The 139,453-nt window shown below is 47.0% G+C and overlaps 8 protein-coding genes, 1 non-coding gene and 3 pseudogenes across 13 annotated transcripts in view; 6 read left to right on the top strand and 6 right to left on the bottom strand.

Moving 5' to 3' along the window:
* Window positions 1–2,654: 2,654 nt before the first annotated feature.
* LOC125410396 (U6 spliceosomal RNA) lies at window positions 2,655–2,761 on the bottom strand. Its single transcript, XR_007235041.3, has one exon. It is a non-coding gene; the product is annotated as a U6 spliceosomal RNA (small nuclear RNA).
* Window positions 2,762–5,419: 2,658 nt separating this feature from the next.
* Window positions 5,420–6,059, top strand: LOC148121713 (S-formylglutathione hydrolase pseudogene; annotated as a pseudogene).
* Window positions 6,060–10,622: 4,563 nt separating this feature from the next.
* Sftpb (surfactant protein B) lies at window positions 10,623–24,882 on the top strand. 5 transcript variants are annotated; one of them, XM_087907147.1, is made up of 11 exons: window positions 10,623–10,783; window positions 11,077–11,204; window positions 12,310–12,381; window positions 12,822–12,947; window positions 13,524–13,688; window positions 13,836–13,922; window positions 16,139–16,322; window positions 16,850–17,010; window positions 18,711–18,791; window positions 19,237–19,314; window positions 23,831–24,882. In XM_087907147.1, the coding sequence occupies exons 1-10, from the start codon at window positions 10,687–10,689 to the stop codon at window positions 19,297–19,299; spliced, it is 1,164 nt and encodes a 387-aa protein (XP_087763273.1). In that variant the 5' UTR covers window positions 10,623–10,686; the 3' UTR covers window positions 19,300–19,314; window positions 23,831–24,882. The 5 variants fall into 5 exon arrangements, with proteins under 5 accessions (XP_087763273.1, XP_087763272.1, XP_087763275.1 ...); XM_087907146.1 differs by lacking the exon at window positions 23,831–24,882 and adding an exon at window positions 23,353–23,750; XM_087907149.1 differs by lacking the exon at window positions 23,831–24,882 and adding an exon at window positions 20,825–21,396 and having other exon boundaries at window positions 16,208–16,322.
* A 7,958-nt stretch (window positions 24,883–32,840) lies between these two features.
* On the bottom strand, window positions 32,841–56,730 carry Usp39 (ubiquitin specific peptidase 39). The gene is made up of 13 exons (XM_048452976.3): window positions 56,410–56,730; window positions 55,224–55,293; window positions 52,353–52,447; window positions 50,085–50,221; window positions 49,383–49,535; window positions 47,722–47,947; window positions 44,106–44,183; window positions 40,814–40,881; window positions 39,939–40,127; window positions 37,061–37,203; window positions 35,672–35,807; window positions 33,792–33,878; window positions 32,841–33,297 (listed from the first exon to the last, which is right to left on the bottom strand). Exons 1-13 carry the CDS (start codon window positions 56,672–56,674, stop codon window positions 33,250–33,252), a joined length of 1,695 nt encoding a protein of 564 aa, XP_048308933.2. The 5' UTR covers window positions 56,675–56,730; the 3' UTR covers window positions 32,841–33,249.
* LOC125410426 (U6 spliceosomal RNA) lies at window positions 51,056–51,152 on the top strand (annotated as a pseudogene).
* A 1,447-nt stretch (window positions 56,731–58,177) lies between the features above and the next one.
* On the top strand, window positions 58,178–63,963 carry C6H2orf68 (chromosome 6 C2orf68 homolog). The gene is made up of 4 exons (XM_048454035.3): window positions 58,178–58,389; window positions 58,467–58,582; window positions 59,417–59,568; window positions 59,897–63,963. The coding sequence occupies exons 1-4, from the start codon at window positions 58,283–58,285 to the stop codon at window positions 60,017–60,019; spliced, it is 498 nt and encodes a 165-aa protein (XP_048309992.1). The 5' UTR covers window positions 58,178–58,282; the 3' UTR covers window positions 60,020–63,963.
* A 2,413-nt stretch (window positions 63,964–66,376) lies between these two features.
* Tmem150a (transmembrane protein 150A) lies at window positions 66,377–70,758 on the top strand. Its single transcript, XM_048449948.2, has 8 exons — window positions 66,377–66,511; window positions 67,080–67,261; window positions 67,657–67,704; window positions 67,971–68,057; window positions 68,899–68,966; window positions 69,322–69,449; window positions 69,607–69,784; window positions 70,010–70,758. The coding sequence occupies exons 2-8, from the start codon at window positions 67,197–67,199 to the stop codon at window positions 70,249–70,251; spliced, it is 816 nt and encodes a 271-aa protein (XP_048305905.1). The 5' UTR covers window positions 66,377–66,511; window positions 67,080–67,196; the 3' UTR covers window positions 70,252–70,758.
* Window positions 70,714–73,432, bottom strand: Rnf181 (ring finger protein 181). Its single transcript, XM_087907143.1, has 5 exons — window positions 73,262–73,432; window positions 72,454–72,581; window positions 72,177–72,286; window positions 71,955–72,029; window positions 70,714–71,709 (listed from the first exon to the last, which is right to left on the bottom strand). The coding sequence occupies exons 1-5, from the start codon at window positions 73,384–73,386 to the stop codon at window positions 71,650–71,652; spliced, it is 498 nt and encodes a 165-aa protein (XP_087763269.1). The 5' UTR covers window positions 73,387–73,432; the 3' UTR covers window positions 70,714–71,649.
* A 5,017-nt stretch (window positions 73,433–78,449) lies between these two features.
* On the bottom strand, window positions 78,450–88,185 carry Vamp5 (vesicle associated membrane protein 5). The gene is made up of 3 exons (XM_087907144.1): window positions 87,998–88,185; window positions 79,487–79,624; window positions 78,450–78,893 (listed from the first exon to the last, which is right to left on the bottom strand). The coding sequence occupies exons 1-3, from the start codon at window positions 87,998–88,000 to the stop codon at window positions 78,723–78,725; spliced, it is 312 nt and encodes a 103-aa protein (XP_087763270.1). The 5' UTR covers window positions 88,001–88,185; the 3' UTR covers window positions 78,450–78,722.
* A 5,941-nt stretch (window positions 88,186–94,126) lies between these two features.
* Window positions 94,127–99,167, bottom strand: Vamp8 (vesicle associated membrane protein 8). The gene is made up of 3 exons (XM_048446184.3): window positions 98,987–99,167; window positions 96,722–96,880; window positions 94,127–94,533 (listed from the first exon to the last, which is right to left on the bottom strand). Exons 1-3 carry the CDS (start codon window positions 98,987–98,989, stop codon window positions 94,390–94,392), a joined length of 306 nt encoding a protein of 101 aa, XP_048302141.1. The 5' UTR covers window positions 98,990–99,167; the 3' UTR covers window positions 94,127–94,389.
* A 19,837-nt stretch (window positions 99,168–119,004) lies between these two features.
* Ggcx (gamma-glutamyl carboxylase) overlaps window positions 119,005–139,453 on the top strand; it is a 20,866-nt gene continuing 417 nt past the window's right edge. The window contains exons 1-15 of the mRNA XM_048443856.2: window positions 119,005–119,163; window positions 119,394–119,564; window positions 122,962–123,120; window positions 123,396–123,561; window positions 127,403–127,481; window positions 131,806–131,912; window positions 134,939–135,102; window positions 135,601–135,866; window positions 136,006–136,137; window positions 136,944–137,095; window positions 137,521–137,690; window positions 137,853–137,983; window positions 138,431–138,578; window positions 138,749–138,944; window positions 139,287–139,453. The exon at window positions 139,287–139,453 is cut by the window's right edge and continues 417 nt beyond it. Of these exons, the coding sequence (XP_048299813.1) occupies window positions 119,121–119,163; window positions 119,394–119,564; window positions 122,962–123,120; window positions 123,396–123,561; window positions 127,403–127,481; window positions 131,806–131,912; window positions 134,939–135,102; window positions 135,601–135,866; window positions 136,006–136,137; window positions 136,944–137,095; window positions 137,521–137,690; window positions 137,853–137,983; window positions 138,431–138,578; window positions 138,749–138,944; window positions 139,287–139,453 (2,251 nt within the window). The 5' untranslated portion in view covers window positions 119,005–119,120. The remainder of the gene's footprint in view (window positions 119,164–119,393; window positions 119,565–122,961; window positions 123,121–123,395; window positions 123,562–127,402; window positions 127,482–131,805; window positions 131,913–134,938; window positions 135,103–135,600; window positions 135,867–136,005; window positions 136,138–136,943; window positions 137,096–137,520; window positions 137,691–137,852; window positions 137,984–138,430; window positions 138,579–138,748; window positions 138,945–139,286) is intronic.
* On the bottom strand, window positions 129,409–129,598 carry LOC148121711 (Nuclear RNase P; annotated as a pseudogene).

Below are 139,453 nucleotides of genomic sequence, written 5' to 3'. Positions count from 1 at the left end.
AGTTCCAGATGAGCCAGAACATACAGTATTTAAAAAAAAAAAATGTTAGCCAGGCGGTGGTGGCACACACCTTTAATCCCAGCACTCGGGAGGCAGAGACAGGTGGGTCTCCATGAGTTCGAGGCCAACCTGGTTACAAAGCAAGTTTCAGGACAGGCTCCAAAGCGCCTGTCTCACACAACTAAAAACAAAACATGTTTTGGGGGGCCTGCAAGGGCAGCGGGTGGCAGGGACAGGAAATGAATGGGATCGAGATGCATACTGTGAAAGACACAAAGAATAAAGAAAAACGTTAATATATATGTGTATGTTTAATAAATGAATACAGGAACTAGCTCTCTCTCTCTCTCTCTCTCTCTCTTTCTCTCTCTCCCCCCATCTCCCTGGAGCCTGAGTTACACCCTGAGGTGAGAGCTAAGAATTGAACGCTGGTCTCCTGAAAGACCAGTACTCACTCTCAACCACTGAGCCATGCCTCCAGGCCTTGTTTTGAGGGGGGGGTGCGCAAGTTCTCACTCTGCAGACTGCTTGACCTGGAACTCACTGTGGAGAGCAGGCTAGCCTCAAGCTCACAGAGGCCCGCCTGCCTTGGCCTCTGCCGGAACTGAAGGCGCACACCACCATAACCAGCTCTTTCGTATCTTAAAGAACTCCCTTTTGTAGACGGAATTGTTCGGGGATGAGCAGGGAACACTCATACAGTCAGACTCAAGACCGCGCGCATCGCGCCTCGCGCCTCAAGGTCAGCACCAACCCTGCTGTGAAGCACCGTCGCTATAAGCAGCTGTGTTTATCGTTTGTCTTGAAGTCTCTGGATCCCAGATTCCACAGTAAGGGGCTCTGACTCTTCCATGTCTCCACAACTTTTCTTGTCTTAACAGTGTTTTATGCTGGCCGGTGGTGGTGCACACCTTTAATCCCAGCACTTGGGAGGCAGAAGCAGGCAGATCTCAGTGAGTTTGAGACCAGCCTGGTCTACAAACAAGTTTCAGGACAGGCAGAACTGTTACACAGAGAAACCCTGTCTGGGGGGCGGGGGGGGGGGGCAGAGGGGGAGTTTTTATTACATTTTAATGCACTTATTTTATGGAGGGCAGAGGACAGCTTCAGTCGATTCTGACAGTTGGTTCTCTCCTTTCCCTGCATGGCCCCAGGGATGGGACTCAGGTCATCAAGCTTGGCAGCAAACACCTGTACCCACTCTCCACCCCATTTCCTGTCTTTTTATTCCACTCAGCGCTCCTGAGAAGGCTACAGTTAGGACACCTCTTGCTCCAGGTTATGGGATGGGGAGCTTGTTGGGGGGGCAATACACAAACTCCCAATGTCTACCAAATAAACTGACTCCACTTGCAACTGTTTGTGAAAAGGCTCAAGCTTGACGGTGCTCTCAAGCACGGGGAAGTGGTGCTGAAGGATGTCTGGGAGGAGACCCAGAAATACGTGAAAATAAAAGGAAAATTAGGGTAAAAATAACATTGGGAGAATTTTCCAGAATAGTCTTTGGAGGTTGCATGGGGAGTCTCCCTCAACATTTATCTGTTGTTGGGGAAGGTAAACATTAATCACCCTACATGAGCATCTAGAATAAGACTACATGTTCCCAGAAACCTTAGGTAGAAGATAGATAGATAGATACATACATACATACATACATACATATGTGCACACATTCGCGCATATGAAACATTCACACAAACACATAGGTAACAAAAGCAAATGGATCTTGAGGTCATAAACTAGTTTTATGGACATTTTTACAAATATATATCTATATTTTTACATATATATATATACTTTTCTTTTTCTTCTATCATTTATATCAGCACCTGTTCTCAACTCCAGCAAAAGTTTCTGGAATTTGTTTATTTTTCCTTATGTGTATGCATGTATACCATGTCATGGGACTGCCCAAGGAGGTCAGAGGAGGATGTCAGGTGCCCTGGAACTAGAGTTATAAATGACTGCGAGCCACCTGGGTGTGGATTCTAAGAGCCCAAACAAGGTCCTCTCTGCAAGAGCAGCAAGTCTCCTTCGTCTCTCTGCCGGCTCTCCAGCCCCAGGAATTCTTACTCCCGTGAAAAACTCTACACTGCTTGCTCAATGTACCCTCCACCTTCCCTTCCTTCCTCAGGACACTGATTTTAACTATCAACACCCGTGCTCTCTGAATTATAATTTCTGGGTTTTGTGATTTGTTTTGTGCAGGTGATCCAACCAACAGCTTAAAGCACACGAGACAAGAGCTCTACCTACTGTACTTTATATGCAGCCTACGTGTGCGTATCTATGTGTACATGTGAGCATTGTGTGTGCACTTATGTGTATGTATGTGTCTTTGTGTGTGCATGTGTGTGTGTCATTTTTGAAGAGCTAGCAGACGAGGCTCTGAGGAGTAACTGTCCCCTGAAGCAGGGAGGGGTTCTGAAAATGGTTTTTGTTTATCTTTTTAGACAGCACCTCCACTGTGTGGCCTGTGCTGGACTAAAACTCACAGCTGTAGCCAAGGATGACCTTAAACTCTTGGTCTTCCTGCCTCTACCTCCTAAATGCTTGAATTATGGGCATAGGCCTTCATGCCTCTCTCTCTCTCTCTCTCTCTCTCTCTCTCTATATATATATATATATATATATATATATATATATATATATATTTAAAACAGGAATATTTTATGAATTTGTGTGTCATTCCTACATAGAGGCCATGCTAACCTTCTCTGTATCGTTCCAATTTTAGCATGTGTGCTGCCAAAGCAAACACTCAAAATACATTTTCTAAGGTCCCCATATAAAATCCTTTACCTCACCATTTCTGAGTTTGAACTAATCCACAAATTTATTGAAAATAAGGCTAAATCAGGAGCTGGCTAGTACCAAGACAAACAAGGAACTGAGACAGTTTACAATAGAGGCAAACATGGGTGGCCATGGCTAGGGGCACAGATTCAGGTTATTCAAATATTGTGCTTCAATGTGAAAAACAGGGGCCAGAGTCCATGGTCTCTCTGAAACCACTGCATACACCAAAAGCCTATGGCCTTCCTCCATAAAACTGTGACTGTGTGTGACCCAGGTGACCTCCGGCAAGGAAAGTTGGAGATTTTACAGAGCTAGCCTAGGACTATAGGTGAGGTCAGTTCTTTCTGCATCGAAGTCAAGAGGCCTTGGCAATCAATATGTCAATCAACAGCACAATTTAGAGTTTGGCAAGGTTGTCTAGCAAGTTTTTGGAGTTTGTATGAAAAGAGACTAGGATTTATTGTCTAACAACAGAAGAGGGTTGGCTTACACGTGTACAGTCAAGAGGTCTTAGCCTGCCTGGCTCAGGGTCCAGATTTGACATTCGTACATGGCTTCAGCTATGCTGAAAGAGAACAGGATTAACTGAAGCACCCCGTGTTGCCTCCCACACAATTTGTTAGAGTTAATGGTTTGCGAACAGCCTTTTTCGGTCCCCCTAATTAGATAGTAAATCATGGGGTTCAGCAGGTCCTCCTCTATTATTTCCTGGGCAGGTGACCTGATATGATCAGCAGGGCCCCATCTCAGGCACCACAATGGCGCCTGGCCAGGCTGTCAGTGGGTTAGAGCAGGAATCTCATCAGCGTATGAGGATACTGATATCAGATAGAGACTTCCTCATACACACAATGGGTCATTAGGGTGGCAGATAAGCCTAACCACAGCGAGCCCTGTGGAGAAACTCTGGCTTAAAGAAAAGAGGAGGGACAAGCCCTAGTTTCCTCATTTGGATTGTATCTGGGATGTGTATCTGAAGAATGCCAAGGTTCTCATAAGCTACAAAGGGCAAGAAAATCTCTCTCTCTCTCTCTCTGTCACACACACACACACACACACACACACACACACACACACACACAGCTCATGCTGGCCTTGAACTCACTGTGTACCCAAGAATGTCTTTGAATTAGAATAATTTTGAATTCCTCACCTTCTTGCCCTTGCCTCCCAGGTGCTAGGATTCCAGGTGTGTGCGCCATGCCCTATTTTTACAGTGCTAGCGATCAACCCTGTTAAACAAGCACTCTTCCAATTGAGCTACATCCCCAGCCCAGGAAGAATATTTTCTGAGGCACAAGGGGTTTTGGGCTGTGCCTGAACTTCTTATATAAGAAATTCCCAAGTGTTGTTCCCACACAACCATCAGATGGTAAGATCTTACTGCCAAGCACACTTTGGTTGCAGGACATAAAGAAATTGAGCTGAATCTGAAATTTCCTCTCTGCTGGATAGCTTTCATAATGCCAAAAAGTACTTAACAGGCTTCTGAAGGAGAAATATCATCAGTGGATTTACCCAGCGGTAGATCCTGCACGCTACAAAGCTAACCTGCCAGGCAAGATGTGTCAACTGGAGAAATAGTGGCATGACTGTTAGGGGCTGAACAACTGACTCCCGAGGACGGCTCTGTAGGTGGGAACTCGTGCCTAGTTCTGTAAGCCTGGCCCCAAACCCAGAGTTAGGGAAGTCATAGGCCCTTGGGGGACCTACTAATGTGGTTTCACTAAATGAACATGCTGTCAAACTGCCTTCTAAATATTTGTTTAAACCTTTAGATTAGCGCTACTCCCAATGTTGGTCTGAGAAGCTTCTTTTTCCAGTGGGAACCAGTCAATACAGAGACCCCTAACTGGTCCAAATGCTGAGAATAGCGACTGTTGGGCACGGGACGTCTGTCTCAAGCCTCACAAGGCCCAGGAAGTATAAAGGAGTAGGGAGCAGAAGCATGGCAGAGGCAGAGGACGAGGAGGCGTGCCAGGAGGGGTTGTCTTCGGGACATGCTGTGGCTGCAGCACACACGGGTTGCACCCGCATTACCTGCACAAGACCGAGCCAGTCGATAATCCCAGCGTGGATGGTGGCAAGGCCCAGGAGGCCCCACCTCTAGCTGAGGAGCTGTCTGCATTTGATGGCTGCTGGGGAGAGGGAGCTATTTTTCGTGAGAGATGTGGTCCCCGGTAAGGTGCCCGTGAGTGTGCAGACAGTACTAATGAAATTAATGGGAGGAGGAGAAGCAGAAGAGAAAGAGGAGAAAGAGGCCAAAGACTGGAGGAGCTGGTGTTGAGGGTGTCCAAAGGAAATGGAGTTGGAATAGCTGTAATAAGGATGCATCACACATTATCAAAGCGTTTTTTAAAAAGAAATGTGTGCAGGCACAGTGGCTCACGCCTCTAATCCCAGCACTCAGGAGGTAGAAGTGGGTTTGAGGCTAGCTGGTCTACACAGGTGGGTCTCTGTGGGTTTGAGGCCAGCCTGGTCTACACAGTCAAATTCAGACCACCCAGGACTATACAATGAAACTCTGTCTTAAAGAAAGAAAGGAAGAAAAAAAAAAAACCAAACCGAAACAGCAACAACAAAAACCAAGTAGCAACTGGACAGGAGAAGGACCTTGAAACAGATGTCCTGCAACAGGTGCTTCAGAAGGCTCCAGAAAATTCTCAAACATGACAGTGTTGAGCTGTAGTGTAAGATGAGATCTGCTGTCTGCCCACCACCACAGGCAGAGGGCGGAAAGTGTCTTGCACTCCACTGTTCTCAGGCAGCTGCCTCGGAACACAGCCTTGCCGTCGGTGCTCTGGGTACCAACCCCCATGGCTCCAATGTTAGAGGAGAAGATGACAGCTGGGACCTCCACACTGGTGCGGGGTTTTACAGCAATGCCACCGAAGACCCCTGGAAAACAAACTGCAGGATGTTCTCTTATGTAACAGAGGAGCGGCCACAACTCGCAGGTGCCAACTTCCCAGTGGACTGGCAGAGGAGGTCTATTTTGGTCACTCTATGCAAGGCCACAAAAAATCCTGGAAAATACATATCTGTGTCAGCATTTGCTCCAGTTGGCCACCCAGGGTTGTGTCACTGCGGCAAAAGCATGCGATGTGACCTGTCTCGTGTCCTATTTGGGTTCCCAGTTTGAGATAGTAGTTGATCAAGGGAAAGAAGACAAGGTTCTTTCAGATGAGCAGTTAAACCCTGGTAGCTTCACAGCTGCCCGCACAAGAAGGAAATCCCTACTGTTTTTAGGCTATAAGTGAGAAAGGCTTCATCACAGCCTTCATCACTAACCATATCAGGCATACAAGGGAGCATTGTAAGGATTATAAACATTGAAATAAACAGCATTGCTAAGTGTAGAAAAAGACAAGTGGGCCACAGAGGTTACCACACTCGCAATGCTGGAGGGCAGAGACAGGCAGATCCCTGGAGCTTTCAGATTAGTCATCCTAGCCTAGCCAATGAGACACTATAGGGGGGTAGGGGAGTGATTTAAAAAATCAGACAGCCTCCAGACTCTGTACACATGAATATGGGGGCATGTACCCCCAACAAGAACACTCAACAAACTAGGAATGTAAGGATAGAGGGTAAAGTCTCACGTAATACAGATCATCTGAAAAATAAACAGAAAAGGCTCCTTGTTTAATGGACTCCCAGCCCGTTTCTGAGAGGTGGATTGAGGGAGTAGCAGAGCAACAGGAAGAAGGGAGGGGAGTGGGAGGAGAGGAGGGAGGGGAGGCTGTGATCAGGATGTAAAATAAATAAATTAAAAAAAAACAAAAACATGGTGTACACACAGAGAAATATTCTTCAGCCTTCCAAAGGAGGGAAACCCTAATGCGTGCTCCTCAATAAACGAACACAAGACCATTAGGCTAAGCGAAGCAAAGTCGTATGAAAAAGCCGACCTCCCACTTACATTTCGTCTCTAGTCAGTACTCAGAGTTGTCAAGTTCAAAGACACGGGACTGGGAGTGTAGCTCGGCTGGTCAAGTGCTCATCTCGCATGCACAAAGCCTTGTGTTCAATCTCCAGTACCACATGAACCAGGCACAGTGACACAGGCCTGTCCTACCAGCAAGAGGATCAGTGTTCAAAGTCATCTTCAGCTACATATCAAGTTTGAGGATAGCCTAGGCTACATGAGCACTTACTATAAAATGTGTGTGTGTGTGTGTGTGTGTGTGTGTGTGTGTGTTGTAGAAACAGAACCAGCAGAGCAATTCCCAGCACCAGAAAAACAAAAACAAACCTCCCTAAAAATTCACAGAAGCAGAAAGATCGATGGTTATCAGATGCTGGGAGAAGGAACAAAAAGGAGTTTAATGGGTACAGAGTGTCAGCTCTGCAAGATGACAATGTCCTGGGGATCTATTTCACAATGTGAATATTTTATACTCAGAATCAGACCTGGCCACATAAAAGCAATCACAATGACACATTTTATGTCCATGGGGTTTGTGGTGCAGGGATTATGCTGCACAAGCACAGGCTCCACCGCAGAGACGTCTCTCCACTTTATTTCCCACCAGGGGGGAAATGGTGTTCTCTGAGAAGGAAGGTTTAGCTCAACTTGTGACCCAGCTGTGCAAATGTTGTTCCCCAAGACACATCAAACATCCCATGCAGAAAAGTGCTTTATCTGTGCTTCTCATTTCATATAAGCAACGTAATACACTTAAGAGACATGTGAGGGGCTGCAGAAACGGCTCAGTGGTTAAGAGGGCTTGCTGCGAAATCATGAGGACCAGAGTTCAGATCTCAGCGTAAATATAACCAAGCTAGGGGTCTTGTGAACCCCTGAAACTCCTACTCTGAGGCAGGCAGAGACAGAAGGATCACTGGAGCTTTCTGGCTGCCAGCCTGGCCAAGAAAATATGGACTCCACATTCAAGGAGAGATCCTACCTCAAAGGAAGAAACAGTAATCGGGGAAGAAGCTTAACTCTCTCTTCTGGCCACTGAAACAAGCATACAGGTGCATACACTGTGTGTACACTTAAACACACACACGCACACACAATAAAGATAAAAAACCTTTTTCAAAAGATACAATTTAGGGTTTGGAGAGATGGGTCAGTGTTTCCAGTTTGTTGGCACAGGTGGCGAAGGCTCTGAGGAGAGTTCAGCTGAGGATCTAACAGTCCAGCTTTCCACAGCCCAGAACTCTAGGCAGCCAGTCATCGCTGTTGAACGTTTGACACGTTTACCTTATTCTGGGACCTTCGATCCACGTGCTCACAAAGGCCAAGTCCACACCAGGTCCAGACTCATCTGACACCAGTCACCATCACCACGCTGCTTACGTCTCATCCCAGTGACATCACAGATCTACACCTGAGAGGCCCTGGTGTCCAAGGCAGTGTCATGCCTATCCTGACCCTGAGCAACATGGACCATCAGAAGGTGTAGGCCCCAGTTTCTGCCCTTGCCTTCAAAGCCCTCAAGGACCACCTAGAGGCAGAAATAGACAAGAAACACAAAACGTAGCAGAAATGTCAGCTCTGGTGACGTTGTCTGTATTACTTGACAGATGTGGCATTAGTCTTTAGCCAAAGAATTCTCTGGAGCCATTATCAAGGTCCTGAGGACTGTCCAGTCGGGGGCGATAAGGGAGCAGTGTCTGACAGTCACGCCACACAAGACATCATAGGCGTCATCAGTGGCACAGTGGAATGCCTGGAGAAACACGAGCGAGGCAGGCATGGTGGACACACACCTGTAATCCCAGCACCACAAAAACCAGGTGTGGCAGTGCACACACCCATCAGTCACAGCGCCCAGAAAGTGGAGGCAGGAGCATCAGGCGTCCAAGCCTAGGCTCCAGGAGTCCTTGTCTAGTAACAAAAAGAGCAAAGCAGATCTCATCACTTTCTTAAGAAGGCCCGTTCCTCGCTTTCCCTGGGGTGAAGTGCCAACAGAGTGACAGGCTCCATGGCAGACACTACACCCGTCCTGGTCCCTAAAGCCTCACTCATTGTCTTCCATTCTTGCCAGCTGCTGCCAGGCAGACATTGGTGACCTAGGAGGCCTGTGATCCTCCAACCAAGCAGAGGGAGGAGTCTGGGAGCCTGGATGACTTCATGGACTGGAGCTTTGCTGCATAGTGACACAAGCAAAATGAAACATGTATGTGCAAAGAATCTTGAAGGCTCTGGTACAGTAGCGGGAGAGGAGCAGGGTCACCTGGAGGGGACTGCGCAAGTCCCACTGCCTCGCTCAGCCTTGGCCTGGCACGCTTCCGCTTTTCTCTCTCTCTCTCTCTCTCTCTCTCTCTCTCTCTCTCTCTCTCTCTCTCTCTCGCACACACACACACACACACACACACACACACACACACCCTTCCTTTCCCGCTTCAGGTCTCATGTAGTCCAGGTTGGCCTCAAGCTTACTATGTAGCCAGAGATGCCCTTGAACTTTTGATCCTCCTGCCTCCACTTCCCAAGTGCTAAGGTTACAGGTTCATGCCACCAGCCTCAGTTTTCTCGGTTCCAGGGATCAAACCCAAGGTCTTAAGCGTGCTAGGCGAGCATTCTACCAGCTGAGCTACCTCTCTAGTCTCTTGGTTGAATTTTGTAGTGTTTGATTGGTTTAGTGTTCAGGGTGGAACCTGAGACCGTGTGTGTGCTAAGCACCCTTTACCCCCCAGCTTTACCTTTAGCCCTTGGTTAATTTGTATAACACATTTACATTAGCTAAAGCTATTACAAGAACATGCTGGTTACTCTATCCTAAAGTTTTGTTTCTCGTTGTCTTAAATGGTAATCCTTAAAAGAATTTTTTTTGAGATTGAAATATCTTTATTTTATGTGTATGGCTGTTTTGCCTGTGTGCCTGTTTGTGTGCATCTGTGCACCATATGTGTGCAGTGCCTATAGAGAGTGCCATGATCTTTGGTCATACATTTTTACACAGCCTCGGTTAATCCTCATTGTGGCAGCTGTTCGGCACGGTGGCAAGGCCTTGAAGCCAACAGAAACTATATAAATCTGTGAGCCACTTCCAGTATGTCTCTTCACCATTGTGTGTCCAGCTACTTGATCTCATCACAGGACTAGCTCCCACCCTTCCCAGCCTGGGAGCACTGGAGCGCTTCCTAAGGAGCCTCATTAGAGACAGGCCTGGCAGGAATCGGATAAGGGGATTCTGATGGGTGGGGGTCAGCAGTATCCTACTGTCCACTCCTCTCGCTGGGGCCCAGTCTGGTGGGGACATAGCCTCAGAGGAACCCCATCTCATACCCAGGAAGGATGGTTAAAGGGCATAAAAATCTGCTTCTGGACAAAGCTATCTGAGAGCCACAGAGCACACAGAAATCCCCCCAGTCTCTGCTCCCTGCCTCAGCCTCACAGGGCACTTTGTTATCTTGTTTTGTCTAAATTTCTTCCCGTTAGCACCAACTAAGTCTAGAGAGTTAGTTAGAGAGTCTAGAGAATCAGAGAATTTTTAAAGTAAGGAGGGAGTGGGGGTTAGGCAGTCCCAGGAGGACCCTGGGTGTGCCCTTCCGGCACTTACCCTGTATCAAGAGGCTGGCAGGAAGCTCTCAAGAGCATTGCATAAGGATTGCAGATTGAGAAGCCTGAGGTGGGGCTGGAGAGTTCATTCTCACCCCACTCACAGCCCTGCCTCAACATCCCTTGCACAGAGAGTTGGGATTAAGCAAGACCTCCTTGGAGATGAGCAGAGAGACAGGCTGCAGAAACTGGGGAGGAGGGCAAAGGAAAGGAATAGGAACACCAGCCAGCACAGGGGAGGTGACAGACATGACCCTGCTGAGAAGGCTTGGGGTCAAACACCTGGAGGGTTCTCGAGACCCAGGCAAACACTGAGGTCAGCTTGCTCCCATGGAGTCCAGCCCCCAGGTCCTCTTCCCCACTATAAGAGCATGCCTCAAGTAGAGTGCCAAGCAGTAGCAACTATGGCCAAGTCACGTCTACTGCAGTGGCTGCTGCTGCTGCCCACACTCTGCAGCCCAGGTGCAGGTGAGTCTCCCAGCCTCCCTCACAGAGGCATCTCCATCACTTACTGAGTCAGTTCTGTGCCTAGGACAATCCCAGGCTGCACATATTCCTGAATTTAAAGACAAGTCAGCTGACCCAGAGAGGGCCTAGGGGCTTGTCCAAGGTCAGTTGGTGGATACTGAGGCAGGAGGACTCAGATGATCGACATAAATAATGGTCACCTATTTGAGTGAAACTGGGTTGGAGGTGGGGTGAAGGCAGAGTGCCAAGTGTATCCTGGATCCTGATGAAGGCTGTTCTGACCCCAACTATAGCTGTCGGGCCGGCCTCATCCCTGGACTGTGCACAGGGTCCTAAATTCTGGTGCCAAAACCTGGAGCAAGCAGTGCAGTGCAGAGCCCTGGGGCACTGCCTACAGGAAGTCTGGGGACATGTAGGAGCCGTGAGTAGAGCTAGGGTGCTCTGGGGATCTGGAAAGGAGGAACCAGGGTGGGTTCTAAATGGGCATAAGGGAAATGGAGTTCCCACAGAGGCTGGGGTGGTGTGAAGGATGGTATGGCATAGTGTGGCATAAAATGATGGGTAGAACTGAACAGAATGAAATAGATGTGATGACCTGAAACAGGGTGAATGGATGGGAGAGGCAGATAAAAAGTGGGAAAGAGAAGAGTGAGCTGGATGGATGGGGGGGTTAGATGGAATGAGCTGGGGGGGGAATAAAATGGATGGGAGGAATAGGATGGGATGGGATGTGGTGGATGGGATGTGGTGGATGGGATGGGATGGATGGGATGGGATGGGATGTGGTGGATGGGATGGGATGGGATGGATGGGATGGGATGGATGGGATGGGATGGGATGTGGTGGATGGGATGGGATGTGGTGGATGGGATGGGATGGGATAGATGGGATGGGGTGGGGTGGGATGGGGTGGGATGGAACGGGATGGGATGGGGGTGGGATGGGATGGATGAGATGGGGTGGGATGGAACGGGATGGGGTGGATGGGATGGGATGGGATGGGATGGGATGGGATGTGGTGGATGGGGTGGGGTGGATGGGATGGGATGGGATGGGATGGGATGGGATGGGATGGGATGTGGATGGGATGGGATGTGGATGGGATGGAATGGGATGGGATGTGGATGGGATGGGATGTGGTGGATGGGATGGGATGTGGTGGATGGGATGGGATGTGGTGGATGGGATGGGATGGGATGGGATGGGATGTGGTGGATGGGATGGGATGTGGTGGATGGGATGGGATGGGATGGGGTGGATGGGATGGAATGGGGTGGATGGGATGGGGTGGGATGGATGGGATGGGATGGAACAGGATGGGGTGGGATGGGACGCAACAGAGAAGATGGGATAAAATGAGATGGGCCAAATGGAATGGGATAGAATCTACACACAGGATGAGATTGGATGAGGGGTAGATACTTATGCCTTAGAGGGACCTGTCAGCCTGTGTCTGGGAAAGTCGTGCACCCTGGGGCTAGGAGCACACCTCAAATCTTTTGCTCCACTTGAGACCCTTTTTCCAGAATGACCTGTGCCAAGAGTGTGAGGATATTGTCCACCTCCTCATAAAGATGACCAAGGAAGACGTTTTCCAGGTAATGGGAACCAGACCCTGGATGAAGTTTAGGGAACAAGGGATGAGGGGCAGAGAGAGGAGAAGGAGCAAGCTCCCCAGAAGGGTGTTTCTGGTCTGAGGTGAGGCCTCCACGTAGATTCATCCACCCAAGGGTAGGTTCATAAAACTGAGCTTAAGGGGTGGAAAGATGGCTCCGTGGCTAAGAGCACCCACCCACATCAGACAGCTTACAACCGCTGTCACTCCAGAATGATCTGAAGCCTCCGGCCTTGGAGAGCCAAGCACTCATATATACTTGCCCACACATGCCCAGTGTGCTCCGGTGGAAGTCTTGCATGCACTCATACACACTTGCCCACACATACCCAGTGTGCTCCAATGGAGGTCTTGCATCAGGGGACTCTGGTCGGGGCAGACCTCACAAAGGCCAGGTTAACCCTCCCTTCTCTGCCTTCCCAGAACACAATCCGGAAGTTCCTGGAACAAGAATGCGATATCCTTCCCTTGAAGCTGCTCGTGCCCCGGTGTCGAAAAGTGCTTGATGTCTACCTGCCCCTGGTTATCGACTACTTCCAGAGCCAGATAGTGAGGACCCTGACCTGCCTGCCACACCTGCCACACAGCTCATGTGCCTAAGTGGTCACTTTCCTGTATAAGCGACCCCAACACACACACACACACACACACACACACACACACACAGAAATAGAGAGAGAACATTCAACCAGATGCATACACAGCACCCACACAGTCATATACATGAACACCCAGATACACACACACACACATACACACACACACACACACTTCCCACTACAGTTATAGGAAACTCAATTTCTTCATCCAGACACCCAGATCAGGTGTACCTGCTCAATAACATACTGCAAACATTCAGACATGCCCTCCATCCCCTCTCTCACACACCCACATTCTTATTTATTCTCACACAATATGCTCACCCGCATTCACACTTTCCCAGACACGGCCCTACATTATCCCATCTGTCTTTGCCCCTTCCCTGGAATCCTAAGATGGAGCCTTCCACCCAGCCTGCTCCCCAAAAATCCAGGCTCAAAGACTGTGGTCTTTGTCCCTGAACAGAGCCTGGGCAGTGAGGGGCGCTCTCCTGATCCTAACAGCCCTTACCTTTCCATGCCCTAGAACCCAAAGGCTATCTGCAATCATGTTGGCCTGTGCCCACTCGGACAGACTAAGCCAGAACAGGCGTCAGAGATGCAAGAGGCTATTCCAGATCCTCTGTTGAACAAGCTGGTCCTCCCTGCACTGCCAGGGGCCCTCTTGGCAAGGCCTGGGCCTCACACACAGGTAAGTCAACCCTCCCCACCTCACTCGCCAACAGCCACTTGTGGGAAATCCCGAAGGCTAAAGTGACCACTGAGATACATGAGCACCCAGAGGGGCAGGACTTGGAAAGCAGCAATCTTAACCCCACCTCACCCCTTCCTTCCTCAGGATCTCTCTGGGCAGCTCCCCATCCCTCTGCCCTTCTGCTGGCTTTGCAGGACTCTGATCAAGCGGGTCCAAACTGTGATTCCCAAGGTAAGGCCTCTGTGCCCAGAACCCCACTGAGCTCAGGAGGGTCCCCAATAGCTGCACCTTCCCTCACCTCAACACCTCACCAAGAAAGCTGTGAGGAGGTAGGTGAGGAGACACCCATGACTTGTCCCTACCCAAGGAACCTGAGGCTCAGGTATGGGAGAGTCTATCAGGGCCAGCCTTCTCTTCCAGAATTTCGCCCTCTGAAGGCTGAGAAGCCCTGATGGTCCCTATAGGAAAATTTCTCCAAAACTGAATGTCCACCAGTAATCTCCATCCCTCTGTGTTCCAAACCCATGGTGGCTTCTCCCAGTGGCTTCATCAGCCCTGGGCTGTCCTGCCCACAAATGGTCATGCCCTATAAACACTGCCCAAATGGAGTCCTACAGGTGATGTCACTCAAGACCTGCAGCAGGGCACAATTCCCGCCTTTCTGAATCCTGTGTTGTGGAAAGAAGGTGCAGATTGTAGACCCCGCGAGCTGAGGGGTCACACAGATGAAATCATGGGAATTAGCTGGGGGAGGTTCTGAAGAAGTAACAATTAAGCCAAGATTCAGGCGGAAGCAAGGTCCTGATGAGCCAAAGACATCCATCAAGAAGGAAGGAGCCCAAGGGGCTAGGAAGATGGCTCAGTGAGAAACGTCCTGGCTGAACCTGAGTTCAGATCCTCAGCATCCATAAAATGTCAGGATAGTAATGCACACTTGGAACTCTACACATCAGGGAGGCAGAAATGGGCAGCTCCCTGGAGCTTGCTGGCCAGTCAGCCTAGCCCAGTGGATGAGCTCCAGGGTTAGTGAGGAACCTTGTCTCAAAAAACAAGATAGAGGGGCTGGAGATATGGCTCAACAGTTAAGAGCATTTGCTGCTTTTCCAGAGGACTGAGCTGGGTTCCCAACACCCATGTCAGGTAACTCCTGCTCTGAGGAATCCAACGCCCTCTTCTGGCACCATGGGTACCTGCACATATGTACCATACATATACTCAGATACACACATAGACATAAATAAAAATAAATCTTTAAAAAACAATAAGGTGGGGATTGACTAAGGAAGACACTACATTGACCTCTGACCTCCACATGCCTGCACACACAAGTGTGCATATACAAGAACATACACATGCATAAACAAACAGATAGTCAAACCAGTCTGAGCATCACCGGCAGAAGACTGAATTAAAAGTCGAGAAAACCATGAAGAGACAAGGTGTAGACCAGTGGAAACAACGGCAGAAGAACTGAGAGGGAACAGTCAGCAAAGTGGGGGTGTGGTATGTTGTCAGGGAAGCCAAGAGACGAAGGGTGTTCAACTGATCAGAAAACTGCCAAACGGCCAGGCAGGATGAGAGCTGGGCAGGGCATGCAGGGCTGAAGTGTTCCAGAAAGGGGAACAGGCCCAGCGAGACTTCCTAAGGTCAGAAGCCATTTTAGCACCGTCTCCAGATAGCAGGGACCAGAGAGAGGATAAGGCCAGGGAGGCAGCCCAGGGTGGAGCCCAGGGTGGAGCCCAGGGTGGAGCCCAGGGTGGAGCCCAGGGTGGAGCCCGTGTCACCAGCGAACAGCTTGATCACTGACTACAATGACTGTTGACTTATATCACCATAACAGGAGGAGAGCCATGTGTGGGTTGATGATCCCAGGTGGGCACCTTAAGTGGCGTGCCCCATTTCGGAAGTACTGCACACTCCAGAGGTGTCCATACGCTGAGCCCTCTTCCTTTCGCAACCTCCTGGCACTGGGGCCAGCTTGTCACACATCTGTGACCTCTGCTGCCCTTCAGTTTAGAGATTGTCTGAAGTTGGCGAGAGGTGGGAGAAGTGTGGCCTTCCCAGGGGATCTTAAAGACCCTGTCATCTTTCTGGGCCAATGGAAGGAACTGTCTGTCTTCCTGATGGATGACCATGGGAAAGTAGGGTAGCCCTGGCTCAGGAAATGGGCTTGGAGTTCTAGCTTTAGGCCAGACTGTTAGAAGCCGTGGCCTTGCTGCCCCTTTCAAGTGGCTCTAAAGCGGTTGGAGTCAGATCTGGGTCTGGTGTCAACTGCTGACTCCCTCAAATACTCCAGGGGTGCCCCTGAGTCGCTGCTGTCTCGGATGCTCAATGGCCTGTGGACAGCATGCCTCTCCTTCCTAGAAGGGAGAAATGGGTGTGCCTGGGTTGCCCACTCATATGCCAGAGGAAGGTCCCATGCTGTCCTTTCTCCACCTCCACCCCAGGGTGTGCTGGCCGTGGCTGTGGCCCAGGTGTGCCACGTGGTACCCCTGGTGGTGGGTGGCATCTGCCAGTGCCTGGCTGAGCGCTATACAGTCCTCCTACTCGATGCACTGCTGGGCCGTGTGGTGCCCCAGCTAGTCTGCGGCCTTGTCCTCCGATGCGCCACTGAAAACGTCATTGACCCAGGTAAGCCTGCTCTCAGCTCCCCCACCACCCTCCTCCTTTGGTCTTCTTCCTGACTTGCAGCTACAGTGCACATGTAGAGAAGGAGGGTACATGGACAAGGTGGGGACAGGAACCAACACTGTTTTTTAACTATTTATGTATTTATTTGTATGGGTATGTGTGTTTTGCCAGCATCTACGTCTATATGCCCTGGGTGTGCCTGGTTCCCACAAGGCCATAAAGGAAGCTGAATCCTCTATAATTGGAATAACTGACAGTTGTGAGCCACCACGTGGGTTCTGGGAATTGAACCCAGGCCCTCTGGAAGAGCAGCCAGTGCTCTTAACCAATGAACCATCTCTCCAGCCCCAGAACCAACTCTTATGTATGACAGCTTTGGGAGAAGGATTGAAACAGTCTTACTACAGAGCACAGACTGGCCTCAAGCTTGGTGTGATCCTCCTGCCTCAGCCTCTCAAGTGCTGGCGTGGCAAGGTATGTGCCACCATGCCCAACCTGAAGTACAGTTTTGGCTATTTTCCCTTTAGCTCTCCCTGCTTTGGACTCTCTGGTGGAAGAGTGGCCACTACAAGACACCGAGTGCCAGCTCTGCAAGGCCGTGATCACCAGGGCTTGGAACACAAGTGAAGAGGCGATGCCACAGACAATGCGCCAGGCCTGTCTTCGCTTCTGGCTGGACAGGCAAAAGGTACAGGGTGGGCACACGAGTAGGACTTATGCGTGGTTGTGGCTGAACCAGAAGAGGCTTTGTAGCCGGGGACACTCAGGACTTGGACTGTATCCCAGCCAGGTAGACGGGATGTGGGTCAGACAGTGATGGGATTGTTCAACTGTAACTGGCTAAGAGATATCACTGGGCCCACGTGGAGCATCACCAGGCCTTCTTCATGGGCTAAGTTCAAAGTGCTATTAGTCCCAGTGGAAAAGGATCATGCTGTCCTTTCTTGGTTTCACCCCAGTGTGCTTGCCACCCTGTGTCTCTGGTGGGCCATATGCTACCCCCATGGTGGGTAGTATCTGACAGTGCCTAATAGGCACCAGAAAATGAGCAAAGCCAGGGCCAGCTGGAGCAGGAAAAGAACTCAGTCTTCTCCCAGGATCCTCCCTGTCCTGGCCTACTCACTCTGTAACTCAGCTGGGAGCAGTCCACCTGTATGTGAGGACTAGAAGCTCAGTGTGGTAGTGCTGGCCTGTAATCCTAGCATTTGGAAAGCTGATAAGGAGAATCAGGAGTTCAAAGTCAACCTCAGCTATATAAATAATGAGCTCAGGGTCAGCCTGGGCTACATGAGACTTTGTCTGGGAAAAGGAGATAGAAAGGGAAGAGAAAACTAGAATAGAAAGAGGAAAGGGGGAGGGGTCTGAGTGAGACAGCTCACTGTACTGCCTCCAAGCCTGACAACCTAAGTTTGACCCCTGAGATCCTTATGGTGAAAGAGGAGAATCAACTCCTGTAAGCTGTCCTTCCGAGTACACATGTGCCCACACACGAATAAATAAATAAAATACAATTTTAAGACATTTCAAAGCCAGGCGGTGATGGTGCATGCCTTTAGTCTAGCACTCAAGAAGCTGAAGCAGGCAGATCTGAGTTAGAAGCCAGCCTGGTCTACAGAGTGGGTTCCAGGAAAGCCAGGGCTGCCCAGAGAAACCTGCCTCAAAACACAAACCAAACAAAACGTCATTTTAAAAGAAGAACTGAGATTGATGGCTCTGTAACCTACAATAAGTTCCCTCACCAAAGTAGAAAAGTACTTCCTTTAAAAAGAGGGTCTCATGTAACCTAAGCCGACACTGAAGGATCTTCTGATCCTCCTGCCTCCACCTCGTTTGTACTGAGACTACAGGCGTGCACCACTATGCTCAGCTTCATGTGCCCCAGGCAGTTTAAACTGACGGCCTCATGCATGCTGGGCAAACATGAACTGATGTGAAGTTTGGCAAGCCCACTGGTCTCTTCCCAGGAGCCATTTCCTGGGCCCTGCCTTCCCCACAGAAACCTGTTGCCGCCAGTCAGGCTTAGGTGGGGTCTTTTTTTTTTCCCCATGTGTATGTGTTTTGCGTTTATACATGTATGGGCACCATGTGTGTGCAGTACCCAGAGAGACAGCAAGAGGTCAGCAGGTTCCCCGGAACTGGAGTTAAGGATGGTTATGAGCCCCTCTATCAGGTCCTCCAAAAAGGGGACAAGTGCCTCATCCACTGAACCATCTCTTCAGTCCTTAGGTAGAGTCTGAAAGGTCAGCCAGGCACTGACAGACGCATGCCCAGACAGAAGGAACAGAGTGGCCAGGGGAGGTAAAAAAAAAAAAAAAAGGCCAGGACTCCAGGACAGAGAAGTCCTGGCATAGACTGGGACCTACACATTGTGTATCTGTCTTCCCTCAGTGTGAGCAGTTTGTGGAACAACACAAACCCCAGCTGCTGGTCCTGGTGCCCAGGAGCCGGAATGCCCATACCACCTGCCAGGTATGCCCAACCCTTTGGCTGGTCCCAGGACTTCTCTCTGTTCCTGGAGCCCCACCCCCCATGGTTCAGGATCCTAGGAACCCCATCTCTTAAAGCCCGGCAGCCCAGGTGCAGCAGCCCACAGAACAGGTTTTGGTCTCAGAGCTGCATAAAGCCTATCACCATAAGGTGGAAGGGCAGCAAACAGATGGCGGGGTAGACAGCCGAGGACTGTGGTTGTGTTCAGTGGCCAGTGTGTGTCTGGTGGTGGGATTATAGTATAGGATTGGGGGGGGGTCCCACCTCCTTAAGTCCCAGAGGCCATGGCTTGGAGAGTGGCACCACAGGTCTTGAAGGTCGTATCCAGAGTATCTGCCAGGCAGCAGGTCTAAAGTGAGAGTTGTCTTTGTACCCTCTAAGAGTTAGAAGAGGAAAGTAGTTGAGGCCCCACTGCTATCTCTGGCAGGCTCTGGGAGTGTGTGAGGCCCCGGCCAGTCCTCTGCAATGCTTCCAAAGCCTGCACCTTTGAGAACTCAGCCTCCAGGTAAGTCCCAGACCCACTCCTGCCCTCCTGTGCACTGTGTCACCCTACCTCTCCCAGGCCCAGGTTCCAGCTTCTGAGGGTCTCCAGTGGTCCCATCAGGAAAGGGCTTTTTTTTACTTGGTTGTTTTGGGGTTTTGACCTATTGCCACTCCTTGCCCTCCTCACCCCATCCAGCCCTCCACAGTTTCTATCCAAGGCCTCCTCATATCTGGACTGCCTGACCTTAAGGATATCACATAATCAAGCTAAACCCAAGCTTTCTTAGACCTCAGGGGAAAAATCATGCTTCACTGTCTAAGCTGTCCACCATTCCCTCAGATGCCAAGAGTACCACGGTCACCTGACTCCATCCTCTCTGAGGCCAATAACTTTCCAGGTCACTGTTTTCTAAGCCAGGAGGAGCTCTAACACCAGAGTCTGGAAATGACCTGGGGAATGAAGGGCAACAGTGGTTTCTCAAGGGACCCTGACAGTGATCTGGGTCCGGGTCACAGTGAACTCCAGGTCAGCCCCTCACTGTGGTTTACCATCTGTGCACACGATTGTGAAACTCTGCCAGCATGCACACCCAGCTCACCTCTTCTACCGTGAGGAAGGACCCTGGCACTGACAGTCCCTGTGGGCAGGGGCACTCCCACTCAGGAAGTCTCTCAGGGAACAATCTAATGTGCCCTTCCCTATTAAGTCCATCTGGACATCTGGAGCGAGGGAGGCTCCCAAGCTGAGTCATCTTTCCCCCAGTTCCCAGGGTTCCAGGCCTTGCCTGCTGAAGCAAGAGTGAGGTGACCTGAATGCTGGTCCCAATCCTGCCATCAATAGGCTGTGGGCCCCCAGACACAATGCACAGCCCCTCTTGAGATATCATTAGTGTCTTAGGAGTCTATTGCTGTGTGAAGAGACACGATGTCCAGAGTTGTTGTTGTTTTTGTTTGTTTGTTTTTGTGGTCTTTCGAGACAGGGTTTTTCTGTAGCTTTGAAGCCTGTCCCGGAACTAGCTCTTGTAGACCAGGCTAGCCTCGAACTCACCGAGGCCTGCCTCTGCCTCCCGAGTGCTGGGATTAGAGGCATGCGCCAACACCACAGCAACTCTGATAGAGAAAAACATTTAATGGGGTGGCTTAGTTTCAGAGGTTTAGTCCATTATCATCATGGTACGACATGGGTGACGTAAAGGCAGACACGGTGCTAGAGCTGAGAGTCCTACATCTTGATCAGCAGCCAAGAGGAAGTGTGAGACACTGGGTGTGGCTTGAGCATATATGAGACCTCAAAGCCCACCTCCACAGTGACACACTTCCTCCAACAAAGCCACACCTCCGAATAATACTGCTCCCTTTGGGGGGGCCATTTTCTTTCAAACTGCCACCACTACTCAAGCTACAGTGACCCAGTGAAGGGGCTCGGGCTCTTCTGAGCAGCTGCCACCACAGCAGGCCCCACGCCCAGCAGCTCCTCCCCCTGCCCAGGAGCCTCCCCTCCTACCCTAAGCCCCCTGCTTCCTTCCTCACAGCACCCTGTGCCCTCAGCCCTGTGTCAGCCTGCGTGCCCCGCGCTAGCCACAGCCCTTCGGGGATGAGGCACAGCAGTCTTCTGGAAGCCTTCCGAGGGGCTTCAGGTCTTCATACCCAGCAGGGCCACACCCAGCTCCAACAGCTCCTACAAATCCCAGGGACGGAGAAGAAACGGCCATGGCCCCCAGAAGACAGCAAGGAGAAGCTGGGTCTGGCCTCATCAACCTCTTGCTAGGACTTCTATGAAATGCAAGCTTCAGAAGAATAAAAAATAGGAACCTGAAGTATTGTAAGGGTCGTGGGTGAGGCTCAGTACAGGGTACTTTCCTAGCATGCAGAAACCTGGGCTGAATTCCCAGCACTAAAACAAAACAAAACAAACAACAAAAAAAAAGTTTGAAGCCGGTGTCTCTCAGGCACAATCTCAGCACTTGGGAGACTACAGTCTGTGATACAGAGCTTTCTTTTTTTAAGTGAACCAAGGCATAAACAGTCCAAAAGACAGACATAGGCATATGAAATTCTCAGCTTGTGCTTTTTCAAAAAAGAGAATAAAAAACATAACCAGGAAGGGCTGGTGAGATGCTTTGGCAAGTATAAGTTGACTGCCCCAGGTTGATGATCCAAGTCTGAACCCCACGATCCACATGGGAGAAGGAGAGAACCAACTTCTAGTTGTCCTTTGGCCTCTACGTGGGCCCCCCAACATATAAATACAAACATGCATGCACATTAAATTTAAAAATTTGGCCAGTGACATGGTTCAGCAGGTAGAGATATTTGCTGCCCAAGCCTAATGATCCTTGGAACCCAAGATGGAAGGAGAGTTGACTCCCAAAAGTTATCCCTTGACCTCCAGACTTATACCATGGTACATATGTGTCCCATCCCACCCCTGCATTATAAACATACACATAATAATGACAATTTTCTCTTAAGTCAGGAAATCCCTGACCTGGGTGAGGGTGAGCACTGCATGCGCTGGCCATTATGGTCCATATTTGAGGGGCTCTCTGCTAGGGCTTCTTCTAGAAAGGGCTTCTGGAGCTGAAGGTATAGCTTAGTGGTGGAGCACTGACTTAGCACGCTCTAGACCCCAGGTTTTATCCCAGCACTGAAAACAAAAGGATATGGAAAGAGGGCTAGATTCTCCTGTCTTTTTGTAAGTTTACAGTCCTGAGGGTGATTCCATGTCTGCCACGACTATCTAAGATCAGTGAGGACTGTGCATACAAGGACCAGTTCCCATGCTGACGCTATGCCTGAGTCACAGCTAATAAAATCCTGTTCCCTTGTGCAAAGTAAGAAAACAGTGTCTTTAAAGGGGCGGCAGGAGTCACAGCCTCAGCCTGATGTCAGCAGGGCCTGGGCGCACCTCTCTCTCGGCCCTCCAGAGTAGGCTCCCCATCTGCTGCTCCCATCCCTGCTCCAGGCTGGCTCCCTCTTGCTGCCTCCTCTCTCCCCAGAAGCTACTTCTGAAGGTGAGCTGAAGGTGCCAAAACATCAAAATAAGCAATAAGAGGCCGGGGAGTTCAGCAGCGTAGAGAACTTTTTTTTCCCTTTCAGGGAGCGTGGGTTTGATTCCCAGCACCCACATGGCAGCTCACCACCATCTGCAACTCTAGTTTCAGAGGATCCAATGCCCTCTTCTGACCTCCAAGGGCACCAGACAAGTGCCTGATACACAAGCACACATGCAGGCCAAACATTCATACACATAAAACAGATAAATCTAAAAAATTGCAATCTTCAGTATTAAAAATCTAAATGCCAGATGTGCCCATCCATGTGTTTGTGTATATACATACGCATACATATATATGTAATATATATGTGTGGCCAGGCGGTGGTGGTGCATGCCTTTAATCCCAGCACTCGGGAGGCAGAGGCAGGTGGATCTCTGAGTTCAAGACCAGCCTGGTCTACAAGAGCTAGTTCCAGGACAGGTTCCAAAGCTAAACCCTGTCTTGAAAAACCAAAAATGTGTGTGTGTGTGTGTGTGTGTGTGTGTGTGTGTGTATCATCCTCATCAACTTAGACCATGAAACCCAATATATGGACAACTTCAACAGAACCGCCATATATGGGCTGCCCATGCATGCTTCAGCACTGCCAGGGCATAAATTTCATTCATTTTCATATGTGTGTGTGCGTGTGTATGTATTAGGTATGTATAAACTTTTGTCATGTTTCTAACTATAAAAAACCTACATTTGTTAAAGAAAATCTAGAAACTACAAACAAAAAACAGACCCATGACATTCGATCTTACCAACCCCTTTGGGTGCCCTTGGGGGCACTGTGACCACATGCATATTCCAGCAGTCCACTTAGTTCTTCCTCCGCTCCAGATCCCCGGGCTCCACCCCATCACCCAAGCACCAGGGCAAGCTTTCTGCTCACCCCCGCTCTGAGACAGCAGATGAGATGCAAATCCTTGGCCTCTAAACTTAAACTTTACAATAGGTATTTCATAAATGTACAGCAGATTGTTGTCTTAAAAGTCAGTTTTCATTACTACACTCAGGCAACGGAAGGAAATGGGGATATTTTACCTTAAAAAGCAGCGAATGTAACTGGGTTGGGAAAATGAGCCAAAGCATGAGGATGAAAACCTGAAGGGAGATCTGAGCTATTTTTGCCTGGCTGCTTTCACTCCTGGCTGGCGAATGCATCAACTCTGTTTCTGCTGCGATTGCCACCTCTATCCTTCACTGAACAGAACTTTTTTGGCTTTGTGGACTTCAGACCAGCAACTCTCCAGGATCGTCCGGCTTCCAAGGCCAGACTGGGACTACCAGGCACCCAGTTTCACGGACTGGGCAGCTACTAGATGCTCAGCTCAGTCTCTGCAGTCTTCAGTCATTGTTGGACTGCCTAATCCATACTTACTGTGTGAATCAATCTAATGAATCTGTATATATATGTATTGTGTATATAATTTTATATATATATATATATATATATATATATATATATATATATTCCCTAATATAATTTCCTAGGGAAAGAAGTCCCAGGAGGAATCAGCTCCCAAAAGGAAGGGACTCACTCTCTACAACCAGGGAATCCTGCCTCCATCACAGCCTCAAGGAAGGAAAGGAGGAACTCAGAGGCTTAGGCAGGATTACAAGTTCAAGGCCTTGCCTAGGCTATTTAGCAAGTATAAGGCAAGCTTGCGGCAACTTAATGAGACCTTATTTCAAAAATAAAAAAGCAGCAAGGCTGTAGCTTAGTAGTTAAAGCATTCCATGTAGGATGCCCTAGGCTCAATCTCCAACACTGCGAAAATAATAAACATAAAAGAGCACTGTGAGGGCCTCAGGATGGATAATGGCTGTGTTAGTCGCCTTTCAGTTAACTTGACACAGCTAGGGTCACCTTGAAAGGACTCTCAATTGAAGAATTGCCTCCATCAGATTGGCCTATAAGCAAGATTATTATAAGCATAATCTTCTTGATTATGAAGGACCTGGCTCACTGTGGGTGATACGTTATAGGAGGTGTGGGTCTGCTTTTGGTCCTGGCTGCCTGCTAGCTCATACCCAAAATAATCACACAGAAATTGTATTAATTAAATCACTGCCTGGCTCATTAGCTCTAGCCTCTTATTGGCTAACTCTCACATTTTGATTAACCCATTTCTATTAAATTTCTATTAAATCTGTGTATCACCACGTGAATGTGGCTTACTGGCAAGATTCTAACCAACGTCCGTCTCAGGAAGGAGATTCATGGCATCTGCCACACTGTCCTTCTTCCCAGCATTCAATTCGGTCTACTTGACCTATCTAAGTTCTGCCCTATCAAAAGGCCAAGGCAGTTTCTTTATTAAACCGATGAAAGCAACACATAGACAGAAGGACCTCCTACACCAGTGGTGCTACTCTTTAGCAGGGAACCTTGGGTTGTACAAGAGAACAGGCTGAGCAAGCCACAGGGAGCAAGCCAGTAGGCAGCATTCCTCCATGGCCTCTTGCTTTAGTCTTTTCCTTGACTTCCCTTAATGAACTATGATCAGATGTGTAAGCCAAATAAATAAAGCCTTCCTTTCCAAGCTGCTTTTGGTCACTGTCTTTGTTACAGCAATAGAAAGAAAACTAGGTCGGTAGGTAAAAGCATGTGCTGCCATGGAAACCACACAGTGTAAGGAGGATTCACACCCATAAATTGTCCTCGACCTCCACACGCATCTGCTATGCCTTCAATCCTTTGGAATTACACAAAAAGAGGGAATGGGAACAGCAGAGAGAACCCTGTTGTGATGTGTTGCAAGAGCAGTCACAGCCCATGCCCATCATGGGTCAGAATTTACTTGGCAATGCCAGCACCGAAAAGTAGCCACCAGTCCAGACAAGTGGTACCTCTGAAAAGTCTCTGGGACCAGAGAAAGACGAGAAGGAGAGGAGGAGCAGGAGCGGGAGAAGAACTCTGCTCAAGACAAGACAAAGTATAAGCTACTTCCAGGAAAAGGGAAGATTAAATAGTCAGTCACTATGAACGGCTAAATAAAAAGAAACTGAGTCAAATATAGCCTTTAGTCCAAGCATTCCAGAGACAGGCAGATCTGAGAGTTCAAGGCCAGCCTAGTCTACACAGTGAGTTCCAAGACAGCCATGGCTACAAAGAAAGACCATGAGTAACTTCCAGATGAAAATAATAAGGTTTGGAGGTTCACTGAGCCAAAACTCATTCACTGAGAAATACAATTTCATCTATGGTCCCATGATAAATGACTAATTTTTTTTAATTGATATTTGAGCTCTACATTTTTCTCTGCTCCCCTCCCTGCCCCTCCCCCCTTCAACCCTCCCACAAGGTCCCCATGCTCCCAATTTACTCAGATCTTGTCTTTTTATACTTTCTACTTCCCATGTAGATTAGATCTATGTAAGTCTCTGTGTCCACATTGTTGTCTAAGTTCTCTGGGATTTGTAGTTTATAGGCTGTCTTTCTTTATGTTTAAAAACCACTTGAGTGAGTACAAGTGATAATTGTCTTTCTGAGTCTGGGTTACCTCACTCAAAATAATGTACTCTAGTTCCATCCATTTTCTTGCTAAATTCAAGCTGTTATTTTTTTCTTCTGTGTAGCATTCCATTGTATAAATGTACCACACTTTTCTTATCCATTCTTCAATTTAGGTTGTTCCAGGTTCTGGCTATGACAAACAAAGCTGCTATGAACATAGTTGAGCACATGTCCTTGTGGCACGATTGAGCATCCTTTGGATATATACCCAAAAGTGGTATTATTGGATCTTGAGGAAGGTTGTTTTCTAATTTTCTGAGAAATCGAAACACTGACATCCAAAGGAGTTGTACCAGCTGGCATTTCCACCAGCAATGCAGAAGTGTTCCCTTTTCCCCACAACCTCTCCAGCATAAGTTGTCTTCAGTGTTTTTGATCTTGGCCATTCTTACAGGTGTAAGATGGAATCTCAGAGTTGTTTTTGATTTGCATTTCTCTGATGACTAAGGATGTTGAACATTTCCTTAAGTGTCTTTCAGCCATTTTAGATTCCTCTGTTTAGAGTTCTCTGTTTACGTCTGAACTCCATTTTTTTATTGGATTATGTGTTCTTTTGGTGTCCAATTTGAGTTCTTTGTATATTTTGGAGATCAGATCTCTGTCTGATGTGGGGTTAGTGAAGATCTTTTTCCATTCTGTAGGCTGTCGTTTTGTCTTGTTGACCGTGTCCTTTGCTTTACAGAAGCTTTTCAGTTTCAGGAGGTCCCATTTATTGTTTCTCTCAGTTTCTGTGCTGCTGGGGTTATATTTAGGAAGTGGTTCCCTGTGCCAATGCGTTCAAGTGTACTTCCCACTTTCTCTTCTGTAAGGTTCAGTGTGGCTGGCTTTATGTTGAGGTCTTTGATCCATCTGGACTTGAGTTTTGTGCATGGTGATAGATATGGGTCTATTTTCATTTTTCTACATGTTGATATCCAGTTATGCCAGCACCACTTGTTAAATATGCTTTGTTTTTTCCATTTGATATTTTTTGCTTCTTTATCAAATATCAGGTGTTTGAAGATGTGTGGATTGATATCCACGTCTTCTATTCGTTTCCATTGGTCCTCCTGTCTGTTCTTATGCCAGTACCAAATGACTAAATTTTAAACAGACAACACAAGCCATTTTAAAAATTGTTTTAATTATTTTCTATTGGTATTTTTTCTATGGGTATGTCAGTGAACATGTATGTCTGGTCCCCACAAAGACCAGAAGACGTCATCAGAGCCTTTGGTTGTGAAGTTATTGCTGGTTGTGAGCTACCATACAGGTGATAGGATTTGAACCCAGGTGCTCTGAAGAACAGCCAGTGCTCTTAACTGCTGAGCCATCTCTCCAGCCCCAACACAAGGCATTTCATTTCATACTATTCAAACCTTTTATGTGCATATATGCAAAATTATACAGCAGATTTACTGGGGAGGAGGATGAATATGACTCGGACCCAGGTTGTTTTGCAGTGTGCATTGCTTCCTTCCACCTTGCCAGGACTGGGTGTGTGCCTCAGTGGCAGGCAGAGCATTTGCCTAACATAAGACGGGGTTCATTTCCCCAGCACCAAAAGCCCCAAACAACCCAGCAACTTGGCATTTTTGTTTGGTTTGGTTTTTGAAGTAGGTTTTACTGTTGTACCATGTTCCTTAACTCATGATCCTCTGCCTCCCAAGAGCTAAGATTGCAGGCATGTGCCACCACAATGAGTTGTGTGTGTGTGTGTGTGTGTGTGTGTGTACACACCAATTTGTTTATTATGTGCATGTTTGTGTTCATTTGTATGGGTAGTGTGCATGTGCATGAGTGTATGAGTGTGTGTGCATATGGAAGCCAGAGGAGCACTTAGAGGGAAACACAGGGTCTGGTGCTGCCAGGCAAGTGTTCCTCCACTGGGCTCATCCCCAGCCCCAACTTTCCCATGTCAACACAGGCAGCCATTTACCATCACTGCTAATCACATGTTTAAACTGTTCTCAGCTGCATTTACTTAGTGTGGGAGGGGGACATACATGCGCCACAGTGCAAAAGTAGTGGTCAGAGAGCATACAGGAGTCGGTCCTCTCCTTCCATGCAGAACTTGGTCTAGTCTAAATGGCATGTGCCTTTTTCTCCTGCTGAGCCATCGCTCTAGCCAACATTTTTTCTCAATAACTTTCCTCTTTTAAATATTTACTAACAGTAAGAAAAGAAGAGTAAAGATTCTTGTCAGACTATACACATCTGTGATCTTGGCGCTTTGGAATCAGTCCAGCCTGGCCTGCAGAGCAAGGCCTGTTATGGAGGGGGCTGTTTTCCCAGTTAAATCTTCTTACACCTGATCCTAAGTCCTGATCGCTTCCTTAGAATCAATTTCAAGATGCATAGTTGTGGGACAAAAGTCTGCACATTTGTATTTCAACACAGCCTCCTGCTGAGCTGATGCTCTGCACACGCTTTACCTACTTCCAGCCCAACTGCAAGTATCTCTTCCATTTTCCGTAAGTCTGAGGGTTAGCAATTCTTTACATTTTTACTAAAAGATAAATGAAAACATAAAATTCCTGAGCTAGCACAGTGGTTCAAGTCTATAATCCCTGCACTCCAGCCTGGGTTACATAATGAGTTTTAGGACAGACTGAGCTACAGTAAGACCCTGTCTGGAATAGGGAGACAGGGAGGCAAGCTGGCCTCCTCATGTACCTCATTCTATAAAGATTGTCAAACTCTGAGTTCAGCGCCTAGCACTGCATAAGCCAGATGTGATGGCCTGTGATTCTCAGCACTTTAGAGGTAGAGGCAGGAGAAGAAGTCCAAGGTCATCCTCAGCTCTAGGTTTAGTTTGAGGTTAGGTTGGGACACACAAGACCCTCATGTAATAAGCATTTCTAAATTAATTTTTTTTTTTTTTTGGTTTTTCGAGACAGTTTTTCTGGAGCTTTGGAGCCTGTCCTGGAACTAGCTCTTGTAGCCCAGGCTGGTCTCGAACTCACAGAGATCCACCTGCCTCTGCCTCCCAAGTGCTGGGATTAAAGGCGTGCACCACCACCACCCGGCTTTTTTTTTAATTTTATGCACAAGTATTCTGCCAGCATGTATGTTCACTGCACATATGCCTGTCTGATGCCTTCAAAGTCCAGAAAGAGGACATTGGATGACTTGGAAATGGAGTTATAGAAGGCTGTAAGATGCCTTTATAAGACCTGGGAATGAATCCTGGCCCAGCGAAGAGCACCAAATACTCTTTAACAAGTCAGCTCTTCAGCTTTGATTACTGAATAAGCATCTATATGCTGACAGTTTGTTTGTATTTTATCCTTTCTGGAGTGTCTGGGCTTTCTGCCTGATTGTGATTCTTTTCCTCTTTTTAAAAAAGTTACTTTATGGACTGAAGATATAGCTCTGAAGTGAAGAGCATGCACTGCTCTTCCAGAGAACAATTCCAGAGTTCAATTCCCAGCACCTACACCAGCTGGCTTACAAGTGCTTATAACTCCTGTGCCAGGGGTTTCTGACACCTCTGGCCTGTGAGGCCACCCGCACTCACATGGACAAACCCACACACAGATACACACAAAATAAAATAAATCCTTTTTATGTGTGTGTGAAGTATGAGAAGTGTGCATGTTTGTGTGTGCATGCGAAGCTCAGGGCACTGTGAGTAGACTCTTTCCACACACCTTTCTGTGGGACCTGGGGACTAACGGGACTCAGGTGGGCACTGCAAGCGCCTTTTCACACTGAGCCATCTCAGTGACTCTGCTTACTGTATAACAGTAAAGATCTACTGGAGTACTCACTGCTGACTGTCCTACCTGATCTTCCTATCATGTGTCTTCGGCACAGGATGTTTTCCATGTTCCTCAACCTAGCTGTAGGATCCTGCTAAGAAAGCATGGGTCTTCCTTCCCCAGCATGGTTCACACTCTGGGATTTGAGGTCTATGAAAAAAGGAGTTGCATGATGGGATCATGACTGAAACACAAAGGGCATGCACCTGTCCAGACAGCCATGGTTAGTAGCAAGACACAACAGACCTTAGACCAATGATTCTCAATCTTCCTACTGCTGCAACCCTTTAATACAGCTTGTCATATTGTGGTGACTCCAATCATAAAATTATTTTCAATGCTACTTCATAACTGTAACTTTGCTACTGTTATGAATTATAATGTAAATATCTGTTTTTCCATGGTCTTAGGCGATCCCTGTGAAAGGGGCAACCCCCAAAGGGGTCAAGACCCGCTCCCTTAGACTATTAAACAGAAAACTCTGAGAACTGAGCCCCAAGTACTTAGTTGATACTATGTCATTTTCTTGGGAAAGTAAGCAGACAAAAATTAACATTCAGGACAGCACCAAAAACACAGTACCAGGGAATTTGATCCAGAAACACTAAGTGCTTCATAAGTGCCAAGTCTCTCCCCAGGGCTGGGACAAAAGAAAAAACCTATCTCTTGGAACTTAAGTTTGAGGGTCTGGCACAGACACATGCCTGTAATCCCAGCACTCAGGAGTCTGGGGCAGACAACTGCTGAGAATTTGAAGCGAACCTGAACTATACAGCATGTTCTGAGCCAGCCAGAGCAACCACAGTTCTCCGTCTTGGCTGGTATTGATGATGTGTTCTGCTAGGTTCCTGAGAGCATGCCAGTGTAAATGCCTGAATGCTAACAAAGTAGATTACTGTGAGTTTAAGGTCAGCCTAGTCTACACATCAAATTCCACCCCAGCCAAGGCTACATAGTGAGACCCTGTCTCCCAAAATAAATAAATAAAAATAAGCACCCACGTCATTGCTTATCAACACATGATATTTTGTATCCTAAGGTCAATGAGTCCAGAACTCAAAACAAACACAAATGACCTTGGAAGTGAGGAAAATCCTTCAATCTTTACCTTAGAAGACAAAGAGCTGCCAGAGTGGACAGTCAGTGAGAGGGAGGAATGATCTGCTGAGACCTGCTTTAAAGATCAGTTCTGAGCTCCGCATGTAAAGGCTCATGCTGCCAAGTCTGAGGACTTGGTTTCAAATGCAGGGACCCACACGCTAAGAGAGGAGAACAAATTCCCGCAAGCTGTGCTCTGAACTTCATACACATGCTGTGGCATGTGCACACTGACACGGATACAAACGCATAAATAAATGCAATCTGAAAATAGCTGGGGGTGATGGTGTATGCCTTTAATCCCAGCACTCAGGAGGCAGAAGCAGGCAGATCTCTGAGTTCAAGGCCAGTCTGGTCTACAGAGTGAGTTCCAGGACAGAAACCCTGTCTCAAAAAATCAAAAACAAAAAATCCCTGAAAATAACACTCTGTGTAGGGTGGGACAACTTGCAGGTGTCAAGTTGCAGGAGACAACTTGCAGGTGTCTCTCCATGTGGATCCCAAGAATTGAAGTCAGGTCCTCAGGCTTGGCAACACGCACCTTTACCCACCAAAACATTTCGCTAGCCCAACTAGGAGAGGGAAAGAGGAAAAGAAAAAAAGAAGGGAGGGAGATGAAGAGAGGGGGAGCAGAGACAAACACATGCAAAAGAAACAGGACTTGGTAATAGGACAGGAGAGGGCTAGAGAGATGCTCGGTGGGAAAGGGCGCCTGCCCCACAAGCATCAAGACTGAGTTTCTGTGGACACAAGCTCACCTACAAACCACTGTTTCAAGGTGAAGGCAAGAGGATCAAGGGGGCTTGCTGGTAAAAGACTAGCTCGAGGCTCACTTCTATCTCAAAAGAATGAGACAGAGAATAATGGTGGGATATCTGACCTCCTCTGGCATACAGACAGACACACATACCCCAAAAGAAAAGGAAAGGATGATTCCCGAAAAACTGATCAGGGTTCTGTTTGCGACGGGATCTCAGGTACCTAAGAATGACCTTGACTGTGGTTCTCCTGCCTACTTCTCCCACATACTGGGATTACAAACACATGCCTTCATGCCTGGTTTATGTGGTTGTTGAGATCAAACCAAGGGTGAATGCTAGTCAACTACCAACTGAGCTACATTCCCAACTAAGTTTGAGTTGATCTGAAGACATCTAAAATCAAACCAAATTGGCAACTGGCTTTAAGATCATGAATTCAGGGATGTGTGGTGTTAGGACTTTCTAGGTGTCCCCTCCCTCAGAGTGGCAAACAGAGCCACGGGCGCAGCTGAAGTGGCCTGGGGAAGAGGTGAACAGTGAGAGGAGGGGCCTGAGACATTCCAGCTTCTATCAGCTGTAAAGCAATACACCAAACAAAACATGGGCCACAGCTGCAGAAGCATCCCAGTTCAGAACCCGCTGAAGGGGAATGGCAGCCTGTAATCCCAGCGCTTCAAAGGTGGAGACAGGAGGATTGGTAAATTAGAGGCCAACTGGGTTACAGAGCAAGACTCTGCCAGAAGGGAGGGAGGGAGGGAGGGAGGGAGGGAGGGAGGGAGGGAGGGAGGGAGGGAGGGATGGGAGAGGGAGGGAGGAAGGGAGGGAGGGAGGGATGGGAGAGGGAGGGAAGGATAGAGGGAAGAAAGAAGGGAGAGAGGGAGGGAAGAAGGAAAAAAATTCAAAGAGAAGCTGCCATAATCAACTGACTGCCTCGGGCTGCAGTGCCTTTCCCACATCTTAGACTAGCTTCAGTGCTCCTGCCAGAGCTCAAACCCTCCAGGTTATTGAGTCAATGACTGAGCTTGGTAGAAGATGCTTCTACCCAATTCCTTGGCCAGTCAATCTCTGCTCTGGCTCCCCACTGGCCAGGCTGAGACCTGCTCAGAACTGCACTGCTGTAAGCAGCGCTTTCTAGTCCTTCATCTCTGCCTTCCAGAGCGGCACTGCAATCCGAAACTGCCCACCTTAGCCTTCTAGTTAGGCACAACAGTTTATCATTTTTAGTGAGATATTTTGTTACTTAGAGACAAATGTACTCCAAATGACACACCACCCACAAGCTGACAGGAAGAGACGAGAATGGCAGAAAGGGCAGAAAGTGTGTAAGTTACAAAGGAAAATAAACATCTTAGCAAGCCTAAATGAGGTACATAAAACAAAAGTCTGGTTTAAAAACAGGAGGATATTTAATCCATTCCAAAAGTCCCATAGGATAGAAGGAACTATAGGAAAACCATCTACCTATGACAGACAGAAAGATGCTGTTAGCTTCATGTTCACTCGTAGACTCTCAAGACTTGATGTTTCCAAGGAATTATCTGTTCTTAGATACTTGCAGCAATTCAAGTAAGGCATCCATCTGTAGGAGTTCTGCCTGCTGGCGCTGAAAGGGAAGGAGTATCATCTGCAATGTGCTCATCAGAGAACAGCTGGACAGCACAGGACACCACGGGCAGACAGACTCTTTGATGAGCTGGGGCAGGAATCTTCAGTCAGCCCATGTTAAGTTACAGCTTCAGTATTTTCACTTAACATCTTCAGCCCTGGGGAGCAAAACCGCAGACCAGGCATTCAAGCCCCCTGCTGGTTGGTTTCATCATTATCCCGCCTCTTCCAAATCTGTCAGAAATGAAAATATGATGAGCTCTGCAGTCCGCCATCAAGGAACTATTCCCTGCCAGGCAGCAGGCAGCACGCCGCCCCGCTGTCACATGCGCTACCTTCCCCACTAATGACGCACACTCTCCCACAGCAGTCCCTTCCATCCCATTCACATTTCCACACACCCTCAACTTTTGTTCATTCTTTTTTTTATTCTTTTTCAGATTCATTTATTATTTAATGTGTATGAATGTCTTGTCTACACTTATATATGTGCATGCCTGGTATGCTCAAATGTCAAAAGACAGCTTTGGATCTCCAGGGACTAAGTTACAGATCTCTGCTAAACTCCTAAGGCCACAAACACACTAGGCTCACTTGCTGACTTACAGGCTTCTGTACTTTTCCTTTCTGAAAATCTGTTTAACTTCTGGGGTCACATAATCTGGTCCCCTCGCACTCCTGAAGTCTGTAATCAAGACTCTACATCAATTCCACTGGCCCACACCCACCTGAATGTACGCCTCGGACAATGTGATCATCTGGGGCAGGATGTCAGTCACCTGGAGGTCTTGTAATTCATACCACTTGCCGGTTCCCTGCACAAAGCATGAAAAGTCGGGTTAATCTGTTCTCCAAAACCAGAGGTGTGAAAATGATCACAGCCAAAGATCAGAGACATCAGAATGGCCACTAAACATCAACAAGAGTCAAGACCTTGGCTAGACCTGAGTCAATGAACAGTTCTGGCAACCTCAATTCCTGTCAAGGAGTCTTTGAAATACAATGGAGTACCAAACATTTTGCCCTCCCCCTGTGTGTGTGTAGGGGGGGGAGTGTGTGTTTGTGTGCGTGTGTGTGTGTGTGTAGGGTGTCCTCAGTCTAACATCAGATTTTCTCTTTAGCCAAGGAAGACTTTCAACTTCTGACTCTCCTGCTTCTACCTCAAGAGTGCTGGCACTATAGGTGGGCACCACCACACCCAGTTCATGTGGTGACTGGAATCAAACTTAAGGTTTTGTGCATGTTAGACACCCTGTCACGTGAGCTAAATCCCCAGACCCACTTCTATACTTTTAAAGGGGAACTGATTTAGGCCCACTTACAAGGAAAAAGAGAATGGTCTCCAATCTCAAATATCTTTTTTCTGTCCAAAAATGGTAAATTAGACAAACCTGCTAGAAAGTACATAAAGCTGGCTGCTAAGAACCTATAAGTGTACATTCTCCTCCTCCATACCTCAACCCAGAGACAGGAGCAACAAAGACAAAGGTAAGGCACCTTGGTGGACACTGCCCATCACCTAGAGTTTGCCTGCAAACCAGTGTCGCCAACATAGCCAAACTACCTCACACAACTGCTGTTGACAGGACACAGGTGTTGACAGACTGCAGATACCTCAAGTTCAGAGTGTAGGACTACAGAGAAAATGTGGGCTATATAAGCAAGTTCACTTCTGGTTCTAGGACTAGGTAAGCATGGTTTTGAGGCCAAATATCTCAGCACAAATCCCACTGTTACTGACTTCAGAAAAATTCTCAGACTTTAAGTCTAGGTTTCCTCATGTGTGAGGGATGCGCTTTAAGGACAGTAAACCATTAGTCCCAGAGACACTAAGTTATAATAACCTACATTAAAATTCTGCATTTATACATATATTCTGTGTGTGCTTTTGTTTTCAGCTTTAGATACACTCTTAAAATGTGTTAGCTCAGCTAGGCATAGCGGTAATGCCTCTGATCCTAGTACCTGGAAGGCTAGTGGCAGAAGAACTGCCACAAGTTCTCAGCCGGCCTGGACTACAGTATGAGACTCTGTCTTAAAAACAATCATGACACACAAAGCAAGGAGTCTCTAAACCAATGCTTCTCAAACATTAACTTCATGCATATCAAAGGGTTTTGTTAAATAATGAAGAGTTGATGCAATGTGTCCCAGGGGGTTGAAATTCTGCTGTCCTAAGGAGCCCCCCCATGGCACCACAGCTCCTGGGACTGGTGGGGCTCTGACCCTGAACAGAGGTTCTCAATCCTGACTGGCTAGCAGAACCTCGCAGGGAACTTTAGAACACTTGACTGAACCCACACACTGTAAAGCAGAGTCTCGTAATTAACCTTGATGCCGATCACTGCTTGGGGTAAGAAAGCATGCTACAGAGATGGGCTCAGCACCGCAGGATTTGTGGCTGCATCTACAGGCTCTACTCCAGTTGAAAATTAATGTCTACAGTAACCGGGCTGGGGTACCTCCCAGTGGTGTCTAACATTAAGACAAAACTAAAACCATCCAGTACATATAGAGTTCTGAAGCCAGGCCCAGAAAGGGCAAACTCAAACACACCACAGGAACAATGCCTATCAGTTCTGTTCCAAATCAGTCAGAGGCCACTCACATGATGAAGCACGTGGATCCTATAGGAGCCCTCGGAGGGCTTGCCATCATGCACGATGTTAGCGATAAGATCATAAGTGGTGTTCTTGTGGACTGCTTGAACTTCTTCAGACAAATATTCTCTTAGATCCACATTTCTGGAGATAAAGAGAAACAACAGAACATCAGACCACAGCTGTGAAGTTAGGGGAAATGCCCCTTACAAATGATGCACAGAGCTGTTGACTGCTACTTTAGGATCCTAGTTCTGGAAAGGTCTGCAGTGCCACAACAGTTCCAGTGCATTGAATTCACATTTTCCAGCAGTGAAAACCCCTCTTAGGAGCATGTCTGGAGGCAAAAGTCTCTGCCCATCTGGGTTTGAGTGGGAATCATGGCTGTGAATTAAGTCTTTTACAGAAGGATTGTAGCTCCACTGCCTCCCCTAATAAAGGTACCAATAAATAAATAAAGTGTCACCACGTGACAGAGTGTAAATAAGGAATATGGGTTAACTTGAAATGTAAGAGCTAGCTGGTATTAAGCCTGAGCTACTGGCTGGGCACTTGTTTTGTTTTTTAATTTTTATTTAACCTTATTTTAGGTGCATTGGTATGAAAGTGTCAGATCTCCTGGAACTGGAGTTACAGACAGCTGTGAGCTGCCATCCAAGTACTGAGAATTGAACCCAGGTCCTCTGGAAGAGCAGCCAGTGCTCTTAACCTCTGAGCCATCTCTCCAGCTCCAGCCCAGCATTTGTAATTAATGCAAGCCTCAGAGCAGCTGCGGGATATAAAAACTCTGACTACAATATCCATCTTTGGGGACCCTGAAATATATACATCCTTCCAGCAAAATCATTAATTTCTCTGATGTAGGAAGCTGGTTCTTGTAATCTCCAATCAAGTCAGTCCAAAAGGAACACTATGGGAAAGATAACGCAGACTCACAGTTAGATGTGGACAGCTGTAGACTTGGGAGGCTGATGGTGTGGGAGGTCCTTCTGTCTATGTGTTGCTTTTATTGGTTAATGAATAAAGAACTGCTTTGAGTCTATAGCAGAGCAGGGCAAAATAGAGGTAGGCAGGGAAAACTAAACTGAATTCTGGGAGAAGGAAGGCAGAGTCAGTGAGAAGCCATGTAGTCCCGCCAGAGACAGACGCCGGAACTTTATCCAGTAAGTCACAGCCACGTGGTGTTACAGATGAATAGAAATGGGTTAAATTAGTAAGTAAGAGCTAGCTGATAAGAAGTTCGACCTAATATGCCAAACAGTGATTTAATTAATACAGTTTCTGTGTGATTATTTCTGAACTGAGCAGCTGGAACAAGCAAGTGGCTCCTACAACAGGCTACGGCAGGAGTTTCAAGTGGTCAGGATCATCTGCCAACGAAGTAGGGCAATACACACGTGATAGGGAAGTTGACAATTGTCGGATTCTTCTCCACAAAGAAGTTGTTCTTAGTAAATCTCTTGATGCAAAAGATTAGATATGGAGGCAGCTTGGTGAGCTGGAAGCGCTTCAGGAAGTTCTCCTTGTAAGTCTTGTATTCCTAGAAGAACAGTTTGTTGACATTAATGCCAGCACTCAGTACAAAAGGGGCCTGAGCTTTGCTCTGGCTTTTAAACATAGCTCTGTATCATACCTAAAATTTAGAAAATATTTAGTCCCAAAAATCACAAAAGGGGCTAAGATCAGCAATGTAGCAAACACAGAGTAAAATACAATGGACTGCTTCAGCCAGTATAGGGTCACACTGCTCAAACTAATACCACAGCTGTGCAGGCTCAGGCAAACAGCACTCAGAAGACAGAAACAGGGGGATCTCTGTGAGTTCAACGCCAGCCGGGTCTACAAAGCAAGTTCCAGGATAGGTTCCAAAGCTACAGAGAAACCCAGTCTTAAAAAATCAAAACAGATCTTACTCAAAATGGGGAATATTTTCTTGCCTTAGTAACAGTGAAGCACCCTCAGTATTCCAAAGGAGGTGGCTAATAATTTCTTCCATCCTTTCAGTCTTAAAGGTTCTAAGACCTGGGCTGGGGTAGCTCTGCAGTAAAACCAGTACTCAGCACACAGGAGGCACTGGTCTATCTCAATCCCTGGCAACCGAAGCTCACATCTGAGAAGAAAATCTCAGGGCTTGTGTAAGTAGTGTATTTCCTGTGAGCTTATTCTACATGGCCTAAGAAGAAAGGGAAGGGCCAGGACACCTGCCTAGCCCAAGGGGCTTAAAGTGAGTGAACATTAGCGGCTTCCCTTTTTCTTTTATGTGGATGGATGTTCTGCCTGTCTATGAACCCGTGTATGCCCAGAGAAGCCAGAAGAGCATGTCAATTCCCTGGAACTGGAGTTACAGATGGTTGTAAGGTACCACTTGCATGCTGGAAATTGAACCCAGGTTCTCTGCAAGGGCAACACTCTGAACTGCTGATCCAGCTTTCCAGCCCTGAGAACCTAAGAATAGTTTTTTCTTCTTTCTTTCTTTCTTTCTTCCTTTCTTTCTTTCTTTCTTTCTCTCTCTCTCTCTCTCTCTCTCTTTCTTTTCTTTCTTTCTCCTCTCTCCCCCTCCCTCCCTCCTTCCCTCCCTCTCTTTCTCTCTGATTTTCAAGACAGGGTTTCTCTGTGTAACTATGGCTGTCCTGAAACTTATTCTGTAGACCAGGCTGGCCCTGAATTAAGAGATCCACTTGTCTCTGCCTCCCTAGTGCTTGAGTTAAACATAAATTCTTATCCTTGTCTGGGAATATACCCTAGTAAAGCACTTGCTTAGTATACATGAGGTTAAGGCTCAAACCCCAGTAAAACCTAAGCTTACATTTAGTTAAGAGATAGAACTGAAAGACTAAGACCAGAAATAATCAGCCAAGGCTTCCTTCTGAACTTACTGAGTTCTAAACAGAAAAACAGACCCCTTGAGTTCCACAAGTTGCTCAAGGAAATAGAAAATACTTTCAATTTAGATAGATAGATAGATAGACAGATGATAGATAGAAAGATAGAAAGATAGAAAGATAGATAGATAGATAGATAGAGAAAGAGAGAGAGAGATGTTGGGTGAAAGTGGGTGTATACATGCTCCAATTCATGTCTAGAGGCCAGAGGGCAATTTCCAGGAGTCTTTTTTCCTTCCAATGTAGGCTCCAGGGACTGAACTTAGGTTTCCAGACCTCCATGACAAGTGTTTTGACCTGCTGAGCCACCTCACTAACCCCAAGAAAATACTGATTTAAAATTAGAATATGCCACTTCAATACCATCCGGGCAAGAACCTTATAAAACAGTATGTAAGAGATCCACTTCTGATACTGCATAATGAGGGGCCTTACAGACCTGCTCCCCAGTAAATTGAGAGAAAGTTATTAAAGGTCATCTAGAAAAGGGAGAAGCTTTTTACAAAAGAAAGGGTTTGGGTACGTCTCCAAAATGTTAATAAGACAGAAAGGGAAACGAGTGTAGGGTCTACACTGCCCCTGCCAGCTCAGTAAGAAGAAACACCACTGCAAAAACAGTTCAAGGTTCTTTTCTCCCCACCCCAGGAGTCCAGTTTCACTGGGTGGTGGCGGCGCACACCTTTAATCCCAGCACTTGGGAGGCAGAGGCAAGTGGACCTCTATGAGTTCGAGGCAAACCCAGGACAGCAAAGAAACCCGACCTCAGAAAAAAAAAAGTGTCCAGAGTTATTATTTCTGATATTGCTCCACCAATTTGATACTGAGACTGAACTAACGGTTAAGTACCTGTATTATTAACAAAAAATGAGAGCAAAACAGACAAATTAAAAATAATTGTTGGAGCTGGAAGTGGTGGCCAGCACTTGGGTGGAGGAAGGAGAATCAAGAATTCAGGGCTGGTTCTGGCTTCACAGCAAGTTCTAGGCTAAGCTGGCTAGATGAGACCTTATCTCAAGAAACACAACAAAATAAAAATTCTCTTTTTCAAGATGAGATTTCTGTATTCTTGAGTTTCCAAACATCTGAATCTCCCACTTTTCTTTACAATACTCAGGGCAGGCAGGAACCACATAAGAAGGGCTCCAAAGTTAAGAGTTAAACACCAGAGAGGCTGGGAGATTTGAAAAAGACAGTACATTCAGAGTAAGACTATGATATTTATGCATTGATTCTGAAATAGAAAAGACACAGAGGCTGGGGAGTAACTTGTCTATAGAGCACTTGCCTTCCACTTCCAAAGTCCTGTTGTCAACACTGAAAAAAAAGGGGTGCTGGTGATGATAAGGTTAAAATACAAACCAAGAAAACAGGGCAAGGGTGGCAATGTGGCTACCTTCTCAGTGATGCCGTTGAACTTGGCCAGGATGTTGAAGAGCGGCACCTGGGGGATAATGAGCTGCTCCTTCTCATCCTTGTAGAGTGGGGCGGTGGGCAGGTCCAGCGTCAGGTACATGAACGTGGACTCCACCATCGTCTCCTGGTACTCATCATTGTGGAGCAGCTGCTCTTTCTCTTCCGCTGGCTGGAAATGCATGAGAAGACGAAAGAGGAAAGGAGTGTGAACAGCAGGAAGCAAACCCACAGAGGCATGAAGCTCACTCACATCTTCCCTAGTCCAGAGCCCAGGCAGCTGTTTGCAGAACCACCTGACAGTATTCATTCAAAAACTGATGGCATGTGTGTGCACGCATGCAGTCATCCAACTAGAAAGGCGATCGCTGGACAGGAGACCTTCAAGGGGAAGAGTGGGAAATGGAGTACACGGGACATGAAGCAAGAGGGGGAACTGTTTGTGGGAAAGAGAGCACTGGGAACAGAGCAAGGCAACAGAGAGAGGGTTAATGAGAACTAAGTGTAATGGCACATGGATCTGAAGACACCACTCAAACCCATTCCCTTGTAGATCAACTCTTAAAGAAAACACTAATTGCTTTCCTCTTTGAAAGGGTTTTACTTATGCACCCTACTATTTAAAAAGTTCTCAAGAAGCTCAGCTGAACCACTCAGCGGTCAAACCACTTCAACCAAGACTCCCAACTACAAACTCTGAAGTTCACAGTACATGGCCGCTATGGGCACAGAACTGCCCTAGAGCAGGTGCTTTGTAAACTTCTTTGTGGGGCACATTCTGTCTACTCCCTAAGCTCCTGGTTCCCCAAACCCCTCAGGTAACATATATCAGGCTAGAATTCTGTTCTGGACACTCACCAGATCAGGATGAGGAAGCTTTTTAGTGAAGATTCTCATTGATCCCTGGAAAACATCAGTCACAATAGCTGTCAAACAAAAAGCAAAATACAAAGTTTGTGAGGCCAGAAAGCATGTCAAGAACATATCCCAACTTCTAAATTTCTGGTATAAACCAGAACAGTGTAAGACTCAAACTCTTCTTAAGCACAGAAGCTTCACCTTGTAACATATATCTTGTACTTATAGAATTATTTTTTTTAAGTAATTACATTATATCTCCTCCACACGACATTCTTTAACCACTGGGCTGGGTCATGAAAGGGGGAAAATGTGAGTTTGAAAAGAATGACTTACACAGCTTAAAAACAATCATTTTAAAAAGAAAGAGCTGGAGAGATGACTGAGCAGCTTAGGACACTTGTTGCTCTTGCAGAGAGAACCCAGGTTTGATCCCCAGGATCCACATGGTAGTTCACAACCATTCCAGAAGCTCCAATGCGATCTTTGACCTCTAAGAGAACCAGGCACACACATGGTGCACATAGCAAAAGGCAGGCAAAACACCGAGACACATAAAATAAATAAATCTTTTTTTTTTTTTAAATATCAGTCAGAACTGGACATAGAACTGGGTGTGGTAGCTCACACCTATAATTCTAGCACTTCGGAGGTGGAGGCAGGAGGATCAAGAGTTCAAATCCAACTTTAGCCACATGAGATCCTACCTCAAAACAATGAAAACAAAAATAGGTACAGAGGGAAATGGCTTGGTCAGTAGAGAGCCTTTCATCAGGTGTGAAGACCTAAGTTTGATCCCTAGCACTCACATACTAAAAAGACAGGTAAGGCAGTTCTCACCTCTAATCTCAGCACTGGCCTTCACAGGTGTACACACACACACACACACACACACACACGGCCTCAAAAGCAGCCAAGTCGAGGTATTTCTCATAACCACCCACTGCCTTCAAAAGGCTGTAACCTATACTGGACAAGAGGGAGAAATGACTAAGATGGTGAACAAGAACAAAACCAAGACAAAGACACAAAGCACACAGGGTCACAGAACGCCAGTGGAACACAAGTTAGAGATCTGAGAGAATGAGCTCGGCTGAATTTACCTCGCAGACAGGGCAGAGTTATCTAGAGTAAAAACCCAACTCCATCACCCAGCAGAGCCATCATAACCCAGAAGACAAGAGCTGGGTGTGGTGGGACACACCTATTCTCAGGCAGTGAAGAAGGGAGATTGGGAGTTTGAGGCCTACCCCAGGCTACAAGGCAAGACCTGATCTCAAAACAAACAACACATATACAACCACACAATCAATCACATAAAAAGAAGACAAGCAGCAGGGCATGGTGTTGACACGTCTTTAATCCCAGCACTTGGCAGAGGCACAGATCTCTGTGATTTCAAGGCCAGCCTGGTCTACAAAGCAAGTTCCAGGACAGCCAGGAATGTTACAAAGAAAAAACCTGTCTTTTTTTTTTTTAATTTATTTATTTATTTATTATGTGTACAGTGTTCTGTCTGCATGTATGCCTGCAGGCCAGAAGAGGGCACCAGATCTCATTACAGATGGTTGTGAGCCACCATGTGGTTGCTGGGAACTGAACTCAGGACCTTTGGAAGAGCAGATAGTGCTCTTAACCACTGAGCCATCTTCCAGCCCAAAAAACCCTGTCTTGAAAAACAGAAACAAAAAAGAAAGCTACAGTGCATTATGTCTCCAGAATGACTCACTTGACTCTGCAGTCTATAAGCTACAAAGTATAACTGGAATTCAAAATAAACAAGAGAAGCTGAGGGTCAGAGGGATGTTCAGTTAGTTTTGTGCCTACAAGCAGAGCCACTTTTCAGTCTGCTCTACCATTCAGCTCAGTCCTTCACCAGCTCTAGCACTGGAGGAATCTAAGAGTCTAGATCACAATGCTCCCACTCTCCATTCCAAACTGGGTCAGAATTTCTAGAGCATAATTACACCCATTTCTGATTTGTAAAAAAAAAGCTTTGGCTAAAGCATGGTGGTGTTTGTCTTTAATTCAGACACTTGGGAGGCAGAGACAGGTGATCTGTGTGAGTCTGAGGCCAGTCTGACAGTCTACGCAGTCGGTTCCAGGACAGCCAGACAGAACCACGTATAAATTCTGTCTCAAAAACAAAAGCAAAACCAAGCTTTGACTTATTCTGGAGAGATGGCCCAGCAGTTAAGAACACATACTGCTCTTGCAGAGGACCCAGAGTTCAGTTCCTAGGACCCAATTCAGATGGCTCACAACCACCTGTCACGCCAATCCCTGGGCTTCTGACAGCCTCTGATCATCGAATGTTCTTGTACACGTGTGATGCACATACACTCATAAAGGCACATTAAATAAATAAACATTTTAATCTGAGTAAAATGACACATGCTTGTAATCCCAACATTTGGAGGTGAAGGATCTTTAATTGATACCCAAGACTATATCAATTAATGAAGCAGAGTGCTATTTCAATAAATATATACAGTACAATAATGGCCAGTTGAGGCTAACTGACATGTTCATCTCTAAACATTTATCATTCCCTGTGCTCAAAACATTCAAAATCCTCTCTAGGAGCTCTACTGAGGTACACAGTTGGTGGACGTCAACCACTTTTACCAACGGTGCCAGAGAACACTGAAAGTCCCTCCTCCTGCTAACTTCTCTGAGAGCCCTGAGCCCTAGGCCTAGGTAAGCAGGATTCCACTCTTGACCGCAGGAAGTTCACTTCCGGAGTGACAAGACACAGCCATGTCTTCTGTCTGTCTTACTTCACTTAACCCAGTATCTTCCAGGCATTTCTGCTTAAAAACTACTGGGGCCAGACAAGGCAGTATATATTTGTAATCTCAGTATAAGGGAGGCTAAGTTAGGAGGATCACAAATTCCAACTCAGCCTGGGCTAGGCAGCAAGAACATATTTCAAAGATTTAAAAAAAAAAAAAAGATAAGACAACAACAAAACAACCAGGAAAAAATATAAACTGAGATCATAACCATATTCTAACAAAAAACAGGGCAAGATCAATTCAGGTCTAGCAAAGTCTAATGACACATATCTGTAATCCCAACTTCTGGGGGTGAAGCAGAAGAAGCATGCGTTCTAAGTCATTTCGGTACAGAGGAAACTGAGACAGCAAGAACCTGAGCTCCAGGCCAGCTGGGGCTCCAGCAAGACTTTGTCTCAAAATGGAAGAAGCAGTGTAAGTATAAATTTTTTTTTCTAGAAAAAAAGCAAAAACAAAGAAAATGGGGCTCTCTTTGGACAAGCAGCACAACTTACTCTTCTTCTTCTTCTTGGTGCCGCCCAGAGCCGAGTGCAGAGCATTCAGAAACCAAGACAGGAAGTCAACTCCATCCCCTGGGAACAAAGGGAGAGAACATGATGAAGTTCGGAGGGAGGAAAGGAACCCAACCATGTAGTGGCTGGTTCTCCTCATCCTCTCCAGCCACGCACCACACCATACCCTGTGCATCCTCCTCTTGCTGACAACAAACACCCGCACTCCTCGAGGTCAAGCTTACTCTTTTTTTTAATTTTTTTTAAAGATTTATTTATTCTGTATACAGTGTCCTGTCTGTAGGTATGCCTGCAGGTTAGGAGAGGGTACCAGATCTTACTACACATAGTTGTGAGCCACCATGTGGTTGCTGGGAATTGAACTCAGGACCTCTGGATGAACAACCAGGGCTCTTAACCACTGAGCCATCTCTCTAGTCCCCCAAGCTTACTTTTTAGTCTTCTCTTTCTCTAAAGGTATTTTGATCTACAGCTGGACCCTGTCACTTCTGCCCCAGAATCTACCTCACCACCCAGTGATAATAATGAATGACGGCCCTCTAACATCCACGCTTTCAGAATGGCTCTGACTTCCTTCCTCACTTCCCTATCTTAAAGACTTATCTTTCAGGAAGGTGACTTATAGTGTTATTTCTAAGAAAGCATCCACACACAATGCAAAACAAAGGATTCTGGGAACAAGCAACAATCCTGGCCCATGATAAAAGTGCCTAAGAAGAAACTAAGTGCCTATCTCTCAAGTATGTCTGGAATAATGGCTACTGTCTTACCAGATATCTGTCTCCATTCACTTCCCCTCTGTTCATCTAGTTAATCTGTAAGGCTATGTACTCTTCTTTAATTTCATCTCCCTGATTCCAAAGGCCTGACAGCTCTACAAAATTACTTTCCTAGATTCACACACACAAGGCTTTATTTAATTACAAATGACCAAAGCAAGAACTTCTCAATGCACCCACATACATCTAGTAATTGATAAGGCCCAGGCACTGAGGTCACTGGACTTAACTGACAATGCAAACTATGACTATGGAAGAGGAAACAAGGTTACTCTTAGGGCTAAGGTTTTTCTGCAACTCTAACCATCATGCTTTAACTCTGCAAAGGTGTCAAAAACTGAAGGAAAGGCTAGCAGATAAAACCACCCATGGTACACAAAATAAATTTCTCTATAAAAATATCGTATCTTGTTGTAGCCCTGACATAAAAACAAAAGAAAGCTCACTGCTTAGGCAGAGGGTCTGAGTTCAGTTTCCAGCCCCTGCAATGGATGGCTCACAACTTCCTGTAACTCCAGTCTCCAGCTTTAGAGGATCCAACAGCCTCTTCTAGAATCCAGGAACACCTGCACATTTATACATATACACATACATACTCTCACACACACTCCATGGGCACCTGCACACATATGCACACACACACACTTAAAAATAAATCTTAAAAATCAAAACAAAATTGAGACCTCACAGAGTTGGTGCAGAAACCAAGTAATTTTATGACTCTAGATGCTGGGAATGTGAAGCTTCATCTAGCACAGGAGGTGGCTGCCCCTGTTCAGAAGAGTAAATGTTACTGGCCTGTTGCAAACTATGAAACTCCATGCTCAAATGTCTTTGCAACTTCTGCTCATTTGGAAATAAATCATGGGGTTCTGGTCAACATACACTATCTATTCCCAAGTGTATCTTACTCTCTCTTGCCCTAAACTCCTAAATCCCGACTCTCAGCTCCTCATCTACTTCCCTTATCATCTCCTAGTTAGTGCTCCTCTCCTAAGTCCCTGAGACTCTGAAAGGCACTACTACACGACCATGGTGGTCCATGCCTTTATTTCTAGCATGTAGGATGCAGAAGCAAGTGGATCTCTGTGCCTATCTGGTCTACATGGCGAGTTCCTAGACAGCTAGGGCTGCATAGTAGGAACCTGCCTATTAAAAAAAAAAAAAAAAAAAAAGAGGTATTGTGGAGCTGGAGAGATGGCTCAGCGGTTAAGAGCACTGGCTATTCTTCCAGAGGTTCTGAGTTCAATTCCCAGCAATCACATGGAGGCTCACAACCATCTGTAACGATATCTGGCGCCCTCTTCTGGTCTGCAGGTAGAACATTGTAAACATAATAAATCTTTAAAAAAAAAAAAAGAAAAAAGGTATTGTGGGTAGAGGTGGCAGGAGAGATGGCTCAGTAGTTTATAGTACTTGTTATTCTTTCAGAGGACCTGGGTTTGATTTCCAGCACCCACATGGCAGTTAACAACTGTCCGTAACTCCACTTCAAGGGGATCTGACACGCTCTTGTGGCCTCCTCCAGTATCAGGAATGCATGTGGTATGCAGACATACACATAAAGGCAAAACACTTACACATATAAAACAATAAAAAAAAAATTAAAAACCAAGCCACTGACCTTTCTCTCTGTGTAATTCATTCCTCAATCAGAAAAATGGGATTTCTATTTTGGTTTGGGATTTTTGAGAAAAGACATCATGTAGCTAAAGATGGTTTTGAACTCCTATCTCCACCTCCCAGGTGCTGGGATTATACGCATGGACTACCATGCCCAGGTCAGAATAGAGTGTGTGTGTGTGTGTGTGTGTGTGTGTGTGTGTGTGTGTGCGCGCGCGCCAACTGATTTTCAACCTTAAAATAAAACCCAGTCTCCTTACAAAGACACAGAAACTGGAAAATCCCCTTTCCTAATTACTACCCTGGTTCTCCACTGACCCTGGAATCCAAGATGTGACTACTTACTCTCTGTGCCAGATACATTTGGGCATCCCAAACTATACTGGAAACCCATGCCTGCCTAGCCTCCTCTACCTAGCACTCAGGACTCTACCCATATGTTTACCTGGGTCTCTGCCCCATGAGTTGGAGAGGTTTTTTCTCATCACAGCACTTAACATCCTCTAATTACTTCCTATACAATTACCTTTCCTGTTAGCCTGGCATTTCCTGGAAGAAAACGATCATATACCTCAACCTGTAGCTCTAAAACTCAGGAAGAAAAGTAGAGGACAACCCAGCATGGGGAAAGCAAAGACAGAAAGAATTCAAATACTCTCTGTGAGTTTGGGGTGAGCATCAGGCCCGTCAGGGCTACAGAGTGAGACCTTATCTCAAAACCAAGAGCACAGGATGAACAAATGGATGCGATGTGGTACTGCATAAGACCCGGCTACTAAGAGTAACTGGAGACTTCACTCAGCAGCAGTTAGAACTGGGCTGAGAGATGAGAAAGAGTGGAAAACTTCCCTGAGTACCCAACAGGGGACATAACAAATGAGCAGCACAAGCAGCAGCTACTTAACACCAGGGGCTTGCCTAGGATTTCCCAGAAGCAATACCATTATTCTGACAAATAAAACAGATTTTTGTATTCTCTCTTTGAGAATATAGCTGCAGTCTCTTCAGTCCCCTACACAAATCTCTTTGGACCCACTTATCAGAAAAGAATGAAGACCCTAACCCCCTATCCACAAACAGTCCCTTCATGTCCTATCAGGATTCACTGACAACTGGAAATAAATGTGTTCACTGGCTCTGAGATGACCCTGAAATGAGGTCCTCAAGTAGAGAGATGTGGGTGACTTGTCTCTCACCTTGTTTGGTGATCTGGAAAGTCTTCTTGCTGCAAAGGACAACAGCCTGAAGCATCTCATGAGGAGAAACGTGTGCCTTGAAGTTTCGGGGGTTCCAGAGCTTTCTCATCAGCTCTCCAAAACGCTGGACCAACAAAAACATAATATCCCCTGGAGGGCGCTTGATGTTCTTATAATTGTCTTCCTCCAGGAAGTAGTTCCGAAGAGGAGGAACATTAGACAGAGCCTGGAAATCAAGCATTCCAGTTAGCACAAAGCCCTTTGCAGGACCCCTTAGGACCAGGCTGTTCCAGCTAACATTCAGATAAAGCCTGTGACAGGTCTAGGATAGCCTTCAAACGTCCAAAAGAAACTGACCCTAGGGCCTGGTAAAGTGGCTCAGAGGTTAAGAGCTCTGGCTGCTCTTCCTGGCTGTTCTTTCAGAGGTTGAGTTCAATTCCCAGCAACCACGTATTGGCTCATAACCATCTATAGTGAGATCTAATGCCCTCTTCTGATCTACAGGCATACATGCAGGCAGAACACTATACATAATAAACAAATAAATCTTAAAGAAAAAAAAAAGATAGGAAGGAAGGAAGAAAGGAAGGAAGGAAGGAAGAAACTGACCCTCAGAAAATGCTGCCAGAGCTCAGAGAAATATCCTTCACTGAGTCACACAAAATAAAGGCTGACAAACACTTAGTGAATATACACAATGAGAAGGACTTCAAAAGTCAAGCAGAGACTCAGGACTGTAATCCCAGTACCTGGGAGGCTGAGGCAGAAGAACTGTAAGTTTGAAGCCAGCCTGAACTATGTATGAAGATAGCCTGGACTATGTATGAAGACAGCCTGGATTATGTAGTGAGTAGCCTGGGCTACAGAGCAAGACCCTAGTTAAAAAAAAAAAAGACAAAATAAAATTTAAAAAAACACAGAGCAACCGAACAAATAAACAAAAAAAAAGCAAGCAAAATCAAAAAAGTATTTTTTAAAAGATTATTCAGGGCTAGAGAGATGGCTCAGCAGTTTAGAGTGTATCCTGATCTTGCAGAGGACCCCCAGGAACTGCTTGCAACTCCAGTTCCAAGGGGTCCAACACAAGTACCTGCATTCATACATGCACATACATACTCACACAGTACATGCATATACACAGAAAGGAAGAGTCAGGTGGAGGTGGTGCATGCCTTTAATCCCAAACTCCAGAGGCAGAAACAGGCGAGCAGATCTCTGTGAGTTCAAGGCCAGCCTGGTCTACAGAGCGAGTTCTAGGACAGGCTCCAAAGCTACACAGATATAGAGAAACCCTGTCTCAAAATAAATAAGTAAATAAATAAAAATTTTTAAAAAAGAGGAAGAAAGGAGGGAGCAAGAGAGAAAAAGAAATAAAAACCACCACAGTGGTTCCTTCTGGCACTGCCTAGCAACAGAGTCTACCACCTCTTATAATCTGGAAACTGCAGTAGCCATAAGCCTAAAAGCCGAAAAATCCCTCAGCATGTGGTATCCGCCCCTTGACCAGAAAGGAGTGTGCTGCTGGCTGCAGAGCAAATGCTCAAGTCGAGTCCTCAGACAGACCTGGGGTCTGGGACCTTCCAACTGTACTCTCTAGAAAGCATTAACTTCTTGGTGACTTCCAGATACTCTCTCCTTCCAGTGTTCTTTCTTGAGCATACCTGCAACACTGCATTTGCATAGTCGTTGGCTTTTATGTTGTTCAGTCCCACGATCCCTGGCAGGTAAGTGGTACCATCATATGCTCGGGACAATTTGGCTTGCTTGTCCAAGTTTGCAATTTGCTGCTTTGTGAAAGTAGGCTTCAACACATACTGCCAAGCAAAAAGAACACGCAGGTTATTGTAGACAGGGTTCACAAGGTATATCCAGAAAATAAAAATTCCCTGGTCATGAATGCCCCACCATACACCCTAAGGATCAGTCATTAGGGATGAAGGCCGAGGTAGGGGAATAAGTCCTTCACAGAGCTCATCTGCAAGAGGCTTTGTGTCTAATCCTGAATCACTGAATTCCACGTCTGTCTTTACCCCTACAGTCTGGTCTACTCCATGATCAATGGCTGCCAGAACCCCAGGATCCTCAGGACTATGAAAACAGCAGGAGCCCAAGTCTCCAGTGGGGTATCCTGTGTATCTAGCTCAAGAGTGGAACACCTTCTTCACTGCCAGGCTTCCAAGCCTCCCAGGGCAGTGAAGACAGGACAGAATCTTCCTGGTCACAGAATTATCATCATGAATTTAGTTTGAAACTTGAATTTATTCTACTTTTTCGCTTTCTCTCCAGATACCACCCTGACCTCTAACAGGGCCCTTCCCAGAGACTCTTGGGATAGCTCACAAAACAACATGCCTGACACATACTGTGATATCCTCCAGTGAGGAATCGATGATCTCATAGTTGTCAGGAAGGCAGTAAAACTTGAGAGTGTGGAGGTTGAGGAAGACGTGGTGGCTGAACTGGACGCTGTGGATGTAGGCATGAGACTTCAAGCCCCGGCCTGTGGGAAAGGGGGAAGGGCTGTCAGAGTAAGGACTAAAAGAAACAGATCAAGTTTGCTCCTGTCTATTACTTTGTGCAAAACATGTTAAAAGCAAAAACAAAGTAAGTCCTATGCCATCCACGAAATTAATCCCCACATAAACTTCTCTCACAAAGAGAACCAGAAAGAACACTAAGACATAAGTTAGGGAAATTAGTTTCAACATAAAAGTATACAAATAGCCCGGGCGGTGGTGGCACATGTCTTTAATCTCAACACTCGGGAGGCAGAGACTGGAGGATCTCAGTAAGTTCAAGGCCAGCCTGGTCTACAGAGTGAGTTCCAGGACAGGCTCCAAAGCTACAGAGAAACCTTGTCTCAAAAAAGCCAAAAAAAAAAAACCCCAAAACAAACAAACAAACAAACAAAAGGATACATATAAACTAACTTCATACGTATCAGAAACTAGGAGTATCGAAAAATATGTTATTTAATACATAAAAACATAAATACACACACAGAGATACACCTATCCAGAGGCTGCCTTCAGCTGCCACCAACACCTACGTCCTCTGTCCTTGTACATCTCTTTGTTTTTTACTGTTTAGCAGAACTAATGTCAGCCCAGAGCTTTGTGCACACGAGGCTACTCTAGCACGAGGCTACTGCTGTGTTTCCTTAGTTTACGCTGAGGGGTAATGGCGAACACCTTTAATCCCAGCACTGAGGAGGCAGAGGCAGGTGGATCTCTGTGAGTTTGAGACCAGCCTGGTCTTCAGGGTTAGTTCCAGGAAAGTTGGAGCTACACACACAAAAAAAACGTGTCTCGAAAAACCACTAAAACCAAAAAGGATGCTCGCTTCAGCAGCACAGATACTAAAACTGGGACGACACAGAGAAGATTGGCATGGCCCTGCACAGGGAAATTCGTGCACCATTCCATATTTTTAAAAAAGAGGTTGGGCATGGTGACACACACCTGCGATCCCAGCAATAGGGAGATGAAGACAGGGTGGTCAAGACGCAGTCTGAAAATATACACAACAAACACACACACACACACGACCTTGGGGAGCTGGCAAGATGGTTCAGTAGGAAGGGCATCTGCCACCAAGCCTAATGACCTGAATTTAATCCTGGGAACCCACATGGCAGAAAGACAACCAAGCTGTCCACTGACTTCCACACATGCCCACAAATATCCGCACTGATATATAAAACTAACCTTAAAATGTAATACATTTTTAGGAATTGACTTTGGAGACAGGCAGGATGATAACACCTACAATCCCAGCACTCAGATGACCAGAGACAGGGGACCTGAGGTAAGCTCAAACCAGTCAGGCCAATACAGTGAGTTCTAGGTCAATCAGGGCTACATACTGAAGTACTGTCTCAAATATCAAAGGGAAAGAAAAACTGACCTTCATGTATTTCACTACCCTCTGTCCTCATTTTTATTCATTGCTATTATAGTCTAGCAGAAATCATTACTGTAGGATTTTCTGATTGTTTTATCTGTCAACCTTGATCTCAATAAGCTCCCTACAAAAGCAAAAAATGTGGCTTCTCTTTTTTTACTTCCCCAGTATACTATGTACATGCATACTACTTGTTGGTCTAAATGAGTTAAAATAATACATTTTCAGAAAAGAACTAAATGAGTATTCTCAGGAGATGATGATAGGGCACCTGCAAAACCCAGCATGAGAAAGCCTGGGGCAGGAGGCTCAAGTTCAACGTAAGCCTGGCCTACATACTCAGACCCTATCTCAAAACAGCAAAGATATAAAAGCAGAAAACATTAGACTCAGAAACCCAGGACCTGGGTATGCAGCTCAGTGGTAGAACACTTGCCTAGTACATCTGAGAACCTAGGTTCACTGTCCAGTGCCAAAAGGAAGGAAAAGAGGGTGGGGGAAAAGAAAAAAACTTAGAAGCTCAGTGCCAGGAGACCTAGTGTTTTTTTACAGGACTAACTCTCCCTTTCAAATGTGCTCATCTCTGATCAAGGAGAAAACCTCCAGTTTCCTGGGAAGAAAGACAGAAATTATTAAACATGGCTCCCAAGAATAACTTACCTTCCACAGAAAAAAAAAAAAGACAGCTTCACAGTTTAACACATTTATCATTCATGTCATTTACTTACCTTGAAAGTACTTGCCGCACACCAGACAGGCGTACGCATTGATATGCGAGAGGGAGATAGAGCAGAGCTTCTCAAAGTCGAAGTCCAGCACACTCCTGAGAGACAGAACACAGGAACAACGAACAGGGATGAGGCAGCGGTGGCTCGACATGCCACAATGTCACACGCATCCTTAAGAGAACGCTTTAACATAAAACCACACATTCAGCACTCTCCCAAGCAGGCTCAAAGTGTATGCATCAAACACAAATGCCCACGACACACTTTTTCATTAGATTCATCCAATTGTGAATAAATATTTGAAAAAAACAAAAGTTACAGCTGCACTAAATATACACAGACTTTTTCCCCTTTGGCATTATTCCCCAAATGACTACATTGCATAGCACTTGACACTGTATTTGGGATTAGTAACCTCAGACAATTTAAATTAACAGGAGGATGTGCACTGAACATAAGTAACTATATAAATACTGAATATATGTAATATATCTAACAGCCAGATTTTGGCTTGCATCAGGGAGTCTTGGTCCCACTCCCCCCATGGATATGAGACAACCTTTTCATAGAGGCCCAGTTCCTCTAATTCTGGCACCTGGGAGACTGAGTCAGCAAGACTGCAAGTCCCAGATCGTCATGGACTATAGAGTAAGATATCAAAAGCAAAGACCCTCCCATTATATTCAAATCTTTGCAGGAAAAACAAGAAAGAGGACGAAGGAAGAGTCCACCAGCACTGAGACAGTGAGAGGACATAAAGTGTAAACACGTCTGTTGAGAGACAAGAAATTCTGCCAGGCATGGTGGCACATACCTTTAATTCTAGCATTTGTGAGGCAGATGCAGGTGAATGTCTGTGAGTCTGAGGCCAGCCCAGTCTGCACATTACACTCCAAGCCAGTTGGGGCTACAAAGTAAGACCTTAGCTCAAAAATAAATAAAAATTTTATCTTTGTTAAAAAACAAAAACAAAAACGGCCAGGCAGCGGTGGCGCACGCCTTTAATCCCAGCACCTGGGAGATAGAGGCAGGTGGATCTCTGTGAGTTTGAGGCTGGCCTGGTCTAGAAAGCCAGTTCCAGGACAGCCAGGGCTGTAACCCAGAGAAACACTATCTCACAAAACAAACAAACAAACAAACAAAAAATACAGAAAACAAAAAGAGAAGAAATAAATAAATAAATAATGAAAATTGGTTGGGGGATTTTGCTGAGTGTCAGAGCACTAGGCCAGCAAACACAAGACCTAGCGCACACACACACACACACACACACACACACACACACTCCAAAAGAAAAAATCCACGAGAGAGAGAGACAGACAGACAGACAGACAGATAGATGAGGGAGCAAGTGCCTGAAGAAGTTTAAGACAACACCTACAACTAGACCTGGTTATTAAAACACAAAGCAATATGTGTGACTGCCCAACATAAAGGGACAAAGAAGTCTTTTATGTCCACTGAATCCACATTCAGTGAGAGAGATTTAATAGTACCTATTAATAGTTATATTGTTGAGGGACCAGTTAGCCACAAATGGTCATTGATAACTAAGTTTTAAATTTAGTTCCTGGACTAAAATATAGTTCAATGGTAAAGCATGTCCAGCATGAGAGGCCTGGATTTGATTTCAAGTATGACAAAGAAACTAAGAAATCAGTGCTTCAACTGCTAAACCATATTTCAAACCCTCAAGAGTCATGTGAAGCCTGCACGTCCTACGAGGGACAGCCCTTTCGAAAAGCAATTACTGATGGGCTTGGTGGGGCACACCTGCAACCCCAGAACTGAGCAGCTGAGGTGGGGGGATGAGAATTCAGTGTCAGCCTGGGCCATATATCAGAACCTTGTCTCAAAACAAAGCAAAAAGCATTTTAAATGCAATTCTGTACTGTGGAGAGTTCTACTGGATAGCACTATCTTAGAAGATAGGCTGTAGACAACTGGAAATCAAAGAAAATACAAGATAAGGGGACTATCTCTGCTATACACAAAAACCCCATTTTGGGCCTGGAGAGAAGGCTCAACGGCTGCAGACAACTGGAGTTCAGTGCCCAGCACTGACACCCTCTTCAGACCTCCACAGGTACCTGCACACACATGATACACACTAACTTGTGAAAGAACACACACACAGCTAAATCTTGAAGAAACAGAAGTCTTGGCAACTCTTCTTTGAGAAGCCCACACCCATGTTCTTAAGTGTGTCTTGCTTTCTTGTGAGTACCTCTTTCCCTTAACCCTGTGCTTAAGTTGGTATTAAAATTTCTTCAAAGTACCTCAGTAACAAAGAAAATAATTATATTTTGTTTAATGAATCTTGAAAATCTAGAATAGCACCCGATAAGTGGTGTGGATTCAATAATTATTTCAGTATGCTACTGTAACTTCGGGTACACATGTATCCCTTAGTTACAAAATAGAAATCCAGAATAAGCTAAAAGCTTTTACTGTGTATGGATGTTCACTCGACAGGCAATGGTGACACATGTCTTTAATCCCAGCACTCCAGAGGCAGAAGCAGAGGCAAGTGGATGTCTGAGTTCCAGGGTAGTGTGGTCTACAGACTGAGTTCTCGGACAGCCAGAGCTACACAACAAACAAACAAACTTTGCCACTCTGAAGAGACAACATGGAAGCACAATTTTTGAGGCAAAAAGGCTTAAAATGAGGAAAATTTGAATGAACTGTTCACTGCTCAGTTTGGAGAATTTTCTACAAAATTTTTACTATATTCTGCATATCAAAACCCACTGATTTTTGACTGTATGAAACTGGGATTAAACCCTGGGCCTCTGACAGGCCAGCCCAAGTGCTCCACTGCTGAGATATATCCCCAAGCCCTTTCCTCATCCTCTTTCTATCACTGACCTGTTAATGGTATCCAGATATGGGCAGTGACGACTCCTCCGGTCCTCAGAATCCACTCGGCCATTCTTTGCTGAGAAAAAAGAGATCACAGACTTTAAAATGGAAAACGTGTCCTGGGATGTAACTCAGTGGAAGAGCACTTAACTAATAAGGGCAGGATTCGCTCTTCCACAGCAACATAAATGAAGGACAGGAAACTACTCAAATCACAGGCACATTGTGTTTTGTTTCTGTTTCCCATGGAAATGGGAAAATTTGATCAACTAAGACTAGGAAAAGCTTTTACTTTTCTTGTAGTGACAACATTCTAAAAAGGTACAAACTAGGAGTAGATCTATTACATATATAACCAAAAAAATAATAATAATCCATGTATTACATAAAGAAATCCAGGCAAGCAAGATGGCTTAGTAAAGGTACTTGCCACCAAGCCTAGCTACCTGAATTCAATCCCTGGGACCTACAAGATAGGAGGAGAGAACTGACTGCCATAAGTTGTCCTCTGACCTCTACATGTACACCATGGTACATGTGTACACACATATAAATAAATGTACTAAATCTTTTTTCCCACCATGGATGATAGTGTACACCATTAAACCTAGCCCTTGAATAATACAACCTATAGAATACAGTCTCTCTCCCAAGGCTGCTGACTGTATCAGCATCATTGACAAGACAATATAGAAGTCCTACAACAACCTCCTGCAAAACCCAGGAGAAGCACAACTGTCTCCAAACTATTGAAATAATACAAAGTCAGTACTTTAATCGGATGCACAAAGATCTCGATTGAACGGGCTTATTCCAGATAAGGATACAGGACCCTGCATCTTTGGAATTTTGCAAAAGCTGGAGAGGAGAACATCTGTAAACTTCTCTACAGAGCACCTGACCCGCGTGCGCTATTCGATAAAGGGGAGCTGTGATGTATCGTGACAACGTGAAGATTAGAATTGTCTTCATCTGAAAACAGTCCTGTCTGGACTCAACCTCGGGCAGGGAAGCACAGAAACTAAGGAAAAGTAAAAGGCAGGCGAAAAATGGGCATCTCAGAGCTCAGTAGAGGAGTCTAAGGTCATCCCTGGCTACAACAGCAAGTTCCTGAGACCCTGTCTCAAAAAAAGAAAAAGAAAAGAAGAAAGCAAGCGAGCGTGGAGGGCGCGCCCTGCCCGGCCCCGCGCACCTCGCACCTCCCGCTCGGGCTCCGAGTCCTCGTCGGCCTCGCGCTCCCGTTTCACCCTCACCGCCGGGGGCGCGGACGCCGGAACCTCCCGCGCAGTCGGCTCCACTTCCCGCTTTACGCGGACCGGGCTGGCCCGGGAGCTCGCCGCCTCGGGCTCCCGCTCGCGGTCTCGCTCCTTCTTGATGCGACCCGAGCTACCCCGCGACTCTGACTCGCGCTTCCCGCGGGTGGAACCATGAGACTGCCGTTTAGTCCGGCTAGACATCGCCACCGGCCGCTAGGAGCTTCCGCGCCGGAGCCACGCACGCTAGGGACACGCGGCCAATCAGGAGCCGAGCTGGCCTCAGATGCGCAGCTCGCTACGAGTCGCTGAAAGGGACAACACACGTGGCTGGACCCTGACAGGCGCTACCCGCCCTGTTGAGACAATTATAAACCTGCTGCTTCACAGCTGCTCGTCACAGTTTAAAGATAGGAACCTTTCACGAGCTACGGTGATTGTAGAAGAAAGGAAGCTGGCATTCGACCCTAGATATCTTCAGGACAATTTGTGTCTCGAAACAACAATCCAGAGATGTCCCCTGGCCTGTTTCACAACTGTATAGACAGTTGTTCCTTACTTTGTATTGCAGTATTCCATCACACAGTGTACAAGAGTTTGTCACTGTTCTAATAATGAGTTCCTGGTTCTCACATTTTAAAACAAGGACTTAAAAAAATCCACTCAGGCTGAGGCAGAAAGATTCCCAAAGTTTAAGGCCAGCCTGGGCTACATAGTTAGTTCAAGACTATTCTGAGCTGTATAGCAGAAGGAAAGAAGGAAGAGACAGCTGTACATATTAGACCCTCAAAAGCTTTGCTTCCTCCCATGAAGACAGTTAAGCAAGTGATCTGGTCTGGGACAGTGCAACCCAAATGTTGCTGGAATAGGGGTTGGGTATGGGGGGTGGGCGTAGCTACCTGAGAGACAGGAGGACCACTGGGGCTTAATGGCTGCCTGCTTAACTACAGGTTCAGTGAGAGACCATATCTCAAAAAAGTAGAGAATGCAAACCAGAAAACCTGGTATTCTCCTCTCCTCTGGCCTACACCACACTCAAACACACAAAAAGAAGGAAACTTAGGCACAGTTGGATCAGAGTCAACCAAGTGGCATATATAACATTTTCTTTTTTCTTCGCCATAAAAATGAAATAATCATTTGCAGAGAAATAGTGAATCTAGAAATCGTGCAAAGCGCATTCAGTAAGATGTGGAAAGATTAATCGCAAATACTGCATGTTTTCCCACAGTCAGAGCCTAGATTTAACGGTGTGTGTGTGTGTGTGTGTGTGTGTGTGTGTGTGTGTGTGTGTGTGTGTGATTAATAACTATAAGAGGCAAGTTACAGATTTAAAGGGAGAGAAAGAGCTAAGGTGATGGGAATGACAAGATATCACTTTCTCATGAGCAGAATCTACCCTTACACGAACAAAGCAGATACACATACACATATACACATACATTTGATCTCATAAGGAAGCTCACTGTATTGTACACTAAAAAACAAATTCTAAAAGGATAGAAAAGAAAAACATCTCTAGGAATAGTTTTCAACGTTCGTGGACGACTCGCATTTTTTATAATTTCCTGGTACATCAGCTATAAAATCCTTTCGGATTGGTGATAATAACAAAGAAAGCGAATTTCCCGCCCTAACAGTTCTCCACTAGACCAGGTACCTAAACTCCGAAAACACTGGCGCCTACGCAACCGGAAGAAGTGCAACGGAGCCGGAAGTCGCAGACCGCAGCCGGAAGTCGGGCTCCGCAGCTGGCGACTTGAGTTCCGCGGCCGTTTTGACGGTTGCTGCGGCTCTGCGCCCAGGATCCGGATGGAGGCGACACGGGATCCAGGTCCGGGACTGTGCTGCAAGCCCGGGGGGCGTCTGGACATGAGCCACGGCTTCGTACATCACATCCGCCGGAACCAGATCGCTCGGTACCGCCCTGCCCCAGGCCCAACCCGGCCCGGTTCGGCCGGGTGACAGAGCCTGACTCCCGCTCGGCTCCCCGCAGGGACGACTACGACAAGAAGGTGAAGCAGGCCAAAGAGAAGGCAAGGAGGCGCCACACACCCGCGCCCACGCGGCCCCGCAAGCCAGACCTGCAGGTGTACCTGCCGCGTCACCGAGGTAAGCAGCAGCCAGCCCGAGGCCCCGCCCCCTGGGCAAGCCCCACCCCTGGACAAGCCCCTTTTCTCTGTGTCAGGGCCCACGTCCCCCTTGTCACAGCCCTCACAGAAGCCACTGCCTCAGCGCCCTCAGATCTCCGCTCCAGGGCTCGTGACCCCAGTTAAGCAACACTGAAGGTTCATGGGACCCGACCAGAAATCACTGTCCACCGGTGTGGTCTGCCATGCTGTGTTTTAATATTCCTACCACCTGGAAGAGAGAAAGCCTGGCTGAGAGTTAAAAACACATAAACGGCCAGTACATAAAATGAAATGAACCAAGTAAATGGCCTTTTCCCGGTTTTCCTGTGACCATAAACTCACATTAACTAACATATGACACCAAGTTTGTGTGCTGTTATTTACAGAGGGTTTAGATCCTGAGTACATTAACTCATTGAGTACATAGGACACCATAAGCTGAGAACTATTATTTCTGTCCAAAGAGGTGAAATGTTAAGCTGTCTAGCATGTCAGAGATAGTAAATAGCAGAGCTTGGATTTGAACCCAGGCAAAATTCTGCCCATCCTTTCAGCAGCTTCCAGTGATATGTGCTGGAGACATGTGCATCCTATACCTACTTTGTAACAGAACTATTCTAGAGTAGAGAGAGATAGGAATATTAAAATCCTGAGTGACAGCTCCCCAAACGCACACACTGTGTTCACAAACATGCATACCCAGAGTCTCTCAGAAGCCTGGAGCCTTTCTTGGTGCCCTTTTTCTAATCATTTCTGCAGGTAGGGGATTTAGCAGCATCCCCCTTTTCCCTCTCATTCTGATTTGCCCTTACAGATGGCTCTGCCCACCTAGTCAACCCAGACTGTGAAGAGTCCGGTGAAAGCAGCAGTACTGGAAGCTCTGAGCTGGAGCCTCCTGGGCGCCAGCTCTTCTGTTTAGAATATGAGGCAGACAGTGGAGAGGTCACATCAGTTATTGTGTATCAGGTACGCCTTCTGGAAACAGCTGCAGCTTGAAGGAAGCTACTGCTAGTCCCTGAGCCGATGTTTATGTCATGGCCAGTGGGAAAACATGTCTTCCCCATGGTACTGCTGGGCAGTGACAGCAGGTACAACTTTCTCAGCACACAGCGATTCTTAGTTGGGGGGACAGCAAGAGCTTGTGACTTTCAGTTGTGAATCACTGTTACAGGGAACTCCTGAGAAATGAGAAGCCTTAAGCCAAAGAATCCTATGAGAATGCTGTCTAGGAACAGGGCAGGTCACTTTCCTGAAAGAGACCGGCTCTGAGCTTCCTGACTCTTCCTCTACATAGGATGATGACCCCAGAAGGGTGACTGAGGAAGTATCAGCACATTCACCTCTGGATCCAGCCATGCAAGAGGCCCTCAGATTGCGCATCCAGGAAGAGCTTGCAAAGCGCCAGAGCCAACACTGACCAGGTTGAAGGCATTCAGGCAGGACTCACTGCACTTGGCAGAATTCCACCCAGGGAGCTCACCTCTAGTTTGAGGGTACCAGGACCAGTCTATGTGATCTTCAGGGATCCTTGTCCTCCCTCTCCAAGCTGCTCTAACTACAAGGGGGTTGCAGGACCACATCTGGCCTACCTCCCAATAGCCATTGTTGCTTGTATGTCTGGCCTAACATTCTGGAATTTTATGGACAGTTTTGGCTAACTTGGTGTTTTGGCCTCCCAGAGAGTTCAGGGAGAACCAGGGCTTATGAAACCTTTGCCCATGTGCTGCTATCTTGATGAGGTCATTTGCCAGGCCCTTTCATGAGCCATATTTGATATTTTGTGGTTCTTTGATGTTCTGCTTTCGTCCACCCAGCTTCCCCTAGACCAGTTGTCAGTTGTCCTTTCTCCTATCTTTTGCCATGGGTATAATCCATTTCCCCCACCCTCCCAACATGACTGTTTCTCTACCACTCAGGAATTTGGAAGTGGGGATTCTGGAAGCCTGCTTTCCTACCAAGTTCTCCAAGTAATTCTGATGCCAATAAAACTGGAGAACTTTGTTTTTGAGGCCTATTTGGAAACATATCTCCTTCCCCTTCCATGACTTTCCCAAGCTGCACATATGCCCCACTGCTTTTGCACTGTGTAGAAGTCTGTGTAGGAGACCTAGGAAGTGCTGAGCTAAGCTTCAGTTATCTGTTGAAAAACCTGTCTTTTGGGGGTGGTGGTGCACACCTTTAATCCCAGCACTCAGGAGGTAGAAGCAGGCAGCTCTCTGTACGTTCAAGACTAGCCTGGAACAGAGTGAGTTGCAGGACAGACAGACAGGGCTCTGAAGAGGGACCCTGTCTCAAATGGCTAGGTCTGCCAAGTTCACTCCCCAGCTGTAAACAGACTATAGCTTCTGCTCAGACTAGAGGGGAATTATCAAAAAAAAAAAAAAATTGAAACTAACTCTCCAATTATGGCTTAACAGTCTTGAATTACTGAAGTTGGGAAAGTTGACAATAGCTATAATTGCCTTTGTGGGGGTGGCCTCTAGTTGCAAAAAGAGAGTCCTAAAGAACATAATAGATGAAGTGAAATGAACACTTCTCCACCTAATGCTTTCCTACCTCCCCAGAAAATGTCTGAGAATGGTTATGCACACTTGTAACCCCGGTATGCAGGAGGCCAAAGTAGGAGGATGGCTGCAAGTTAAAGGCCAACCTAAGTTGTGTCAAGAAAAAAATAAACGTAACTTAGGTCCTCTGGGTAAAGATCTCCGGACATAGCAGTTTTCCAACAGGGGACATGTTTTCCAACACAAGATTAGGCTAAGGTCTAAAGTCCACAACACATCCTGTGCACAGGAATTCAGAGGCACCTAAGATTTCCAGGAAATGAGCCTAACTTGAGCAACTTGAAATGTGAGTTGTAAAAGAGCTATGAGCACCGAGACTGCCTACAAGCAAGCCCCTGCCCCAGGGTTTCTATATGAGGCTCTCAAGACCCTCATTCTAGCTATCAGCTCAGTGGTTTTCTCTTTAAGGATACTTAGGGGCTGCTGGATTTTATCCCACTCTGATGAAAACAGAGGTAATGGGGTTGGGCATCTTGATGCCATTAACAGTAAGTCACAACTTGCCATGCAGAGGAATTTTGGGGCAGTGAGTTAGGTGGTAAGGTAGAAGGGCCTGGTTGTGTGTGTGACTGGGGACCTAGATGCTCTAGACCCAGAGAGCTGATCCCAGGGTTAAGTGCCTTAAGCTTGTTGGTCCTCAGCCCAGTTCTGCTGTCAAAGGAAAGCGCCTCTATCTTATACTTGCACACATGTGCTCTCAGTGCCTTTGGACCTGCATGGTTAAATTCCATCCAGAACCTCCAGGGTGAAGGAGGTTCTGCCAAACGCCATGCTCTTCAGCCAGCAGGTCATTTTAGTCTCCAGTTAATCAATCCATTTTCTGACTTGAAACACAAGATTCACTGGAACTGGCTGCTTTGGGGGGGTTTGCGTTCTTCGAGCTTTCTTTCCTATTTCCTGGTTCAGTTATTGAACTTAGAAAAAAAGACCTGAAGAGGAATCTGAGGACCCAGCACCTAAAAATTTGCCTCTATTCCCATTTCTTGGAAAAGGAAGAAGCAGAACACAGCATTCAGTGTAGTCCTTTTATGTGTTTCTATGAGCCTCAGAAAGACCTCAGAAGGGAGACTGATAGAAACTCCTTTAAGCCTTTTTTCCGGAAGCATTTTGCTTATCAGGTGTATGAAAGATTTTCTAGCCAAGAAAGCACTCTTGATTCTTAGCTTATTTGTCCTAAAGCTGCAAACCTGTGCTCAACTGAAAGCGCATCTTTCCGAGCCAGCCTGTCGGAGCTGCTGCTGTTTCTCCAGCCACCCCTGAAATGTGCCCGGGGCTGCGTCTTCAGCCTTACAGCTTGGCTGCATCGCTCTGCTCTGCTCTGCTCTTCTGGGGTCCATGGTAGTACTGTTCAGTTCATTTGGCAGACCTGCTTCTAGATGTCTCTTAGCTGTATCCAAACTCACAGGTCATAGTGAGCTCTCAGAACTGTGCCATGTTATGGCACAGTAGAAGCAGTGTGCTATAGGTGGGACTTAACAGCAAACTGCTTCAGGGTCAACACTCATTTGAGTAGATAAGGTCTTGGCTATCTTTTTTGGGTGGAGGCGGGGGGGGGGGGGGGGGAGATGGGATCAAGGGAGGCTGGGTCAGGTAGGAGAGCATATGCCTGTAATTCCAGCATTTGAGGCTGAGGTGAAAGGATTGCCATATAACCAGGCATGGTGGCACATACCATTAATCCCAGCACTTAGGAGGCAGAGACAGAAAGGTCTCTGCGTTTGAGGCCAGCCTGGTCTACATAGCAAGTTCCACAACAGGCCAGACTATGTAGAGAGACCCTGTCTCAACTCCCCCATGTTAAACCTTCCCCTCACAAAAAAGAGCCTTGAGTTTGAGGCTAGCTTGAACTGCAAACCTTGTATCAAACAAAAAGTCTTATTCCTACTCTCTGTGGAATGTTTATTCCCCTCAGTTCTTAACTAGTATTAAGGCTATATTTCACAGTTTTGTAATTCCTGAGTCAGAGTTTGTCATTCGTGAGAGAGCTGGTTTTGCAAGGGGCCTTTGGCTATGCAAGTAGAAATGATAAAGCTGGAGTTGTGGCCCACTAGAAAGCATGAAAGTCTCTGAAGAGTGTAGTACAGGAAGGGAAAAGATACAAAGTGTAAATGATGTGAGTAGTGTATGGTCCGCTACAGTCCAGCCAGTGGTGGGTCTAATCAATGTGGAAGAACATTCCATCTCTTTGGTCATCTGGGATGCACTACCAACTAGATCAACCCAGATAGCTTGAACCCCTTTGGGGTAAGTATGCCAATGTGCTGTGTGTTTGACAAGGTCTGTGAATGGCAGGGTGGTGCTTCCCAGACAACTCAAATTTAAATGGGACCTTTGTGTGAAGGACAGATGACTTTCCTACCTCTGAGCTTTTTGGGAAAATCTTGTGGAATATTGACAGTTATATGAAACCTTAACTCCGTTATATTCCTGTCCTATCCCTGGGAGCCCTAGGCATCCCGCCCAGATTTCCATAGGAGCTGGAGTGAAGCTAGAAGTGAAAACTTTCTAGTAAAGGGCTCCTCTTTCTAGAGCCAACCGAACAAGAGGCTGGGAGTGGTGGTGAACAGTTTAAGAAACTCAGACAGGAGGAGCACTGTCCATTCGAGAGCAGCCTAAACTATACAGCAGAAAACAAAACAAAGCAAAACCACATCGGAGTGTACCAGCTATGTGGTGCTAAATAGAAAAAGCCATACATTCTCATTTCCGGTGTTTCTGTATAAATAAAATGAATTATGAAAATTGTTTCAAAATCGTGGAAAGTACTTTTTTAACCAAATAAACTATTTTTACAGCACCGCTTTTGCCAAGAGTTGTGAAATCACTTGTGTACTTGGGGCGGGAGGTTAAATGCCTGCCCTAAAGTCATTCCACTACCGAATCAGTACTGAAAATCTCACCTCTTGCTGGGCTCACTATTTTAAGAGCTGCTCTGGTCAGAGTATAACAGCTAGACTCACATAGCATCAAAGTTGAAACTTTTTAAAGACATCTGGTTCTACTGTTGTCCTCTTAGGCACCTTCCTCCTTCAGATGTCCATAAACAACCTGGTCCTCATCAAGACCTGTATCTTAAGGGTTTTAGGGATTATTCAGGTTGACATAATAAACCTCAAAATGCCTCCAAGTGGCAAAGCTCCAGAGTGCAGATGACCTCAACACCCTGTCAGAATAGTCAGCAGTGCTTGTGGAATCCTCCAGTACCCTCCACACACACTTTCCAGGAGATGGGATAGAGAGACAAACCCAGCTCAGTAGGATGCAGTGAGTGTTAGGAATCACAGAGCTAAATGCCAAGGCCATGAAGTCCTGTAGCAGCAGTACTAGGACAGAGGCAGGATGATAGTCAAAAGTTAAAGGCTAAATTGAGCTTGGTGGAGCATACCTTTAATCCCAGCACTGGGGCGAAGAGTCGGAGGTAGGCAAATCTCTTGAGTTCAAAGATTATACAATTTGGGGGCTAGAGAAATGCCTCCGCGGTTAAAAGCACTTGATGCTCTTCCAGAGGACAAAGACTCAATTCCCAGCACACAACTGTAACTCCAATCCCAGAGGATCCATTACAAGGATGTGGTGCACAGACTTGCAGGCAAAACACCATACATAGAAAGTAATAAAAATAAGTCACATATAATTTTAAAAATAAAAGGTCACCAGTCAGATACAAGGAGTTCCAGCACAGAACAACACAGTCCTTATCTTGAGGTGCAGAAAAAAAAGCTAACCAGGTGTGGTGCTACATGCCTGTAATCCTAGGACTCTGGAGGCCAAAGCCAGAAGGATCATTAGTCTGAGACTAGTCTGGATTACATAATAGGACACTATGCGGGGGGAAGGGGAGAGCAGCTTTCAGTGATAGGTCATAGTCCTGTTTGAACATAAAGAAGGTACCTGGCTAGGTCGGAATGCAATGGGACAGGAAGATACTACTTCTGTGTTACTGAGAGCTGCACCTTTGTCCCTACAGTCAGAAGCTGGGCTGTATTTTATACCCACCTCCACCCCTGTCAATTCAGCCAAGCTCGTCTTGTCCAGTAATCATTGCACAGTCATGTTTCTAGATCTTGTTTTCCCTAATAAGTCCTGGTGGTAAGGGGGAAACGGCCATTCAGTGGCTTCTTATAGCATTTCTGTCCTCCATTTGGATCCCTGAAAGGTTTCTCCTCTTGAAGCCCCAATCCACAGCTTCTTCTGCTCTATTTGCTTCAGCACAAGGGACTTGGTGAAGCTAGCCTTGGTTTCACCAGTCTGACTGTCTCCCACTTCTACCACTTGTGCCCCCTTGGGATAATGACCCGCCTAATAGTGGTCTCATGGGGACCTCACTGCTGGGCTGCCTCATAGGCAGAGCCAGGCACGCCTATCACCACAGGACATAGCCTACCCTTTCCTTCATGGAGAGAATGTTCCGGGTACACTCTCAGCCCATCAATTGAAGGGAGACTAATGGATAATTTATTCCCTATTACCTCTTCCCAGATTCCATTTAGTCCCTCACCTTTCCTTCTAGCAAAGAGCACCTGGGTTGTTCTTTACTGGCCCTACACAGGCACCTGCATGTATTAAAAATAGATATGCTTTAGTACCCTAAACCTTATTTAAGTGTTAAGTCGTTAGTCGGGAAACATCTTGAACACAGTGACTTCTGGCCAGTACTCTATGCTCTTGTATGCCCCCAAAATAAAAATAAACGCAGCCCTCTTCCAAAGTTTACTAATGGGGCGGGTCGGAGGGAAGCGGGTGGGGTGGGCCAAACCAAATTCAGCATGCTTTGGGTTTCCTAAGCCAGGTTCAGGTTTGGTGCTTGCCTTCTCATCCATCTGCCTCATGCCCGTCAAGACAGTGGCAGGCTTGGGGCACCACATTGAGGTAGGGGAGAGCCTCCCCAAAGCCTTGACAGTCAGTCGAGGCAGTGGAGGAAGGCTTCTTCCAGCCACGTGCACGATGACAGCCACAGGCTACAGTCACGGGCGGAGCTGCAGGGCCGGCCAGCCCGCACTCCCACCGCAGGAATGACAAACACAACTGCCCTCTAGATCTCGGTGTCAGAGGTGTCCGGGCCATCGCCCCCGGCGCCCAGGTCCCCTGGACTTAGGGTACCGCCCACGTTTCCCCGTGACATTGCCGCGGGGGCTCGGGAATTGTAGTCTCGGGCGGGGCGCCGGCACCGGGGCCGGGGCTACGCGGACTCCACGTCCCGGCGGGCGGCGCGGCGGGCCTGGGGCCGCCAGGGGCGGGGCCGCTCGGCCCTTTAAACCTTTCAGGGCTGCTCCGAGGGCCGCAGCTGGAGACGCAGCCACGAGGGGGCCGAGCAGGGAGCGGCGGCGGCGGGGCGCTCCGGGGAGGTGCGTACTGGACTTCTTTTCTTTCTCGGCCACCAAGGGTTCGCCTTGGGGAGCCGGGCTCTGGAGGGAGGGGAGTTGACGCTGGCTGCGGATTCCTACCCAAGCTGGGGTCCCTGTGCCTACCCGAGCGAGACCCGGTCGGGTTTCCCTCGAGAACCCGCCCCTTTGCCGGGGCGCGGTGGTCAGGTGGTTTGTCCGCACGCCAACGCCTCGCAGCCGCTTTCTCGGCCGGGCGAACCCTTCCAGGCTTTCCTTGGCATGATCCCCTTGATTGTCCTAGCTTCAGCCTTCACCGAGCCGGTGTCCCTCAGGCCGGGGAGCGTGGCTCTCTTTCCAGATGTTACAGCCCTGCCCGAGGGTCTCAGCGCGCCGGTGGCATTTGAGTAGATCGCGGAGGCCCCAGATGGATAGCCAGAGGGTGCCACGTTCCGGCTGGGGCTCAGCCCAAAATCTGGACGCTCGAAAGCCCAGGGAGACCTCTGGGTGAAGTGCTGCCTACCCTCCCCCTCCCTCTCCCCCGCCCTGGCCAGTCACCAGACCCTGGACCTTGATCTCTCTCCCCCACCAGGCCAGGGCAGCTGATGATTGTGGCTGAAATATCTCAAGGTAGCTGGGCCTGCCCCCTCTTCCCCACCTACCTGTTGTCCTTACCCCCAAACCACCACCACCCTGGCTCCACTCCCTCATGACCGCCTGGATCCTCCTTCCTGTCAGCCTGTCAGCATTCTCCATCACGGGCATATGGACAGTGTAAGTAAGAGGGGTGTGGGTCGAGGAGGGCTCTAACAGGAACTTGATGGCACATAAAAAGTCAGTTGACCAGGCTCCAGAATGGTGGGTACCCAGGGTCACTCTGTCTCCAAAGCTTGGCCTAATTCCTGGGCACACAGCCTCATGAGACAAGCTGGCACCACTGCAGTCCAGCAAGACAGCTCCGACATATACTTCTAGGCAAGACAACCTCCAGAGGGTCTTTGGTTAGAGGCAATTCTGCAGGGTCTGCTATAGCATCAGTACCTACCTCCTCACCCCACCAAATGACAGCAAGGACAGTGAGGCTGAATTAGACCAGAAGTCAAAGAGCCAGTAGGGGGTGCCTGGGCCTGAAGAACCATGGGGACAGGGTGACAGTTCTGCTTCCACAGGTATGCCATGGCCGTGATGAACCGCCACGTGTGCCCAGTGGAAAACTGGTATGGAACACTCTGCAGATGGCCTCACTCTCAAGTTCCCTTCATCTCTGTCCCTCTTTGAGCCCACAAGCCACATGGAGGCCTAGACCTCACTGCTGTTCTCTGACATCCTGTCTAGCCACCCACTTCCCATCATCCCTTCATCCTCTTTACTTATGTTCCAGAAAGGCCCTGGGAGGTCTGAACGATTTCTCTTCAAAGCCTAAGGCTATAGGCCAAGGTTTTGAGATACCCCTTCCCAGTCTACCCTGTGTCCTACCTGCCAGGTCCTACAACGAGTCCTGCTCTCCTGACCCCACTGAACAAGGGGGCCCTAAGACCTGCTGCACCCTTGACGACGTTCCTCTCATCAGGTAGGTCCTGGAAACTGGGCAGACTCTAGGTCCCTCCGCACTTCCAGAAACACCCTCAAGCAAAGGATGGTCTCTGGATCTCAAGAAGAAACACACTTAGCCAAGTAATATTACCAAGGCTAGTGGCAAAGGGCTATAGTCCTAGCACTTGGGAAGTAGGAAGATGAATTCAAGACCTGCCTGTGCTACCTGAGACCCTGTTTCAGGGAAGAACAGAGACAAGGGAGCCTGAATGTGAATATGTAGCCCAGTTGGCAGAATGCCTGCCTGGCATCCACAAAAGCTAGCACCACATAAAACTAGATGTGGTAGCACATGCCCACAATCCCAGCACTTTGGAGAGTAAGGCAAGAGGATCAGAAATTCAGGGTCATCCCTGCTAGTTTTTGGCCAGCCTGAGCAATGTAAGACCGTGTTTCAAAGAAATAAATGCACTACTTGCTATTTCCAGGACTGGGCATTCTGCTGAGTTTTATATGCCAGTAGTGCCTTTCCATCCATCTTCAAAGCCTAAGGCTTTTCACCACTTCTGATGTGGAAACAGAAGCTTGGAGATACTCACTCATTCAGGTCATACAGCTAGCCAATGAAAGTACCTGGATTTAAGGTCAGCACTTCTGAGTGCCCAAAACAAGTTCAAGGAGATTTAGAGCAGCTGCAGGCCTCAGCAAGGAGTCTCAGATCTGCCAGGCACTCTGGGACACCTCTTTATCTCTCTTACACTTGAGCTCTATTTAAATCAGAGGCTGGCCTGCTGAAGGACCAAGTACAGATAAAGCCCCCTCGGGGTGTAGGAGGGCCATGGGTACTCCTGCCTCACTGTCCTCACCCCTCCCCTCAGCAAGTCTGGAACATATCCCCCAGAGAGCTGCCTCTTCAGCCTCATTGGCAACGTGGGTGCTTTTATGGGTGAGTGATACTATCACACCCCTACCCTCATCTCTAGAAAAACCCAGAAATGTTTACTCTGATCAGCCTGCTCCATCACCAAGAGCTGGTGAGGGGGCAACTTCTCTCCTGTTCATTGAAGGCCAGATGCTAACTAATCTTAGCTGCCCTGGATAAAAGCCTGGCACTGGGGGGAGGGGGAAAGGACACAAAAACAGTCCTACCTACTTGTCCACAACCTTGTAGCTCTCAGCAAGAGGCTGGAGGGCAGGCTGGGAAGGTTGGAGGAGGGCAGGCTGGGAAGGTTGGAGGAGGGCAGGCTGGGAAGGTTGGAGGAGGGCAGGGAACTGGCCACAGCATTACTGTCTTCCCCTAGTGGCCCTGATCTGCCTCCTTCGCTATGGGCAGCTCCTGGAGCAGAACCGGCACTCCTGGATTAACACCACAGCACTCATCACAGGCTGCACCAATGCTGCGGGCCTTGTGGTGGTGGGCAACTTTCAGGTGCCTCCTCCCCACCTCCCCTTAATAGGGTCTAGCTGCTTGCACGGGCAGCACCTGGAGGCTGATCCAGGAAGGGAGGGGGTGAGGAGGGAAAGAGAAGCGATGGATGGGGAAGAGAGGTGGGGCTACTTCATGGATTAGCCCCTGTCTGAGCCAGGTGGACCATGCCAAGTCTCTACACTACGTCGGAGCCGGTGTGGCCCTCCTTGCTGGGCTGCTCTTTGTGTGCCTGCAATGTGTTCTCTTCTACCATGGGGCCACCACCGCCCTGGACCTGGCTATGGCCCACTTGCGAAGTGTGCTAGCTGTCATCGCCTTCATCACCCTGGTCCTTAGTATCCTTCTGGGACAGGGTAGCCAGGACCTCATCCCCCTAGCTCAACCCTTCTCCCACCCAAGTCGGGGGGTAGGGGTGGGATCTTGAGCCTAGTGACCATTACCCTAGTAGTCTCCTTATGAGGTCTGAGCCTTTACCTCAGCACACTTAAATATATGGGATGGCCAAGCAGATGTTGCCAAGTCCAGACATCCCATTGAACCTTTCCTTAACCCTACTCCAGGTGGAGTCTTCTTCTTCCACGAGAGCTCTCAGCTGCAGCATGGGGCTGCCCTGTGTGAATGGGTGTTTGTCCTGGATATCCTCATTTTCTATGGCACCTTTAGCTATGAGTTTGGGACAGTCTCCTCAGGCACACTGGTAGCTGCCCTGCAGCCCGCCCCTGGCAGGGCCTGTAAGTCCTCCGGGAGCAGCAGCACCTCTACCCACCTCAACTGTGCTCCCGAGAGTATTGCCATGATCTGAGTCTGGAGGGTGGCTGGCCCAGCCTCCGCGGTACCCACACCCTCTACCTTCTTTGCATTTCTTTTGTACCAAAAACAATTTTTAGAGTATTGTTGGGATCTAGGCTTCCTCACTCTTGGAGAAGTGGCCATCCAACATCCACCTGTGCCATAGAGGAGCGTGGTCTCGCCAGCTGCTCTGCTCCATGTCCTGTTACCCCATACCAGAGTAGTATTTTGAGTTAAAGGTCATCTGTCCTCACTTGCCCTGCCAGCCCTTCAGGTGCCTTCTACTCCCAGTGCCAGAGCCAGACCACTGGGGTTTCCTGTTGCAGGAATTGGGGGCTGGGGCAGCGGGGCCCATTAAGTCTGGATGATGGGAGAGCATGCCTTAGCCTAAGGGAAGGCCCACCCAGCTGCATTTGGGTTCTTCACTCTGCCCCTCACTTCCTTTAGGGCAAATAACACAGCAGAACCACATGAGTATTTTAGTACTTTTTTATATCTATTAAAAGAATTCTAATTTGCATGTTTGCAGTCTGTTCTGGAGAATCAGGGAGGGTCTGATCCAGTAGGTAGGGATGAGAAGAAGCCCTTTCATCCCAGAAAGATTCTTGAGGGTTGCCAGTAACTATGAAAGATTCTTGAGGGTTGCCAGTAACTAAGTGACAGGTGCCATCTAAATACATCAGAAGGGTCTGGGTATGGTGGTACATACCAGTAATCCCAGCATGGGGAGCTAGGAGGTAGAGGCAGGAGGATCTCCTAAGTTCTGTGTAGACCAGGATCAGCCTGGTCTATACAGTGAGTTCCAAGCCAGCCAGGGTCACATAGAAACCCACTCTCAAAACCTTGGCCCCCTTTATGAGTCTAAACAAGCTAAAGACCTGGCTTGGCTTTGTAGTCTCATTTCTTTCCCTGCCCAGTCTGGCTTGAACTTTGATTCCTTGATACCCGGGGCCTACAGGGACAGAATACAGAGTTTACAATGTTAAAAAGGTTTCTCAGTGGAACTAAAGAACACCCCCAGGATTCCAATGTTAACTAAAGGTTCCAAGGTTAACTAGATTCTTCCGGAAGGGGGTGGTGCAAGTTAGTTTATCAGTTTTAAAAAGCTACAAAGTGCCAGGCCCTGACACAGTCTTCTAACCAAGAACACTCAGACCCAAGCCCTGGCTGCTACCAGGGCCCCACCACCCAGAGTCTAGAGGCCAGCAGAAAGGGAAATGCAGCCTGGCACCTTCTACCATTTGACACCTTTGCCATTTTTCTCATTAGCAGCAGGGCTGAGGATGCAGAGCCCCTGCTCGGGCGTGTGAGCAGTGCACCTGCAGAGTGGGTAAAGAAACCTTTAATGAAGACTCAAAGTGCAAAAGGACATAGATGTCACAGAGGCCGAGCTCACAGCCCTAATGCTGCCTCACGTGTACATGGCTCCATGGAGGTTCTCCAGGCGGTGCTGCTGCTGCTGCCGCCGAGCCTGGAAGAAAGACAACAGGCTGGGCAAGGCCAGGCATGAATCCTGATGGATAGGGCCACAGAACAGCTGCCATGGAGCCTGTTTTCAGGTTCCTAGCATCAGCAATGCTAAGGCCTTTGCCCCTTACTAAATTGACTTGGAAGAGAGCCAACATGAAGTAGTCAAGAGACCTGTCCAAGCATGCGGAGGTGGAGGGACAGGTGACCAAGCCCACTGTAGCCCTTTACAAAATCACCAGCCCCTACCTTGTCTTTCTTGTGCTCTTCGTAACTGTCATCATCAGTGGGCAGCTCATGGCGGCACAGGGGGCAGGAATTTGTCTAGAAAAATCAGAACAGTATTCTAGCCCTTTCCTGCTCCTGATTCCCACCCCTGCTCTCACCCTTCCTTAATTCCCTTCTCAGTTCATAACCAAAACTGAAGTTTAGGAATTGGTATCAGGGCAGGGTAAGGGCTGGATGAAGTACCTTACTCAGCCAGGGCAGAATGCAGTTGGAATGGAAGAGGTGATGGCAGGGCATCTCAATGACAGTTTCCTCCTCCTCAAATTCCAAAAGGCACACAGGGCACTTGAGCTCTTGAAGAGGATGTGCTGATCAGGAAAACTGTTAAGGCCCCACCCCAGCCTCCCACTCAGACCCAGACTTGGCCTAGAAAACTAACAGGCCAGATTGCGGTGGCTTGAGGGAGATGGCAGGTCTGGCTTATCTGCCCTAAACAGAAAAGAAGACCTTGTATCCTCACCAGCCTTGGCGCTACCGATGACCGTTCTGGGGAGGCTCTCTACCACGGCCTTGGCAGCTGGTGGAGGCAGGTGGTGTTCCCAGTCTACCAGTCCCAAGTCCTCAAAGTCCATCCTATTAAAGAGTGATCTGAGGAAGAGGGGGTAATGCCACAACTAAGGAAACCACACATTTTTGGTCCCCATAACCCCCTAAACATTAACAGACAAAAACACCTGCCCTAGCTAATAAGGACCAGTTCGCAATAGCAGCTCAGGAAAATAAAAAATAAAGGCAGGGTGGTGGCGGGACGAAGCCTCCCACAATACTTGGGAGGCTGTGAGTTCGAGGCTAGCCTTTTCTAGGTATTAAGTTCCAGGCCAGTTAGGGATACATAGTGAGACTGTCTCAAAACACAACACAAGAAAAACACCAACACAGCAGTGTGACCAGACAACTCTAGCTCGCTGTTCATTCACATTTAACACGAAGTAGCGGTCTCAAGTAAGTCGTTCAGGAATGACCGGGTAACGCCAAATTGATTCTGGGACGGCAGTGAGCTTCTGTGCCAGCTTACTGCTAGAATACTACCCAATTTACGCACACAGGCACAGGTCGTGTCCGCTCCCCCGTGACAATCTTCTCCGGTGTCTCCCTCTGCAACTCCTACCCTTTCCAGCTCAGTCCTTCCCACGATCCCCTAGCGAGTCCTGCTCATTAATGGCCCAAATTAATGACTCCCGACTACGCGTTGTCCAGATTAACATTTCATATTATTCATCCCATCTCCCAGGTTACCCGCCCTCTCCGCCAAGCCCCAGTCTAGAAACCTGCTACCCGGGGCCCAGCTCCAAGCCCCGCGCACTCTCCTCGCGAGCTCCAGCAACATGTTGTTGCGGGCCTCGCGATCAGGGTTCAACGGCTCGCAGTCGTGCTCATCAAAATAAGACGCCATGGCTGCCGGGTTGCTAGGCTTGTCTGACACAGCTCTAGGTTGCCGCTGGATAGCCGGATCCCGTCCTGGCCAATAAGCAAGCGGGCTTCGAGAGAGCAACCAATCAGAGTACTCGTGGGGTGGGCATAGTGGTTCGCTGGACGCACACAGAGGCGGAAGTACTGATTCAGTCGCCTCTCGTTGGTCGAGAGAGTCAGGTGACCAGAGGTTAAAGCCAATAGAGTTGGAGAACGGGGGAATTCCGGAGTCTTTACGGCGTCACGCCCCGAGGGCCCTCACCGTGTTCCACGAGTGGAAATGCAAGCCGGAAGTCGTTTTGAGTCTCGTTGGTTGAGTTTACCGTCATGCCCCGCCTTACTCCTCGAGAGGATAATTCCCACGCATTTGTGATGATCTGGACATAAAAATAAGTGGTGGAAGGACTGGAGAGATAGCTCAGCTGACCCAGGTTCTAGTCCCAGCACCCACAGGCGGCGCTCAACCATCTGTAAGACAGTTTACAAGGGTCCGACATTCTGCGGGCACCAGGCACGCAAGGACGGACAGACAGAACGGCAGCAAAACACCCATACACAAACATTAAAAAAAAAAAAAAAAGTACATGGTGCTGCATACCTTTAACCCCAAAACTCAGAAGTCAGAGGCAGGCGGATTTCTGTGAGTGTGAGGCCAAACAGGGCTACAAAGTGTGACCCTGTCTCAGTCAATACAAGTAAAAAACAAACAAACAAAGAAAGACGAAGGGGCTGGAGAGATGGCTCAGTGGTAAGAGCACTGACCGCTCTTCCAGAGATCCTGAGTTCAATTCCCAGCAACCACATGGTGGCTCACAACCATCTATAATGAGACATGGCGCCCCCTTCTGGCATGTGGGCACACATGGAAGAAATGTTGTACACATAATAAATAAATCTTAAAAAAAAAAAAAAGACTTTACTTGAAAAAGAAAAAGGAAGAAAGACAAAACCATGTATGGTTAGGAACTCAAATCGGTCAATTTACAACCTCCTGCAACACCAGTTCCAGATAACCCCTCTGTCTCCCTTCTCTACCATACCTACATTCAACTGGCAGAAACACATACAAATAGTTATAAAAATAAATCCTTTAAAAAGAGCTGCAGAGGCAGGCATATCTCTGTGAGTTCGAGACCAGCCTGGTCTACAAAGCAAGTTCCAGTACAGCCACAGTAAAACCCTGTCTCGAAAAACTAAACCAAACCAGACCAAAAAAGTGACAGCCAGAGGATTGCAAATTCAAGACATGGTTATGGTTATGTAGTAAGATCCTGTCTTAAACAGGATAAGTTGGAAGGTTGGGGTAGGGGGGAGGCACTGAAGAGATGATGAAGGTGCTCAGCGGTTAAGAGCACTAACCACTCTTCCAGAAAACCTGGGTTCAATTCCCAGTACCCACATGGCCGCTAACAACTGTCTGCAACTCTAAGATTTGACACCTTTTCACAGACATACATACAGACAAAAGCAACAATGCACAAAAATAAAAATAAATAAAAATTTAAAAAACAGGATAAAAGGAGAGACACAAAACAAAAACCCATATCTGATCACTGTAATTGTCTGATACTGTAGTGAGGTACCTTCTGCTTTTCTTTTTTCTCGTGGGGGCTTAACTGCAGAGCCTGCTAAGCACCTGCCCTACCATAGAGCTGTACCCCCATTACTTCTGTGCCCTTTTATATAAATGAAATCTGAGTCCCAGAAGTGGCTTACCCAAAGTGAGTGTTGCTGACCTACTCACTCAGAGGTTAAGAGCACTGGCTGCTCTTCCAAAGGTCCAGAGTTCAATTCCCAGCAACCACATGGCGGCTCACAACCATCTGTAATGAGGTCTGGTGCCCTCTTCTGACCTTCAGGCATACACACAGACAGAATATTGTATACGTAATAAATAAATATTATAAAAAAAATAAGGAAGCAGGCTGAGAAAGCAGTCAGCAGGGTTCCTCCATAGCCTCTGCTTCAGTTTTTGCCTCAGTTCCTGCCCTGATTTTCTGTCCTGACTTCCCTTCATAATGGACTACAATTATAAGTTGAAATAAACCCTTTTCTCAACAAGTTGTTTTTGGTCATAGTGTTTTATCGCAATAGAAAGCAAACACTGCCAGACAGTGGTGACACATGCCTTTAATCCCAGCACTCAGGAAGATCCCAGCACCAAGAGGCAGGGGGATCTCTTGTGAGTTTGAGACCAGCCTGGTCTACTGAGCAAATACCTGGACAGCTAGGACTACATGAATAAATCTTGTCTCAAAAAAAACCAAATAAATAAATAAATAAATAAATAAATAGAATCAAACAAGACAGAAGTTGGCACTAGGACTTGGATATTTCTATGACAGATCTGAACATATTATCTGGGAAGATTGGTAAGGAAGTTGGAACATTGGGCTGGAAAAGTTGTTAAAGTCTTGGAACTTAATGAACTTGTGGGAACTTGGAAAATAATGCTGACAGCCATGCAACTAATGAAGGCCTGGCTTAAAGACATTTCAGAGGCAAGTTTGAGAGTCTGTTGCAGGGAATCACTTGTTAGTCCCAGCTGCCCAGAACCAAAATAACCACACAGAAACTATATTAATTAAATCACTGCTTCACCCATTAGCTCTAACTTCTTATTGGCTAACACTTACATATTAATTTAACCCATCTCCATTAATCTGTGTATCACCACGAGGTCATGGCTTACCAGCGAAGTTCCAGCATGTCTATCTCTGGCAGCGGATCCACAGCGTCTCTGACTCCGCCCTTCTTTCTCCCACCATTCAGTTCCATCTCCCCGCCTACCTAAGTGCTGCCCTATCAACAGGCCAAGGCAGTTTCTTTATTTATTAACCAAGAAAAGCAACACATAGACAGAAGGACCTCCCACACCAAGAGTCCCTTAAAGACTCTGCCAGGGCTGTTTGTGAGATATATTTGAATTAAGAATCTGTGGCTTAGCTAGGTGGTAGTGGCACACATCTTTAATCCTAGTACTCTGGAGGCAGAAGCAGGCAGATCTCTGTGAGTTCAAGTTCAGCCTGATCTACAGAGCAAGTTCCAGAACAGCAAGGGATAACCAGAGAAATCCTATCTCAAAAACAAACAAACAAACAAACAAACAAACAAGCAAAAACGAGTCTGAGTCTCCGGTCAGCTGGGGCTGAAGACCAGGGGTGATTAACAAGAGACTGGCACCACTGAGGTGAATCTTAGCTCTACTAGGACAATTCATGCTGGTTAGCTGGAGCTGAGAAACTGCGGTGATAAAGCATTGTTATTAACGTGTTTTGTTTTTTCAAACAGAGTTTCTCTGTGTAGCCCTGGCTGTCCTGGAACTCACCCTGTAGACCAGGCTGGCCTGAAACTCACAGAGATCTGCCTTCCTCTGCCTTCCAAGAGCTGGGCTTCAAGACGTGCACCAACATACCAGACCAGCTACAATGCCACAGTCTTTTTTAAAAAAATAATTTACTTATTTTTATGTACATTGGTGTTTTGCCTGCATGTATATCTGTGTGAGGATCTTGGAGTTACAAGACAGTTGTGAGCTGCCATGTGAGTTCTGGGAATTGAACCCCAAGTCCTCTGGAAGCAGTCAGTGCTCTCAACTGCTGAACCATCTCTCCAGCCCCCAACTCCACAGGCTTTACTCACCAGTTCAGATTGGTTCTGTTTGTTTGTTTTGTTGTTGTTGTTTTCTTTTTCAAGACAGGGTTTTTCTGTAGCTTTGAGGCCTGTCCTGGAACTCGCTCTGTAGACTAAACAGGCCTTGAACTCACATAAATCCGCCTGTCTCTGCCTTCTGAGTGCACCTCCACCGCTCAACTGCTTACATTATTTTTTGAAACAGCATCTCTTATTGGCTTGAAGCTCACCAATTAGGCTAGGCTGGGGGTTGGCGATTCCCCAGGGATTTGACTGTCTCTACCTTCCAGGTTCTGGATGTACAAGGCCACCATATTGTTTATTGTTTGCTTGTTTATGTGATGAGAGAAAGTCTCACTGTGTAGATCAGGCTATCAGTCTCACAGAGATCTACCTGTCCCTACTTCCCCAGTGCTTAGATCAAGGTTAATGCTATCACATTGGACTATACACCTGGCTTTTTAAAAGGGGTTCTGGAGATGTAACTCAGGTCCCTGTGTTTTTAAGGGAAACACTTTATAGAATTATCTCTCGGCATGCTTTCTGTTTGCTTAAAGTGTGTGTGTGTGTGTGTGTGTGTGTGTGTGTGTGTACACTTAAATGCGGGTGCCCACAGAGGATGTTCTCCCTGAAGCTGGACATACAGGTAGTTATGAAGTGCCTGACTTGGGAGATGGGAACTGAACTTGCAAATGTGGGTTTTCTGCATGAGTAGTATGCCTTCTTAACCACTGAGCCATCTCTGCAGTCACCTTTTTGCTTTTGAGGCAGGCTCTCATATAGTCCAGACTGACATTAAACTAACTGTAGCCAAAAATGATCCTGACATTGTAATCTTCCTACCTCTACCTCCTGAGTGCTGGGACTATAGATGTATGTGCCACCATCAAACCCAAGACTTTGTTCATACTAGGAAAGCACTCTAAAAATTGAGCTGGATTCCCAGCAAGCCCCTTCTTCTCATTTCTTCCATCTAGAGTCCCATTGGTCCTCTGACAACCCTCAAGATATCAGAAATGATGGATTTCATTTTCAAAGGTCTGTTTTGTGGGCTGCTATGTCTGTGTCTCCATATTACATAAAGGTCTATCTGTGAAGGGCAAGATCAAGGAAGAGAGGAAAGGAAGGGAGTATCTCCTGAAATATAGTCCTTTAGGAAACAGATTTTCTTTTTAAAATTACATTAATTTAGTATATATATGTGTGTGTGTATATAGTATGTAGTATGTTTCTGAGACTGTGGGATGTGTGTGTGTATGTGTGTGTGTGTGTGTGTGGTATTTCTATGTCTGGAATATGTATGTACACATCTGTGTCTGTGGTGTATGTGTGTCTGTTATATTTCTGTGTCTGTGTGGTGTGTGTGAAAGAGAGAGAGAGAGAGAGAGAGAGAGAGAGAGAGAGAGAGAGCACTTTTAACCAAACAGCAGCTTTTACTCAGCTCCAGCGGTGCAGCTTAGTAAGGCCAGTGCAGCAGGCTGCCCTCAAGGGCCAGTCTATGACATAACGGGAGATGCAGAGGTGCACACATCCAGGATGCCCTTCGGCACTCAGTGGGCTGGCCTAGACAGCCACAAACACCAGGATTCCCTGGAGACCAGAACAGGCCTGTGCAGTCATTCGGCCTCTCCTCCAGGCCTGGCCGGGTCAGTTCCCAGTTCGTAAGGCAGTTCCTGCATCCAAGTCCTATGGTTGGCTACTGTCCCCATCGCTCGTCGGAAGAAAGGTGACCAGCAGCACAATCAGGATGATGAGTAGGCCACCAGCCACTGCCAGCCCCAAGTAGACCCGGCACCGGATGTTCTCCCAGCGCTTCTTTTGGGCTAGATTATTGGTTGTCTTGCTGAAGGCCAAACTCTGTGGATACCCAGAGACACCGAGAGAAAGAGAGTTAATGGTTCCACAGGACCTCAAAGGCGACTCTCCATCTGCATGCCAGCATCCTCCCTATCCTGTTTGCTGCCCCTCCACTCACTGCACTCTGGAGCCCTTCCAACCTGGCTCCTGACCTCAAACACTGCTGTAACACTTGACTCTCGACCCTGCTAGCTCACACCCACTTAGCCCTGACCGCTAGGAATGCACACAGCTCCAAAGACTTCTTAGGTCTATTTGTTTATTTTTGTGTGTAAGACAGGGTCTCCTGTAGCTCTGGCTTGGACTTACTGTGTGACTGAGAATGAGCCCCTGGTCCTCCGGATTCCTTGAGTGCTGGCATCACAGGTGTACACTGCTGTGTTTCACGCCATGGTGGGGAGGGAGTGCAGGGCCACACATTCTAGCTAAGCACTCTATCAGCTGAGCTATAGCCCCAACCCAAGTGTATCTTTGTAAAATCCTCTAGTAGGAAACCAGCAGTCCCAGACCCCACCTCTAGCCTCCCCACCACAGCCTAAGAGCTCTCTAAGGGTCAAACTTCTGTCCCGTCCAAACTCCCCGGGGCCACACACCATGTCCAGGAGCTTGTCTGAGCGCTGCTCCAGTTCTGCCAGCTTGCCATCCCGCTCCATGACCTTTTGGCAATTGTCGAGCATGATTTCCGTCACTTCATCCGCCTGCTGCTGGCATCGCTCCAATTCTTTCCCTGCCTGAGCACCAAGCCCAAGGTCAAGGATGCAAGAGTTCCCCACCCAGGAGCCTTCCTCCTGGCACAAAAGGCCTGAACTCCCCGCTCCCCTACAATGTCTGGGTATGGCAGATGAGTAACAGCATCCTTTGTGTGTAAAGGCATGAGCTATTCAGGTTAAAGGACTGCCTTCTGAGCGGTTGACCTCCGGGCTCCTTGTCCATCCGCTCTGGATTTCAGTATCTCGGCTTCTTCTATGTTAGCTCAAACTGGGAACTTCCCGGGTCTCCACCTTCCCACAAAGCAGATGCTTTGTTCATCTGCTCCAAGGTGGCATCTAACCCAGTGTTCATCTGTCCTATGGTTTCCCACTGACCCCAAGTAGTGGCAAAAAGCAAGAAGCCAGGCAAGAAAAAAAAAAATCCACTCCACAGGACGAGAAAGGTCATTTGAGACCAGGCCACATCAGCATCTCTGCCTACAACCCCTCCCCAACTGAGCAGCTCATCTCTGCCTCTTTGGACCGCTGACCAGTCAGGCCAGTTCTGCCTCTGAGCTAACCTGCTCTTCACCTCACTGACCACCTTCTATTTCCTCTCCTCCTGGGAATCTGAGACCCTCTGGTCTTTGGCCTCCAGCCTTCTACTCAGCCAGGGCTTCACTGGAATCCAAGTGACAATCTTTGGCTTCTGAACCCGGGCAGCACTGCTTCACCTAACCAAGAAACCCAGTTTGTTTTGGAGATGAGAAGGTCACACATTTCAATGTGTGTGTGTATGTGTGTGTGTGTGTAAGGAAAAGAGGGAGAGAAGGGAGAGGGGCAAAAGCCCTGCTGTCTCTAAATGCCACGTGCTGAGACCATGAGCAGATTTGTCAGGAAGGCAAATACCAGAGGATTAGCAAACCACGGGAAACTCCCTGCCCTTAGCCTAGTCCTTCCCAGCCCATCCCTAATCTATCTCCTTTTCACAGAGCATCAACCCCCACCCCTTCCTGCCAGCCCATATCCCCCATTGTTCACAGCAGCAGACACTTTGGCATTTGACAGAATTCCACTTAAAACCAGAGAACGTTGGGAGAGACCTGGTAGTCACAGAGGCTTCCCTCCTCCACAGGATCATGACAGCTGCCCCCCTGCACACAGCTCCAGAGCGTTCCCAGGACATGAGTCCTCTCTCCACAGCTAGGTCACAGGCTCCCAGAGGGGAGCAGGGGGCAGCATCCTAGTCCATCCTCTGGCGTCCATAAGCCTGGGAGGCTGACACAATGCTGATCACCAGTAAAGGGCCCGGTTGCTTGATTGCCTATCCAAAAGGAACCCTTAGTCTCAAGAGAGGTTCTCCTGATTTGCTTATCTAGCTCAGCAGGAGTTTCGAGGGACAGGCACCTGAAACCCCAACAGGTCAATATTTACCCAAGAGCCAGAAAAACAGCTTGTTTTTAAGAGTGGTGCAGGCAAACTAAGGAGGCAGAAGGTGCTCAGAGGCTGGAACCCAAGGCAGCAGTGAAGAAAACAGGGGACGCATGCTTCTTCCCACTCCTGAGTCACGTGTCATCCCCGCCGTGACTACTGTACTGTTGGACAAGGCTCCATTGTCCCAACCTCCCCACATCCCAGCAGTCCAAAGCACAGATTTGGGAATGGACAGAATTTGAAAACGAGAATCACCGTTTGGTGGGATGCTGGGGGTATTTTTGTCTTTATGATTGTAAGGGGACACAGATGTGGAGGTCAAAGGACAACTTGTCCACTTTCCCATGGATTCCGGGGTTTGAACTCCGGTCAGCAGGCTTGTGTGGAAAGCGCTTCGCCCGCTGAGGCATTTCACGGCCCCTGTCTGTCTGTCTGTCTGTCTGTCCCCCACTCTGTGTAGCATATGAGTGTATTGTTAGTGGTTTTGCTAGTACACCTACTTGCAATGCACCCAGAGGCCAGAGGATGATGCCAGTGTCCTGCTCTGTCACCGTCTATCTTACTCCGCTGAACCTGCAAGAGTCTGGTCACCAGAAAGCCTTACCAACGCTCACGCACCAGTGACAGGTGTTGTTAACTACGGAGCCACAGCCCCAGCATCTTCCCCTTTCTTTATCTTTTCTCTTTTCTCATCTTTTGACAAGGTCTTGCTTAGCCCAGGTTGGCCTCCAACACACTACACAGCCAAAAATGACCTTGTACTTCTGCTCCTTTAGTCTCACTTCCCAGTACCAGGACGAATGTGCTCTACCATGCCCAGTGTATGTGACGAACCGGGGCTTCGTTCATGCTCAGGCAAGCACTGCCCGCTGAACTACATCCCCAGCTCTGTTCTTCTGTTCCAGAGTCTATAGCTGTTGTTATCTTATTCCCATACAAAGGGTGAACAGGCTCACTTTCTATGGAGAGCTGGCTGTGCTCCAGCTACAGCCTTTCTCCTTTACAGCAAAGCCAGGCCTACTGCCTATGAGGAGCCAAGATGGGCTCCAGACCCAAAAGGATACGTATGTTCCAGGGAACACAGCCACCAAATCCCAGCCCACTTTGGTCCCCTCAACCAAAGATAAAAGGACCCTAACTGTATGCACAGGTCTCTGCTCGCAGTATGCACAAAGATAAATTGCTAGGAAAAGTGTCAGGGAAGAGCTGAGCAAACAGAGGGCAAGGGCCGTGCTGCCCTGTGCCATTTGTCACTCAGCCAAGGGCCTGGCAGCTGGCAGACACACGACAGATCTTTTCTGGATGAACTGTACCTGTTTTCAGGAAGAGCTTTTCCTAGCTGAGGAAAAGAAACATGCGGTGCCATCACAGAAGGGTAAAGTTACACACGGAGACATAAAGTGTCGTAGTCACCCATGGAGTAAGGAGATTACAAGGGTCAGAATTGTAATCAAAAGGGCAGGTGCTGGAATGGAGCTGGGTCATTCTGGCAGAGACAGGGACACAGCCCACTAGTGAAGGGACTTGGCAGAGGGTGGAGAGGCTGGGCGGGGCTAGGGAAAGCAGCAAAAGTCAAGGGGTGGAAACCAGTGTGGAGGAAGTTACAAAACCCAACCAAGTCAGGTGTGGTGGCATGCATAACTGGGGACTCTCCAGTCCCAGGCCAGCCTAGGCTATGTAGTGTGATCTGTCTCGAAAACAAAACAAAAGCATTAGGCATGACACACACCTGCAATCCCAACGTTCCAGAGGCAGAGGCAAGAGAATTGGAAATTCAAGGTCATCTTTGGCCCAGACAACACAAGACCGTCTTGAGGCGGAGGCTGGAGGTGTGTAGGCTGGGAGACGGCTCAGTGGGTAAAAGTGCTTGATCCTGAGTTTGGATCCCAAGCACCCATGTAAAAAGCCAGTTATGGCTGCACATCTCAATACCCCCAGCTCTGGTAATGAGCAAAGAGAGAGGATCATTGGTTTTACGGGCTGCCATTCTGGCTCCAGATTTGGTAAAAGTCTTTGTCTCAAGGGGATGTAGTAGAGAGTGCTAGAGCAGGAAAACACACACACACACACACACACACACACACACACACGCACGCACGCATGCACGCACACATGCACGCATGCACTTGCGGAGAGCTTCAGACCTTCGATCTCTCATTGAACACGTCCTCCTGCCCCGCCCCGCCCCGCTCCACCCCATTTTGTTTCGTTTTAAATACCTCTGGTTGGCATGGAATTCAATCTATAGACCAACTAGGCTGCTTGAACTCACAGATATCTCCCTGCCTCTGCCTCTTAAAAACAAGAAGTAGGGTGTGGCCACACGTGTACATAACCCTAGCACAAGGAGAAGAGGCAGAGCATGTGACGTGGTAGAGGAAAATTCCCAGAGCCTGCTAGCTCATACCCATGTAAAAACCATGTGTATTGGTGAGTACTTATAACCTCATTGCTGAGGGCCTGGAAGACAGAAGGACCCTATCTCAAGAACAAGATGTGTTGCCTCCCTGGCCTCAAATTCTACCTGGCTCTGCCACTTACCAGCTGATTAACCTGAGGATGACCTTTCTGACCAACTACTTCCTCTTTCGTAAAGTGGTGGTAACAGCGCTTACCCCACAGAGCTCATCACACCGACTCAGACTGTGGGATATATTATAAACAAAAGCCTAAACAATACCTGACCCACACTAAACGCTAAATAAATAACGAATTAGTATTAATGGAGACCAATTTTTCATCACTTTTTCTTTTTATGAAAGACTTCTTTTTTAAACATAAGATTTTTTTCTGGGGGCTGGAGAGATGGCTCAGTGGTTAAGAGCACTGCCTGCTCTTCCAAAGGTCCTGAGTTCAATTCCCAGCAACCACATGGTGACTCAAAACCATCTGTAATGTCCTGCAGACATACACACAGGCAGAATATTGTATAATAAATAAATAAATATTTTTTAAAAAAATATTTTTTCTTAGATTTATTTATTTTATGTGAATGGATGTTTTTCCTGCAAGTATGTGTGGGTGCCATGCATGTGCCTGGTGCACCGTATGTGTGCCTGGTGCCCAAGAAAGTCAGAAAAGGATTTCAGATTTCCATGGAACTGGAATTACGGATGGCTGTAGGCTGCCATGTGGGTCCCGGGAGTCAAATCCAAGTCCTCTGCAAGAACAACCAGTGCTCTTAACCGCTGAGCCATTCCTTCAGCCCTAAGATTTATTTTTAAAAAATATCTATGGGGGCCGGAGAGAAGGCTCGGTGATTAGAAGCAGTGGCTGGTCTTCCTGAGAACCTTGGTTTGACTGCAAGCACCCATGAAATGGGTACAACCACCTGCAACTCCAGTTCCAGCGGATCTAACAACCTATCTGTTCTCTTCAGGCACCGACCATATGAACCACCCAAAATGAATACTGAAGACTGGGCTCAGGTCCTCTGTAGACGGCTATTGCTCTTAACCAATAAGGCATCTCTCCAGCCCATTTTCTTTTTCTTTCCAGGTCTAATGTAGTCCAGGATAGCCTTGAACTCACTACATGTATATCATCATGCACACTTGGCTCCTTTTGCCCACTCTTCTTTCCCCCAAGATTTTTTTTTTTATTTCTGTGTGGATGGATGTTTTATATGCATGTATGTCTGTGCACCAAGTGCATGCAGTGCCCGAGGAAGCCGTAAAAAGGCTGTGTGACCTCCTGGAACTGGAGTTACAGACAGCTGTTAGTTGTCATGTGGGTGCTGGGAATCAAACCTGGGTCCCCTGAAAGAGCAGCCAGTGTTTTGTTTTATTTTTTGAGATGGATTATATTTTTATCTATGAGTATTTGGCTTGCATGATTGTATGTGCACCATGTGCCTGCCTGAGGAAATCAGGTTCTTTGGAACTTGGCATCTGGAGAGGGGTGGTTGTGAGCCACCATCTGGGTGGTGGGAATCTAACCCAGGTCCCTGGAAGAGCAGCACTGAGCCACCACCCCAGTCAACACCGTCCCCCCACCCACACACACACACCATGAAGAAATGTTGGGGACCTTAGTAAGGACATCTTAGGTGTGGGCATATGTTCCTCAAAAGAGTCACCTTTTCCTTTTCTTTCCTTCCTTACGAGATGCATAGCCAGCCAAGGTCTTCCTGTTGCACACTATGCATCCTCTCTAAGTGAGGAGCCTTCCGTGGATCCTCAAGAACTGCTGCTTTGACCCAGCATCGGCTTCCTTTGCTCAAGTCCCACAGGCTATTGAGATCTTGTTTATTTGTGTGGTACTGAGGATTGAACCTAGGACGTCACGTACTGCAGCCCTTTCAGAAATTCTAATTAAAAAAAAAAATGAAAGAGACTCTCAATAAACAGCACAGCCTGGCCTGAGACTTGGGGGGTCCTTCTGCCTCTGCCCCCGAGTGTTGGGGTTACAGGCCTTAAGTCTTGAGCACTAGCAACAGTCACTTTTCAGTGGGTACATAACCTGCGCAGCACTGACCAGCCGTGCATGGGGGATCTGGCTCAGTCTTCACAATAACCCACTGGACAGTGTTATCATCCCTGTTTTACAGCCCAGAGGTGTTAAGTTGTCCGGAGTCATTAGGTAACTGATCTGAGGGTAGAATGGCCAGACTCCAGGGGCCACAAGTCTAAACCCAAAGCTAAACTGGCTACAGTGAGAGTGGGGGTGTGATGCTTCAGCTGATTGGCTCAAGACTACCAGCCACTTGATGCTCCCAACTCAGCTTGGGTTCAAACGAGAGGCCTGTGACTACACACACAGATTCTGTCAGATGGATGGCTTCAGAAATTATTTTTGACTGAGCATAGTTGTGGACCTAATCCCAGAACTCAGTAGGCAGAGTTCTATATAGTGGGATCTTGTCTCAAGAAAAAACAAAAATAAAAACAAATAAACAAAAAGAATTATTCAATAGCTGGGCATGGTACCAGATAATTGTAATCCCAGTACTTGGGAGACATTGCTGCAATTTCAAAGCCAGCTTTGTCTACATAGGTAGTTTAAAGGTTATATAGCAAGACTGTCTCAAAAAAAAAAATAGTTAATTCAAGTCAGGCACGGTGGTTCATCTTTATAGTGAGTGCCACACCAACCTGACCTATATGAGACTTTGTCCCCCAAAAAAACAAACAAGCAAGCTAAGTAATTTTTAAAATTATTTATAGTGGGGCTGGAGAGCTGACTCAGTGGTTAAGAGCACTTGCTGCTTTTCCAGAGGACCTGGGTTCAGTTCCCAGCACCCAGCTGGTAGCTCACAGTCATCTATGACTCCAGTATGAGGTGATCCAACACCCTCCTCTGGACTCCACGTACACGGTGCACATTCACACACGTGGGGAAAACATTTATACACATACAATCAATTCTTTTTATAAAAACGTATTTATGGTTCTAGAGAGATGGCTCCAGGCATACGGCTCCTCCTGCACGCGTATGAAAAGTTTAGTTTGACTCCAGGGCACCCACATAAAAGTCAAGCCGTCTGTGTGGGATCCTAGTGCTCAGGGTGCAGGAACAGGGACCTCGAGGAAAAGCTACCCTAGACAAGCCGGAGAGCTCCGGGTTCAGTCAGAGCCCATGCCTCTGTAAATAGAGCAGAGAGCTGTTGACTCAGAGAGCTGATATCAACCTCTGACTTCCATGTGCACCTAAACACGTCCGTGCCCACACATGTGAACAAGCATGCACACCACACTTGTACAATGCAAAAAAATGGTTGCTCACTTTCCATCGTCCCAATCACTGCTTTGTCCTATGCTAGTGGCACAAAAGAACTGTTATATCCTTTCTGACCCCGTGAGTCACGGAGAAGAAAAGAGAAGGAAAGGGAAAGGGGTGGGGTAATTAGGTAGCCAGAGGGGTGGATGGCAAAGGGAAAGAGGTGGAGACAAAAAGGGGGACAAGAAGGGAGGAAGAGTTAGCTGATGGAGCTGGAGACAGGCTGGAGAAACAATGTACCACCCCCTGGCTCTGAACCCCCTTTACCTGGAATGCACCTGTGAGCAAGGTTCTCCGGTAGCCAGATAGCTAACCTTAGTTTCAGCTCCCCAGGAGCTGAGGGCTCTCTGAGCCCACCCCCTACCTCCTCCCATCTCTTACCCTGCACTCTAGGAAGCGGGCTCTCAGCTCTAGCCCATTCTCAGAGACTCCCTCAGTTTCCTGGTGTGGCCTCAAAGCTTAGGACTACTTTCCTGCCCCACTTCCCTTTCCTGCCTCCCGTTCCCTAGAGACGAAGCCATCCAGGCATTGCCATCACTAGCCAGGCCACATCCATCCAGCCTTAGAGGACTAAACTTGCTTCCAGTCTGGCCCATCCTTCCAGGAGTCCCAAGGGGAGAGGGATCCTGGCACCAGAGGTCTCTGATACCTTGGAAATGGCAGGTCTGCAGCAGGAGTATGGGTGCCTCAAATCAGGATTATGTCACTAGGTAGAGGTTAGGAAAGTCAGTCTGTGTCACACTGATAATTTCATGGAACTTTTCTAGCAGACAACTTATTTTCTCTTTCCCTGGGGTTTTCGACACCCGGCCTACAGCGGCCCTAGATCAGGCAGGCATCTACTCAGGTTTCCAACCCTTGGGCCAGGTCTGGCTCTCTGAGCCCCAGGAAGACCTGTAGAGGTCATCACATTACCTACTACTTCTTAGCAAAGGGTTCTGAGTGCCTGGCAACAGCAACCATAAACATCTCCTTTAACCTCTCAAGGACCTACTAAGGTAGGTAGGTATTGCTGCTGCCCCTACTTTATGGCACGGAAAAGAAAGCTTGTGGAGGTTAAGTGTCTTGCCCGGTATTGCCGCAGGAGCGTGGGAAGCTGAAGTTCCGCTCACTCCGCCCCGACGGGGCGCACTATGAGTCTCTTATACCGGGTGCCTGCAAAGTTTGGGTCTGGCCCATGCGACCAGTGTGACCCACACCCCTGGGGTTCGGGCTCCTACCTCACGCCCCTGCACAATCGCCCTCTGCCCCTGCCCGTCTCACCATCGCCTCCGCAGCCGCCGCCACCGCCTGCTCGCCGGCTCCTGCTCCTCTGCCCTGTGCGGCCTCAGTGCCCGCGGCCCTAGAGGAAGCCGCGGGGCGGGGCGGCCCGCGGGGCGGGGGGGGGGGGGGCGACTTCTCAGAGAGGTGCCCGACCCGGGCAAACCGAAAGCGACAACAGGGCCCGTGGGGCGCCTCCTACCGGGTCACCAGCGTCCGACTTCCGATGACACCCCAGCCTAGTGATCTGCGGCTGCAACAGGAGTTAGCCAGGGAGGCATCATTCTGTCATGCGACAAGCATCCGTGAGTGCTAAGTGCTTGAGATGTCATGGACACTCCAGAATGGGTGTTTGTCATCTTGGTGAGCTCATCTCACCCGAAATTAAAAACTCATCAACCACTCCAAAGTTCTGATTGTTTTCAGACGGAGCAGGCAGCATTACATGTCACCGAGTTGTACACTTAAAAATGATAAGCAGATCTGGCAAGATGGCTCAGTGGATAAAGGCACTTTAAGCCAAACCTAATCAGAGTTCCATCTTTGGAACTCACATAGTGGAGAGAACCAACTCCTGCAAATTGTCCTCTGATAGCCATACACTGGGGGAGTAGGGAATTTTTTTTAATGCTAAAAATGCTGCAGACATTTCTGTGAGCTAAAAGTCTCAATGATGTATGGATGAATGAGCCTCTAAAGATGCAGGGATGGATTCCAGCCTGAAATAAAAGATTTCAGCAGCGACCAACAAGAGGCGGAAAAGGAAAAGGAGGAGATAGATCTGAGCTAGCTTCCAGAACAGTACTCAAGTAGAGACCTTTCCTTTCCTACAAAGATAAAATACAAACATGGAAAGTCCTGAAGAGCATCCGAGCTGGAGAGCAAGCTGCTGCAAGGAAAACAAACAGGGATTGTCCAGCCCAAGAATGTGCAGCTTCCCCCTTTGACTCCTGCTGCCTGCCTGCCTAGTGGGACCTCCTGCAGGTGAGGAAGATGGGATGTTGAAGGAGAGGGATGATGAGGATACCACAGCTTTTCTTGCAGAATTGGGAAAAATTAAAGAGGAGCCAATGAGCAGATAAGCAGTCTTCTTCCTAAATCCCTCTGGCCCAGTTCAGCCCCAGGCCAACTTCACGGCTAAAATGAACTTGTTGTTAAGGACTGTGTGAAAGGTGTAATCAAAAAGGCAAAAGATTTATAAGTGATACACTGTAATCCGAACTTCGCAAAAAAAAAACTCATGGAGAAGAATATATTAAGTAGTACTGTCTTATGTGCATAATCGAGGACTAAAACGTGGGCTGCGAGAACTAGCTCACTGGTTAAAAGCACTGGATGCTCCTCTGGCGGACCCAGATTGAATTCTCAGCAGCTGCATGGCAGCTCACTACTGTCTATGACTTCAGCTTCACGGGATCTGATGCCTTGCTCTGGTCTCTAAGGGCACCTGTCATGTATGTGGTACAGAGTCACAAATGCAAGCGAAGCATCTTTACACATGAAATAAAAGTAATTTAAAGAAAAGGTAATTCTAAAAATTACCTATTCATTTTACTCCCGACCACAGCTGCCCCTCCTTCCTCTCTCCTGGTCCCTCCCCACCTTGCCCACCCTCTCATCTCAACCTGCTCCTTCTCTGTGTCCATTCAGAAAAGGACAGGCCTCCCACGGATATCAACCAAACATGTCATATCAAATTGTAGTTAGACTAAGCACCTCCCCTTGTATTAAGGCCGGCTAAGGCAACCCAGTATGAGGTAAAGGATCCCAAGAGTCAGCAAAAAGAGTCAGAGACAGCCCCTGCTTCCATTCTTAGGAGTACCACAAGAAGACCAAGTTACACAACTGTCACATATATGCAAAGGGCAGTTCCATGCAGGCTCCCTGGTTGTCAGCTCAGTCTCTGTGAGCTCCTCTGATCCCAAGTTAGTTGTTTCTGTGGGTTTTTTTTTAAAAGATTTATTTATTTATTATGTATACAGTTGTCTCAGTATTCTGTCTGCATGTATGCTTGCAGGCCAGAAGAGGGCACCAGATCTCATTACAGATGGTTGTGACCACCATGTGGTTTCTGGGAATTGAACTCAGGACCTTTGGAAGAGCAGGCAATGCTCTTAACCACTGAGTCATCTCTCCAGCCCCCATTCTGTGGGTTTTCTTATAGTGTGCTTTGACCCTTCTGGCTCATACGATCCTTCCTCTTGCTCTTAAGCAGGATTCTCAGGACTCCACCTAATGTTTGGTTGTGGTTCTCTGCCTCTGTTTCCATCAGTTACTAGATGAAGGCTCTCTGACGATAACTGAACTAGGCACCAATCTGGGGTTCAAGATGGTGACCTTGCCTCTCAAAAGAGTATTTTTTTTTTATTTTTATGTGCATTGGTGTGAAGGTGTCAGATCCCCTGGAACTGGATTTTCAGACAGTTGTGAGCTGCCATGTGGGTGCTGGGAATTGAACCCGGGTCCTCTGGAAGAGCAGTCAATGCTCTTAACCTCTGAACCATTTCTCCAGCCCCAAAAGAGTAATTTTTTAAAAGACTGAAGTGTTAAGGAAAAAATTCAACTGTAAATTGCGGCTGGGCATGATCTTGCCTATCATGCACCAAGCTCTGGGGTTGATCTCCAGCATTACAGAAACTAGATCTGGTGGTAGATGCCTGAAATCCCAGCACTGGGGAAGCCAGAGGCAGAAGGATCAGAAGTTCCAAGTCCTGGTCTGATACACAGTGGGGGACGGGGGGTTCTGGTTTGTTTGGTTTGGTTTTGGGAGATAGGGTTTCTCTGTGTAACCCTGACTGTCCTGGAACTCACTCTGTAGATCTGGCTGGCTTCAAACTCAAGAGATTCACCAGCCTCTGCCTCCCAAGTGCTGGGATTAAAGGCATGCGACATCACTGCCCATCTACTATACATAGTTAATTTAAGATCAGTGTTTACTACATGAGACCCTGCCTCAAAACAAAACAAAAAGACAAACTGAGCTGGCACTGTGGCCTATGGCTGTGATCCCAATACTTAAGAGGATGAGGCAGGAAGGCTGACTGAGTTTGAGACCAGCCTGGGCTACATAGTAAGTTCCAGGACAGCTTAAGCTAGGCTGCAAAGCTACAAAGTGAGACTTGACCTCACTTAATCAAGTGATTAAGAATTTCACCCCAACGTAAAAAGAAAGCAGATTCTCATGGGAGTGCTAGCTCTGGCTTTTCTCTGTTCCGAACTCGTCATGAGAAACTTGCAGGCCTGTTTCTGTGCTGAGGCTGCTGGTGCACCTCTAGCACTGCATAGCCTTTCTGAACTTCTGTGGAGAAAATTCCAAAGCTGTCTTCCATCTTCCAGATCACCCTTGACATTCCAAAGGGGGCCTCTTAACCAAAGAATCAGGGGCTTTCTTCCCGGGGGTTACTGTGAGGACAGACCACTGGTTTCCAGGCTTGGACACAGCTCCTCAGAGCGGGTGGAGGAAGAAAGGGTAGGTGTTGCCACGGCAAAACAGACCAAGACGGGCTATTTGGTACTTTCCCTGCCCTGCCTGGAATCAGGAGCATGGTTCCAGAATCTGGTCTCTATTTAGTCTCAAACTTTTGTCTCTTAACCCTGCCCTTTCCGCACATCCTCCCAACAACAGGTTGTTTCTAATTCTGGAAAGGCTGTGGAGGAAACAGGGGCAGAGGTAGCCAAGAACCCTTCCCACAAACCAATGCAGACTGGGCCCTGGAAAGAACAGTGCTGACGAAGAACCTGGTGGGGAGGAGGGGTCCAGAAGACAGAAAGCTCATTGTGCTGCAGGCCCTGTCCTGTGACATTGACTGTGACTAGCATGGGACTCCGGGGAGAGAGGCTTGCCCCCACCCCCTCAGAACAGCTGAGATCCAGGGCCCTGTAAAGACCCAGAAGAGCGATGGTGGGAAAAGGCAAACAGAACACATAACAACCAACAAAGGAAAAGCTGACTAGTTCCTTCAGCGTTTGGCTCTGAGTTATTCCAAGGCCATAGAAGAGACCTGGTGGAAGAGTTCTTGAACCATGGTTCTAAACGACATGTCATATCTTTGCAAACACATCCAGGAGAATAGTTAAGGGACAAGACAAGGTCCAAGGAAGACACTGAATTCTGCATCCTACCCTAAAGTGCTATGGAGGTTTTAATTCTCCTTGTGGTAAGATCCTTAGGAAATCCTTATTGTGGCCTGTGACCATGAACAGTGTGCTATGAAGAAAAACAGGAGGACTTGGGAGACGGCTCAGGAGGGGAAGCACTTGTGCAAGCATGAAGGCCTGAGTTAGGATTCCTGTACCCTGTACAGGTCTGACACAGGCTTCTGTAACCTCCGCACTAAGGAGACAGGCAGATCCCTGGAGCTCATTGGTCAGTCATCCTAGCCAAATCCATGAGCTCCAGGTTTACTGAGTGACCCTGTCTCTGATGTGGGACGTCCTTCTGTATATGTGTTGCTTTTACTGGTTAATGAATAAAGCTGCTTTGGCCTACAGCAGGGCAAAATGGAGCTAGGCTATTTCCTGGCAGGAGAACTAAACTGAACGCTGGGATAAAGTAGGAGGAGTCAGAGAGACGCCATGTAGCCTCTGAAGGAGACAGCCGCCCGGGGACCTTACTGGTAAACCACAAGCCTCGTGGTAAAATATAAAATAATAGGGATGGGTTAATTTAAGATGTAAGAGTTAGTTAATAAGAAGCCCGAGCTAATAGGCTGAGCAGTGTTTTAATTAATATAGTTTCTGTGTGATTATTTTGGGTCTGGGTGGCCAGGAATGAATGAGCAGCCTCAGCCTATACATCTCAAGAAGTATGGTAAGAGCTGAGGCTGTAACTCAGTAGTAGAGTACTTATCTCACATACATAATGCTGTAGACCCAATCTCCAGTGCCACTAAGGAAGGAAAACAGGGCACACACTAGATAGTAAGGTAGAAAGCAATGAAGACATCCAACATTGACCTCTGGCCTACACATACAAGCACATATAGATACACATGCACCTGCATTCACCCACACGGATGTACATACACACATATATTCAAGATAGAAGGGAGGGAAGAAGATGGAGAGATTGTTCTTTGGTTAAGAGTGCAAATTGGCTGGGTGGTGGTGGTGCACACCTTTAATCCCAGCATTTGGGAGGCAGAGGCAAGTGGACTTCCGAGTCTCTGAGTTTGAGGCCAACCTGGTCTACAGGGTGAGTTTCAGGATAGCCAGAGCTATACTGAGAAACCCTGTCTCTAAAACCAAAGAAAACAAAAAGTGCAAATTGTAGTTTAGCTGCCTACAAAAGACCTGAACAAGGACAACATCAATTAGCATGCTAATGTGGAAGGGGCACTCTCAAGGGGCCCCATCCCTAGACAAAGCTACAGGCAACTGAGGGATGCTGAGAGGGAAAATCAGTCTTCCCCAGAGATGAGCTCCTTACCTGGTTACCCAACGCCAAGTGGTCAGCCCTGAAATCATATCATGCAAGCAGCACCATACAGACTCAACAGGCTGTATCTCTCTGTGTGTGTGTGTGTGTGTGTGTGTGTGTGTGTGTGTGTGTAAAACAATAACAACTAAAGAGGCCATGAATTTGAGAGGGCATGAATGGAGCATGGGGAGGCTGACGAGAACAACACAGTATAATTACATTTTAATTAATAATAAACAAATTTAAATTTTTTACCTAAGGGGGAAAAGAGTGCAAACTGTTCTTGCAGAGAACCCCAGTTTGGTTCCAAACACCCATGTTGGGCAACTCACAGCTTCCTGTAACTCCAATTCCAGGGGAACCGACATCCTCTTCTGGCCTCTGGGGGCACCTGCATTCACATACCCATACTTTTTAAAACACAAAAGTCCATATACACAGACACACACACATACATACGTATATATGTATACACATACACACACACCACACACACACACACACACACACACACACACACACACACACTATTTGATTCTAGCTTGAAATGGTGACTCACAGCTGTAATCCGGGCGTGCGAAGCCTCTGAGCTGCCATCGTTCTTCTATAAAGCTGTGCTCTCTGTCTTTGCATCGTCTTGACCCTAGACTGGGAGAAGCGGATCCGGAGGGGATCCTCAGGAAGAGAGGAGGAAAGTGCCTCACACACGCAGGGACACCGAAAGGTCTTTATTGCCCACCAGTCACCAGTAGTTTCCCAGCCACAAGCAGGCCCTTCTACCCCACTCTCGGGACCCACGAGATGCAGCCACTGTCCAGCTCTCTCCTCCCAGGGGATGCTTCTGGAGCATATGATGGAGCGGAAGGCCCTTACAGGGACTAAGCAGCATTTCTGTGGAGGAGGACAGGAGAGGGCCCCTCTTGGCACACGATAGGGAGGGTCACCCCTGAGGACTAGGGTGGGAGGAAAGGGGCTCTTAAGTGGGGATGGTGTTGGTGGCAAAGAGCACAATGAGGATGATGATGACAAGAACAATCACACAGATGAGGACAATCATCTTCACATTCTTCCACCAGAACTTCCGGGCCACCTTCTGCGATGTTGTCTTGAAGTGTTCAGACTGTTAGGGACAAGACAAAGCAGTGACCCAGTGCTCTTTCCCTCAGGACCAGAGGACGAATGAAGGCCCACGCGCCGGAGTGTAGATGTTTACATTATAAACTAGAGTAACAACCTGAGACAAAGAGCTGGAGCCAGGGTATAGCTGCCTCTGAACAAACAAACAAACAAATCTTTCCATGACAGTGGGAATGGAAAGGTTTTTTGTTTTGTTTTGCTTCAATTGTTTTTGTTTTATTTTTTTGAAACCGGGTTTCTCTCTGTAACAGCCCTGGCTGTCCTGGAACTCGCTCTGTAGACCAGGCTGGTCTTGAACTCACAGATATCTGCCTGCCTCTGCCTTCTGAGTACTGCGATTAAAGGTGCATGGTACCACGCCCGGCTATGGGAATGGAAAGGTTTTTAAAAATATTTTGATAACATTTGCTTGTGCCCCTGTGTGCTGCCAGATCACCACAGAGGACAACCTGCAGGAGATGCCTTTTCCCACTCTGTGTGTCCTGGGGATTGAACTCATGCAATCGGGCATGGTGACAGGAGTCTTTACCCCTTGAGCTAGCTGTCTGGGTTCTTTGTTTATTTGTTCGTTTTTAACTTTTGAGACAGTCTTACTATATATCCCTGACTGGATTGGATCTATCGATCTCGGGCCACTGAGTGCTACAATACGTTACTCTCCTACTTGATAAATCTCTTTCCACAACAATCTGTAGGCCAAGTTCAGAGTTAGAATTCTTGAGCTCATGGAGCTTCCCTCTGAGCATGGCAGGGGCCAGGACTTCCCTTCCTTCCTTCCCTTCCTTTTTTTTTTTTTCTTTCTTCCTAGTCAGGCTCTCATTTAGCGAAGACTGGCTTCCATTGCTATGTAGCAAAGGATGAACTTGAACTTTTAAAAATTATATTGATTTATCTATGGTTGTATGTGTGGTGTGCATACAGAGAGGAGGTCAGAGCTTACTTTGTACGGATCAAGTCTGGCTGTCAACCAAACATGCGCACCTCAGGTATGGAAATCAAGTCCTTAGACTTGGCAGCAAGTGCCTTTACCCGTTGTGCCATCTTAGAGGCCTGGCTTTGAACTTCTGATCCTCTTGCTGCTGCTTCCCAAGAGCTGGGATTATAGGCATGTACCACGATGCTCTGTTTATATGGTGCCAGCGACTAAACCCAGGGTTTCATGAATTCTAGTCAAGAACTCTATCGCCTGAGTCCTATCTCCAGCCTCCCTTCTTTTTCTTGCCCCTCCCCACAACTGGCCTGCACACTGAGGGGTCTTTTACAGCTGCTCATAGTCTAGGTTTGTTTGATTGGCAGAGCAATCTGGCCTTTGGAGAGCAGACCCACAGGCTGAGGGGTACAGGAGTGTGCTCCGGATGGGCACATCTACCGACTCTATGACACTGACTTCTAGGGGCCGCAGGAAGAACCAGGGCACCACAGAGGGTTGGGAAAGTAAGAAAATGCTTCCTGATCCCCCAAGTTAACTTCCAGACACTAAATCTCCATCTTACCGCACAGAACGCACTAGATTCCAGGATTACACATGGGACCCAGAAAGCCAGAGCTCTCCACAGCATGTGGAAACTAAGCCTTGGCTGATGGCGGACTTAACTTCCTCCCTGAGAAGCTGGCCTAAGCCCATGACTGCAAAGAGGAAAGGTCTAAGCAAGATATGTAGAGAGATTATTCTGGCCTTTGGCAGGCAGAGGGGTCCTGGGATCAAAGACTTTCACTGCTCTTCCCAGTCCTGTTTTAAAGCAGACTCCGCAAAACCCTATTTTCCCACTCCCAGCCTAATAACTTGTGGAAAATGTTAAAAGCCAAGGGCCACCTGCCCAGGGCTCATAATTTTGCCTTGGGAACGTCAACTCCAAATGATTGTTAAGGGCTTCGAAAGAAGAATCAGCTTCAAGCCCCAAAGAAGCCTAAGAATGCAGCAGGTGACTGAGCTGTCTCTGAAGTGGCTCTATGGGTGGACCCCGCCCCCAAGACCAAAGAGACCCACTCACTGGGCTCTGTACCAACCACAGAGGAGCAAGGAACCAGAGGAGGGGAATCCACAGTCCTCTGAATAGGCAAGAGGCCGGTGGACATGGCAGTCTGCCATCCCGTTTGCTCGTTTTGCCTCTCCCCCCAGAGTTCCCCCAACACCATGAGATCTCTCCCTCTAGTCCCGGTTTGCTTCTCACCGTGGCTTCCAAGTCCTCTGTCTTGTTTCGGAGATGGTCCAAGTTTTCCCCTCGGGCCAAGATTCTTTCCACATTCTGGGTCATGATATTCTTGACTCCCTCCACCTCACTCTGCAGGTTCCTAACTCGGTCATTTCCGGCACCCCCACTGGCGTCCTCCTGGATGTCAATACAGGGGTTAATTAGGCCAAACAGCAGAGGATCCAAGAGGCCAGATGAGGCTGGAAGAACTGGAGTAGATTTTAGCCATTTCTAATACTTTAACTGTTACCAAGAGAATGTTCTTTGTTTATATATCCATGGGTGTGGGGGCACACACACAGGTGTGTATCCCACCATGAAAAGTCAGAGATTAGCTTCCTGTGGTGTTTCGCCATAGGATCCTGTTACCTAGCTGCTTCCTCCCCCCACCCCCCACCCCCAGGCTGATTTTTGGAGAGCTGGCCTGGGGCTCTCAGATTAGCCTGGCCATCAAGCCCCAGGCATCAACCTATGTCTACCACCCTAATGCTGGGAGCCATCACACCTAGTGCTTGTGGCCACCACACCTGGGTTTTTTCTTTTTTTAATGTGCACCTGGGGATCCAACTCAAATCTCCATCTTTATGTGGCAAGCACTTCACCCACTGAGTCACCTCCCCAGCTTTATTTATTTATTTATTTACTTATTTATTTGGGATAGGATCTCAAATAGCCTAGGAAGGCCTCACTTCCTAAGTAGGATGACCTTGAACAGCTGACCCTACTGTCTCTCTCTACCGACCCTGTGCTGAGGTTGATTACAGGTGTGCACAGTCAGCCCTCGTTTATGAGGCGCTGGGGATCAAACCCAGAGCTTCAGGCATGCCAGGCAAACATGCTACCAACCGAGTCCTGTATAAGTGCAATATAGATGCACACACACATACGTATGTATGTATGTATATGTGTGGATGCAGAGTGGGGAATATACATGCACACCGCAGCACTCATGTGGAGGTCAGAGAAAAACTTTCCTGAGTGGGTTGTCTTCTACAGTCGGATGGGCAGAAGTGGGGGGATGTTGAACTCAGGCTGGCAGGCTCACACCGAGAGCCCTTTTACCTGCCAGCCACTTTGGCTGCCACATTTGTGGTTTTTAAGTCCCTAAAGATGAGATTTGATTCTGGACTATCATCCGCCTTCTATTTGGGATTTTCAAGGTCCCTGACAAGGAACAACAACACACACCTATCCCTGTTTCCACTCTCCACAAAGAGGGTCAAGGAGATGACACAGCCCGCGTTTCCATTCTCAGCGGTGACAGCTACTATTAACTGGTCTCCACAGTCACCCTCATCCCAATCCTAGTGGGTTCTCTCTAAGTAAGAGAGCTGGCCAGCAGAGTACCCTTGCCTGGCCCAACCACCCCAAGTGCCTCTGGAGACAGCTGTCGGTGAGTTGTTCTGGTTCCGGCCTGCTGGGCGGTATAACCAAGGTTCAGTGGCTGTGGCCCCCAGAAAGCATCATGAGCGTTGGACCGCACACTTCTGCTTTCCCCAGAATTTAGCGTCTGGTGTAGGCCACACACCACCGTCTGCTTATATAGATATTAAAAGTTCTCCCCGCTGCGGTCTCTCTTTGCAGAAGGCTTCTAGATAAGGCTTTTGAACTAGGAGGAAAAAGGCATGGACTCCTCCCTTGGTGACCCAGGGGGCCTCAGGTACCAGTCACGGGGTGTGGGCTGAAGCTAGATTGTCAGGGAGAACCAACGCCTGGCTACTTTACAAACTCAGGCGCTGTTGCTAATGTTTCTAGAGAAGGGGCTGCTTTTGGTGGCCAGGCAGATCCTTCGGGTGTCTGTAGACAGACAGTGCGAGGCTAGGAGGGAGAATTCCAGCCCGCTGGGCTGGAATCTGAGCCCCAAAGAGCAGGGGCACTTGTGGCCTGGTAATGTCACAACACCGGGCTCAGGCCCAGCTGGAGGAGGCGGAGGAGGGGGAGGGTGCGGCGCAGCAGCTTGGCTTGGAATTCGGGTCCCCCAGCCCCCACCGAAACCCTGATCCGATCCAGCACCGAGGTCACGGGAGGAAGGCGGTGGAGAAGTGTCAGGAACCCCTGGCCCGGAGTACAGAGCTATTTGTGGACGAGTTGTTAAAAGTAAGGAGACGGAGGCGGCGCTAGCCCTAGAGGGCCAGCCCTCTGACTGTTGCCAACTTACCTATCTCGACACAAGCAACCCCCAGACCCGATCCCCCTCTAGCAGTCCCTCTAAATCTCTCTTTTCCTAGTCCCCACGCCACTCACCATGTCTCGGAGCTCTTGGGCCTCACAGTCTCGCTTAGTCTGTTTCCACTTAGCGCAGCCACAGCTTCACTTCCTGCTTACTCCAACTTTCTGCCCGCCTCCTGCCCATCCCGCGACTCCAGCCTCTCCGGCTCCTGCCACACCTAACTGCAGGTTTCTCCAGGTAGGCGGCCTCCCTCGGCCGCCCTCCCAGTCTCCTCCCAAACAAAAGCTTAAGCTTAAAGCAACAGGGCACTCCGGCCCGGGGAGAGAGGGAGGGGGTAAAGGCGGGTGTGTGTGTGTGTGTGTGTGTGTGTGTGTGTGTGTGTGTGTGTGTGTGTGTGTGTGTGTGAGTCAGTGTCTAAGTCGTCCAGAAGGAGAAAAGAAAGGAGCAACCAACCCTCCTAAGTTTCAGAAACCCGTGAACTCTCCTTTTTATGCTTCAAAGAAGTAATTCTAGTTTTCAGGGACTTAAATTAGCCTTGTTCAGATAGAAACGAATGTACGGGTGAAAATATTTCGCTGGGAAACCTTTGTCCCCCAGGGCCAACCTGAGTGAGAAGAAAGCACTAAAAGCCTCAGAAAACGGGGCTGCGGAGATGGCTCAACAATTAAGAGCACCTGCCGCTCCTGAGGAGAGTTCAGTTCCCTGCACCCACATCTGGCTGCTCACAAACTGCAGCTGGGATGCGGAGAGGGGGGTGCGGGGGGGGGGCCTGGATGCCTTTCTAGCCCCTGTGGGTATATGAACACACACACACACACACACACACACACACACACACACACACACACACGTATACACATAGTTAAACTCTAGGAACGTTCCAAGTTGGGTCTGAGAGAATCTTTTCTTCCTCTCAGGGTTTGTCAGGTGTTGAGGCTGACCTTAGGCAGTGGGGAAGAGTGTGAACAGAAAGGGTAGGGCACCTTAGCGGTGTCCGCAGGGCAGAGGACAGTCGGAAAACTGCGGCTCACTCACCAACCCCTCCTTTCCTTCTAGAGTTCAGCAGTCCTGTATTTCCCTCCGAAGGTCACCATGGGGGTTGGTGACCCTGATCAGTTGTCCAAAGATTGTCCAATGGATTAGTAGGGGGGCTGGAGTAAAGGGTTTTTCCACCACACGTGGCTGTCCGCCAGAGAAAATCTGCTCTTCTCCGGATGGAGTTTGTCAAGACAGAACAATAACAAGGCACCAAGAGGGCAGACATTCTTTCCCACCCCAGAAGAAATAACAGTGCCAAGGAGGAAATCTTAGTTCGTCCCTCTTCCAACAAATAAGAGCCAAAAACAAAACAAAACAAAACAAAAGCCTTTAATAAATTTAGAATCCCTGTATCATTTTGAGACACTTTTGTGTTTTCTCTTGCGCATGCTCAGGGACTCATGGATGAGCTGCATCCACCCCCCCAACAAAAAAAAGTATGCTTAGTTTTACGGAAGCAACTAGTAACACTTTTTAAAAATTAGGATTGTTTTTATTATTTCTAATTATGTGGGGGGGGGGGTATGCCTGAGGGCAGAGGTGTCAGGTTCCCTTGTGAGTTACAGGCGGCTGTGAGTTGCCTGCTGTGGGTGCTGGGAACTGAACTCTCTCTCTGCAAGACTATGCTATGGGATATGTGTACAGTGTGTGAAGGTGCATTGCTGTGATTGTGGAAATAAAAAGCTGAACGGCCCAGGTAGGAAGTGTAGGCGGGACTTCTGGGGAGAGAAAGAAAGAGAAGGAGGAAGCTAGGTACGTGGGAGAAGTCAGGAAACATGGAAAGGAAATAGAAGTTGCAAGATGGAAGAGAGGTAATGCCATGTGAAGACCGTAGATTAATATAAATGGGTTAGTTTAAGTTATAAGAGCTAGTTACAAATAAGCCTAAACTATAGGCCGAGCTTTCTTAAATAATAAGAAGTCTCTATGTCATTATTTGAAAGCTGGCAGGCAAGACAAAGATTCATTACAAGAGTAATACCTTACCTTAACTGCTGAACTGCCTCTCCAGTGCCATAGCAACCCCTTAAAACTGCACAACCCATTTCCTTCCCAGTAAAGCAAAAGAAACATCTAGAACAAATGGGAACGAGGTTACAACAGAGAAGGTCAGCTCCACACCTGATCTTAGCCAAAGGTCAGCAGGTGACAAAAGTGTCAGTTCTAAACAAGGTCTTTAGAATCTGCAGGTTCTCTCAGCGAGGCAGGGCTCAAGTGGTCACAGAGAAAGAACTGGGGCCTGGAGAGATGACCATCCACTAAAGCACATACTGCTCTTCCGGAGGACCCAAACTTGATTCCCAGAACCCGGATCAGGCAGCTTGTTTCCTGCAACTCTAGCCCCAAAGGATCTGACACCTCTTCAGACCCCCAGCAGATCCTGTACTCTTGTGCAACACACACACACACACACACACAGAGTTAAAATGATAGTGATAGACAGGGGGATCTCTGTGAGTCTGAGGCCAGCCTGGCTTTCTTAGCTCCAGGCCAGCTAGGGCTACAGCTACGTAGTGAGACTGTGCAAAATAAATAAATAAATAAATAAAATTAGTAAAAATGAAATTAAATATTTTTAAAAGGAAAGAATTGTATTTTAAAAGAGTCATCCTAAACTGAAGGAGATCTATGAGACATAACCCATCTGGGCAAGGTGTGGGTGCAAATGCCTTTAATCCCAGCACTTGGGAAGCAGAGGCAGGGAGAATCTCTGTGAGTTTGTGGCTGACTGGTCTACTTAGTGAGTTCCAGGATGTTTGGAGTCTTGGGTCTGCCCCAAGATCTCCCACCCCAAACCCTTGCTCTCTACCTGTATTGTCAATACAGTGCTGACTCATGTGGTCACTGAACAGTCACAGTCTTGGCTAGTGAGAACTGAGGTTGTAAAGTGCATGTCAGATTTAAAAAAAAAATGTAGTATAAAAATACTACACTTTCATAAATCTCACTAATATTTTATAGGCTGGTGTGGTGTCCCATACCTGGAATCCCAGAACTCAGGAATCTGAGGCCAGAGCAATCACATTCAAGGCTACCTCAGGCTACATAACCTGAGCTGTGGCCAGACAGACCATGACAACTGGCGGCAGGTTGAAACGGTGCTTTGGACTCATTCAGCTAACAGAGTGATACACATGTGCCACCATGCTCACTTTCATACGGTGCTGGGTTGAATCTAATGCTCCCTGCAGTGCCAGGTGAGGGCTCCGCCATCTGAGCGACACATCCAGCCTCTTGCACATTTTCATTTGACTAGTAGAGAAAAATAAACTGCACAACTAATAAAAACGTTATGCTTTTATCTTTGGAGATGGGTGCTGGGGGTTGAACCCAGGGTCATGTGCATACTAGGCAAGTGTCTACTGTTGAGTCACAGCTGCCGGCTCCTTTCTCCGTCCTGAAAGACACAGAAGGCTTTGGAATCCCTGGAACTGTGGGCGACCCCGATGTGGGTGTGGCCAACTGAACTAAGAGCAGCTTGTGCTCTCAACTGCTGAGCAATCCCTCCAGTTCTCTCTTTGGGATTTATTATTTTTATTTTATTTTGTATCTTGAGACAGAATCTCCTAATGGAGCTCAGGTGGTCTGGAACATGATATAGTCCAGGCTGGCCTGAAACTCAGTGATCTTTCCTCCCAGAATCCTAAATTTGGGGATTAGAGGTGTGAGCCAAAATGCCCAGGTGTTCCTTTTCCTGCCTCCCTCCTCCCTTTACTCTTTTCTCTCCCCTCCCCTTGCCTTTCTCTCTGCTTGCCTTCCTCCCTTCCCCCTTGCCTCCCACTGAACCTAGAGCTCCCTAGACTCTGGGCTGGGAGCATCCTGTTGAGATTGTTTTGAATGGGCTTTTGTTTCTAGAAAGAAGAGAGTGGTCTGCTTCAAAAGAAATAAAAAGCTCAGTACCTTTTCTGTGCTCCTTGTTAAAGTGTGATTTCTTTTTTTCCCTTGGGATAAGGTCTTAAGGAGCTGGGACCGTCCTGGAGCTCACAGTGCAGCTGAGAATGATCCTGCTGTCTTCCCCACCCTTGTGCTGGGATTACAGGCTCACAATACAGACCTTGGGAGGGGAACCCACCCTCAGTGACTGACAGCAACTTTGTAAGGAATAAGGACAGCAGGTCATAGGTCGAGGCTAGAGAAGCCGTGGCAGTGTTTTAAGGATGGTCTCTGTCTTCGGATCTTCTACTGTGCTGCTGACTCAGCTGGGGTAACCTCAGATAAGCCGTTTCCCTCTGGAGCTTCCAGTTTCTGGTTCTGCAAATACAAATGAGAATGAAAGCTACTTACAAAATCACTTTTGATGCTAGGTATGTGGCTCACTCCTGTAATTCCAGCCTGTGAAGGCCAAGCAGGAGGATGGATTACTGTGAGTCTGAGGCGAGCCTGGGGCTACACAGTGAGCTTGAGGCCAGCCTAGGGTAACAGAGTCTCAAAACAAAAACAACAATAAAACAAAAAAGTCAGGCCTTCCTGTACTTAGTATTTGAGTGTCGGAGGTCCGGCTTTGACTATATAGCTGTAGCTAGAATCCGTCTAAAAACAAAGCAGGACACCAAGGAAAACGCGAGCGAGAGAAAGGGGAGAAAATGAGAAAACAGGGAAGAGGAATATTACAGCTCGAAAGGGCAACTAGTTTTAGGCTGGCTGGGTTACATATGAACACCTCATCTTTTAAACAAAGAAACAAAAGCTGGGTATGTTGGTTCGTGCATGGAGTTCTGTTAGTTGAGCAACAGGGGTAGGGAATCACTTTAAGTTGGAGGCCAGTCTGAGCTACATAGTGAGTTCCAGGCTAGACTGGGCCAAAGTGTGAGAGAGTCTTGTCTCGAAAACAAACAAATTCAACCAAACAATCATACCTCAGTCTAGATGTCGGGCTTGGGGAGAACCAGTTTTCTTTGGATGCCGAGTTAAATGCCCCTACGTGATTGCAGAGCAGGAAGGCCTGTTGTCCAGGAGAAACGCGTGGTGGCTCTGTCGCATTAGGGCCACTTTCATATTTTACATGCCTCCTTTGAAGGGCTGTTTTGTAGGACAGCCTTGGTTTCTGTTTGTTATTTAAAAACAAAACTATCTTGAGAAGAAATTCAAACAAAATAAAAACAAGGAGGCTGATTCCAGGCTTGGTGATTCCAGGCATGGTGATCCAGGCATGGTGATTCCAGGCATGGTGATCCAGGCTTGGTGATTCCAGACATGGGGATCCAGGCATGCTGATTCAGGCATGGTGACACACACTGAAGTTTGGTGGTAAGGCAGGAAAGCTAGCCTGGGCTACAGTGTGAGCAATGAACTACAGAATGAAGCAAGCATAAAAGCAAAGGCTTGACCATAGCTCTGTGACTGTTTTTCTAGCCAGGCCAAGCCCTGGGTCTGATCCCAGCACCACACTGGGGTGACTCAATACTGACATTCCTTCTTGGTCATTTACATGTTCACTTTCTTCACCAACTCCAGCTTCTCAGTGGGCATCAACTGGTCTCTGCTCTAGACAACTCCATCCGTTTCCAAACTTACCTTTCGGTCCCATCCATCCTTTAGCGACTACTTGCTGGGTTCCCCAAGCAAACCTGAGTGAATTCACCTTGCCTACCGGTTCAAGGCAGACTTCCAGGCAGGCATTCCAGGAGTCCATCCACTTTCCCAGTCTTTCATGAGACAGCCTTCCCAGCCCTACCCATGCCTGTCCTCCAACACCCGTTCTTGCTGAAGGGCTTCTTCATTCCTGGGCATGGGGAAATTCTTCTCATATTTCTTTATTTCTGAAATTCCCAGCAGAATTGAATTTGCGTCTTTCTCCCCCATGTTTATCAATTTCCTTTTCCCATGCATGCTTGTAGCTGCAAACACATTCTGCTTTTCCAAGACTTACATTTTTTCATTTATTGTTGAAACTGTATTTTGTTATATAATCTTAGTTATCATAATCGGCCTACCTCAACCTTGCCAATCCTGGATTTACCAGCATGGGGCACCACATCCAATTTATATTTAAATTATGAAACACAACACTAGTTAAAAAAATTTAAGGATGGATCTCTAAATTTGAGTCCTGGTCTACATAGTAAACTCCTGGCCAGCCAAGGCTACATACTGAGATCATTTCAGAAATCAAACCAAAACAGACAAACAGAGAACCCCTCAAAACACTAAAGTTAGGGAGCATTTATCTAGGAGCTGTTTGGACAGACTGAACTGGAGTACCCTAAACAGTGCAGGAGGCAAAGGCAGGGGCTCCTTTGGTTTTGCTTTTTATTGGGGATTTCCAGAGTAGCTTTTGGGAGGCAGTCATTGCTTGTAAACCTCCTTGTTAATTATTGAGGGTACTCCTGCTGAGAAATGTTGAAGGCCAGCAGATACTGACTTCAATTGTTTACCCAAGCCTATTGGAACATTCTGTGGTTTAACCTTTAGCAAGCCTGAGTGCAGGCCTCTTGGAACCTCCCAACTCCACTTTAAAAAAATCTTAATTGCTAGACGTGGGTAGTGGCAGGGCACCTGCCATCCCAGCTGTTTGGGAAGCTGACGTCAGCCTGGGCACACAGAAAGACCACATCTGAAACTTAGAAAGAGAAAAGCACCTAGCACAGGGGTAGTGGCGCACACTTGTGAGCTCAGCTCTCAGGAGCCTCAAGTGGAAAGAGAAATGAGTACCAGGCTAGACTGGGCTGCAGAGTGAGGCCCTGTCTGAAAAAAAAGAAAACTGTTAGTTTAAATGATTTAATTTTCCTTGGCAGATGGCAGGGGCTGTGTCCTTACTCTGTATTATATGACACTGCCTCCCCTTAAGGCAACTCATTCAATGTTTTGGAAGTTAAAGTTAGAGCTAAATAAGGTGGGTTTTTGTTGTTGTTGTTGTTGTTATTGTTTGTTTTTTCTTCACAACGCAAACAAAATAACATTTTTATTTTAAAAAACCCATGAAGAAATTTATTTCCCAACCTTTGGACTCTTTCATGAGTCGTAATGCTGAAGGCTTTGTATATGAATCCTGAAGGGATACATGGGAAACTAGCAACTCCCTGAACCAAAGCAGGTCATTAGGCAAAAGGCTGTTGAATTAACAAAATCCGTTAACTGTTTGCCGGGGGTGGGGGTATTTTGTTTGTTTTTTAATTTAATTTTTTATGTGCATATTGGTATTTTGCCTGCATGTATATCTGTGTGAGGGTATCACATCTTGGCGTTACAGACTGGTGTGAGCTGCTCTGTGTATGTTTGGAATTGAACCCCGGTTCTGTGGAAGAACAGTCAAAAGTGCTCTTAACTGCCAAGCCCTCTCTCCAGCCCCTGGACATTTTTTTTTTTTTAAGACAGATATATTTCTTGTATCCAGAAAGCTCTAGGTGAATGTTGCCACCTTACCTAGCTCACCCAGAACTTCCAGTTTCTCAAAGGAAGTTGTCCTTGACTTTAAAACCCCTTTTCCCTTCTGTCTCTCTCTGGTGTTTTGCCCGTATGCCTGTGCACCTTGTGGTGGTAGTGAGAGGCCAGAGAGGGCATAGGATCACCTAGAACTAGAGCTATCGACAGTTGTGAGCTGCCATGTGGGTGCTGGAACTTGATCTCAGATTCTCTGGAAGAGCATTCATTGCTCATAACTGAAGGGCCGTCTCTCCAACCTGAAATTGTACTTAGATTTTAAAGCTGGCTCAAATGCTACTGCTGTGTGTGCATGTACATTTGGGAGTAAAGGTCCAAGGACAATGTGCGTATGATTCCTCTCAAGCAACAGTCACCTTTATTTATTTATTTATTTATTTATTTTTGGTTAAAGACAAGGTCTCTCACAGGCCTAGAATTCACCAAATACCAAATAGACTACATTAGCTGTCTGACAAGCCCCAGGGAATGGCCAGTTTCCGTCTCCCCGTCCCTGAGATTGCAGGTCCATTGCCCATCTTTGTTTGTCATCAATGGGCCCTGGGCACGCTAAGGAAGCACTCTAGCCGCTGAACTGCACCACCAGCCCAAATTCAAAAACAAACTGATGAAAACTTGCTTAATCTCCTAGTTCGTTTTCCCCAGTGCTCCCATAGAATGTATTTATGATTTAGGACTTTCTAAGTCACAATAGTGGTACCACCAGAGTTCTTAGGGTCAAAACCTGGGTTATAAAAGCCCCAACAAGCTAGATTTGGCCCCAAACACACCAATTAAAGAGACAATTAATAGAAACAGAGAGAGGAGACTGATTCAATGTGTCCACATTGGAGAGAGGAGCAAGGAATGAGGTCAAGTGACCCCAAGTCCACCTTTAGGGTATTGACGTGAGGTTTAGATTCAAATAGGGGACAAGAGACTTGCATAACTGAGCAGGCTTGGCCAGTACGCACTCCCTAAACCATGGACCCCTCAGGGCCTCTTCTCAAGATTGGCCGGCAGGGTAATCTGATAGTAGTCAGAATTCTGTGAAATCTCTCCTGGGAGGCAGCCTCTTCCCCGCTGACACCGGACTTCAACCTTTCCCTTACTATAGCTTGGGAATCCTGGAGAAAGTTTAATTCTTCGGAACCAATAGTCTGATAGCCTAAAGAGGGGCACAAGTGTCTCTCTTTAGTGTATCTTCATTCCTATTAGATAGATGATTACAGAAGTTGCCTATTATTTCCATATCATTAATTTTTTTACGTGTGTGTGCGTATGTGAGTGTGTGTGTGTGTGTGTGTGTGTGTGCACACGCATGTTCGAGGGGAGGTCAGAGGACAACTTGCAGAAGTTGATTGTCTCCTTCTGCCAAGTGGGTCCCAAGGCTCAGACTCAGGTAATTAGGCCTGGTAGCAGCCACTGAGCCATCCTGCCAGCCTTCGTCATCGTCTTCGTCAGTGCTCTATTGCTGTGAAGAGACAGCATGACCATGGCAGTTCTGATAAAGGAAAGCATTTAACTGGGGGCTGCCTTACAGCTTCAGCAGCTTAGTCCATTGCCATCATGGTGGGGAGTCCGCCTGGTGGCAGGCATAGCGCTGGAGAGCTGGAGAGGCAGTGAGAGCTTTACATACTGATCCTCAAGAGCAGGCAGAGACACTGGGCTTGGAGAGGCTTTTGAACTGGCCTCCTCAAACAAGGACACACCTCTTCATCCTTCCCAACAGTCCACCAACTGGGAACCGCACATCCAAATGGATGGGGATCATTCTTCTTCAAACCACCACAATTATTGTTGTTATTATTAGTCCCTGTGGTTTGAACTTGGGACTTCACACTTGCTAAGTACGCCCTTCGACTCAAACTCCGCTCTCCATCCCTCCATTCTATTGATAGTGCTGCCATCCTCCCTCTTCCCCTCCCCATTTTGTTTTTTAGACTGAGTCTCACACAGTCTAACTGATCTCCAGTTCTGTACGTAGCCAAGGATGGCCTTGAACTCCTCACCCTCATGCCTCTACCTACCAAGTGCTGGGATTACAAGAGTGAGCCACTTGGATATAACAGACTGGAATGTTAAACATGATGGAATTAACTTGGGGCAGGTGGGTACTTCTGAGTATCAAACTCAGAGCCTCATGCACGTTAGGCATGTACTTTAGCACTGAGCTACAACCCAGAAGCATCACTGTGCATGATCCTACAAGAGTCAATGCAAACTTTCCAAGCTGCACTGACTCGCTCTGGGCCACAGGTTTTTATTTTTTGTTTTCTGTGTACAGATGTTTTGCCTACTGGGCCACAGTGTGATAGTGATTGAGAGACCCATCTCCTATAGGTCTGTAGTTTCCAAAGCAATGTGACCTGCCTTGCCTGTTAGGATAACCTAGCAGTGGACATGTCCGCAACAGCAGGAACACTATTGGTCTAGTGATTCCAGCTGCCAAACACATCTGGCCCCAATAACCCCTGCTTTTATGTCTACAGCTGCTAGCAGTGCTGCTCAGTGTGGCTCAGAGCTCCTGGGGTCTTCAAGGACAGCAGCTACAATAACACTGCCATGTTGACATTTGCACTGGTGATGCTGTCAACATAGCAAGAAGGAAGACAGAGGCAGCAAATTGGAACAGTATCTATTCATGTTCCTACTGTCATATATTTACAGCAGTTAGCTACTTACTTACGTGTTCCTTTATTCAGTTTATGCTTTCTTTGTTCGTTTGTGTTTTGGAGACAGTTCACATGTAACCTAGGCTGGCTCCAAACTTTCTATTCAGTTAATGGTCTTCCTGCTTCCATCTCCTAAGTACTGGGATTCCAGACATGCACCAACACGCCGGGCTTGAATTTTCTTTTTGTTTGTTTGTTTTATTTTACATTTATTTATTAATAATTTTAAATGATTTATTTTAAGACCAAACATGATGGATCTTAAATCCCAGTACTTGGGAGGCAGATGCAGGTAGATCACTGTGATTTCAAGGCCAGCCTGGTCAGAGATACCTAATGAGATTTTGCTTGCATGCCTGTGTGGTACTCTTGGAGACCAGAAGGGGGCATCAGATTCCTTAGAACTGAAGATACAGGTGTTTGTGAGTTACCAATACAGGTGTTAGGGTCCATCTGGTAGAGCAGAAATATTCTTAACTTTTAAATCATACTTCCAGACTGGTTGGCTTACTTGTTTGCTTGCTTGCTTCCTTCCCCCCTTTCTTTCTTTCTTTCTTTCTTTCTTTCTTTCTTTCTTTCTTTCTTTCTTTCTTTCTTTCTTTCTTCTTTCTTTCCTCCTTTTAAATTGTGTGTGTGTGTATGTGTGTGTGTGTGTGTGTGTGTGTGTGTGTGTGTGTCTGATGCCCTCAGAGGCCAGACACATTGGATCACTCTGGAACCAGAGTAACAGCGGTCGTGAGCCACTCAATGTGGGTGCCAGGAAGCAAGCTCTATTAATGCTGAGACATAGTTCCAACTACCCTATTGATGTTTTTAAAAATACTTTATTTGACTTTTATTTATTTTAAAATTTTAAATGTGTGTGAGTGTTTTGCCTGAATGTATGTTTGTGAGCCTGGTACCCACAGAGGCCAGAACTAGGTCTGGGATCCCCTAGAACTGGAGTTACAGATAGTTGTGAGCTTCCAAGTATGTGTTAGAAAGGGAACGCTGATCCTCTGGAAGAGTAGCCAGTGCTCTAACTGCTGAACTATCTCTCTAGTCCCCTTTATTTTATTTTTAATTTGTGTGTGTGTGTGTAGATGTGTGCACATGAGTGCTGTTGTCCATGGAGACCAGAAAGCATCAGAGTTGAAGTTACAGGCAGCTATGAACTGCCCAGTTTGGGTGCAGGGAATTGAACTTTGGGTCTCTGAAAGAGCAGTATGTGGAGCCATCTTTCTATGCCCTTAATATTTTTTTTTTCAAAATGGTGCTATGTATTCCAGGCTATTTCATTAAGTAATCCAATTAAGTAGTAATAATTGTGATCTTTTAATTCTCCTGCTTCCATCTCCTGGGATTACAAATGTGTACCACTCCACCTTATTTTATGTGGTGCTTGGGACCAAACCCAGAGCTTCACGCATCTTAAGCAGGCATACTACTAGCTGAGCTACATCCCCAGCTCCCTGGATTGCCATGTGTGTAGTTGTGTCTGTTCACGAGTGTGCCATGGTGTGCATGTGGAGGTCAAAGGACAATCTCGGATGCTGGTCCTTATTATCCATCTTATTTGACAGGGTTTCTTGTTGTTCACTGTTACTAAGGCAGATTAATGAGCTGGCCCTGCAAACTTCCAGGAATTTTCTGGTTTGTGTTTTCCATTTCTCCTTTAAAAATCACTGGGATTGGGCTGGAGAGATGGCTCAATGGTTAAGAGCACTGGCTGCTCTTCCAGAGGTGCTGAGTTCAATTCCCAGCAACACATGGTGGCTCATGACCCTCTGTAATGAGATCTGGTGCCCTCTTCTGGCCTGTAAGCATCCATGTAGGCAAAACATTGTATATATAATAATAAAAAACTCACTGGGATTACAGATGCATACTTCTTCTGGGTTTTACACGGATTTAGGGACTCTAAAGTCAGATGTGCAAGTGTACTAAACCATTTCCCAAGCCTCACTAAGTAGCCTTGGTTGTCTGGAACATGCTTGTAAACCATATCGTCCCTAAACTCAGAGATGTGCCTGCTTCTGCTTCCCAAGTGGTGGGATGAATGACAGGTGGCATTATGCCTAGACTTCAGTTCCAAGTTTTTTTTTAAAGTACCATTTTAATTTCCTTGGTTTTGGACTTTGAGGCAGAGTTTCTTGATGCAGCCCTGGCTATCCTGAAACTCCATAAGTAGACTTGGCTTTCGTGAAACTTGAAACAACCCCCTGCCTCTGTCTCACGTGTGCAAAGATCATTATCATATGCAGCCATGGCCAATTTTTGAAAAATACCATTTTTGCCAGACATGATGACACAAGCTTTTAAACCCAGCACTCAGCAGACAGAGGCAGGTAGATCTCGGTGAATTTGAGGCTAGCCTAGTCTACATAGCAAGTTTCAGGACAGCAAGGGCTACGTAAAGAGACCCCATTCAAAAAAAAATGATAAAAATACCGTTTTCAATTGTGAATGCCCTTGACGAGCTGGGATTTGACTCACTAGTAAAGCGTTTGTCTTCTATGTGCAGTGTCATAGGTTGATCCCTCAGTACCAAAGACAGTTTACTTTGCTGAGTGTAGTGGTGTGTATGCCTCAAAGCACTGGGAAGACGGAGGCAAAAAGGATCACAAACTTAATGCCTTTCTGGGATCCAGAATGAATTCAAGGCCAGCCTAGGAAATTTGTGGAAACCCTGTCTTAAAATAATAGATTTTAAAAAGGGCCTGAGGATGGGGGCTGGAGAGAATGCTCAGCAGTTAAGAGCACTGACTGCTCTTCCGGAAGTCCTGAATTCAATTCCCAGCAACACATGGTGGCTCACAGCCATCTGTACTGGGATCTGGTGCCCTCTTCTGGCCTGCTGGCATACATGCGGGCAGAACACTATCCATAATAAATTAAAAAAATTTTTTTTAAAGGATTGAAACTCAGTGGTAGAGTGCTTGCTGAGAGTGCAGAAAGCTGTGGTTCTCCAGTGCTATTAAAAATAAATGAAGAGGGCTGGGGGAACAGCTGGCTAGGGAAGGTCACTTGCTGTGTAAGCCTGATGATCTGAGCTGAGCTCCATGGGATCCAAAAAAGCTGAATGGAAAGGAGCAAGCGTCCGTGACCCCAGCACACTCTCAGAGGAGGTGGGAAAGAGACAGGAGACGCTCAGGATGCTTGCAAACCAGAGAGCCCGACTTTCTCGGCAGCAAAGAGACCTAAGGATAGACGGTGGAGACCAGCACCTTAAGGTGGTTCTCTGACCTCAACAAGTGCTCTCAGCTCACACATACAGACAAATACCTCCAATATATCATACTTACAATAAATAAATAAAACCACCTGCACAGTATGGATATGTGTGGTACCAGAGAACAGTCTAGAATGATTTTTAAAAAAGGCTATTAAATTGATTTTTTCCCTCTTGTCCAGTTAAATATGTGTTTGGCCATATTTCCCTCATATCCTTTAAGTAACATTTCAAAACAGATTGAATAGAGAAGCTAATATAAGAATGTAGCTATGCTGGGTGGTGGTGGCCCAGGCCTTTAATCCCAGCTCTTGGAAGGCAGAGGCAGTTGGATCTCTGAGTTTGAGACCAGTCTGGTCTACAGAACAAGTTCCAGAACAGCTAGGGCTGTTACACAGAGGGGAAAAAAAAGAATGTAGCTATGTTTAGCTGAACAAAAAATGTAAGAGAACGGTCTATAAAACAACATTGAGTTTTGTGGGAAATATATTTTGGGGGTTTATGGAAGAAAAGTCAACTTTCTATTAAAGCTGATCAACTGTCCAGTGATCGTTTGTTTGTTCTATTTATGTAGGTGCTATAATGAGAATTATGTGCTGGCTAGTATTTCTGTCAACTCGATCCCAGCTAGAGTCATTTGCCCAAGGCTTTTTCTTGACCAGTGATTGGTGTGGGAAAACCCAGTCCACTGTGGCTGGTGCCACCCCAGGGAAGGTGATCCAGAGTTGTATGAGGAAGCAGGCTGACCAAGCCAGGAACTAGCAAGTCAGTAAGCAGCATTCCTTCCCAGGCTCTGCTGCAGTTCCTGCCTCCAGGTTCCTGCCTTGGGTTCCCACCCTGACTTCACTCAGTGATGAACTGTGATGTGGTACTGGGAGTTGAAAAAAACCCTTTCCTCCCCATGTTGCTTTTGGTCATGGTGTTTCATCACAGAAACAGAAACCTAACCAAGACACAGTGTATTTACTGGAAGGCAGATTAGCCAATAGCACCAAGCCTCTTAGCAATTTAAATAAAAAATTGCAAAATGTTTTGAGATTTGATTTTGGAACTCCAAGGGTGTTTGATTTCTAATTTCTGTTCTCTGTAGGACAAAAGCAGGTTATTCCATTGCCATGTAAACACAATATGTTTTCTGTTCTGCTGATATAAATTCAACACCAACTCTTCAGACACATCAGTTATGAACATGAAGTATATCATGTAACCACAAATCTATAACAAGAATGGATGCTGCAGGGCTGAGAGATGGCTCAGGGGTTAAGAGCACTGACTGCTCTTCCAGAGGTCCTGAGTTCAATTCCCAGCAACCACATGCTGGCTCACAACCATCTCTAATAAGATCTGGTGCCCTCTTCTGGCCTTCAGGGATACACATAGGCAGATGCTGTATACATAATTAATAAGTAAACCTTTTTTAAAAATATTTATTTATTTATTTATCTATCATGTATACAATATTCTGTCTCCGTGTATGCTTGCAGGCCAGAAGAGGGCTCCAGATCTCATTACAGATGGTTGTGAGCCACCATGTGGTTGCTGGGAATTGAACTCAGGACCTTTGGAAGAGCAGGCAGTGCTCTTAACCAGTGAGCCATCTCGCCAGCCCCCAAGTAAACCTTTTTTTTTAAAAAAAATATTTATTCATTTATTATGCATACAATATCTGCCAACATGTGTGTCTGCAGGTCAGAGAGGGCACCAGATCTCACTACAGATGGTTGTGAGCCACCATATGGTTGCTGGGAATTGAACTCAGGACCTTTGGAAGAGCAGGCAATGCTCTTAACCACTAAGCCATCTCTCCAGCCCCCCAAGTAAACCTTTTTTAAAAAAGAAATGGATGATGCTAGAATAATGTCGCTTCCTTTGATGAATGCTGAGCATCTTTCTCTCTCAGGTTATTTCTTCAGCTTGTTAGAGCAGTGAGGAATGGTTATCTTATAACCAAATTACAGTGAGGACACCAGCCACACAATGCACATGCTGCAGTGTGAGTATGTGTGTGTACCTGCATACATGTGGGCATAGCCTAGATGTTAATGACTGGTATCTTCTATCTGAGCTTTAAAAAAAGACATTGTTGTTGTTGTTGTTGTTGTTGTTATGGTTTTTCTAGACAGGGTTTCTCTGTGTAACAGACCCGCTGTCCTGGAACTCACACAGATCCACCTGCTTCTGCCTCCCAAGCACTAGGACTAAAGGCAAGGTACCACCACACCTGGTTATTTATTATTTTTATTTTATGTGTTTATTTTGCCTGCATATGTGTCTCTACACTGTGTGCATGCAGTGCCCCAGGAGGACACAAGAGGGAGTCGGGATCCTCTGGAACTGGAGTGAGGGAAGGCTCTGTGAGCCATCCTGTGGTTGCTGGGAACCAAATCTTGGTTTCTGCAACAGTAACAAGCACTCTCAACCACGGAGCCTTCTCTCCAGCCTGCACCTGTCTCGCGGAGATGAGATCTTTCCATGAACCCAGGGCTCACTGATTACTTCAGTGAACGCTGGCTGTCATCTTTCTGTCTCCATCCCCCAGGATCAGGAAGGAGCGCAGAGCTTCAGAACCAGGTGTAGTGTGAATCCTAATTGGTCTTAATAATAAAAACCCAGAGTCAGATATCAGGATAAATGCTGAAAAATCAGAGAAGTAAAGGAGCCAGCCACGAGGGAGACTTTTTACTTCTTTTTTTTTAAAAACAAAACAAAACAAAAACAAAACTTTATTTTATATGCATTGGTGTGAAGGTGTCAGATTCCCTGGAACTGAAATTACAGACAGGTGTGAGCTGCCATGTAGGTGCTGGGAATTGAACCCAGGTCCATCTGGAAGAGCAGTCAGTGCTTTTAACCACTGAGCCATCTCTCCAGCCCCAATTTTTTTACTTCTACTGAATCCTCAGGCCAAAGTGGGGCATGGTCCTGTCTCCACAGATGCTCAGACTGAACACCTTAAGCTCCTGTCTCCTCTTGCCTTATATTCCTCTCTCTGCCCAGCCATATCCCCTCCTGGCTCCACATCCCTAGTGCTGGGAGTAAAGGTGTGTGACTCTCAAGTAAAGGTGTGAGCCACCTTATGTGGGATATTCTTCTATATGCTGTAAATATGTCTTATTACCATTGATTGATAAAAAAGCTGATTTGGCCAATAGCCAGACAAAATATAACTATGCAAGAAATCCAAACATACAGGGAGAAAGAAGGCATAGTAGGGGAGACACAAGCAGCTGCCGCTAGAGAAGCAAGATATGAGGTAACAAGCCACGAGCCTTTTGGTAAAGTATAAACTAATAGAAATGAGTTAATCTAAGTTGTAAGAACTAGTTAATAATAAGCCTGAGCAAATAGGCCTAACAGTGTGTAATTAATATTAAACATCTGAGTGGTTATTTTAGAAGCGACTGTGGGACCAGGTGAGATGAGAAACCTCCAGTTACAAAACAGGATGGTGATTTAAAAGTTCATTCCACCTGTAATTCAGGGTTTTCCAACTTCAAGGTCTTATCACATGGCATATTTCTGAGTCTTTTCTTGAAATATTCTGTACTTAACTGTCTGTTTTATAGACCCATACTGGGTTTGGATCACAAAGCAGCGAAAAACAAGATTAAAGAACTTTAGAAATAGTTAGAGTGAGGATGGAGAGATGACTCAGCAGTTCAGAGCACTTACTTCTCTTCCAGAATCCAAGTTCAGGTTCCAGCACCCAGAGTGGGCAGCCAACAGCTGCCTGTAAATCTAGCCTCAGGAGATCTGATCACCTTTTCTGGTTTCTGTGGTCACAGACACGGCATACGCATGACACACACACATACATATATATATATATATATATAAATTTTAAAAAGTTAAACAGAAAAACACTGTGATTTTATAGTGTCAAGACAAATGCTGCTGTAACTCTGAATATCTGAATATTACTTTTGTTTTTTGTTATTTGAGAAAGGGTTCCTCTGCTGCAGCCCTCGCTGTATGGGAACTTCATCTGTAGACCAGGCTGGCCTCAAACTCAGAGATCCACCTGTCTCTGCCTCCTGGGTGCTGAGATTAAAGGCATGTGCCACCACTACCTATTCTTGTTATAATTGCAACCTAGGTGATTTGAAGAGGTAGCCTGTAGGGAAATGAATTGTCAAAAAGACTACCGAAATAACCACACAGAAACTGTACTAATTAAATCACTGGTTGGCCCATTAGCTCTAGCTTCTTATTGGCTAACTCTTACATATTAATTTAACCCATTTCTATTAATCTGTGTATTTCCACGTGACTGTGGCTTACTGGCAAAGTTTTGGCATGTCTGTCTTCAGGGGTGCTACATGACATTCACTGACTCTACCTCCTTTCTCCCAGCATTCAGTTTAGTTTTTCCTACCTAACTCTTTCTACCCTATCACGGGATCATGACAGTTTCTTCATTAACCAATGCATTCACAGCATAGAGAGGGGAACCCTACATCACCACACCTCCCATTAGTGGCACTCCCTTTGGGGACTATCTTCTTTCAAACCACCACAAGGACCTTATAGTTGGGTTCAAAATATATTTACTTTCCACAAAAATTTGTAGTACTTGCTGGATCAAACACAAGGACTCACACATGTTAGACCAGTGATCTATTGTGTTACAGATGTAATCTGTCTAAACATGTAATAACTTTTTAATTGTCTTTGAATAAGTCATCATACACGTGTACATGTGTATGTCATATAATTTTGGGTTTTTGTTTGCTTGTTTGCTTTGTTTTTTTCTTTTTACATTAATTGGTCTGGAACTTACTACATACCCGAGGGCAACCTTGAACTCTTGATACTTCTGCCTCCACCTTCTGAGTGTTGGGATTATAGGCTTATACCACCACATTTAGCACTGATGTATTTTTTTGAAATTTATTTTTATTATTTTTAGTTATGTGTTTATGTCTGCATGAGGGAATGTGCACATGATTGCAGGTGCCCTCATAGGCCAGAGGCCTGGAAACCCCCAAAAACTGGAGTTAAAGACAGTTCTGCGCCCCCTAATGGGGATACCAGGAACCAAACTCAGTTTATTTACAAGAGCAAGAGTATACATGCTCTGAACTGCTGCCATCTCTCCAAACCTAGGTACTCATTTGAAAATCTTCTCAATGTAAAACTGTTCAAAATCGGAGCTGGAAAGATGCCCCGTTGCCGAGAGAGCTCACTGGTCTGTAGAGGACACAGGTCTATTCCCAGCCCCTCATTCCAGGGCTCACAACCCATTGGAACTCCAGTGATATGTGATCTAATGCTCTCTTCTGGCCTCTGCACACACGAGGCACATAGATACAAAAATATACACATAAATAAAAAGAAATCTTTAAAAACATCTTTCAAACTGGAGTTGTAATTTGGTTGTACAGTGTTTGCCTAGTACACTCTAGGATTTGTGTGAGCCTCAGCATTACACACTTACACACACTAGTATACTCTAGGATTTGTGTGAGCCTCAGCATTACACATTTACACACTAGTATACTCTAGGATTTGTGTGAGCCTCAGCATTACACATTTACACACACTAGTATACTCTAATTACTCAGCACATGTTTGTAACCAGGACTCAGGAGGTAGAAGCTGTCGGGTCAATATTCACGTAATCCTCACCCGCAGTGTTTGAGCCAGCTGGGGCTACATGGGACCTTATCTCAAAAATAAAATCTAGTTTCCTCTATTTCCAACAGGGTAAGAGTGTACTGAGACCGAAATGGTAGTGAATCATTCTGTTCTGGGATATTTTTCCTTATCTTGTGGGCCAACTCCAGTAGCCAGCGAATTGAATGTTACGACTGTGTTCAATACCTTCTGACTGAGGACAGATGGCTGGATAGTGAGTGCTCGCTCCTTATCTCTCTCTCTCTCTCTCTTTAAACTTTCCTGCTGCTTTTATTTTTTTTTTTTAATATTTATTTATTCTGTCTCTGTGTATTTCTGCAGGCCAGAAGAGGGCACCAGACCTCATTACAGATGGTTGTGAGCCACCATGTAGTTGCCGGGAATTGAACTCAGGACCTTTGGAAGAGTAGACAATGCTCTTAACCACTGAGCCATCTCTCCAGCATCCTCCTGTTGCTTTTAAATTTAGGAGTTCCTTTAGGTACAGAACGTATTTGGCACACTAGCTTTAAGCAGGGGCAGTTCTTCCAAGTGCATACTTAACTCTCCAGGCCGCGTCTGTGGAAAAATCTGCCCTTTTGCACCATTTGTCTTTTTTTTTTTTTTTTTTTTTTTTTAATGCCAGGAAGCACTTTAGGACATTCAAACCCAGAGAGGAAGGAAATAAAGAGGTTAGGAAAGTATGAGTCTTAATCTTGCAATCCAAACATTTGGGAGACAGAGCAGGAGGATGCCGCGAGTTCCAGGCTAGTTCTGTCTAAAAGATGGCACAAACCTTTAGTCCCAGCACTCTGGAGGCAGAAGGTTCTCTGTAAATTCGAGGCCAGTCTAGACTACAGAGCTACAAAGACAGACCCTGTCTCAAAACAACAAAACAGGCGTACGTGATGGGTAGTTAGCATAGAGACACTTGTTCTGGGAATGGTAACTCCTCCCTTACAATGCCAAGGTTAGATTTACGTGCGTTCCTTTACCCCTGCGCAGTACATTCCACCCCCTCCCCCCCCAACTCCTTGCCTTGCCCCTCCTCCCCCTGCTCCGCAAGCTCTTTGGGCTCAACCCTCTGCTCAGGATTGCTCCGCCCCGCCCCTCACCCCGCCCACACACTTAGCCCCGCCCCTACGCTTGAGTCCCGGGCCGCGTTCCGGCCTTCACGACAGAGCGGGTGCTTTCCGCTTTCCGGCCTGCCGCGCGAGTGTTGACGTGTAGAGGGGGCGGGGCCTAAGAAGAGTTGAGGGTTTCCACTTGCTCGCACCCGGCTGCATAGGGCCAACTATCTCTGCAGTCATGGCTGTGCATCGTTGCTCTGCACGGACCGTTACCTCCTCAGGTAGGCTGGCTGAGGGTTGGCGAGAGGGACGGTGGCCTTAGTGAGGAAGGGGCATATTGGGAGAGATGGTAATCTTGTGTTGTGAGTCCGTGGGAGGATCCTGGAGGAGGGCCTGCCACCCAGAAGCTTGCAATAGTCCGATCAATGGGAGAACCCAGTGGGGTGGAGACCCTAGGCTATGGGGACTTCGGTTTTCCTACGCACACATTTTCCCCACTTCTTGGTTGTAGATAAAATGCAGAAAAACAAGTCTGCACGGACATCAGGGCTCAGCCAGGGCAGCCGCATGGAGAAACTTTTGGGGTTTGAATGGACAGATTTATCTAGCTGGCAGAGTGTCGTGACCCTGCTTAACCGACCAACGGACCCCGCAAACCTGGCTGTCTTTCGTTTTCTTTTTGGTAAGTCCATTTTCTGGTCCCAGACATTTTGGCTGGGCTTGGGAAAATGACATCCTATTTCTTTTTACGATTTATTTTATTTTGCTTGTGTGTGTTAGTTTGCCTTCTGTTACTGTGATAAAACACCATGACAAAAAAGCAACATGGAAAAGGAAGGGTTTACTTCAGCTTAGAGTTGTAGTTCATCATGAAGGAATGGATGTTAGGGCAGGAACCTGGAGGGCAGAGCTGGAAAAGAGTCCCCGGAAGAACCACAGTGGCTGCTGGCTTGCTCCTTGTGGCTTGCTCAGCCTGCTTTCTTATACCACCTGGGATCACCTGTCCACACAGTAGGCGGGGCTCTCCCACATCAATGCTCACAGGCCAATCTGATTCAAGGCATTTTCTCAATGGAGGTTCCTCTAGATTGTGTTAAATGGACAAAGATTAACCAAGATAGTTTCTGTATGGATGTGTGAATGTGTGCCAGGTATGTGCTTGCTTGTTGAAGCCAAAAGAGAGTGTTGGATTCCTTGGAACTGGAATTAAAGGCAGTTATACTGCTTGATATGGCTGCTGGGAATTGAGCTCTGGTCCTTTGGAAGATCAGCGCATGCTCTTAACTGCTGAGCCATGCTCCCTAGTCCAATCACCTATTTCTTAGTTATTTCTTAGATGTTCTTTTCCTTAGAGCTGAAAGTACTGAAATAATGGAAGAATTCTTTGGAAGTTTAGAATTGTAACCTGGCCTTGTCACCTCTAGTTAGGGTTTAGTGCTGAGAAACGCTTTGGTCTGTGCGCACATGTGCATGTAGACCACAGGTCAATGTCAGGTGTTTTCCTTAATCATTTCTCCACCTTATTTTTTTAAGACAGGGTTTCTCCTGAGCCTGGAGGTCACCAGTTGAGTTAGACTGGCTGGGCAGCAAGTCCCAGGAGCCGTCCTGTCTTCCTGCCTCCACAGCACTGAGATTGACGGCTGCTGTGCCAGGCTTTCTACATGAGTGCTAGTGATCTGAATTCAGGCTCTCATGCCTACAGCAAGCACTTTCATTTTTACTGACTGAGTAATCTCCCCAGCTCTCTTCGGTGTTTGAAATGGTCTTATTCCGTAGATCAGACTTATCTGGCCTCTCAAGTGCTGCTCTTCCTGCTTCTTGAATACTGGGATTGCAAACACCATCACACCTGACAAGGGACCCATTTTATTCATGTCAGGAAGCTACTTAGGAGTTAAGTGTTTCAGAGAAACACCCTAGCACCTCAGAGAGTTAGGATGTGCCGAGACACTACCCTAGCAGCTCAGAGAGTTAGGATGTGCCGATACACTACTCCTTTAAGTCCAGTAGCTTCCAGCTGGAGGCCATTTTGCTTCCTGAAGACATTTTTAGTTAGAACTTTTGAAGAAGAGGAATAGGTAGTGGTTGCTGGCATCTGTACTGGTACTAGGATGCACTAGATGTCTTGTGATGAACGGGTAAATACCCCTACAGATGATTAACCAGACTGGCTAACGCAACTGCTTCTGGGATTGAGAAACTGCCTGATCCCAAACTGCCTTCCAGAGCCAAGTGTCCCTTATTTATCTTAGTGTGTTGACCAAATACCACTGCCTTTCTGGGTGTGTCAGTGTAGTAAGGAGGCAGCTTGTTGGTTCCTGGCCGCTTAGCCCCGAAATAGTCACCAGAAACTGTATTAATTAAATCACTGCTTGGTCCATTAGCTCTAGCTTCTTATTGGCTAACTCTTACATATTAATTTAACCCATTTCTATTGATATGTGTATCACCACGTGACTGTGGCTTACCGGCTAAAGTTCCATCTGGCTCTGGTGGGGCTACATGGCTTCTGACTCCGCCCTTCTTTCTCCCAGCATTCAGTTTAGTTTTCTCTGCTTACCTTTATTCTTTTGCCCTATCAGGCTAAGCCAATTTTCTTTATTAATTAACCAATTGTATTCACAGCATACAAAGGGGAATCCCATATTACGTCAGGAGGCAAAAAAAAAAAAAAATGTGTTAAGAATGTCCCCGGAGCACTTTTTTTTTTTTTTAAGAAAAAAGATTTATTTATTTATTATGTATACAACATTCCTTCCATGTATGCTTGCATTCATCTATAATGAAGATCTCATTATAGATGGCTGTGAGCCACCATGTGGTTGCTGGGGATTGAACTCAGGACCTCTGGAAGAACAGTCAGTACTCTTAACCTCTGAGTTAACCTCCAGCCTGCCCCAGAGCACTTTTTATGGCTCAATAGGGTGTATCTTTATAGATGTAAGTAATTGAACCCTAACAGTTTCTATAGTGTTTTATACATAGCTCTTACTTAATCCTATCTGCAGCTCTGTGACATTTTGTTATTGTTTGTCTTGTTTGTTTTTATTTTTTGAGATAGGATTTCACTGTCCTAGATGTACAGTCCTGGTTGATCTGCCACTTACTATGTAGTTCAGGCTGGTCTAAAGCTCACAGAGACCTGCTTGCCTCTGTCTTCCTCCCCAGTGCTGGGATTAAAGGTGTAGTCTAGGATCACTGGCTTGTGAAGTATTTTTTTTTTAAAGATTTATTTATTTATTATGTACACAGTGTTCAGCCTCCATGTATGCCTGCAGGCCAGAAGAGGGCACCAGATCTCATTACAGATGGTTGTGAGCCACCATGTGGTTGCTGGGAATTGAACTCAGGACATCCGGAAGAGCAATCAGTGCTCTTAACCTCTGAGCCATCTCTCCAGCCCCCGTGAAGTATTTTTTTAAAGCTCTATTTTAGTGTGTATATTGTGTGAGTGCTTGTACACACTCCCACGCGTGTGCGCACACTCCCACACGTGTGCACACTTCCACACGCACAGGTGAGTGTTCCTGCACACGTGCACAGGGGCTAGAAAACAGTCTCTGTCACCCTCCATTCACTAGTTTCTTTGAGGCCAAGTCTTTCCCTGAGCTCCTGGGGCTTGCGGTTCCTCAGCAGGCTGGAAGCCAGGAAGCCAGGAAGCTGGCGTTACAGCTGTGCATAGAATTCCCAGCTTGTTATGCAGTGCTGGAATCGGAACTGCAGTCCTTATGATTGCTCAGTGGGTCCACCTCTCCAGTGGCCCTACCTCCTCACAAAGTATGTGCATGATTTACAAGTGGGAATCAGCTTGTGAGCTTTAGGGTTTGTCAGACCACACAACTAGCGTAATTCCTAGCCCAGAATAGACTCAGTACTAATGGTAGGGACTAATAACAGTGGCTATTATTTTGGGCTTTTTTTTTTGAGACAGGGTTTTTCTGTTTATCTCAGGCTGGAATGGAACTCACTGTGTAGCCAGGCCGTGGTGAACTTCAAGTGTGGCGGTGCACGTGCTGAGAGCTGTGTCGTGCCTCCTTAGCAGATGCCTAACAGCTGTCTTCCCCCACTTGCTTTCATAGCGTTCTTGATGCTACTGGACATTCCCCAGGAGCGGGGCCTTAGCTCCCTGGACCGAAAATACTTGGATGGGCTGGACGTGTGCCGGTTTCCTTTGTTGGATGCCTTGCGCCCTCTGCCGCTTGACTGGATGTACCTTGTCTACACCATCATGTTTCTGGGTGAGGGGAGCTGGGTGCTGGGGATCTGAACTGGGGAGAATTGACTGAGCTGGTAGAAATGCAGCAGAAGCATGCTGGTGAACCAACTTCCTCCGTGATTCGGCCTCATGTTGCTCGTCTGTTGTCATGTGAGCCGTCACGACCCTATAACTCTTCTTTCATTTAGTTCTCTGCCTGATTATAAAATGCCTGCTGACTTTTCTTAACTTCAGTCCCAGGGAAGCTGGGCCTGTGGTGACACTTTGACCTTGAATCCTCTCCTCACAAACCCCCAGGGGCACTGGGCATGATGCTGGGCCTGTGCTACCGGCTAAGCTGTGTGTTATTCCTGCTACCCTACTGGTACGTGTTTCTCCTGGACAAGACATCGTGGAACAACCACTCCTATCTGTATGGTTTGTTGGCCTTTCAGTTGACATTCATGGATGCAAACCATTGCTGGTATGTGCCTTGGAAAGTAGGGTAAGGTGTGTCTGGGTCAGGATGCTCGCTAGAGAGACAGGGGCCCAGTGAAGTCCCAGAAATTGTCGCATAGGCACAACTTTTATTGGTGCTTTGGTCTTTTGGGAGGGAGGTTTCAGGTGGGATTTGTATTGCTGTATGCCAGGCTGGTCTGGAACTTACTGTGTCATCTAGGCTGGTCTTGAACTTGCTGTTCTCCGGTCCTAGCTTGACTGCTGGAATTCCAGCTGTGAGCCACCATGCTGATTCAAAGACATTTTAAACCAAGTTTTGCAAAGTATGGTTTGAGATCATACTTTGACTTTGATGGATTTGGGGGACCATGTGGGTTCTGGGGCATCCTTCTGAGGTAGGCTTGATTGTGGTGCCCCTCTTCGCTCAGCTGTATTGCTTGCCTGACTTGGGTCGATTTGGGAAGCGGAAGGGTCAGCAAGTTGGGTGATTGCAATGACATAGGAAAATGGCTCCATCCCACCCCTTTACTTTTTCCATGTCTCTCCAGATACCTTGATATATCACTCCTGTGTCCCTCTTAGAAGAAGAGAAGACTAAAGCCAGACATAGCTGTTTTCATATGCTCCAGGGTGCAGACTTTACTTTCTGTGTGTGAGCCCAGAGATGCAGAGTTAGAGCCCAGTGTAGAGGTGGCTGTGAGGTGGCGATGATAGCAGATGCCAAGAGAAGAGCCACCACGGTTGCCGGCAGTGCTGACCTAGAGAGTAACCCACTCCGCTCTGGCCTAGGTGACCATCTCTCAGGGCAAGTGGGGCAAAGCCGTGGAGCCAGGGTGGCGGGACAGTGAGAGCAGCTGTGGACCCTCAGTGAGCTGGTGGAAATGGCTCAGCGGTGATATACGAGTACATGTTTCTCTCCCGTAAAGCTTTGTGTGTGTGCCCGTGTGCTGGGGATTGCCCCGGCCTCCTGCATGTACGCTACCACAGGGCTACGCTCCCAAACCCCAGTCCTCACCTTTGCTGACTTGAAACCCATTCAGGGTGTCTAGCTTTGATCCTAGAGAATTAAGAGGTCATTTTGACAGGTATCTTCAACTTCCAATTTCCATTTTTGTTATTTTTAAACATTTTTAAAAAATTACTATCACATACTCAGGACTTTTTTTGTGGCAGGCATATTTAAATGTTTTTCCTCATTCAAACCTATGAAGAGACAGGTTTAGTTGCTCAAGCCCAGCACTTTGGGATGCTGAGGAAGAGGGTTGCTTTGAATTAGAGACCAGCCTAGGATATCTATATTAAGACCTTGTCTCAAAACAAACAAATATTGGGGGGGGGGGAGCGGGAGGGAAATGGGAGAAGGGGAGGAAGTGGAAATTTTGAATGGTATTATTTATAAAGCAATAAAAAAATAAAAAAACAAACAAATATGAGGTCCCTAGAGGTGAACTAATTTTGTAGATGAAGTAAGTCTTGGGAAGATAAAGACTCTGCCTAAGGTTACACAGCAGAGAGGAAACAAATGACCTCATTGTTCTTGACTGTAGGTCTAGGCTTTTGCCCACAGTGTAAGCCCCGTTCTCCCTAACTTCTTCCAAACATGCTTAGTTTCTGCCTCAAAGTAAATCTAGTGTTAGTATCCTAGCTTTTTCAGTTCTCTCGCACACAGGATAAAATTTAAAGTCAGGAGTCCTCTACCACTGGATCCAGTTTTATAAATGTCAATTTATGCTCTGCATTATTTTGTTGGGAAAGATTTTGAATTTATTTTTTCTTTTTTACTCTTTTGGAAATGGGGGTCAAACTCAGGGCCTTGTACGGGCTAGGCAAATGATGAGTGATCTGGACCACTTTCCCAGCCCCTTTTGAGATAATAGACTGTATAGATGAATGTGGTGGTGCTCGCCTTTATTCCCAGCATTGATGAAGCAGAGAGGTGTGAGGATTTTAGCTTGGTCTACATGGTGACTTGTAGGCCAGCCTGGGCTGTAAAGACCTTGTCTCAAAACACCAAAACAAAATAAGAGACAATGCACTGTACATGTATTTGTGTGTGTGTGTGTGTGTGTGTGTGTGTGTGTGTGTGTGTGTGTGTGCATGAGCTTATGCACCTTCGTGTCTGTGTTTTTTATTTCATGTGTGTATATATTAAGCTTACATGTATGTATTTGTACCATGTGTGTTCCTGGTGTTGGTGAAGGTCAGAATATGGTTCTGGACTTCCTGAAATTGGAGTTACAGGCAGCTGTGAATTACCATGTGGGTTCTAGGAGTTGAACCTGGGTCCTCTAGAAGTGCAGTTAGTGCTTTTAACCATCTCTCCATTCCCTGTTTTGTGATTTTATTGTTTAGTTATTTGCTTTTTTTTTTTTTTGACACATAGTCTTACTATGTAGTCCTAGAACTTGCTATGTAGACCAGGCTGAGCTCGAACTCATGGGGATCTGCTGGCTTCTGTCTGCTGAGTGTGTGCACCATGCCCAGTCTATTTTTATTGTTTTAGTTGTAGTTACTGTTATGATGGGGTTGGGAGCATGGTAGAGGGGACAGGGGTGTAAGTATGTGCTGTATGTGCAGAGGTCAGGGTTTTGTGAACTCCGGGATGACCGCTGGTTGCTGCCCTGAGCCATTTCTCCTGCCCACCCTTTAGATTTGTCAAATGCTCCCTCAAATTTGTTCCTCCTTGTCATTTCTATTATAGCTTTGAACCTGATCTGATTCCTTAGGACAAACTGAAGTATGTGTGTGTTTTGAGTCTGACTCTCATTGTGTGTAGATCACTGGCTTCAGACTTGCAGCAGTTTTCTTGCCTCTGCCTCCTGGGCTGGAATTGTAGTCATGTCTGCTTTACCGTACTGCTACACTGAAGATTTTATTCTTGATTGTTTGTTTGTTTGTTTGTTTTCGAGACAGGGTTTCTGTATATAAAAGCCCTAACCATTCTGGAACTTGCTTTGTAGACTAGGCTGGCTTCGAACTAACAGATATCCAACTGCCTCTGCTTCCTGAGTGCTGGGATTAAAGGTGTGCACCACCACACCTGGTGAGTTTTTATTCTTATTTATTTATAGACAGTTTCTGACTTAGGGTTCAACTTCAGTGTTTTTTGGCATGGTGGCAAGAACATACCTGTACTACTCTCTTACTTAGTTGACACAGTGTTCAATGAAATATTCAATGCTTTATAAAATAGGCTTTGTCTTGTATGATTTTGCCCAAGTGTAGGCTATTGCAAATGTTCTGAGCACATTTAATACAGTGTATAGGCCATGCTGTGATACCCAGTAGGTTATGTATATCAAATACATTTTCAAATTAAGGCTATCTTCATCTTAGAAGGGGTTTATTTGGGGTATTACTTTCTAAGCTACAGAACATCTCTAGTAGTATTCTTTCATGATCTTACCAGTAATTACCATTACAATGTAAATGTAAGCATATTGCCAAGCATGGTGGTACACTCCTGTAATTCTAGTACTTGGGAAGTAGAGGCAGGAAGATTAGAAGTTCAAGGCCAGTTTCAGTTACCTTGTGAGGCTGAGGCTAGTCTGTGATGTGAGACCCCCTTCTCAACATCATGTCCCAGGAAGATCTACTCGTGTGTTTCCTGAGGGCCTTGTTTTGTTTTTTTTGAGACAGGGTTTCTCTGTGTAGCCTTGGCTGTCCTTGAACTAACTCTGTAGACCAGACTGGTCTCAAACTCAAAGTTCCTCCTGCCCTGCCTCCTGAGAGCTGGGATTAAAGGTGTGTACCACCATTGCCCAGTTTGAGAACTATTTCGGAGGTAAATAGGACTGGCCTAATTGGAGGGTGGGAATGTAGCTGAACTAAGAGACTTTTCTTGATGCTTTTCCTCCTTCCTGTAGGTCTGTGGATGGCCTGCTGAATGCCCAGAAGAAAAATGTCCATGTGCCCCTTTGGAACTACACCGTCCTGAGAGGCCAAGTATAGAATCTCGTGTGTGTGTGTGTGTGTGTGTGTGTGTGTGTGTGTATGTCCAAACCTTACAGCTGGATCGAGTCCAGAGTCTCCATTTCTTTATTGTTTGATGCTGCCTATGGCAGGCTAGCTGACCCAGGAGCCTCCAGGGATTTGCTGTCTCCATCTCCCGTCTTACTGAAGGAGAACTGCAAATACAGATGCACAGCACGGTGTCTTCCTTTACATGGGTTCTGGAAATTCATGGAGAATGCTTTTCACCTGTACACCTCCCAGTCATAGGTTTCTCTCAGTAGGCCAGGGGCTCCTTGTGAGCGGTTGCTGGTCTGCAGTGGCTAGAGACCCTCTCCTCTGCCTCCCTAGATTCTGTCTTCTTTTAAAAAGATATCTATTTATATAGTTGGGCATGGTTGTACACATTTTTAATTCCAGCCCTCAGGAGGCTGAGAAGATCTGTGAGTTTAAGGTCAGCCTGGTCTACATACTGAGTTCCAGGCTATACAGTGAGACCTAATCACACACACACAAAAATGTTAATTTATTGTGTGTGTGTGCATGCTTGTGTGCGGGGCGCCATCCTGTCCAGCAGGAATGAACCCCACCAAAAACGAGAATTCCTTCTCTGGTCACATCTTTATTTGGAGCATTCCCTTGAGGAAAATTGGGGGAAGGGACGATAGAGCAGGGACGAGAGAAAGCTTAGAGAGAGGAAGTAGGGTCCCGAGGCATCTGCTTTTAAACGGTGGAGCGGCTTGAACGCTGTCCTGATTGGTTAATGCCATTCTGCTGGTCTGAGCATGTGCAGGCAAGGGTGCAGGCAGGGTTGCTCAGCCCCACGTGGCTACCTCCAAACTGCAGGACCACCTGTGCCTCCAGGTGGCTCCCAACATCTCCCCCTAATTATTGTCTTTAAGAGCAATAAGGCAAAACTATTTTCCAATCTGGTCCCCACCTAGACGCAGCATGCCAAGGATATCTCTGCTCCCACCCATTCCTAAGGAAGGAAAAGGCAAAGTAGAGTAAGAGATAAGAGGTTGCACAGGGTGTTGCTCAAGTCGATGGTGTGAAACAGCTGCTCTTGGCACCGCCCAGAAGGTCATCTCTGCTGTCTCCGCATGAATCTTCCACAGCAGGACACTCAGCATCCACTGGGTCATCTTCTTTATCTCTCTGGTCGGTCTCGCTGGCATCCAGATGTATGTCAGCATTCCTAGAAAAACATAAACAAAACTCTCCTCCCAAATTAACATTTAAGAGTATTAAAAACTCTCAGTGTAAAAATTCAGCACAATCAGTACTGGAAGTAGGCTGGTTTTGAACTTAGAGACCTGTAGGTCTCTGCTTCAAAAAGCAAATCTTGTTTGCCTGTACCAGCAAAATTTTGAATTAAAAATTAAGTGTATAGAATGCAAGAGAAATCCTTTCTCTGGGGGAAGCTGTCACTGGTAGTGTAGTCCCCCTCTATTGTTTAAAAACCAAAGCAGTTGTCATTGGGAATTGAACTCATAACCTTTGGAAGAGCAGGCAATGCCCTTAACCGCTGAGCCATCTCTCCAGCTCCCCTATTTAGATGGAAAAACCTCTAGGTAACATTGTTTATTTCATCCGTTGCCAGGGGCAATAGGTAATGATAACCAGGTTGACGCGCCTTTATTATGATAATTAGGACCAGTTCTTTGAGGGAGAATGGACGTCGATCATCTGGCTACTTCCTGCTGACAAAGGGGCGATGTTTGGGGGGATAAATGTTTTTATCTGACTGAATTTTTGGCGACAAATGTTTTTATCTGACTAAATTCTTGGCGACCTTGGCTGAGGGCGGCGGCAGCAGCGGACAGCGGCGGCTGCCACAGCTCCGCCTCTGAAGCCCATAATGGCGTGCTCCGCATGGCCCAAAGGCATGGCTCCGCCCCGGGCCGTGCGCGGGCTCGCCGTTTCACCTCAGGCAATGAACTCGCACCGCCGGCTGTGAGTCTTTTCCAAGCTCCGGCGAGGGGGGGCATCCGCCCACCCGTGGAGGGGCTTCTCCTGCCCGGTCCGCCCGCGCGCAGAGCCCCGTTCTCTGGGAACTCACCTCCCCGCTCGCCCATGTTGCTATGGAAACACAGTTTTTCCGCAGAGCCGATTCAGCTCCTCTTTGCCTTCTATGGCGCCGCTGCTCACCACGCAGCTTCCGCCTCAGTCAGGCGAGTCCGCTCAGGTGCTGAAAAAGTCCTCCAAAAACCATAGCCCCGCCAGAAGGCCGGGACATATAGCCTCTGATGACACACGGACTTTAGCCCGCCCGCGACCTGGCTATTCGCAGGCCTCCAGCAAACTCCCCGCCAGCAACTGGTTGCGTCTCCCTCCTGAGTAGCTGGGATCACAGGTGTGCACCACCGTGCCTGACCCACTTCCGTGTTTTTAATCAGGCAATACCGCTCAAAGGCGGGCCGGCTGCCGCCAGCACTCTCAGCACGATCAAGCAGCTTGTCTTTCTCAGTCAAAAAATTAAAGTTTTTTGTACGTGAGAGCCAGAGACTGAGCTCTCTAACAAAATTAGGCGAAAATCACCTCCAAAAGCTCTGTGGCTCTTTAAGAATAGGAAAGGCAGTGATCAAGCTCGCCTCCCTACGAGACTGTTGCCTCCAGTCTCTAACAGCGAGTACGCAGGTGGACGGAGAGGGAGCGGAAGCCGCGGTCTCCCGTACCCCATCGTCCTCAAAGTCCCGCCTTAGTTACCTCGCCTTTTTTGCTGCTGTTTACATTCCTCCTGCACTGAACTTAAGGGATTTTTCTTCCCCGTTGCTTTCTGTACCTTCTTTCAGATACCTTAACTTTGATTTTTTTTTTTTTTTTGTATTTTCTTTTCTATTTTAGGCCTATCCTTTGAAATTCCTTTTTACATTTCTTTTCCTCCCCTTTCTGGGGATTTCAACCGACGTCACTCACCGCTCCATGTTCTCAGAGTTCTGAAATTCAAGGCTCTCTGTGCTGGTGTCTGATCTTGGCTTTTTCTCCCGGGCTTTCTCAGGGTCCCCCGGCGTAGTTGTCAGGGTCCCTCAGCGTCCCGGGATTTCGAGCACCAGTTGCGGGGCGCCATCCTGTCCAGCAGGAATGAACCCCACCAAAAACGAGAATTCCTTCTCTGGTCACATCTTTATTTGGAGCATTCCCTTGAGGAAAATTGGGGGAAGGGACGATAGAGCAGGGACGAGAGAAAGCTTAGAGAGAGGAAGTAGGGTCCCGAGGCATCTGCTTTTAAACGGTGGAGCGGCTTGAACGCTGTCCTGATTGGTTAATGCCATTCTGCTGGTCTGAGCATGTGCAGGCAAGGGTGCAGGCAGGGTTGCTCAGCCCCACGTGGCTACCTCCAAACTGCAGGACCACCTGTGCCTCCAGGTGGCTCCCAACACTTGTGTGCATGCATGTACCTACCACATGACATACATGTGGAGATCAGAGGATAACTTAGGAATCGGGTCCCTCCTTCCACTGTGCTGAGCAGGATGTCTCTTGATGTTTCTGTCCTGCTGCATACTCCAGGCTCACTGACCCATCTCTGCCTCCCGTTTCACTGTGGCAGTGATTACAGATACATCCCACGGCACCTTTTTCCTCTGGGAATCGAACTCAAGTTGTCAGCCCTGTCCGACATGCACTTTCACCCACTAAGCCTTCTTGTTGGCCCTTTTTGTTTCTTTATTCCTTTTGCTGGAAAGCTAGATGGGCCCTTCCTTTTTCCAGTTCCCCAGTCCCTGAGTTCTCAGCCCCTCATGGAATGAATAGCACCTTGTCTATTAGATTAGACTCCCCATGAAATAACCATGTCTGTGCTTTTATTTTTTCTTTGTGCCTGGCATAGGTAGTTGTTTGCTTGTTTGTGTGTTTTGAGCTTGTTGGTTGAATGTCTGTGTGATGAAAGGTTAGAGGAATGGCTGTGTTCTTCCTTGGGTACTGGCTAAGCTGAGAGCTTTATTCTTTAATTTTTTTTAAAGTTTCATTTATTTTTTTTAATTGTTTTATTGAGCTATACATTTTTCTCTGCTCTCCTCCTTTCCTCCCCCCTCTCCTTCTACCCTCTCCCATGATCCCATGCTTCCAATTTACTCAGGAGATATTTATTTTTATTTATGTATGTTTGTGTGCCAACTTGTCTGTGTGTACCATATGCATGCAGTGCCTACAGAGACCAGAAGAAGATGCCCTAGAACTGGAGTTATAGGTGATTGTGAGCTGCTTGTCAAACCCAGGTCATCTCTAAGAGCAGCAAGTCCTTAACCGCAGAGCTTTCTGCAGAAAGACGGGTTCCTTGTTTGCTTAAGCATCATGCTACATTTTGTGTTTACAGATCTTCATTGTATATTTCATTGCGGGTGTGAAAAAGCTGGACGCAGACTGGGTTGAGGGCTACTCCATGGAACATTTGTCCCGGCATTGGCTCTTTAGTCCCTTCAAGTGAGTAGAGTCAAGGTAGAGGCCTTCTTGGGTTACAGGTACTGAGTGATGATTTGTCGAGTCTATGTAGCATGTGTCTGGCATTTGCCTTAGCTCCCTATTCAGACAAATGCAGAGTCAGTGATACTCAAAGATGGAAGCCTAGCTAGGTGAAAGACAGTCAGGAAGAGAAAAGAATCAGAATCAGAATCAGGTGACATAGTGTGGTCCACTTGCTTTTGGTTGCTGAGATAAGACCATGACCAGAAACAGCTTGGGAAGAAAGCGATTATTTGGCTCACACATCCAGTCCATCCTAATCAGCAGCTATCATGGAGGAAAGCCAAGGCAGGGGCTCCGTGAGCAGGAACGGAAGTAGAGATGGCTGAGGAATGCTGCATACTGGCCTGTTTCCCGTGGCTTGCTCCCGTTTTCTCTTTTAAATGAAAATTTTAATTTTATTTATGTGTATAATTGTTTTGCTTACATACATGTATGTGTACCACATGGGTGCCTGGTGTTGACGGAATCTAGAAGAGGGCATCTGATCCCTGGCACTGGAGCTACAGACAAATTTGAGCCACCATGTGGGTCCTGGGACGCAAGCCTGGGTCCTCTAGAAGAGCAGCCGGTATTAATTCTTCGCTCATCTCTCCAGGCCGGCCAGCTTGCTTAAATGTGCTGCTCTCCCACATCAGTCGTTAACCAAGACAGTGCCCCGAAAGACCTAGGCATTCTAATGGAGGCTGTCCCTCAGTTACGGTTTCCTCTTCCCAGATGGCTCCAGCTTGTGCAAGTTGACAATAAATGAAGCAGCACACTTGGTACATTAGCCAGTACCCAGCCGTTACCTTGGGTGACAGTGGTAGTTGCTTGTGTCCTTGCCTTGTCAACCCCAGTTTCTTTTGTTAATTTTTTTATTACATTTTGGCAGTACTGGGAATTAAAATTAGGGTCTTATCCATGTAAGGCAAGCACCCCAGCCCTGATCCCACTCTTTTTATTATCCTTTTTATTTTTTAAATTTTTTTGGAGACAGGGTCTCACTATGCAGCCCTAACTGGTCCAGACCTTACTATGCAGACCAGACTGACCTTGGACCCAGAGAGCTCCTCTGCCTCCTGCGTGCTGGGACTAAAGGCGGAGTGACCGTAGCCTTCCGTCGAGCCCCTCAGACAGTTCAGGGAAGACAGCTGGTGCTGCTCCTGCCCACAAAGCAGTTCTTACCAACTCTGAAACAGCTTCATCTGTGAGGTTTTCCTTTCCTTCCGATTCCCCCTCTCGTTTCTGCCCCCACTTCCTCTATTTTCCACATTCTGAAATGTGACCTGCAAGCCAAGCAGTTGCTCTTTTGCGTTTTCATTTTCACACGTGTCTATTTGCATGTATTTATAGTACGTTTGCACAGTGTGCCGTGCATACGTGTGGAGGTCAGAGGACAACGTGCACAAGTTGCTTCTCGGCTTCCACCATGTGGGTCCCAGGGAACAAACTCAGGCCTCCAGGCTTAGCAGCAAACACCTTTGTCCCTGGAACCACATCTCTCCAGCCCAAAGCAGTCAGTGTTTTCAAAGTTTTTCTTTTCTTTTGAGAAAAGATATCATCTATCCCAGGCTGGCCTCCAGCTTCCTGACTTCCTGCTTCTGCACCCCAAATATTAGGATTACAGGTGTGCACTGCCGCACCCAGTTTTCTGCGGTGCTGGGGACCAGCCCTGGCACTTATCTTTTTTTTTTTTTTTAAACTTTTTAAATTGATTCTTTGCGGATTTCACATCATGCGTCTTGATCCCACTCGTCTCCCTGTTTTTTCTCATCCGCCCTCTGCCCTTGCAAAACCTCCCCCCAAGATAAAACAAAATAAAATTTAAAAAAGAAAAGGAAAAGAAGGAAACCTCTCATGGTGGATGCTGTCGTGTGACACCATGGGTACGCAGTACACCCTTTAGTCCATACATCATTACTTGCAAGTGTTCAGTGCAGTGAGTCGTTAGTCTGCTTTGAGGCCTCTGGTTTTTGGCTCTCACTGGGACTCCACTTGGATATCCTGTTGTTGTCCTGTGTCATGGAAAGATCCTGCCACTTTGGGCCTGCAGGACTGGCCCCTTCATGCTCAGGACTCACCTTTTAACACTTCTCATTTATGATTTCCATGGGGAAAATCCTGTAGTATATCCCCTGTAGTATATTCCCTGTAGTATATTCCTGTAGTATATCCCCTGTAGTATATTCCCTGTAGTATATTTCTATAGTATATTCCATGTAGTATATCCCCTGTAGTATATCCCCTGTAGTATATTCCATGTAGTATATTCCTGTAGCATATCCCCTGTAGTATGTCCCCTGTAGTATATTCCCTGTAGTATGTCCCCTGTAGTATATCCCCTGTAGTATATTCCATGTAGTATATTCCCTGTAGTATATCCCCTGTAGTATATTCCTGTAGTATATCCCCTGTAGTATATCCCCTGTAGTATATTCCCTGTAGTATATTTCTGTAGTATATTCCATGTAGTATATCCCCTGTAGTATATTCCATGTAGTATATTCCCTGTAGTATATCCCCTGTAGTATATTCCCTGTAGTATATTACTTTTCCATCAGATTTTATCCTTGGAGACTGCGCTTTACTCATCGCACAGGGGATATTAAAAAAAAGAAAAAGGACCCCTGAAAATGTCAAGGGTTTGGTAAACTCCAATGTAAAGCATTTTTTAAAAAATATTTATTTATTTACTATGTATACAATATTCTGTCTGTGTGTATGCCTGCAGGCCAGAAGAGGGCACCAGACCCCATTACAGATGGTTGTGAGCCACCATGTGGTTGCTGGGAATTGAACTCAGGACCTTTGGAAGAGCAGGCAATGCTCTTAACCTCTGAGCCATCTCTCCAGCTCCAATGTAAAGCATTTTTATGGGTGTACTTGGGGCTTAGCTGTTGTACTCCACTGGTGGGACAGGTTACTGAGGTCCCTAGTGTCAGTCATGCTGTGGTTGGTGGGTGACCCCACTGGCCGGGGCTGGACCTTTGTCCCTGTGTCTGCAGGCTGGTGCTGTCCGAGGAGCTGACAAGCCTGCTGGTGGTGCACTGGTGCGGCCTTCTCCTCGACCTCTCGGCTGGCTTCCTGCTCTTCTTTGATGCCTCAAGATCCGTTGGCCTCTTCTTCGTGTCCTACTTTCACTGCATGAACTCGCAGCTCTTCAGCATAGGTCAGTGCCTGCAGCTGCAGGGCTGTGGGGAGCCTGGAGAGGGGACTTGTCTGCCGGTGGGAGATGGCAGAGGGGTAGGGGGGTGCAGGAGCTGAGCTGAGCCCAGTGTGGTCACTGTGAAGTAGGAATAAATAAGGATGAGAAGATTGGGACCTCTGGGTACAACATGTGGTACAGTGAGGGTCTGTGGGAAGAACTGTTAGGTACTTCCTTTAGGGCCAGGGATGCGGCTCAGTTGCTCCAGTGCTTCCCTAGTGTGTGTCCCCAGCACCACACAAAACCGGGGTGATGGTATTCACCCTTTGCCCCAGCACTTGGGAAAGTGAGAAGGACCAGGTCAAGGTCGTCCTCAGCCATACACCGAGTGCTAGGCCAACACAGGCTTTGTGAGACTCTGTCTGAAGAAAGCGAAGACAGAGCTCCTTAGAGTAGAACACTTCAGCAGTACTTCGTAAGGGAGGAGCCTGACCATGCCGACCTTTCTCCTTGCTTTTCTAGGTATGTTTCCCTATGTCATGCTGGCCAGCAGCCCCCTCTTCTGCTCAACTGAATGGCCACGGAAACTGGTAGCCCGATGCCCTAAATGGCTGCAAGAACTGCTGCCTACCAAAGATGCTCCTCGGCCCAGCCCTTGCTGTGTCTATAAGAGGACCCGGGCCAAAGCTGGTACAAAGGTGGGGCTGCGCCACCAGCTGGGAGCCGTCTTCACCCTGCTCTACCTTCTGGAGCAGCTCTTCCTGCCATATTCCCACTTCCTCACCCAGGTTTGTGCGATCATTTTATGTGCTGCATGGGCGTGGACTGTGGTGGATGTGGCAGGGCTGGGCCTTTAGCTCTTCTTTGCTGGAGAATGAGGTTGGGTTGAGAGACATCAAGCTGACACGGTCTGCTCTGCCTTCCCAGGGTTACAACAACTGGACAAACGGGCTGTATGGCTATTCCTGGGACATGATGGTACACTCTCGCTCCCACCAGCATGTAAAGATCACCTACCGCGATGGCCTCACAGGCGAGCTTGGCTACCTTAACCCTGGGGTGAGACACCTAATGCTGCTCCTTCTTGAGCCCCTTGGGCTTTGGGATTTTATTTGGTCCTATACATATCATAAAATAAAACAAATTTGGGTCCCTGCACTTTCTCCAAAACCAGATGGAACTCTTTTTCTTTTTTCTTCCTTCCTTTCTTTGTTTTTTTGGTGCTGGACCCAAGGCCTGACCACAACTGTATACTCTACCATTGAGCTACATCCTCATCTTTGAACGTTTCATCGTTTTAAAAAATTTAATGTATGTGCTTGTGTGTGTACATGAGAGACAGACAGACACATGTAGAGACAACTTTATGGAGTCAGTTATTTCTACAGCTTTGTGAGCTCTGGTAACATAACCCAGGTCATCAGGGAGTTGTGGCAAATGTTTTTAACAGCTGAACCATCTCACCAGACCAGACCTTTTTTTTTTTTTAATCAAGACACGGTTTCTCTGTAGTTTTGAAGCCTGTCCTGCCTCCCAAGTGCTGGGATTAAAGGCGTGCGCCACCACCACCTGGCTACCAGACCATATTTTTAATTAATTAAACCAGAGTCTTTCTGTATAGCTCAGGCTGGTCCCTTTTCAGCCATTATGTCTGATGCTGTACTTTTTTTAAAAATGTGGATAGAGATGATACAGTTTGTCATTGAGTTAAGATTGTGTTTTGGAAAAGTGAGTAAATAACCTAGCAATGAAAGTTCACATCCGAAGACAAGTTCCTTTCCCCTCCTGCTCTAACTAGGCAGCAGGTAAAGATCTTTGTGTTGTTGGCAGTGACAAAGTGGGACTAATATGGGGGTTTGGGACAGGTATTCACACAGAGCCGGCGATGGAAGGACCATGCAGACATGCTGAAGCAATATGCCACTTGCCTGAGCCTGCTGCTTCCCAAGTACAATGTCACTGAGCCCCAGATCTACTTTGATATTTGGGTCTCCATCAATGACCGCTTCCAGCAGAGGTGGGCAAGGGGAGCAGAGACAGGGGAAGATGAAGCACAGCTCTTTTTGACCAGATGAAAAGCTGATGTCTTCTCATGGTGTCTTGCTTTTTACAAAGCTGTCTCGCTCTCAGTCTAGTGCATGTCGGGGTTGATCTGGTTGTGGGCATAGTTGGTTGTGTCCAGCAGGGGGCACCACCATCCAGGAGAAAAGCGAACTGACTGTTCTTTCAGACACTATTAACATAATGCCTTCTCCTTAGGTGGCCACTAACTCACATTCTTTCCCCTTCTCTCTGCCACGGACTGGCAATAACATGCTGACAGTAGGCATTTCTCCTTTTGGGAAATCCTGTCCACTCTCCATGGGTCCAGTGATGAAAGAAGCAGAACCAGTGGTGGGTGGGTGGGTACTGCCTCCTCAGAACATGGTTTCCTTTTTTAAGGCTTTTTGACCCTCGTGTGGACATCGTGCAGGCTGTCTGGTCCCCCTTCAAGCGCACACCTTGGGTGCAGCCACTCTTGATGGACTTATCTCTCTGGAGGACCAAGTTACAGGATATTAAGAGCAGTCTGGACAACCACACTGAGGTGGTCTTCATTGCAGATTTCCCTGGTATGGAGGAAAGTGAGGGGAGATTGTGCTGTCTTTCCTTGTCTTCCTTGACCAGAGACATTGCATATGATGGGGTAGGGAGGGAACTCTCTGGAGGTGATGGTGGTGAGAGTCTATTCTGGTAGTGTGGGGTGGGATAGTGAATTCTCTTGCTTCTGGCAGGGCTTCACCTGGAAAATTTTGTGAGTGAAGACCTGGGCAACACTAGCATCCAGCTGCTGCAGGGAGAGGTCACTGTGGAATTGGTGGCAGAACAGAAAAACCAGACTCTTCAGGCGGGAGAAAAAATGCAGGTATTTGCTGGGTTAACAGAGACAGAGGCTGAGGATGTAGTACTACAAAATAAAACCTGCAGAAGGGGCATGAAGTTTAGGGAGATAGGGTCCATTTATTACAGATAAAAAGTCTTTACCAGTGCAGTAGTGTAGGGGAGGCTCAGAAACAGGGACTTCACTGGGGCATGGAAGCATGTGCCTGTCATTTTCAGGACTTGGGAGGCTAAGGCAGGAAAACAGAATTCTAGGCCAACCTGGACTACACAGTGAGACCAGAACTCAAAACAACACTAGGAGAAGAAACAAAAAAGGACCCCTGAGGCTGTGAAAAACTATCCAGATTCTAGGGGCCATTATTTCAGACTCCAAGACACAGGAAAAGAGAGTGCCAGTGTGATTAGAGTAGGGAGGCCATAGGCTAGCTAGGGAAGTTAGAATTAAATGTATCCTTTGTTCCCCTCTCAGTTGCCTGCTGGAGAGTACCATAAAGTCTATACTATATCATCGACTCCCTCCTGCTATATGTACATCTTTGTCAACACAACAGAGGTTGCACTGGAGCAGGACCTGGCATATCTGCAAGAATTAAAAGAGAAGGTGGAGAATGGAAGTGGTGAGTGAGTGCATGGAGGTTTGACAGAGAGAGTACCTGGTGTCAGGAAGTCAGGGTTATAGCTCTAACCATCAAAGAGAGTGCTTGAAGCCTCTTGGAGATGGAGATGGAAATGGCCGAGTCAAAGAGGGGTCCATCTCATTGGTTCCTTTTTGCTGACTTCTGGACAGAAACAGGGCCCCTGCCTCCAGAACTTCAGCCAATTTTGGAAGGGGAAGTAAAAGGGGGTGTTGAGCCAACACCTTTGGTCCAGACCTTTCTAAGACGGCAGCGTCAACGCCAAGAAATCGAACGCCGGCGAAATAGCCCTTTCCATGAGCGACTCCTCCGCTTCTTGCTGCGAAAGCTGTATGTCTTTCGACGCAGGTAAGTTTCACTCACAAGAAGTTGTCATTGCCTTCAGGTGTTTGCAAGTTTGGTCACTTTCCCCTAGGACAACAGTAGAGACTCCTAGGGATCTTTCCCTTCCTCACCCTCCCCCGTTCTTTTTATCTCTAACCTTTCCATCTTTTCATGGTTATTCCTAATCTACCCTAGAATACCTTCAGCCTTCGGAGGGGTAGGGTCCTTGCATTTGGGATGTGGAGGTCAGTAAGGTAGATAGATGTCTGTGTCTCCAGGTGAGTGGGTCTAAGACCAAGTGTTTCCTTAGGGCTTTGGTTGGAGTTATGCAGAAAGATAAATTTGGACTGTTTAACTTTTTTTCAGCTTCCTGATGACTCGAATTTCACTCCGAAATCTGCTATTAGGCCGCCCTTCCTTAGAGCAGCTAGCCCAAGAGGTGACATATGCAAACTTGCGACCATTTGAACCAGTTGATGAGTCAAGTGCTTCAAACACCGATTCTTCAAACCCTAACCCTTCAGAGCCAGATT

Source organism: Myodes glareolus, chromosome 6 (assembly GCF_982192425.1).
Source record: "Myodes glareolus chromosome 6, mMyoGla1.1, whole genome shotgun sequence".
Classification (NCBI taxonomy): domain Eukaryota; kingdom Metazoa; phylum Chordata; class Mammalia; order Rodentia; family Cricetidae; genus Myodes; species Myodes glareolus.
This window is presented reverse-complemented; position numbering and strand designations above follow the sequence as displayed.

Excerpts from the sequence above, each read along its gene's own strand:
- Sftpb (XM_087907147.1), top strand. The coding sequence starts at position 10,687 with ATGCCTCAAGTAGAGTGCCAAGCAGTAGCAACTATGGCCAAGTCACGT. Across the intron at positions 13,689-13,835 it reads GGCCTGGGCCTCACACACAG|GATCTCTCTGGGCAGCTCCC; the intron begins GTAAGTCAACCC and ends TTCCTTCCTCAG. Across the intron at positions 16,323-16,849 it reads TGAAAACGTCATTGACCCAG|CTCTCCCTGCTTTGGACTCT; the intron begins GTAAGCCTGCTC and ends TTTTCCCTTTAG.
- Usp39 (XM_048452976.3), bottom strand. The coding sequence starts at position 56,674 with ATGTCTAGCCGGACTAAACGGCAGTCTCATGGTTCCACCCGCGGGAAG. Across the intron at positions 49,536-50,084 it reads CCTCACTGGAGGATATCACA|TATGTGTTGAAGCCTACTTT; the intron begins GTATGTGTCAGG and ends TTTGCTTGGCAG. Across the intron at positions 44,184-47,721 it reads TTTCCAGATCACCAAACAAG|GGGATGGAGTTGACTTCCTG; the intron begins GTGAGAGACAAG and ends CTTTGTTCCCAG.
- C6H2orf68 (XM_048454035.3), top strand. The coding sequence starts at position 58,283 with ATGGAGGCGACACGGGATCCAGGTCCGGGACTGTGCTGCAAGCCCGGG. Across the intron at positions 58,583-59,416 it reads GTACCTGCCGCGTCACCGAG|ATGGCTCTGCCCACCTAGTC; the intron begins GTAAGCAGCAGC and ends TTGCCCTTACAG. Across the intron at positions 59,569-59,896 it reads CATCAGTTATTGTGTATCAG|GATGATGACCCCAGAAGGGT; the intron begins GTACGCCTTCTG and ends TCCTCTACATAG.
- Tmem150a (XM_048449948.2), top strand. The coding sequence starts at position 67,197 with ATGACCGCCTGGATCCTCCTTCCTGTCAGCCTGTCAGCATTCTCCATC. Across the intron at positions 67,262-67,656 it reads ATCACGGGCATATGGACAGT|GTATGCCATGGCCGTGATGA; the intron begins GTAAGTAAGAGG and ends CTGCTTCCACAG. Across the intron at positions 67,705-67,970 it reads GTGTGCCCAGTGGAAAACTG|GTCCTACAACGAGTCCTGCT; the intron begins GTATGGAACACT and ends CCTACCTGCCAG.
- Rnf181 (XM_087907143.1), bottom strand. The coding sequence starts at position 73,386 with ATGGCGTCTTATTTTGATGAGCACGACTGCGAGCCGTTGAACCCTGAT. Across the intron at positions 72,582-73,261 it reads AGCTGGGCCCCGGGTAGCAG|ATCACTCTTTAATAGGATGG; the intron begins GTTTCTAGACTG and ends CCTCTTCCTCAG. Across the intron at positions 71,710-71,954 it reads AAGAGCACAAGAAAGACAAG|GCTCGGCGGCAGCAGCAGCA; the intron begins GTAGGGGCTGGT and ends TCTTTCTTCCAG.
- Vamp5 (XM_087907144.1), bottom strand. Across the intron at positions 78,894-79,486 it reads CAGACAAGCTCCTGGACATG|AGTTTGGCCTTCAGCAAGAC; the intron begins GTGTGTGGCCCC and ends GGGTATCCACAG.
- Vamp8 (XM_048446184.3), bottom strand. Across the intron at positions 94,534-96,721 it reads CAGAGGACTTGGAAGCCACG|TCTGAACACTTCAAGACAAC; the intron begins GTGAGAAGCAAA and ends TGTCCCTAACAG.